This window comes from Haliotis rubra, unplaced genomic scaffold (assembly GCF_003918875.1).
Source record: "Haliotis rubra isolate DU_JTF1 unplaced genomic scaffold, ASM391887v1 Scf527, whole genome shotgun sequence".
In the NCBI taxonomy this organism is placed as follows: domain Eukaryota; kingdom Metazoa; phylum Mollusca; class Gastropoda; order Lepetellida; family Haliotidae; genus Haliotis; species Haliotis rubra.
This window is the reverse complement of record NW_025767221.1, coordinates 24,807-168,985: the sequence shown is the minus strand read 5'-3', so window position 1 is coordinate 168,985 and position 144,179 is coordinate 24,807. Positions and strand designations below refer to the sequence as shown.

The 144,179-nt window shown below is 39.4% G+C and overlaps 2 protein-coding genes and 2 long non-coding RNA genes across 4 annotated transcripts; 1 reads left to right on the top strand and 3 right to left on the bottom strand.

Annotated features, from left to right (window-relative positions):
* Positions 1-34,851: 34,851 nt before the first annotated feature.
* LOC124252846 lies at positions 34,852-36,276 on the bottom strand. The gene is made up of 2 exons (XR_006892049.1): positions 35,779-36,276; positions 34,852-35,736 (listed from the first exon to the last, which is right to left on the bottom strand). It is a non-coding gene; the product is annotated as an uncharacterized LOC124252846 (long non-coding RNA).
* A 2,864-nt stretch (positions 36,277-39,140) lies between these two features.
* Positions 39,141-84,761, bottom strand: LOC124252848 (ankyrin repeat domain-containing protein 27-like). Its single transcript, XM_046686519.1, has 28 exons — positions 84,634-84,761; positions 82,419-82,570; positions 79,745-79,882; positions 79,190-79,249; positions 78,416-78,506; positions 74,342-74,425; positions 67,905-67,999; positions 67,428-67,487; positions 67,162-67,218; positions 65,918-66,060; positions 65,570-65,700; positions 64,274-64,352; positions 62,936-63,001; positions 60,918-61,005; positions 59,708-59,803; positions 58,566-58,756; positions 58,217-58,242; positions 57,859-57,998; positions 55,946-56,038; positions 53,712-53,820; positions 52,233-52,387; positions 50,769-51,008; positions 49,423-49,566; positions 46,934-47,128; positions 45,831-45,950; positions 44,152-44,310; positions 42,368-42,467; positions 39,141-40,558 (listed from the first exon to the last, which is right to left on the bottom strand). Exons 2-28 carry the CDS (start codon positions 82,521-82,523, stop codon positions 40,125-40,127), a joined length of 3,399 nt encoding a protein of 1,132 aa, XP_046542475.1. The 5' UTR covers positions 82,524-82,570; positions 84,634-84,761; the 3' UTR covers positions 39,141-40,124.
* LOC124252847 lies at positions 75,643-77,501 on the bottom strand. Its single transcript, XR_006892050.1, has 3 exons — positions 77,473-77,501; positions 76,415-76,474; positions 75,643-75,689 (listed from the first exon to the last, which is right to left on the bottom strand). It is a non-coding gene; the product is annotated as an uncharacterized LOC124252847 (long non-coding RNA).
* A 34,276-nt stretch (positions 84,762-119,037) lies between the features above and the next one.
* Positions 119,038-141,746, top strand: LOC124252845. The gene is made up of 5 exons (XM_046686518.1): positions 119,038-119,140; positions 120,069-120,177; positions 120,485-120,544; positions 120,766-120,899; positions 141,611-141,746. The coding sequence occupies exons 1-5, from the start codon at positions 119,130-119,132 to the stop codon at positions 141,744-141,746; spliced, it is 450 nt and encodes a 149-aa protein (XP_046542474.1). The 5' UTR covers positions 119,038-119,129.
* The last annotated feature ends 2,433 nt before the right edge of the window (positions 141,747-144,179 follow it).

Here is a 144,179-nt window from a genome sequence, read left to right as displayed (position 1 = left end):
ATAATGCAAACCGAAACATGAGTCTCATTAACCTATTCAGACAATGACCTACTTTTCAGCCGATCCGAATTTTCTCGTATGAAAGTGAAAAGAGACACCACAAACAACTATGGTTACACTGAATTCCAATTCCTTGTTTCATAAGAAAATGGCATTTACAAGTTAAATTTAATTTTAAACTTTAATAACATCGCATTTCTATATTTAATGGCGAGGTGTAGGCAGCATGACCTTAACTAAGACGTCACAGATTACCCCTGTTTGATGAGGTCGTAAAATGATTCACAATTCATCTGGCTCACTGGTTACACCTGTTATGTGTTTTGTGCGCTTATTCAGTGTAGTTTTGTAACACACAATATGATTGATATAACACCAAGTCCGTACCAGACCGCCAAACGTTTCTAGCGGCAGAGCCTCGTTTTGAGATTTCCACGATTTCCAGATTCGGTCTGTCAGAGCACGCTGCGCGACGTGTTTGTAAGGATAAGAGGGAGCGCAGTGTTGCAATATGCAAGTGATTAGATGTATCAAATAATACTGATTAATATTTATGTATCCAGTTGAATGAATTGGTCTCAAAATTCTGGACTGGTTATTGCACTATGTTGCGCAATAGGATGAAACCCAGTCAGCAGGAAACGAGACTGTTGTGTAATCAATGTTTTGACTTTTATGTAAAACTATAAACTCAGGTTTACCTTTGAAGTTCTGTGACAAGGAAGTTCGATGTATAATCAATTATCACAAAAAAATGAACAGGAAAACATGCATGTTTATGAATGTTATAATTCTATCACATGAAAGAGATATTGTCAGAATATGTAAACGAAATCATTTACAATTACATTGAAAATATGTTTTCAATCAATGTTTGCATATCACCTACCTGCAAAAAAAGGTACTAAATGAAGTGAAACATGTATCTTTGACGGGACAGAACCGAAAACCTTTTCTTAATTTACCCGAAACAAATGATTATTATTTTCTTTATCTAAATGCATAGACGCCACAAACGCACGTACCCATGAAGATCCAGGTTAGAATTGATCTTCAGCAACCAATGATCTCGATCATTTATCATCAATCTACACAATTAGGATACGATGACATGAGTCAACCAAGTCAGCGAGCCTGACCATCCGATCCCGTTAGTTGTCTCTTACGACAAGCATGGGCTGCTGAAGACCAATTCTAACCCAGATCTTCTCGGGTTCAAAATATGTTGGTGGGTGGTACGTTACCTATGCCATCCTACCGACGGCGCAACCCCCATGCAAACCAAAATATATTTCTGTTTTCAATCATCGTTCCTCAATGTATGCAGACACACATAGGAAACTTGGTGATAGGCTACTGGGCGATTTGATGCCCCCAAAATGGGTTTCCTATTTGGCCCCTAATTTTATGCATTCCCCCGACAGAAATTGATCACTTGATCGATACTATTATGCTATAAAGGTAACATCAATGTCTAAATTATTAATATGGCCAACAGAAATGATGGACTCATAATAATGACCGCCTCAGAAATAAATGACTAATTCTCTGAGACACAATAGCTGGTTGAGATGACTTAAAAATAAATAGCCAAACATTCCGCCGTGAGGGTCATATTAAGAACTGGGGTCGGCATCGGAATTGAGCATATGTACTCTAAAGTTGGGATCATTCATGCAACATTTTAAACTTTGAGATTCGAAAGTTGACAACATTCAAGGCTACGACTGAGGCTCTGTTACGACGTAAATTGTAATAAAAAACGCAAATTGTAATCCTTTCAGCAAATTGTAATAAACTTGACGTAAATTGTAATAAAAACGTAAATTGTAATAAAAATTGACGTAAATTGTAATACGCAAATTGTAATAAAAATTGACGTAAATTGTAATACTTTTCGTTGCGGTAAAATGTAATAAATATTTACGTAAATTGTAATAACAGTTTTAATCACTCGTAAATACGCGGGTGTTTGTTTTTCGTTGCATTTCATACATCAAATAAGCTAGTTAGGGCGATAACTCAAGAAAGAAATGATTGATTTTGTTCAACTTTGGTACCAAGGTATATTGGCGAGATTCACCTACACAAGTGAAATGGAGTGACCTTGAGATATTGTTCAAGGTCGCAGCAAAAATCTGAGGGTTTTGCCAATATAAAGATTGTTAGCGCGATAACCCAAGAAAGAATTGACAAATCTTAACCAAATGACGAAAATAATATTCGTCCTGATATATAATCGATATAAACTGTCCTCTGTATCATGTCTTTCGCAAATATCTTTTGAGGTTTTGATATGTATAAATATAAAGTAGGGTGGGGTGGGGATGGGTTTCTAACGTGTATATCAAATCAAATCAAATCAAATTAGACATTTGTATAGCGCTACATATCCAGAGTCCTGCTCATGTGCGCTTAGTCGAATGCTCGTTTGAAGAGGATGGTTTTGAGACACGATCGGAAACTGTTGATATTTTCCGATTTTCTGACATATTCAGGTAATCAATTCCAGAGTACAGCACCCGGTCTGCTAAATGATCTGTCTCCGTATGTTGTGGTTCGGACAAATGGAATAGCCTAGCTGACTTGCAGTGAAATGCATCACAAATTAAACTTCAGGAAACAAAATATGCAAGAAACATTTTTGTATGTTTGAGATTGGTAGAGGTCGGCTAGAATCAAACTTAGATATTAAACTGCACAAAAAGGCACTTTGAAACTACAATCGCTTTTTCAAATGACTCCCCCTTCGGTTTACTGAAAGAACTCGAGAGAGAAATGATGGATTTTGTTCAAATTTGATACCAAGGTTTATTGACGAGATTTACCGACACCACTTGAATTTTGTGACCTTGAGGTCATTTTAAAGGTCACAGCGAAGGTGTAACAGTTTTGTACATGCCAAGCTTGGTAGCCGCGAACTCAGGAAAGAATTAATAGATTTTGATCCAATTTTATATCAAGGTGTATTGGCAGGAATCCCCCTACACCAATTGAAACAAAATATGCAAAAAACATGTTGTATGTTGGTAAAAATCAAACTTAGATATTAAACTGCACAAAAAAAGCAATTTTAAACTATAATCGCCTGTTCAAGTGACTCCCCCTTCATGTTTACTGAAAGGGCTTGATTTGGAGACACTACCCACCCCCTTTCAGTTGACGTCATCATAAGGATATAACTCATCCTAAAGTTTTCACTTATTCATACATGGTGTCAAGGGTTCAAACTAAATACTGAATGGTCACACAAGTGTCAGCTCTCAATATGTTGTATATCTGGACACAATGTTTTTGAAAATTTAAAATGAGGGTGTCCTCAGTCCCCGTCTAAATGTAAATCAAGCAATCCAAATCTTTGAATGTTGATGATGACGGGAAGTCATCCAATATTATGCTGAACATATTTTATATGATACTATCTGAGGGTATACCATTATCCAAGAGACAGCGCAATAGTGCAGTTGTAAGGCGTCTGCCTATCACGCTGAAGGGCCTGTTTCGAGGAGGCACCTAGTTTCGGGTCCCGAGATGGGGCACATTTGCGTAGTATCCTTGGACAAGATACTTAAATCTACACTAACTCAGTTCACCCAGCTGTAAAATGGGTACCCGTGAGTATATGCTGGCAATGTGAGTGTTTAGTTCATTGCGCCTAACAGGCAGCATGGCTGTACAATCCCCAGGGAGTTGAAAAAGTATCGGAAACTACGATAGTGTCCTATGATCGGGGATAGTAATGTACGTAGCGCTGTGAGCAGGCAATGTGCCTGGATGTGAGCGCCATATAAGCGGACTATTACGATTACTAGATACCAAATGGGAGATCGTTTTCCATTTTCTGCAAATTTGCAAGAAACATAATACCCCAATGCTGTGATGACTAATATCTCGTTAACCACATTACCCACACGAAATTTTGGATATGACTTTGCTAATGATTCCTTTAAAATAAAATGGAAGCTGTTTTTCAAATATTGGACATCGAGAATATAGTTAGTTTGACTACTTTTTCAACGCCCCTCGTAACATACTTAAAAGAAATGAGAACGTCTAAGGAAAAAAGCATTTCGATCTCTGAATACTTCTGAGCCATTTAAATACAAAAAGCAAAGGAATAAAGTAAATAATCTGAAAAGAATAGCCAAGGGAAACTTTTAATCTATTTTTGATAACTATTTATCACTTCAGTCTACTCAATCAGGTTGTTACTACTTCATCGGGACCCATTCCCCTTCTTGTCACTGATGATTCTGGGATACCTTCAGGTTTTACAGATTTGGATATAGCTCAAACATTAAATGAATATTTTGTATATATAATGTATAACAAATGTCAGTGTAACCGAAAAGGAGGTATCTGATAAGACCTTACCAGCAAACAAATCTAGTGGACCTGATGGCATTAACATGAGAGTGTTAAAACGAATTTGTACATCTATAGCTGAACCTCTTTGTTTGTTGTATAATATATCACTGAGTGACTGTATTTCCTACATTGTAGAAAACGGGTAATGTTACTCCTATTTTGAAAGAAGGAAATGCATCCCTCCCAACTAATTACAGACTTATAAGTTTAATATTACCTATCCTTTGGAAAATCCTTGAAAGAATAATGGTAAAGCATGTGCACGACCATTTCCATGAACATAACATTTTAAGTAAATTCCAGTCAGGTTTTACTGCTAGTCATTCTACTACATCTCAACATAGACATTTATCATAATATATGCTCAGTCCTAGATAATCACCACCTTTACTGTATGCTGTTTTGTGATATTTCAAAAGCTTTTTACAGGGCATGGCATAAAGGTTTATTGCACAAATTAGAAAATGATGGTGTTCGTGGAAACGTACTTAGTTGGTTAACTAACTATCTATATCTGCGCCCGGTTGTTCAATACTCGGTTATCTTAAACGCCGGTTAACTCCTAACGGCCGGTTAAATCCTTAACCGGCCGTTAGGTAACCGAACGTTAAATATGCGTTGTTCAGAACATGGTTAGTCATGCCGTTAGCTAACGTCGCCGTCGAAGTTTAACAGTGTGGTTAACGTCACTGGTTAGCTTCCATATATCCCATAGTTCCGTTTTCTGTTTACTTCCGGTTTACCACAAATGGAAACGCATACTGTCGCCTGCACCCCAAGGAAAAAGAGAAGTCGAAATTTCTCTGCTGACGAAAAGAATGTAATCCAGTCAATGGTTGAGGCCAACTCTATAGTTTATCATAGGCATGCGAATGTCGTAGCGTTACGAACGTTTTGTATTGGAACACAAGGTTCCAGCCGTTTGCATAATTTATATTTCAAAGACATATGATCCCAGCTCTTTGTGGGACTTACTTCAATTCCAGCAACAGAAAATACATTTTAATGAAAAGCTATAGCACAGCTATAGATAAAATATGATGAATCGATGAAAATAATATTAATATTAGAAGCATGTTGTCAGTGGATAGAAAATGTATAAATATTACACACAGAGTTACGCTTAGACGGCTACAGTCTTAATGAATCTTTGAATTCCCACAAGACCTATCGCTCACTTTTCACTCCTTAAATTGTCATGACTGTATGGCCAAGTCGTGAAGATGCTATCAATATCATTTATTAATTATTTGCCAAGTCTGTCAAAAATTGTAATGTATGAACGCACATTGCCAAATCTTGTAACATCAAACAATATACATGTTGCGTAATTAATACCATAGCTTTTATCTGAAAAAGTGCATTCAATACCAATAGAAACTTAACATGTTACTAGCACCACGTGCAATTAATCAAACTGTAATCGTACTATAGGCCCCAGGGCCAACACTGCTGAATAAAATCGATCTATTATCCGACCTTACTTTTGACAAGAATCTCATGAATAATACTGTGCAAAATCGTCATTATCTGAACGCCTTCACAGACGCATATTCCGGAAAGATGTCTTGAAAAACATGAAGCTGCGTCTAATTTATAGATGAACATAATTTCCTCGATACTCATTAATCAGATGAACCTTCATTTAGTTCAATTCACAAGTGACTGCAGAAAATGCATAATTCTTGTTAATGACTTCACGGTCGGAAAACATATATTATATTTCATAAGTGTATTATAGAACGCTGCAACGATTCGGCACAGAAATACTATTGTGCCATAGTATTCCTTATATGAACCTATCAGTGTATAACATTAGCATTCAGATATTGTTATAAAATAAGTTAAAAATTCCAAATATTATCGTGTAATATGACAAGAGATAGTGTTGTGTTCGCTGTGACAAAAAGGTTTCGATATTCAAATATAACATTTAATCAAAGTGACTACGAAGTAGGCCTGCATATCACTCACAACAGAAATTAGATACATAATAATGTTATGTTTATTTTCCTACACATCAGTTGCGAGAGCAATGTTTATGCTAACTAAGTTTTCATCAATTAATACAGCATTTTTGAAAGATGATTTGCTTCAATTAAAACATTCGAAGAATGAAAAAGAAATTAGGCCTATTGGTAAAATGATTAGTAAAAATATAATTAAAATCCATCTATGGGAAGGAATGCCAGACGGACATATTAAAACAAAATCGGATAATTACTTAGAGAATAGACTTTCAAAACTAGCATATTAATTAACAATGATATCAGTTTTTAATAAAATCACTAATAATCCTGAAACGTTGCCGATAAGCCTGGAATCGTGTTCAGATGTGTTCATAAATACACTCACACGAACGCCCAAGTGCATTTTGCGCCCTATTGGATAGTGTTTACAAAATCACGTTTCGCGAAGGCCGGTATTGAAACGCCAATTACATCACTTGTATTTCATATTCACGAATCACTTAATCCTAAGGCTGGGACGGGTACTCGCGATCGGGTGCTCGAATCCGGGTCGGGTACAGCTGGAATCGAGTCCTATTTCTAGGAATCGAGTATCCGGAAAGGGAGAGAGCTCTGTAATGACAAGGGCAGACAATAGCTTGTCTTTTTCATTTTTGACGTAACACACATTTAAATCATTGAGTGAGTGAGTGAGTGAGTTTAGTTTTACGCCGGACTCAGCAATATTCCAGCTATATGGCGGCGGTCTGTAAATAATCGAGTCTGGACCAGACAATCCTGTGATCAACAACATGAGCATCGATCTGCGCAATTGGGAACCGATGACATATGTCAACCAAGTCAGCGAGCCTGACCACCCGATCCCTTTAGTCGCCTCATACGACAAGCATGGGTTACTGACGATCCATATTCTAACCCGGAAATTCACGGGTTTGTACATCATTGGTATTGTCCAATTAATGGAGCATAGTTTCAATGACTGTAATTTATCTGTGCATGAGCAGTGAGTTGTTAAGTTACAGTAGCAGCAGGAACAAAACGTTCGTTGTTATAACGAGGAGTGTAAGTAATGGTGTTACTCTCTATATTGGTTAAACAGACGTAAATTTAATAGCTTGGGGTCAGTTTTAATGTCTTATTACCAACTGTTCAAGTTTTCTACAATAATCTCTGTCAAATCGTGATTGAATATTCAGAAAGTTGACCCGAATGTATTTCTTACATTTCCGGGTACTCGATTCCGATTCGAGTACGTACATGCGGGTACTCGATTCCATTGTTTCCTACTCGTCCCAGCCCTACTGAATTCCTCATACATTTAGAATCTAATTACAACTGGTCTTTTGGCACCAATACCAAGTGTCTAGATAAAGTGAAACGAAAGATATTGGGGGTGGAAACAACTGCTGTGCTCGAAAGACAACACCTGTTTGAAATGTAAACAAAGAAAATTTCAGACTTTACACTGTGTAGCATTTTCTCACATTTTCAGACACCCATTTGCATGGAAAAAGCATAGTAGCAAGAAATAGGAAATTAAAAATAGATACAATACAGGAATGTGATGTGTTTACACGAAACTGTCAAGTTTCTGTGCTGCGTGACGCCATGACTGACGCAAAATCACGCAGAACGACAACGGTAATAATCGGCATTTCTGGCTTCTTCTCTATCTTAAAATGGGAGTGTATTTGGCAATTTCTCTGAGGTGAAGGTCGGTAGAATAAGAGTATACACAATCACCATATCCCGCCGATTACACTTTCAGTATCATAATGTAATCGTTCGGATATTTTTTCATGAAACTAATTTAATTATCTACATGTAGCCTTGTTCAATATCATATCATACGTGGGTATAGGGTGTACGTGTTATATTCTTTGAAAGTGTTTGTTTGAATAATATTTACAGAAGAAATTCACACATTTAGTGTAGTAAAGCATATATAAACCTTTCCACAAGTGTTAAAAGATGAAACGTAGGCATCATGTACTTGTACAACATGTATTTCAGTTCCTATGATGTGCATAGATACAGTTTCGTATGTAACTCTTCATCAGAATAATTTCCAATATCGAAGTACAGTCCACGATACACCCTATCCTTTCTTTGCTGAACTGGCATCATGAAAGCAGTGTTAGCCATGAACGCCACTTGCGAGTTAACCACACTGTTAAAAAGTTAGCGGCGGTCCTTAGGTGTGTTAACTTAACGTCACGTTAACAGCCTGTTAAAAGTTTTGAACAACAACATAATCCTCTGTTATTAGGTAACAGTCGGTTAAATGTACTTAACGGCTGGTTAAAAGATAACCGAGTTTTGAACAACCGGGCCCTGATAGACGACAGTGTGTCTCTGTTAATGGAACATTATGAAAAACTAAATGTTACTGCAGGGGTTCCTCAAGGATCTGCCCTTGGTTAATTTGTGTTCCTTGTATATATCAATGATTTACCTGGAAATTTACGAAATATCACAATAATGTTGGCCGATGACACATCAATCGGTGTTGCGGGAAAATATGTAAAATCCTTAGAAGCAACTCTCAACTATGATTTAGCCCAATTGAATAAATGGGCAGAAAAGTGGTGTGGTGTGTTCTAACGGTATATCTAGCATACTTTAAGACATAGAGGGGGTGGTGGTGGTTTTAACGGTTATATCTCAAATACATGTAGAGGCGTGAGGCCTAACGGGTATGAACAACAATAAAAACTTTCATGCATTTATGACCCACATTTTCGAACCTTTTATCAGTCTCTAAAAGGGAGCTGGCAATAGATTTTAATGAGCTTCGTCCTTCAACCCTGGAAACCTTATGGTTGATTAATCCTTGTCATTTATCAAAAAAAGTAGTGAGGTTGTGCTTTATTGTTATAGATTTCTAAAATATATGGACACTATTGGGACGTTGGTAACTGTCATCAGACATTATTTGACGACATTTCTCATGGTTTGAATATAGCCGACTTTATAGAAGATAAATATCAGCTTACAACACAACTGCCTAAATCTTGGTATTTTCGAAATCAGAGAAGGGATATGCCGATATTTAGGTCGTTAACCTAGCATATTATGGTCATTGAAAAATTTTCTATTTATTAACGAAGTCTTTAATTGTGGAAATTACGCGATAATCTACTTTTCAACAAAGGCAGGCTCCCCGTCATCGTTGTATTTAGAAGGCGGCTTCTTAGAAGCAACGTGACGTCATAATATTGTTCATGATGTCATGTCACCATGACAAAGTGATATTTTACCCGGTGCATATCGCATGAAAACAAATTATCCCCAATAAATTTGCCCTCGTATGTTATAAGCATTGTTATTATCATTCTTTGAGGTTAATGCCACCCGTTGAATTCTTTGTTGTATTTTGAGCGGTGAAACTAAATAAATGATTTCTTTGGTCTACCCATAACAATTAAGGTGTCAACTTCCACTGTATACCTTAAAGAAGTTTTGACTTTACTTTGATAACGAGCACATCTGATCGATTCCTTGAAGCAAATGATGCAATTCAATATTATTTCTACATTTTATTTTAAATGCATCAATCAAATACAACAAATGAGGAGACAGATTGACTGCTATGTGGCAAGGAATAACCAGGCGCCAGCGATATATGATATCCTTAGCAAATGTAACTTAAAATTCCCTCTCATAAAAATACAATAATATGTAGTAATATGATGAAGAAAATAATACGAAGCAGGTTAAACTATGACAACGCAATATATGAATGTATGATCGAAACATAAATCATAATAAATCACATATGATTAAAATATTAAATTAACTTCAAATATGTCATTGCGTCAACATTGAAAATAATTCGAAAATGAATAAAAAGAAACGTACATTTCAAAGCGTAAACAAATAATATCCTGTTATTTTGGGATATGCTATGAAGAACTTCAAAATGTAATAGAAGTAACATTAAATTATTGAAAGCTATTGCTCGTAAAATATGTCCTTGCGTCAACATCGAAAATATCTCCATAATGAAAAACAATTAACTTTAATTTTCGAAACATACACAAATAATCTCTGGCTTTTTTAAGACGTGTCACGAATAATTTCACAGCTGATAGAATTAACATGAAATTATAGAAACCATATGCTAACAAAAAATTGAAAATTAGTAATGACAAAGCGTTTGTCACAAACATATAGCTATTACCCCCGCCACATGTCGATATCGGAATGTAGCAATTATCCCCTGTCTGACCCTGAAAATTATGTAAACGTTACCGAAACTGTCATCTGATGCCTTGACAAAAAAGCGAACAAATTCCATCCATTAGGTTTGGAGATATTCAAGAATACTCGCTGTGACCTTGAAAATAATCCGAAAGGTCACTGAATTCGACTGGCGTTAGACGCTACTCCCAACGCATCTTGGTACTACCTTTAAGCAAAACATATTAATTCTGTCTTGTATTTTCGCACTAAAAAGTTAGACATGTGCAAAACACTTTTCACTGTGAACTTAAAATGAGCACAAGTTTCCCAATCAATTGGCGTTGGGGGAATCCCGCCAATACACCTTGATATAAAATTGGATCAAAATCTATTAATACTTTCCTGAGTTCGCGGCTACCAAGCTTGGGAGTACCAAGCCAAGATACAAAGTCTCACAAAATGGGATCGTGAGGCTGCAACATAGCAAAACCAATTTGCTTGAGGCTGACAGATAATATGTAGAAAAATAAAACATAAAAACAGCTGCATTTGTATCATATTCTAGGTGAGGCTGACTACTATTTGAACGCCCCTCGTAGTTATACCCGTTAGAACACCCACCCACCTCTCCGACTCTACATGCATGCAAGTGTGTTAGATATAACCCGTTAGAAACCCACCCCCACTTTATATGTATACATATCAAAACCTCAAAAGATATTTGCGAAAAGACATGATACAGAGGACAGTTTATATCGATTATATATCAGGACGAATATTATTTTCGTCATTTGGTTAAGATTTGTCAATTCTTTCTTGGGTTATCGCGCTAACAATCTTTATATTGGCAAAACCCTCAGATTTTTGCTGCGACCTTGAACAATATCTCAAGGTCACTCCATTTCACTTGTGTAGGTGAATCGCCAATATACCTTGGTACCAAAGTTGAACAAAATCAATCATTTCTTTCTTGAGTTATCGCCCTAACTAGTTTATTTGATGTATGAAATGCAACGAAAAACAAACACCCGCGTATTTACGAGTGATTAAAACTGTTATTACAATTTACGTAAATATTTATTACATTTTACCGCAACGAAAAGTATTACAATTTACGTCAATTTTTATTACAATTTGCGTATTACAATTTACGTCAATTTTTATTACAATTTACGTTTTTATTACAATTTACGTCAAGTTTATTACAATTTGCTGCAAGTATTACAATTTGCGTTTTTATTACAATTTACGTCGTAACAGGCTCCTCTTTCCATCAGGTGACAAAAAACAGGTTTTATCCCCAAAATCTTTCTGTGGGGTGACCAGCTCGATATAATGAGAAAATGTGTTGAGTAAAAATATTGTTCAGATCCTTTTTCACACAAATTATTGCATGTTGGTTTTCATACTTAGGCCTATGTCGATACGTTATGACATACTCTTTTCATTGACATGGGTTGAAAAACAACCACTCTCAAAATGAGCCAGTGTAAGCATAAGATCAAACAAGTCCAGTACAAAACGATCACTCAACCGATAAGAGGTTTGTACTCTTTTTCTATTGACGACCATATACAAATTATCATTAATATTAAATAGCTAATAAATCTAGCCACTGGAGTATCCTCAATACGGAATACCAATGACTCTCATCCTTGGCGAAAACACAATTATATAGTGCAGCGTTTAGACGTCATCGGTCAAATAACTATCATTATGTCAACAACTGCCCCTTACGATATATAGCGACAACCGATTTTCTGGACTTAATTACAAGGCAGCAAGAAGGCCGCGGGATTGTGCGTACGCTAGCATCGACATGAGTGACAGCTCATGTTGATTTCACGCACATTGCTATTATGTACATTTCAATTAAACGCCGAGACGTCAGCAAGGACGGTGAAATGGACAATCCTGCTAGTTCGCTTCTTTGCGGAAATGCATTTTAGCTACGACTTCAGACAATTATTTAATGAATTAATCTGTCTTTATGGCTTATAAAACCGACACATATATAAGTAATTTGACTTTATAGCTTTTAGGACTGGTAAACATGTTAATAATTCCTGGTTGTGAAAGCTTCTAAAGGCTTTGATTTGTGGTCGATATTCAGTGTATGTGTTTTTAAGAGATGATTTTTCTTTAATCTTTGATCTGATCTGACGCTTCCAACTGAAGATAAATCAGTGGTTAGTTTGCAAGTTATTTTGCTGGAATGACAAGTTTTAACTAACGGTTTCCGCGTCCAACTCACACAAAGGGAAATCACTCGAATATACACGACCCATCAAAAGTTTATATTCACTTAAATGAGGCAGTGAGTTAAAATTTAGCGTCACATCGGCAATATTTCAGCTATATCGTGACGAGAACAATTTCATTTATGTTAAATAAACTGCAAACCAACTGCAAACCTTATGCAGATGAATTGCATGAAGATCATGCATCAAAATGCTGAAAAGCATGTGCAGATATCGTGCATGCAAACAGCTGGGTTTTGGTGTAAAGTTTTAAAGCAATCGCCAATTTTCACTAAGTTTTATCATTAATTGAACTCATGACAATAATCTTTTCAACGTTACGAATTCGTTTTACAATACACCAGTTCATGTGTAAACAGTACCTTTAAACAGTATGGACTAATTTGCAAAATCTAGTTTAGAACAGTTGACTGAAGTAAGTGGCTACATTAACACTAGTGAGTCTAAACTTTTGATGGGTAGTATATGTTGGTTCCTGCGCAATTTTAAAGCATATTGAACTATTTAATTAACCTTGTTAATAAATTGACAGTTCAGGTTCCAAATCGGCAACAGCAACAGTTTCAGAGATGGAATAGAATAGAATAGAATAATACTTTAATGCCTTTTCAGGAATTTGTGTTACATCAGCAGAGCTACTGACACATTAGAGAGATACAAAACATATTTACATAAATTCTTTGATTTAGGTATCTTCACATTTGTTTAAGAGAAATATGGTACTTGGAATAAAGGGTGTACGGGCTCTCTTAGTTTTCGAATTTAAGTAGTGAGTACGGTCAAATATGATTTTGACAGCTTGATTCACGATTTGCCGCTCATATATTGATGATAAACATTTAAATCTGACTCCAACGATTTTACTTGCAGTGTTAACAATTTTGACACGGCGACTAATTATGTGTGATGGTATACATTTACGTGAATCAGTCGACTAATAATGGTGCCAGCTGTCATATTTGAAGGACTGTCAATTTTTGTTCAGCAGGCTGAGACGGCGTGTTTTTGCTCTTTTATCAATAATTCTCCCTAATTGTCTGGAGCTCCCTGAATATCTCCTGCTCTGTTGCCTTGTTCTTTCACAACTGTTCTGTTACCTGTTTAACGCCGCAGTAAGCGACATTCCAGCTATATGGCGGCGGTCTGTAAATGATCAGTATAACCAGACAATCCAGTGATCAACAGCATGAACATCGATTACGCAATTGGGATACGATACCATGTGTCAATTAAGTCAGCCAGCCTGACTGCCCGATCCCGTTAGTCGCATCTTACGACAAGCAGGGATTACTGAAGACCAGTTCTAACTGGGATCTTGTACATGGACACGCTGCGGAAAACTACACCTAAATATCATTTCCGTTCCTGTGCGCACAGTGCCAACATTTTTCTAAATTAGTAAAATTGTTAGTGCTTCGCGATAACATCAAACTGTTTACATTTCTGGATGCATTGACGTGACACCTATGCTCAGTTTCCATTGCACGGAAACGACAGAATAGCCATCCAATATTTTACACGGCATTACGGCTCATGTTCCTGGGGATATGTTCTAACCCGGAATCCCCACCACAGTGAAAAACCTGTGTATTCGAATTCGAGGCAGAAGTGATGTCAACGGGCAACGGTCCGACCAGGATGCGCATTCTCTTATACATAACACAATTCCAAGGAAGTTAACACAACTGATAAACTCCGGATGCAGCAGCTGTTGTGTATGGTAGGGATAGATAAGGTCGAGGATGCAGAAGCTGGCTTTAGCTGTTATCTATTCTGGAAGATGTGCTCTGTGTCCAGTCATTTATGTACTATTCGGGTTGTTTCCTTGAGGTAACGGGACTGGTGGTTAAAGTGTTTGCTCGTCTTGCTGAGCGAGTGGGTGAGTTTTAGTGTAATTAATAGTAATTAATACAGGCATTATATCACACCATACTTCTCTAAAAATATTTAATGCAGTCCTCTCAATAATGCTAACTATCAGCCCTCTTGGAAGCTACCATATAATTTCTTCCCCCCAAAATTACGTATTTAGATTACAACATTAAATTACAAGTTTGAATTAACTCGCCCTCAGCCGGCCGAACATTATTTCAAGCGAACCCTATAGAGTTATGTCCCATGGAGCGCTCTTTACGAATATCCTTCGCTCAATTTGTGATTGAGACCAGATGCTCCTTTCACGAAGCAACCTTTACTAAGGTTAACCTTAACTCCCATTCTTTAACATTGCACTTAGGTTACCTTAGTGACTTACGATCACCTTAATGCTTTGTGAAAGGAGGCCCTGTTCGACAACAACGCATGCGAATGTTTTCGATATACGGAGTAATTGTTTACATTCCATTCCCTCCTATTGCGCAACTTAGTACAATAACCAGTCCAGAATGTTTAGACCAACTCATTCAACTGGATGTATAAATATTAGTATTATTTGATACATCTAATCACCTGTATATTGCAACACTACGCTCCTTCTAATCCTTGCAAACAAGTCGTGCAGTGTGCTCTGTCGTACAGCGTGCTCTGACAAACGGAAATCTGGAAATAGTGGAAATCTCAAAACGAGGCTCGGCCGCTAGAAAGGTTTGGCGGTCTGGTACGGACTTGATATTATATCAATCACATTGTACGGTACAAAAATACACTTAATAAGCGCAAAGAAGACATAACAGGCGTAATCAGTGAGCCAGATGAATTGTGAATCATTGTACGTCGTCATCAAACAGGGTCAGTCTGTGACGTCTTAGTTAACTACATGCTGTGCATAAACCTCGACATAAAATATTGAAATACGATTGTTTAAAACTTTAAAAATAAAAAATCATGTACATACCATTTTCTTATAAAACAAGGAATTGGAATTCAGTGTAACCATAGTTGTTTGTAGTGTCTCTTTACACTTTCACACGAAAAGTTCGCATCGGCTGAAAAGTAGGTCATGGTCTGAATAGGTTAATGAGACTCATGTTTCGGTTTCAGCTACCGCTCTTTGTGCTGTCCCATAACGTTGTGTTTGTCAACAACAGTCTCTGGATGTTTGCCAAAATGTAGTCAAATAACGAAAGAAATTGCCATTATTGATAATTGTTGTGTCACTAGCATTTCATTTCTGGAGCGTTAGGGCCCCGTTCCTCAAAGCAATCGTAGCGCCATAACTATCCAAAGCCCATGTTACAATATGGAAGGTACGATTTCCTTAGCACTAGCATAGCTTTGTGGACTGGAACCTAGCTAAACAAGGGTAAAGGTGTGGAGGTGTGTGGTCCTGTGCATGGGGCTCAGGTCACAAATCAGTTTAGGTTATGCAACGTTGGGCGCGGAGAGTCATTGGATGGGTGACCGTGTGTGACAGCTTGACTCCTGAGAGTTTCTGGGTCTTAAGTCCTGCCCACAACGAAGCACATGTGATACATGTGGTCTCACCTTAGACAAGCGAGTTTGTTCAAAATTGCCTCTGTTCACCCAGCAGAAAATGGGTACCCGTTGAAATAAGTCGTGAGACTATTAACCTTCTAGCGCCTAACAGGCATCTTGGGTTATCCGGGGTAATAGAGATCAGGGTGCGCTATAAGCAGGATATCTAGCCTGGAAAAAGACATTATAAATATTCTCATTATTATTATGAAGGGGAAAACACGTTACGCATTCACATTCGTTATTGTTTATACTCTGCGACAAGGATGACCTTGAAACGTTAGGACAGGCCACATATTACCATTCATGAGCGTGAACAATGATATACTTATGTGATCAGAAGCCCTCAACACTAATGACCGTGTAAATATCAGCTTCACTGACAAGAGGCGCGGTCAATATTCCTCATCCGGGAGACATGTGAAACGACTGCCCCTTCCGATGACCAGGAATTGACCTTATAAAATTGCAGAGAGCATGGTGCTAAAAGCTAACAAATTGGGTCCAACCATTCCTGCATTGTCTTGACAATAAAGGGTAATAGTTCTGATTAGGTTGGCGATAACTGCTGACTTAAATATATTGAATATATTAGTGTCTTGTAATGGTAATAATGAATCGTTTTTGTCATGCAATGGTAGCAAAGAAGATATCGGTTTTGGGGTGAATACATCGTTTGGGAAGTTTTCAATGCGTCTCAAAACGTATAATTCATACGCATTCATACGTAAATGATTTCGTACACAAACACATTTATTTACATAAAATTTACACATTCTCTACGTGGAAAGTCGTTAAAGTTGACAATCTAAACGTTACTGAACAACTGACTTGATGAAGACAATGTCTTTGAGTATCATTGTATGTCTCCCTTTGAGTAAAGCCATTTCTGTTTGTTTCATCCAGCCAGTTTTCCAGCTTTAACAGTACTAAGAACACGATACAATAAAAAGGATTTCCAGACATTTCTGACTGTTGGGGAACAGATTCCTTTCCTGCATGGAGTACATTACTCCATTAACACATGCTTGTACTCTTGGTCCGGTCTAGTAAAGTCATATTAGGCGGTCGCGCAATTTGAAACCAGAAGTAGTCCTTGAATATATGCTTGTCGCCGGAAATCTGGTACCAGATGAAAGCTGGGCCCCGTCTCGCATATTGCAAGTTGGCACGCGCAAATGGAGCCGGGAACCAGTTTAGTTCCGGAAGTAGCGCCTAACGAAACTAACAGGCCCTACAGCCCTTGTCGAAACTAAACAACTGTTGTGCGAGTAAAGAGGATCGCTATCTGCGGGTTATTCACCTACACAACCGGATGTTGACGGTGACGTCATCAGCAGCTACATCATTCGGTCATCGCGTGAGCCGATTCACAGTGACAAGACGACTTCGTGCTGCTGCATACGGGCCTACCGAGCGTTCCGTGGAATGGCCTTGACCTTCTAGCATCGTAGGAACCGTCTGCAGTGGTCATCACTACATCGCTGTTTATTGTTACAATGTTATTTTGCTGATAAAACAAGTGTATTGCAGTGTGCTTCAACATACATTTTCCATTTCATCAAAAGGTTATTTTTAAATTATTGGAAGAAACACAATCTGTGTACTTTCTTTTGCTCGTCAGTTTAGCCCCCGTCTACCAACTGTGGACATTAATACTGACAAACATCCGATACATTTAATGTTTTCAATCAGTAAAAGAAGAACAGATAAAATAGCATCAGAAACTTCAGGTTAGATATGTTCTGAAAAACAAATTTGGGATAATTGTTGTTTAATTTAAGTCAAAACTGACGTCTCATTGCATTCATGTGTTGTGTCCCATGCGCAGTGCCAAATGTATAATTTTCTACCAATATTTCTAGCTTTTATACTTTATCGTTTCACGTCTTCGTTTAAACTAATCCGGATTAGAATTGATCTTCAGTAACCCATGCTTGTCGTAATTGGCGACTAACGGGTTTGGGTTGGTCTGGCTCGCTGACTTGTTTAAAACATGTCACCGTATCCTATTTTCGTAGATCGATGCTCATGCTGTTGATCATTGGACTGTCTGGTCCAGACTCGATTATTCACAGACAGCCGCCATATATCTGAAATATTGCAGAGTCGGGCGTAGAATTAAACTCACTCGTAACTAAACCCTACAAATACAGGCAATCATGACACACATACTTGTGTACACAATTGTTAATAGTAACCTTGGTCAAAACAACACGCTTTCAAAACCACTCAAATAATCACAAATACGTACATACCAGTTTACAAGATGCCTAATGTCCGCACGTCGTAAACGTGACTAGTTCTTAGTACCCTGGTACTTTTGAGCTATTCATAGCTTAAAGGAGTCTCGCCTTTGAGATAATTACCAGGTGAACATTGATGGTACTTGTCTCAGGTAACGACCTTAACACAACAGTGAGAGTAGTGATGGTTTTAATCAGAGTCCTGGCACAAACATGCACACGTGAAACCAATTGATTAATAGATCACAGTGTCTCCTCTAACACAATCTCCTATGAGTGCTTTAAGAGCACCGTGGGGCTGATTATTTGCAACACGATCGACTGTTCAACTAGATAATTTCAGATGAAAGATTATGCATGTAAAGATAATCTCAGATAAGGCACGCTTGTCTAAACTGTGCCGGAGGTCAATATCTCTTGCTGTTATTATTATGCGTTATGTTTAGGTATTTGGAATTAACTGGAAAAGAGAGCTTAATAGAATGGTATGAAGATTTTAAATATTATTTTATTCTTTTAATCTAGTTGAAGATGAAGATATAGAAGGATTATTAGCATTCCGTTGTGAAAAGTAACAAAAAATATAATCATATTAAACGATGAGCAGATGATTTGATACGGATCCAACATCTGCAGACCCGTGAAGATCCGGTTTAGAATTGATCTTCAGTAACCCATGCTTGTCGTACGAGGCGACTAACGGGATCGGGTGGTTAGGCTCGCTGACTTGGTTGACACATGTCATCGTATCCCAGTTGCGTGGATCGATGCTCATGTTGTTGATCACTGGATTGTATGGTCCATATTCGAATATTTACAGACCGCCACCATATAGCTGGAATATTGCTGAATGCGGTGTAAAACTAAACTCACTCACTCACCCCAACATCTGCAGCCGATGCTAACATACACCTACCTCCCACATCGGTTGTGGCGGTGGGGTAGTATAGTGGTTAAAGCGTTCGTTCGTCACGCCGAAGACCCGGGTTCGATTCCCCACATGGGTACAATGTGTGATGCCAATTCCTGTTGTCCCCCGCCGTTATATTGCTGGAAAATTTGTTGAAACCATATTCCCTTACTCAGAACAGTAGCAAGTATGGTTCGTTTTTCTTTGATTAATTTCTTTTTATATAGATTCACGTACATGACTTTGCCGATTTCAGTTATATGACGGCGGTGTGTCTTGTGGATACAAACCGATGGTTGATATAATGAACAACGAATATTTCTGCGACACGCGATCAACCAGTGTATCAATCGATTATTTAAGTGACCTCTTGTCACTAGTATAGCTTTCTGATCAATTATAATCGATTCTAGCCAGGTCACTGCGATGGGGGTGAACGGTCCAGTGTCAGGGATGGGGCGGTGGGGTAGCCTAGTGGTTAAAGCGTTGGCTCGTCACGCCGAAGGCCCGGGTTCGAATCCCCACATGGGTACAATGTGTGAACCCCATTTCTGGTGTCCCCCGCCGTGATGTTGCTGGAATATTGCTAAAAGCAGCGTAAAACCAAACTCAGTCAGTCAGTCAGTCAGTGTCAGGGATTCCAATTAAGACCTATGTACTGAAATGATAGTTTATTGTCTCAGATGTATTGTAATTATTGGATCGGCATTCTATAAATTAGTGAAGACATAACGAAGCAAACGAAACTATTGATAACAACTTCTTGATATTGAGCGACCGCCGTGGCGTAGTGGTAAGTGGGTATAACAAAGACTGGTCGGCTCGGAGTCAGTATAATGTGTCTGAGTGGGGTATTCATGCTTCACTGCGGCATAGTATCTCAGTGGGCTAGCACTATAAAAAAAACCAGCTTCAGTCTGGGCTAGTACAAACAGCTACACATACACATGCACACGCATGCACGTCGTCATATGAGCGAAATATTCTCAAGCACGACGTTAAACCCAATTTCACCTCACCTCTTGATATTTGCATAGAGCAATGTTTCGATGGAAATTCGTACAAGTTAAACGTTGTAGAATATTACAATGTTAGAAAGTTACAGGTTTTTCACAATGCAGTTAAAAAGAGGTTGTAGACTTTGTTTGTGATATATTTGATTGTCCAACAAGAAAACGGATTGGGCACTGTCGCACCACATATTGTCGAAGAACTTCACAAGACAGAAGGAAATGGATAGTCGCAATGGTGTGGATATTTACGACAAAGATATTCACTTACACGCAGATATTGTCTCACGTATGAATATTCACTTAGAAACAGATATTCACTTAAAACAAATATTCACTTAGATGTGGCTATTCACTAAGATACGGATATTCTCTAAAACACGGATATTCACTTAAATATGGATATTCTCAAAGAAACAGATATTCACTGAAATATGAATATTCACGAACTGATATTCAGTTAGGTAGGGATATTCACATACATAAGGATATTCGCTTTGGACGGATATTGACTCAGTTATTCCTATTCGCTTAGACACGAATATATCTACACAAGTGCGTGTACTCAGTTGGACACGATTATTCATATTCGCCTAGATACAGATGTTTACTTAGATACGGATATTCACTGAGCTACTGATGCTCATTTAAGCTTAGATATTCACTCCGATACTGATATGCATTTAAACACAAATATTCACCAAGATACAGCTATTCATAAACATACTGACACTCATTAAACTCAGAGGTGAGGTGAGGTGAGGTGAGGTGAGGTGAGGTGAAATTGGGTTTAACGTCGTGCTTTCGCTCATATGACGACTTGCATGTGTGTGTATGTGTATGTGCGGCTGCTTGTACTAGTCCAGACTTAAGCTGGTTTTATAGTGCTAGCCCACTGAGATACCATGCCGCAGTGAAGCATGAATACCCCACTCAGACACATTATACTGACTCCGAGCCGACCAGTCCTTGTTGTACCCATTAATGCCGGGCGCCAGACAGGGACCAACAAGTACCATATTTTAACGTCTTTTAGTATGACGCGGTCGGGGATCGAACCCGCGACCTTCCGCTCTCCGGGCGGACGCTCTAACCACTACACCACGGAGGCGGACCCCATTAAACTCAGATGTTTACTCAGATACTGATACTCATTTAAGTGAGTGAGTTTAGTTTTACGCCGCTTTTAGCAATATTCCAGCAATATCACGGCGGGGGACACTAGAAAATGGGCTTCACACATTGCAGTACCCAATTTTGGAATCGAACCCGGGTCTTCGGCGTGACGAGCGACCGCTTTAACCTCTGGGCTACCCCGCCGCCCCGATGCTCATTTAAACTCAGATATTCACTCCGATACTGATATTCATTTAAACTCAAATATTTACCTAGATTAGGATATTCACAAAGACACTGATACCCATTTAAAATCAGATAATTTGCTCAAATACTAATAATCACTTATATATGGATATTCACTCATGTATGGCTTTCACAAACAAACGGTCCTACCAGCACAACAAAGACGATCGACAAAACCACAAGGACGAGCAAATTGGACGGAAATGGGGCACACTGCATGAGGAAATCGTCTTGGCTATCACATGACACATTTTATGTCCTCAGTGTGACTGTTTGTTTAGGAAAGGATCGATATTGAAGAAACGATTTTTGAAGTTTCTGACACATAACAAATCGGAAACAACCATAACATCTGACATAGTTTATTGTGCCCCGCCGCAACGCCGAACGGGGGACTTTATATTCAGCGGCGTCCGTACGTACGTCGGTACGTACGTCCCGATTCTTGTTAACGCGATATCTCATGAACTGTTGTACCCAATGTCTTCACATTTGGTGACAGCCTACATTGAGGAATTACGCTGACACCAGTTTATTTGGGTGACCTTAACCTTATCTTCAAGGTCACCACGACACTTTGAACACTTTACAAACTTATGTAAACACGATATCTCATAAAATATTGCACCCAATGTCTTCAATTATGTCAACAGCATACACTGGGTGATTATGCAGACACCAGTGATTTCAGGCATCTTGTATGTGAGCTAAAAACAAATATAGTAGATATGTTTTGAATATTCCGTTCTTTAGCGGCGGGCGACATTGCCATATTAGTGGCAAACAATTGTTTGTGTTTTGGTCTCATATGAGTTTTGCAAGTGCCATATTTGTAAAAGAGAGCGCAAAGTGTTGACATGCTCCTTCATTAGAATCATTTCAGTTGCCACCCCTTAACCTGCCTACAACAATATTTTACGCCTTACAGAAACTAAAACGGTCGCGTGTCGCCTTATAACGAAGACATTTCTAGACTGGTTCTTGGCAATACTTGATCTGCGTGACGTACATATTAGTGCATGTATATTCAGATAAATTGGTTAATCCGACCACCTTGGGAATCCTTTTTGTCAATTTGCAATATATGACAAACGTCACACGTTGGAATCAATTTCACAGACCAAAACACAAAACACGACACGTCTAGATTTCAGGAAACGCAAAGAGGAAATTGTTAATTTACAAGGAAATCGATCAAAACTAATACTAAACGTAATTGGACGTAAATATCCCGATTGAGGACGGGGCGCTCCATTTCTACGATTAATAGCCTTCTTCAAAGTCCTTCGTTGTTTGAGTTTCCTTTATTAAATCTTCAATCTTGACAGACCCCACCGTAGGGTATATACGTTTTAGATAGTTTAACTCAAAATATACGTCAAGGTTCGGAAAATTGGCCTCATTTGTTCGAGATCATCGTGTTATTTAGTCGTAAAACACTGCAATAGTTGATAGAAACAAACAAAGATGGCTGCAGTATGAGGTTCCCTCTGCTTGAGCCTATTCTTGCAATCTTCGTTACTCACGCCATCCGATCGTAAGAAACCAGTCAAGGTTTCCTCCTACGAGGCAACTTATGTTTTGCCTCTCTTCCATTACCGATCGCTGATAGATTTGATAACCACGACAACACTGTTTAAAACGCAATGCTTGATCTCAGGAGATTTATGATCGGATGTATGAAGAACGTTCTTCAGACCTATTATGGATGGCCGGAACGTGATCTTTGAAGATGAAGGTAGTCAACCTTCATGTGAAAGACGAGCATGCAATGCCGACGTTCTTGGTAATTGGAGTATCGTCCATCTTGATTTTAAAGTGTGTTATGCTTGTATGACGTTGAATCGCTCTGTGAAATTGGATTGTTATATAGCATGAGAATCTATTGTATAAGATACCAGTGATAGGAAAGTGTCCTTAACTGGTTAATGATGGCGTTATGGGTAGTGGGGTAGCCTAATGGTTAAAGCGCTGACTCGTCACACAGAGTGAACCCGGGTTCGTTTCCCTACATGGTGACTGTTTGTGTACAATACTTTTTACCCTTCCCTGTCCTATTGATAGACAATTGCTAAACTCGTGGGTAAACCATACTTGCTCCTTAAATGTAATCAATAAATTGTACGTTGCCAGAGAGTTGCCTCAAGCAATATTCTAGCTAGTCATATATCAATGCGAGTCAAACATTAAATATTCATTTCACATATTGTCCCCATGCATTTGGATGGTGAATTGTCGTCTATATTTACATCCTAACATAATCAATGTGCATTCAAACATCCTATGCTAGCCCCCAATTCCTAAAGCTGCAACATCATGCGTATTATCCAAGATAATACATTTGCATCCAACATGTGTGTCGCAACATGCATGAGTATCCTAACATCCTTTTTAGTTTCGCAACATCCTATATGTGTGTCGCAACATCTTAAATATGCAGCCCGACATCCTACATGTGCAGTCCAACATGCCAGAGGTGTATTGCATCATCCTGCTCGTACATCCACACATGTGTATTTTGTTTGCCAGCTGTTTAACGTCTCACTCAGCAACTTTCCAGCTGATTCTGGACAGACAATCCCGTGACTGACATCATGAGCATCGAGCGACGGAACTGGGATACGACGACATGCATCATCCAAACCAGCAAGGCTGGTCTCGATCCCGTTTGTCGCTTCTTACGACAAGCATGACTTGATGAAGATCAATACTAACCCGGATCGTCCCGGATCTTTCCGCGTAGTAGTATTTATCCCTACATCCTACATGTGTATACTTACTTATTCCGTGTCTATCCTGGTTATGTCTTACGTATTCCGTGTCTACCCTGGTTATGTCTTACTTATTCCGTGTCTATCCTGGTTATGTCTTACTTATTCCGTGTCTATCCTGGTTATGTCTTACTTATTCCGTGTCTATCCTGGTTATGTCTTACTTATTCCGTGTCTTACTTATTTCCGTGTCTATCCTGGTTATGTCTTACTTCCGTTCCCTGTTATGTCTATCCTGGTTATGTCTTACTTATTCCGTGTCTATCCTGGTTATGTCTTACTTATCTCCTGTGTCTATCCTGGTTATGTCTTACTTATTCCGTGTCTATCCTGTGTTATCCTGGTTATGTCTTACTTATTCCGTGTCTATCCTGGTTATGTCTTACCGTGTCTATCCTGGTTATGTCTTACTTATTCTATCCTGGTTATGTCTTATGTCTTCCTGGTTATGTCTTACTTCCTATCCTGGTTATGTCTTACTGTCTATCCTGGTTATGTCTTACTTATTCCGTGTCTATCCTGGTTATGTCTTACTTATTCCGTGTCTATCCTGGTTATGTCTTACTTATTCCGTGTCTATCCTGGTTATGTCTTACTTATTCCGTGTCTATCCTGGTTATGTCTTACTTATTCGTGTCTATCCTGGTTATGTCTTACTTATTCCGTGTCTATCCTGGTTATGTTACTTATTCTTACTTATTCCGTGTCTTATATCTTACTCCGTGTCTGGTTATGTCTTACTTATTCCGTGTCTATCCTGGTTATGTCTTACTTATTCCGTGTCTATGCTGGTTATGTTTTACGTATTCCATGTCTATCCTGGTTATGTCTTACTTATTCCGTGTCTATCCTGGTTATGTCTTACTTATTCCGTGTCTATCCTGGTTATGTCTTACTTATTCCGTGTCTATCCTGGTTATGTCTTATGTCTTCCTGGTTATTCTTACCGTGTCTATCCTGGTTATGTCTTACTTATTCCGTGTCTATCCTGGTTATGTCTTACTTATTCCGTGTGGTTCCGTGTCTTCCTGGTTATGTCTTACTTATTCCGTGTCTATCCTGGTTATGTCTTACTTATTCCGTGTCTATCCTGGTTATGTCTTACTTATTCCGTGTCTATCCTGGTTATGTCTTACTTATTCCGTGTCTATCCTGGTTATGTCTTACTTATTCCGTGTCTATCCTGGTTATGTCTTACTTATTCCGTGTCTATCCTGGTTATGTCTTACTCTTCCGTGTCTATCCTGGTTATTCCGTGTCTATCCTGGTTATGTCTTACTTATTCCGTGTCTGTCCTGGTTATGTCTTACTTATTCCGTGTCTGTCCTGGTTATGTCTTACTTATTCCGTGTCTGTCCGATGCTGGTTTCCAGAGGATTTATCGCCTGTAGAAGATCGTTTTGGTAAGTTTTGAGCTAATTGCTGATTGGTCAATATTTTCGGACTACATTCATCTCCCTTAGCTGTAAACAAAGATTGTCACCGCAATGTTCATGATTTGTTCATAAAGTTCATAAAAGTTAACTTAAAATGCCACCACGAAATCGTGAAACTTACGCATTGCAGAATTCAAAGAAATATAATGTTAGCACTACTTTTGTATGTGGTTGTTTTTCTTATGACGCAATGGTGCCACTCGTTCCCTCTTCAATCCCTCTTGTCCACTTGGATGTATTCATACGCAATTCTTCAAATGAACTTGTTATGGTGACGTTTCGTTTTTAATTTCTCTTGAGCGACAAATTAAGTATGAATTGGATGATAAACAGAATGTCACACGAGTGTCTTTTGATACCAAATATATCACCACTCACAAGCTTCGGAGTTGTCTGACTTTCATGAACTCGTGGTGATATATTTGCTATGAAAAGACACTCGGGTGAGATTCTCTATGTATTATATAAATATATATTCAATGTTTTCATACCGGGGCACCCGATTACAGTGGAATTTCGTTTTATATGGACAATTACCACATTTTCCTGAGAGAAAGGAAAGATATTTTAAGGAAATTTCACCTCGCAGGAAACACGTACTCGATTCCCCACATGGGTACAATATGTAAAGTCCATTTCTGGAGTCCCCCGCCGAGATATTGCTGGAATATTTCTAAAAGCGGCGTAAAACTAAACTCACTCACTCTAATGGATTCTTGATGGTTGTACATATTTCTCACAAAATCACTGATCTGAATAACATTTGCATTTTCGTTTGAGCACTTTAGTAGATATCCTTTACAATCTCTTAATGGTATATATAGTATGAACAGAAATTATTGGGAATTTTAGGAATATGTGTAATTGGATTTCTAGTATAAACAGCCTTGACCAGCTATCAAGTGCTTGGTTTCATTCAAGAGAGACAACTCCGTTAATCCTTTTTTATTAGTTTGTGAAGAGTAATCCCCCCTTTGTTTACTTGCTAACAGACGACATTTTCAGTGATCCTCAGTATGGATGATTTAGAGAAGGGGAAGTTGATTTTAGAGTATTATAAACAAGGACATCAGATCAGCTAAAGTGATTTCAAGTAGAACAGGCATCCCTTTGTCCACTGTTTATCGTGTTTTGAAAAGTATTGCAAATGGATATGGCATTGAGCACCAGGGAGGCGCAGGTAGGCCCAGAAAATTGAATGTCGGTGACAGGAGGCGGCTTGGTATTCTTGTTTCTAAAAACATGCGAAGGAAAGTTTAGAAAACTTAAGGCTGGATACGATTGATAGAGGAACTGTGGCTGTCTGTAAGGAGACAATTAGAACTGAGCTGCATGCAATGGGGAATTCCATCTAGGACTATGAAACCTGAACAAAAGGAGCAAAGGTTGAACTGGTGCTTTCGGCATAGAAATTTTTACTGGGACAATGTGATTTTCTCAGATGAAAGTTCTGTGTGGCTGTTTCCACAGAATTACACTGAAATTCTGAAACAAACTGAAAAACCGTTGTATCAGCGCCCAAAGTACAGTCCGAAATTTAACGTGTGGGGTGGCATATCTGTGTAAGGGGCAACGCCCCTCTGTGTATTTGAAGGGAATATGAACAGTGAGCGGTACACAGATATTCTCGAGGGACATTTACTTCCATCTGCTCACGTGTTCTATGGAAATTTTTGGATTTTCCAACAGGACAACGACCCAAAACATCGTTCAAAGCATTCACAGGCCTGGTTTCGGACCCAAAATATGACATTATTAGATTGGCCAAGCTATAGCCCTGACCTAAATCCAATCGAAAATGTTTGGGGACTTATGAAGGAAAGTGTCAATAAGACAAATCTGACAAAAACTGCTGAAATGAAAGAAGGGGTGGTCCGATATTGGGACAGCATGGACCACAACTTCTTTGATCAGTAGTATGCCCCGACGCATTGAAGCCTGCATTGCTGCCCATCGTGACTTGACAAAATACTAACTGTTCACCTGTCTTTGAATCTGGAGTTATGTTCTGCTAATATTCACATTTAATACGTGAGTAATGAGTGAATTGTTTTGAAGAAATTACAATCTTTAAATTCTCAATAATTTCTGGTTGTACTGTATAACCTTCTGCCACCAATTGAGTTCAAGATAATTCAACTATCATACCAGGGATTATTTTTGGAGTCGGGACATTCAAATCGGTATAGCCAAGTGGTTAAAGTTTTCACTCGTCACACTAAAAACCCGGGTTTGATTCCCATCAATGTGTGAAGCACATGTCTAGTGTCCCCCGTCGTGAAAATGTTGTAATATTGACAAAAGCGGTGTAAAACCATACTCACGCACTCGCTCAAATCGGATTCAACACGGGGTCGAATTCTAATGTATTGGGTATTGATTATAACAGATTGGCGGTACAGTACACATTTCGTCGAGGTTGGAATTTATGAGGGGACATGTCCAATAATGTAAATCAGTAATATCTAATCATTTATAAACCAAATGTTCCTCAGTTAATTACACTTGACAGTAGCATCTATCATCTGAAGAACGTCGGCAGCATCCGCAAAGTCGTCACAAAAGAAGGCACTGACACTCTTGTGCGGACACTGATTCTATCCCACCAGGATTACTGCAACAGTTTACTTTTTGGCATCTCTTCATCCCAACTTCATCGTCTTCAGAAAATCTGCACGTACTATCACTCTCACCAGTCCTCGCTGCCACATCTCTCCCATTCTGAACTCTCTACACTGGCTCCGTATTCGTGAAAGGACTGACATCAATATTCTCTGCCTCACCTATAAGTCTTTCTGCAACTCAGGACCTTCCTACCTTCAAGACTTCCTGACACAGTACTCTCCAGAAACAACCCCACGCTCATCACAACAACTGTAACTCGCTGTCCGAGCTATAAAGTCATTTGGCGCAAGAACATTTTCATATGCAGCAGCTTCTCTGTGGAACTCTCTCCCAAACGAGTTAAAATCATTTCCTTCCCTAAGTTAATTCAAAGCACGACTCAAGATAGCAATTTCTCCGCTACAAGTGACTATCAATCATCAGCACCTTCCATCTATACATAGTTTTAACTTGAACTCAGGAAGCGCTTTGGGCATATCCCGGTGACGTGGAACGGAGCTATAGAAATGGCCTATTATTATTGATATGTTTAATTATGCCATTGAAAACACTTTGTACATTTGGAAACTGAAAAAATCCGTCTGTTACAACCCATAACAGCAATGGCCGTTGTTAATCACACATTGTATTGACAATAAATCTGATCTAGTATTATTTTAGTTTCCTTGGCATGTCAACCAGTTCAGTATATTGTGTTTCTAAGCATGTATGTTATAACTGACGTGATTTAAGCAGGATGTTGATCACAAACTACAAGGAAACTTGTGTTATATTATCATCTAGGTTTTTTCCCCAAGAGACATGAAAAGCTGAATGAAAGCTTGAACACAAACTACCCGAAAGCCGGTCATTCTATTACATTGCTTTTATTACATCCTGGACGATCCAGCGTATTGTGTATTCACGCCATTATGAATACCCAAGTCACGGTGTTTCATTTTACGATTAGAGAGCATACGCAAGTCAGGCCTCGCCCTCAGAGGAACCTCGCGTGATTGTTGAAAAAAGTCTACGCGTCGCGTACGCATTCATTACGTATAAAAATACTTAAACAGACAGACCATTGAGGTGCGTTGACAAAGATAGACATACTAAAGGTTTAAGTACATGTAATTACAGAGATCAGAAATGTCTAAAGCTAAAGCATTAACTCTTTGTGAAAGAACCCGTGGAGATCTGGGTTAGAACTGGTAAAATGGACATTTCATCATACAGTATAAAGTGTATATAGAATGTTTTGCATTTTGTCTTTTCTGGGAATGTCTGGAAATTTTACAAGGACGTGGGGAGGGTGAGCCAAAGTTATCACAAGCATTTGGGGACACCATTGTTCTCAATACATAAATGCATAAAAAGCTATCATGAAATGTTTTTATATTAAAATAACTCTCATCAAAAGTAATGCGAGAGTGAGAGGGAAAAGAGAGAGAGAGAGAGAGAGAGAGAGAGAGAGAGAGAGAGAGAGAGAGAGAGAGAGAGAGAGAGAGAGAGAGAGAGAGAGAGAGAGAGAGAGAGATGTGTGTGTCTCTCTGGGTGGGTATGTGAGGGAGAGTGAGAGCATGTTTGTATCTCACTCTGTGAAAGAGTGTGTGTGCGAGAGGGAGAGAGGTGAGAGAGTGAGAGCATGTGTGTGTGTGAGAGAGAGACAGACAGACAGAGGAGACGGAGATGTGAGGGAATCTATATTCGTCGCGTACATCAATATGATAATCTGACGAGATACAAATGGAGGACATGATATACACTTATACTGACCTTCTCCGTGTGGCGTGTGCATACACAATGGTGTTATACGTATAGCTGCAAGTCTCGTCGATGTAGAAGGATGTATATAATGCGTCACGGTCTTATTATAGAGGATATCGTCCCGAAGAGGACACTGATTTTTCATGTTCCTTGTTAGTTAGACGACTTTGTATTCTAAGGGGTTATTTCCTGACTTCACGGTGTGAGTTTAGTTTTACGCCGCTTTTAGCAAAATTCCAGCAATATCACGGCGGGGGTCACCAGAAATGGGATTCACAAATTGTACCCATGTGGGGAATCGAACCCGGGTCTTCGGTTTGAAGAGCAAACGCTTTAACCACTAGGCTACCCCACCGCCCATGTGTCTGAAAACATGGGTATCCATGTTAAACTGCGGCACGGTATCTGAGTGGGCTAGGACTACAGAACCACTAGTCCGGGTTAGACGGACATATCTTTAACTCGAAATTACAGTTCATGTCGCCACACTTTACCTGAGAAAGGGATCCATGTAATGTCAACTCATGAGGATTCCAAGTCGTAAACGAAAAGCCAAGAGTGAGTGAGTTTAGTTTTACGCCGCACTCAGCAATATTCCAGCTACATGGCGGCGGTCTGTAAATAATCGAGTCTGGACCAGACAATCAAGTGATCAACAGCAGGAGCACCGACCTGCGCAATTGGGAACCGATGACATGTGTCAACCAAGCCAGCGAGCCTGAGCACCCGATCCCGTTAGTTGCCTCTTACGACAAGCAAGGGTTACTGAAGGTTCATTCTAACCCGGACCTTCACGGGTCGTTGAAACCAAGATGGCGCCGTGACGGAACCGCCATGTTTTTGTTTTCGCTTCTAGAAGTGTTACTATAAGTCGACTCTCGATGAAATACAATAAACTACGCTTATAACGAGCTGGCGGATATTACGAATTATTTTGGTCCTAGCTTTTTGCTGTACATTTTAGTCGAAATGGTTATGATGAACTATGGCTATGGTGAATTAAAATTAGTAGTCCCTTTGAATTCGTTATAACAATAGTTTACTGTACTTGTTTAGAATCAGCTGGTTAAGGAATCGATGATAATTATCCACTGGCACCCTTAAAAATGTTTTCTGACATAAAAAACAGTTTATCGCGACCCAATGAACGAATACGGTAACGGCAACCAGATCACTACTGTGGTATATGCTAATATTTGGAGTGAAACATTCTTAGTAAAACTAATTACATTCTTGTAGTTCTTAAGTGCATTGTGTATTCGCGGAGTATTGGTGCAGTGAAGTCCACATTTAACATATCCGTCGTCACATGTCATCGTGTCCCCATTGCGTAGATCGATGCTCATGATGTTGATCACATGATTGTCTGGTCCAGGCACGAATATTTACAGACAGCCGCCATATAGCTGGAATATTGCTGAGTGTGGCGTTAAACAACCAACCAACCAACCAACCAACTAAAATATAATAGTCGGCATAAGAGAATAAAAATAAGTCCTGGGCCTACATGCACAAATTGATATTAGCTCTACGACCGTCTTAAGGCTATGTTAGAGCATGGGAGTTATCTTGTCGCTTACAGGGAATATGGCTGTGTGTGGGGTTAACCATAAAAACAACAGACAAACAAAAACAAACATCTTCATCTTCACCGCCACGATTCAATTATTAAGGATTAATTTATATTCTCTTAATATGGTCACTTTCACAATTTGGAGAAAAAAAAGTAGGTTGTTTATATTAAAATGAGAGGGCGAGGGGCGGTTTACCCCACATATCGTAAACAATCCTATCCCTAATTATCTGACCAGACCCTTTTTATCTCGGCCAATTAAACGACGGTGGACATCGTGCATCCATAGATCGGCATCTTTAATAAGACACTACTCATTATATGTCTGTTTTGTCCTCGTCTTAAGTGAGCATAACTGTAATCAATGGACAATTAGGCCGGCTGTCCGATCAGTTTTCACAGGGTGTGGTCATTACAAGCAATCTTGATTGACACACGTTTTACGTTTCATATGTTCGCCATCCGCTGGTCACTACAAGACAATGTTTTTCTTGTAGCTTTCTTGGGTTCTGTCGTGCTCAGCAGTCTCCCTCGCCCATCCATTAGGATCTTCCTCACCTACAGACCCATTATAACCTCTCATAAACACCCATTACTACACAATATATATCGTCCAATCAATAATTACAACTTCAGTCATGTACGCGCCATTTTTATGTACCTCAGCTATGGGTCTTAAATCTATCTCACCCATGCGTTCATTAGAGTGAGTGAAAAACCGTTTTTAGCAATATTCCACCTCACGGCGGGGGACACCAGAAATGGGCTTCACACATTGCACCCATGTCGGGAATCGACCCGGACCTTCAGCATGACGAGCGGACGCTTTAACCATTATGCTTATACATTTCATTTAATCAAATTTGTAGCCTGTCTATCGCTGATTAATCAATCTGCATTCAAGATTTAATCATAAAGGACAAAAAACGCCAGATAGGGAAATTTTACGCACGTTTCCTGAGGTACATGGAACGTATCATCCTCGATAATCTCCAGGGTATACGTTCCGATACAATCTCCACTAGTACCCAGGATGCATCTATGGCTCGGCTCGATCATTTTATTACCTCCCTTTGCTTGCTCCGCATTCTCACAGTAGCCAATCAAATAAGCCGCCGTTACAACCGAGCTTGCCAGTGTCTACAAAGATAGCGGTCGCAGCCGCGAAGGTTTGGACTCAGATTGGGGGGGAAATCATACAGACAAATTGACAGGTCTGAAACTTAGAAATATATGCCAGAACTCTTTCTACCTCTTACAGAGTACCTCTGCAACAAATATGTTGCCAAGTTCAATCGATAAAAGAAGCGAAAGTGAGTTGTGATTTGTACGCTCAACTTCCCAGCGTAGAAACCTGATTGGATAAAAAGTCAGCCAAGGGAGGTAATAAAATCATGAGGCCGAGCCGTAGATGCATCCAGGGTATAGTGGAGATTTTATCGGAACGTATACCCTGGAGGTTATCGAGGATGAGAACCCATGTTTGCAACATGAAATTATTGTTGACGCATGTTGTTTCAAACATTTTCGCTCTGTGAGCCAGATGCGTTTGACGAAGTGAGGCTCCACAATTCTAATTGACACACGTAAAGACGTTTATATGTTTGCCATCTGTTGGTCAGGTGACGAAAAATCTTTGCTTGAAACATTCTTTCTGTCATTCTCAACAGTGTCCTTCGCAAATCCATTAAGATCCTCCTCACCTTCAGGCTCATTACAACATCTCTCGAGTCTCAACAACACATTACTTTGAGTTTTCTCCGAGAAATTAATCCATGCAGTAGTTTTCAAGTTATATATCGCGCAAATGTTGAAGTGAAAATATTTCTAATTTAAAAAAGAGAAAGAAAATCAAATGTATGTTTGCAGAGAATCAAAAGTTAAAATCGAAATTGACACTGCACATGTCCTTTTGGTATAGAAAATTGTCCACTAACTCTATTCTGGTTTTCTACGAAATCCACTTCACATCTTTGGGAGCCAACTCTATCCAGGATTCTCCACCCAGTCCACTTGACATCTTACAGCCAGCATATGTTGGAGACCAACACTATCCTGGATTCTCCACCCAGTCCACTTGGCATCTTACAGCCAGCATATGTTGGGTACCAACACTATCCTGGATTCTCCACCCAGTCTACTTGACATCTTACAGCAAGCATATGTTGGGTACCAACACTATCCTGGATTCTCCACCCAGTCCACTTGACATCCACCCAGTTGGGTACTATCCTGGATTCTCCACCCAGTCCACTTGACATCTTACAGCCAGCATATGTTGGGTACCAACACTATCCTGGATTCTCCCCAGTCCCTGACAGCCAGCATCTGGTACCAACACTATCCTGGATTCTCCACAGTCTGACAGCCAGCATATGTTGAGACCAACACTATCCTGGATTCTCCACCCAGGCCACTTGACATCTTACAGCCAGCATATGTTGGAGACCAACACTATCCTGGATTCTCCACCCAGTCCACTTGACATCTTACAGCCAGCATATGTTGGGTACCAACACTATCCTGGATTCTCCACCCAGTCCACTTGACATCTTACAGCCAGCATATGTTGGGTACCAACACTATCCTGGATTCTCCACCCAGTCCACTTGACATCTTACAGCCAGCATATGTTGGAGACCAACACTATCCTGGATTCTCCACCCAGTCATCTTACAGCCAGCATTGTTGACATCACTATCCTGGACTCCACCCAGCCAGCATATGTTGGGAGACCAACACTATCCTGGATTCTCCACCCAGTCCACTTGACATCTTACAGCCAGCATATGTTGGGGATATCCTGGATTCTCAGATGGACATCTACTTGACATCTTACAGCAGCATAACATGCTGGGGACCAACTCTATCCTGGATTCTCCACCCAGTCTACTTGACATCTTAAAGCCATGTATACTTCAGATGGATGTCCAACACAAACTTGTCAACTTAATATAGTGACCCAACAACTTACTCATTTGCTATGAATCTTTATTTTGAAGATACATAACTTGAAGTTCAAGTTTAATAACCCTCAAGAAATATGCATCAAAATGCATTCTTTACAGATTCAATTTACTCAGGCAAATAATCTACTTCATGATCACCCATTGCAAAGTAATTGAGGCTATCTCATTGAGACTTATTCAAAGCCTTTGAAACCAGGACTATGTAAATATACAGTGGGCAAATCTATCACATATTTTTGGCTTTAATACCTTTAAATTCAGATCTTATACTCTGATACCATAACAACTCTAATGGGCTGTAGCATCACTTTTTCTTATCAACTTCTCAGTTTCAAAACATCTAAATTCTCATTATGAGTGAGCAAATCATTCAGACTAGCATTCTTGATTTATGCATCTTGAAAATGACCTGAAATGGGCAGTTCTGAATGTCAATTATAAAACCAAAGCTATTTAATATGTCAGTGCAAAATGAAGCTGAATCATCCTAAAAGCTGGCATCTGATGAGCTTTAAGGACTCTCAAATTCTCAATTTTTGGTGACCGAATTTCACTGAATAGACCGTTTGGGATTTGCCAATACACAGCCCTAATTGTAGGGTTGTCAACATACCATCGATTCACCTACTGCTTCACTGAATAGACCGTTTATTTGCCAATACACAGCCCTAGTTGTAGGGTTGTCAACATACCATCACCTACTGTTTCACTGAATAGACCGTTTATTTGCCAATACACAGCCCTAGTTGTAGGGTTGTCAACATACCATCACCTACTGCTTCACTGAATAGACCGTTTATTTGCCAATACACAGCCCTAGTTGTAGGGTTGTCAACATACCATCACCTACTGCTTCACTGAATAGACCGTTTATTTGCCAATACACAGCCCTAATTGTAGGGTTGTCAACATACCATACATGAATTATATACTGTTGCAAAATGTACATGTTATATACAATACTATAACACAATACTTAGTATATTACTGTCAAATCTGTTAATATATGAACATAACAAATAAACAATACTGGGGAATACAAGGCACTTTACACTTCCTGGTCCACTGACTGGTAATTGCAGCTGAAGAGTCCCTCAAATATCCACACTAAACTGAAGTTAAATATCTGTACTGACATGTATATCTGCACATCAACAGGAGGATAAATGGGAACTTTCCTTTTTGTATTTCTTGAGCTGATGCCAAATATACAATCCTGTTCATCTGCATGGTAACGTTCTCAGGGCAATTTTGCAGTTTAGAAAAGAAATATACTTTAACAGTTAGCATGGCTTACACTCATTTTTGCAACATTCCAGTAATATCATGGTGGGTCACAACTGAAATGGGCTTCACACCCCGGAACGCTGTGTGAGTGAGTGAGTTTGGTTTTACGCCGCTTTTAGCAATATTCCAGCAATATCACGGCGGGGGGACACCTGAAATGGGCTTCACACGTTGTACCCATGTGGGGAATCGAACCCTGGTCTTCAGCGTGACGAGCGGATGCTTTAACCATTAGGCTACCCCACCGCCCCTCTGGAACGCTGTGAGAGAACACGATCAGAAAACATGGACAAGAGGAAAATAAAGATGATGTAGCAGTCCAGACTAACAGGGTTTCATTCTATATGGGCAGGAGCATAGCAAATACATGAAGTCATCTTCCAGATTAACACGGTTTCATACTATATGGGCAGGAGCAACACTTATGCAAATTCAGATAGTAAATCTGACAAAAAGAAAAACTGTAGTATTATCAGTTCACGAGTTGAAAGACTTGGTTCAGAAGCAATGAACTTTCTAGTAAAAGAAAATATATAATGAAACAAAAGAAGTATTTGCTACACATTTGACAGTCAGTTATTAAATGGATAATTTGGAAGCATGCAAATTACACTCTACAGTCTATAAACATTCTTTCGTTAACTTAATCATTCAAATGTACATCTCATTACATCCCTTCATCATATGAACCTTTTAATTGCACAATGCATTCACATTCTTTTGTTGCATTTAAATGTACAGTGCTTTCACGTTTATATTTGCTAACATGAATACCTTAAGTGCACATTCTGTTCACGTTCTTCTATACAAATTTAAATGTACAGTATGCTCATGTTGTCTTTTGTGACATCAATCATTCATATGTACAATGTCATTGCTTCTTTCTCACATCATATGAACCATTTAGCTGCACAATATATTCACATTCTTTTGGTACATGCAACATTTAAATATACACTCTTATCACATTCATATTTTATTATGTATTTTATACGTAATTTGTTTCTATAGTATCCATGGAGAAGTGACAGCTTTTACTCGGTGCTGTGATGGAATGTGGAATATAGTGAAACTTTGTCATGAAGTATTACTGCAGTTTGGTTGGAGTGCCATGATACTAGGATTTCCGGTATTTCCCATGCAAAATTAAGCCCATGGGTCTAAAATCGGAATTTGTTGCTGTATTTCGGCCCATCAGCCGAAATTATTATTTTTCATGTTATTGATGGGAGTGATGATCCTTGGACAGATCCCATGGCGAACATTGATATTTACAACATTGATAGTTCAGGGAATTCCATGTGTATAAGACTCACTGGTGTAAAGAGAAAGGTCTGATACCTGACACGGATATCGACCACTAAATGCATCTTATTAACACAAGTTTCTTTGAATATTTAATCAGACATATGCAGGAACTCTTGAGTGTGGTAAAGGTTGACTTTTGAGAATGTTAATAAAGCAAACGAGTGCAGTTGAATTGTTCTTGAATTCCATCATCACTGTATGAAATAAGCCAAAAACCCAGCCAGACATCAGGGCTGGTAACTTCAAAATGTTACCAGCCCAAAATGGATTTAACCAGACCAGACACCAAGATATGGTGAATTTACTCAGATGTATGGAACATCTGAAAACTTTCACCAGACCATCGGTCTGGCTAGCTGTAAATTTAGACCATCCATCAGAAATCTAGCCTGTCTCGAAAGCAGTCGCATTGGCCTTATTTCATACACTGACTACATGTAATTGAAATATATCGTATAAGTTTCCTGTGACTAAAAAACAGAAACATTTTGACTGCTTGAAATCTTAGCATTCTTGTTTCTAATTCAGGTCTTCTTTAAACTAAATTAAACATTCAAGGTCATTAGAAAAATTATAATGTGCCTATATTTTCATTCAGTATGTGCAGTTCCTAAATTAAGGCCCTGGGGTTAATTATGGTTACATAATTTGATTACCAAATTGGTGATTTTTCATGATAAAACCTGGGGCTTAAATACAGGAATTCCTGGTACAATTGAACATCGACACCCTCAACATTACAATATATTTTTCATAATATATGTCATGTTAAAGATCCCTCAAACATATTACACCGTTCTTAATTATAAGTTCATATGTTAGATATTTTAATATATGGACACAGGGATAAATTAAAGCAAATACCATTAAGGGTTATCTAAACTGCTTTCTTTTTGAATATATTCATAGGTCATGACTTGTCACTTTAGTGTGTTTGTTTCTTTCTTCATTGTTTAACGTCACACTCAGCAATAGTCCTACCATATAGTGGCAGCCTCTAAATAATCAAGTCTGGACCAGATAATCCAGTGATCGATTTCAGAGACACTTACACCTCACTGTCATGATGAGTTACGTACATTTATTCATTGCAAACAGAGTTGTGTCGTGCCCGTTCGCCATTGACGACCTTGGCCTTAACCTGCCCCGCTCTGAAAAGAGTCAGCAATCTGATGGGACATATTTTACTAATAGCCAATGAGCTCTCTTGCCCTTGCTCCCTTGGGCAAATTAGGGCCAAGGTCGTCAATGGCGAAGGGGCACGACACAATTCTGTTTGCGATGAATAAATGTATGTAAACTCGTCATGACAGTGAGGTGTAAGTGTCTACGAAAGAATGGCGACTAGCGCGCTGACAGGTGCCATCAGTTCAACATGTTTTGATGCATGTCGTTTGTATATACTGTGAAATAAACATGAAAATTGGTGAGTTACCGCTACAAATTCTGAGCAGGGATTTTGGTTCGGAATCGAGAAATCACGATTTGTCTGGCTTCCGAAGACCCTAGCTCCCAAAGGACTGCTTTGATTTTTGTGCTCTATGTCTTATTTTGTAGGTAAATCTATAGGCTTGAAATGTGTGCATACTTTAAATGGGACAGATACAATGAGCATTGTTGAATTCACCCTGAAACGAACTTGGTGTGTTGACATCCCATTCCTTTTATATAGTGTTAAGAACCAGTCAGATACAGTACATACCTTGATGGCAGTTTTTAATGTTACAAGCCCCTGTGGATGGCGAAGAATACAGCCCAGAACCCAACTGAGGAAGTTCAGCACTAGGATGGAAAGTTCAGGCTAAAGCTCTGGAGTCACATTCGAGTAAATGCTTCATTCAAAGGACTGATAACATTCTCACGATACTCTAACCCCATGTGTTGATACAAAGAACAACAACTTGCCACGATATCACAAGTATCGCAGTGCTCAACTTGTACCGATTACGCAATATATTCTCATTTGGCACTGGATTGTCTTGTCCTGACTTCATTAACATACTGCTATCATATAGCTGGAATATTGCTGAGTGGGTAGTTTAACGACAAACAAACAAAGCAAATACATGACCAGTTCACATGAGCATCCAAGGAGGAATTAAACCTTCACGAAACATGTCGAAACATCTTAGAAAGCTGACATCTCAATGGCTCCGGAATCCAGCATCCTTCGATAGGGCCCATAAGTAGGTCATGGCACTTAGACCTTAGTACTTCTCTGACAAACAATGTTTCATACCTTTTCAAATGGTCTCATGGGTGTCAGTTGACGGTAAGGAACCTATAATCCTTGCAGGAATAACAAATGTCTGACCTCACCATCCCCAAATAAGACAACTATTACAACTGTCAACAGCTGTGACAGCCAAGCATGGTTGTACATATAGTCCTGTCTAGTATATTCATATTTGGTGGTTGTGCAATTTAGAACCAGAACTGGTTCTTGAGTATATGCTTGTCACCGGAAATAAACTGGGCCCCATCTCACACAAAGGGAGCCAGGAAACAGCTTAATACTGGAAGTAGCGCATCAGGAGTCTTACAGGCCCTATTACATTGAGTAGCCAATGTTGCTCAAGTTTCACTGACACAATTCTCTGTGGAAGTATTCTTAGGTATGTACACTTTGAGAGATCATATCAGACAATCTGATGTTGTTGGGTTGGAATTTATCATAATGTTATCACAGTTCAACATCAATGAGATCCTTCAGCTCTGATTCCGACAACACTTTTGGAGTCGCCTTAACAGGTCTGGTACTTCTGAACAAATCATCATCGGAGTCACTGTCGGAGGTTATCACCTCCCACTCTGCAACATTTTCTGCCAGCATCCCCCTGTCCTGCTGACCCTGCATGGCCAGCTTATATATGTACAGGGGCTCAGCCTTGTCCACCGAGTCCGTGTGACGGAGTTGACTGTGGTCAAAACTTCGGATGGATAGATTCCGGGCTAGAGTTGCATCTAGCCGAGGTGCACTGAGGTCACGGGTGCTGGTCCTCCTCAAGCTGTGACTCCCGTCAAACGACCGGATTGCTGATGTAAGATTCTTCAAGGTGTGAAGGTCTGACTCCTCAAATGCTGCAAAGAGGTCTTGGATGCCAACGTGACGTTTGTCTGGTATGGAAATGAAATTACATGAAAACACATCCATACATCTGTACACATTACAAATTACCAACTTGATCAATACTTCACAGGAAACATTAGATCAACTGGAGATTTACACAAATCCAAATTTCAACCAGAATATTGTATCTCCCATCTAATATCTGCCATCTTAAGAAAGGATGACAATATATGGATATCTTTATTGCTGCTCCAACTTCTAAATGCCTCTCAAAGAAGTTATCTACCACCTTAGTTTTGTCATGATAGCTGTTTGAATGATATGAAGCTAAAACTATATGTTTCACCATATTACACAAATCAAACATGTGAAATCAACAGAGCCTGACTAGACTTTTACATGCTTTCTCATGTAATAAGTGTTAGATCTGATAGCAGTTTCTGACCACTTTCTAAAAGGCATGAAGCAGCACCTGCATTACCAGACCTGCTGAGATCTGACTGTGACTACCTGGACCTGACATGAAGCAGCACCTGCATTACCAGACCTTCTGGGATCTGACTGTGACTTACCTGGACCTGACATGAAGCAGCACCTGTATAACCAGACCTGTTGGGATCTGACTGTGACTTACCTGTATCCCGACATGAAGCAGCACCTGCATTACCAGACCTGCTGGGATCTGCCTGTGACTTACCTGGACCTTACATGAAGCAGCATCTGTATTACCAGACCTGTTGGGATCTGACTGTGACTGACCTGGACCTGACATGAAGCAGCACCTGCATTACCAGACCTGCTGGGATCTGACTGTGACTGACCTGGACCCTGACATGAAGCAGCACCTGCATTACCAGAGCTGCTGGGATCTGACTGTGACTGACCTGGACCTTACATGAAGCAGCACCTGCATTACCAGACCTGCTGGGATCTGCCTGTGATTTACCTGGACCCTGACATGAAGCAGCACCTGCATTACCAGACCTGCTGGGATCTGACTGTGATCTGTGACTTACCTGGACCCTGACATGATGAAGCAGCACCTGCATTACCAGACCTGCTGGGATCTGACTGTGACTTACCTGAACCTGACATGATGAAGCAGCACCTGCATTACCAGACCTGCTGGGATCTGACTGTGATTTACCTAGACCCTGACATGAAGCAGCACCTGCATTACTGGACCTGCTTGGGATCTGACTGTGACTTACCTGGACCCTGACATGATGAAGCAGCACCTGCATTACCAGACCTGCTGGGATCTGACTGTGACTTACCCGGAACCCTGACATGATGAAGCAGCACCTGCATTACCAGACCTGCTGGGATCTGACTGTGACTTACCCGGAACCTGACATGATGAAGCAGCACCTGCATTACCAGACCTGCTGGGATCTGACTGTGACTTACCTGGACCCTGACATGATGAAGCAGCACCTGCATTACTGGACCTGCTGGGATCTGACTGTGACTTACCCAGAACCTGACATGATGGAGCAGCACCTGCATTACCAGACCTGCTGGGATCTGACTGTGACTTACCTGGACCCTGACATGAAGCAGCACCTGCATTACCAGACCTGCTGGGATCTGACTGTGACTTACCTGGACCTGACATGATGAAGCAGCACCTGCATTACCAGACCTGCTGAGATCTGACTGACTTATCTGTATCCCTACATGAAGCAGCACCTGCATTACTGGACCTGCTGGGATCTGACTGTGACTTACCCGAACCTGACATGAAGCAGCACCTGCATTACCAGACCTGCTGGGATCTGCCTGTGACTCACCTGTATCCTGACATGAAGCAGCACCTGCATTACCAGACCTTCTGGAATCTGACTGTGACTTACCTGTATCCCGACATGAAGCAGCACCTGCATTACCAGACCTTCTGGGATCTGCCTGCGATGGAGGCCTCTGAGTCTCCAGGAGACGCTTCACAGCTGAGTTCTGAAAGATAAAAGATAATTGTATAGGATACTATTATAAGGAAACTGTAACAAATGTGAAAAGAGCTTCCAGCAGAGTCTTACAGGGATGACAGGACTTTATGGATGATCAACTTCATTATTTTGTTTTTCCACCCTTTTTATTGTTATCTGTTTATCTTATCTTGTAGATAAACTGGTGTACCCCTTCATTCCCCCATATGCTTGAAAATGGTATGAGAATCTATACCGAAACGTCGCCATTGTCAAAAATAAAGAAGTTGATCATCCATAAAGTCCTGTCATCCCTATACCACCAACCTCTAGAATGCCACTCAAATAAATCAGATTATTACAGTTTAATTCAGGCATTCGTTCAAGCTTACTTCAAGCGTAATATATCAATAATGAAAACCACCCTGGACCCATAAGTCACACCAAAACACTGGTTGAAACTGATGTCACCATCTCCACCAATCTTATTACCGCACTGAATTTATCATGCCAGGAGAAGGAAATCAACAACCAGTTGAAATGACTCTTCTAAATGGTATTTTATCACACATCTAATTTCTGAACTGTTCTCTTAAGAATGAGCCCACATCTTATCAAAATATTGTTGAATGTGAATTAAAAGCAAGTAGTTAATATTTGTTTGTAGTCTTCAGCATGGCGATCAAACGATTTAACCCCACCAAAAAAAACAAGGATGTCAATGATGAAAAGCACGGTAATGGATTTGATTATCGCTTTTTGTGGCAACTGACGTAAATTGTGTATGAGTGAGTATGGTTTTACCCAATATCCCAGCAATATCACTGCGGGACACACCAGAAATGGGCTTCACACATACTACCTATAAGGGGAATCGAACCCAGGTCTTCGGCGTGACAAGCAAACACTTTAACCACACGGCTACCCTGCTGCCCTGCGTATGAGTCAGACAACTATTGACAAAGTTGCAGTCACTGGTGCAATGGCATCTTTATAAACAAAGTCTTCATACAGTTCATTCCACACACCGGAGAACTTTGTATGTTGTTTAATGTCACACTCAGCAATAGTCGAGCCATATCGTGTCTGTCTGTAAATAATCTAGTCTGTACCAGACAATCCAGTGATCAACATCATGAGCATTGATCTATGCAATTGGGATACGATGACATGTGTCAGCCAAGTCAGCAAGGCTGCTGAAAATTAATTCTAACCCGGATCTTCAAGGGTCACTGGTGAACTAATATTTATACAAGACATTGCTGTACATAGAAACAGAAACACTCTTACATTCATCAGATGAAATCCCTTTGTACTCTGATTGAAACCACAACAGAAATCAAACATGATATTTATCTCAAATTAACATAACCTGACATACATAGACTAACAGCTGTTGAGTGAGTGAGTGAGTTGGGTTTTATGCCTTTTTTATCAATATTCCAGCAATATCATGGTGGGTGACACCAGAAATGGGTTTCACACATAGTACCCATGTGGGGAATCGAACCCGGGCCTTGAGCGTGACAAGTGAACGCTTTAACCAGTAGGCTACCCCACCTCCCCTAATAGCTGTTGAACACACAAAAGCAGAACACAGGCTACCATCAATCTCTAATGTCCCATGCACCTTAAAGATTGATGTCTTGCTCCTGGGTAAAGACCTCAGGAATGTCTGGAAGTAAGAACCTACACAAACCAAGCCAGCCTACCTGTGTGAGATCTGCTGGTATCAGACCCTGTAGATTCTTCACTCTCACATCAGCACCATGGTTGATGAGGATCTGTACTATGCCTGGATGGTTTCGTTCTGTCGCTAAATGTAGAGGGGTGGTTCCTCTCCTATTCTTGGTCATTACACTGGCTCGATGCTGGAATGACAGCATTTATAGGATTGAGTGTAATAAAAAAAGAATCCTGTTAATCTGCATGATAACCATCTCAGTTCAATTTTGTAGCTTCAGAAATTGTGCATATGCAGTTACTATGGTTTAGCATCACTTTCAGCAATATTGCAGCTATATCATGCCGAGGCACACCCAAAACAGGAAACCCATATGCCAAATCGAGCAAGACTAGCGTTGCTTTAACCACAAGGCTACGCCATTGTCCCACATTCATATACAGAGTGACAAGATAAAGTTGCTCTGCCGATTTGGAGGAACAATCGTATAATGCTTCAAGCTTAAAATCATGTCAAAGCTCAACTGAGATGCTTGGGCATCGGGATTTCATTTACAACTCTTGTCTCCAGCTTTGAAGTTCGACAACAAACATGACTCCTTGAACAACCTTGAATTTTCTTAAATTGATAATTAACAGCATAGAAACTGTATAAAAGGCTACTGACAATCTTTTAAAGTACATCCATTGTAAGAATGGAGATCTCTTTTTGAAGGGTCACAGGTCTCTTGCAATAATGTTAGCAGACAAGGTCAAATACAATAAAGGAGTGAGTGAGTGAGTGAGTTTGGTTTTATGCTGCTTTAAGCAATATTCCAGCAATGTAATGGTGGGGACACAAGAAATGGGCTTCATACATTGTACCGATCTAACCTGGGTCTTCGGCATGACGAGCAGATGCTTTAACCTCTAGGCTACCCCACCGCCCCACAAGACAAGGCAGGATAAGTACAATTAAAATCGAATCTCCACTAAACAGATAGCCTCACAGCATTTTCATTACACAGCACAATGACAAACGCATACTTCCTGAGCAGAGGGCTTGACTTTCAGTCAGATAAGCTAAAACAGCAACCATAAACTTTATTCAGTTGCTTTTCTGGTGACCTACATTTTGACATTTGTTTTGACATTTCAGTTAATACTATACTCAGTTACATGATGGCAGCATGTAAATAATTAGTTCTTGACCAGATGAACCTGTGATTGATATCATGAGCATTAACTGTGAGCCCATGGACATGAACGTAGGACCCAAACTTATGAGTGAGACTGAAAGCAGGAGATGTGAGCACAAAGTGAGTGAGTCAGTTTAGTTTAACACCCCTTTTAGCAATGTTCCAGCAATATCACGGTGGGTAACACCAGAAATGGGTTTTACACATTGTATCCATGTGGGGAATTGAACCTGGGTCTTTGGCGTGACAAGTGAACGCTTTAACCACTAGGCCACCCTACCGCCCCCTGAGCACAAAGACATGAGCTGTGAGCAGAAAGGATATGGTTGGTTGGTTGTTTAAGGCAGCACTCAGCACTATTCCACCTTAATGGCGGCAGTCTGACATGAGCTGTGAGCACAAAGACATGAGCTGTGAGCACAAAGACATGAGCTGTGAGCACAAAGACATGAGCTGTGAGCACAAAAGACATGAGCTGTGAGCACAAAGACAAGAGCTGTGAGCACAACGACAAGAGCTGTGAGCTGTACCTGGAGCAGCATATTAACACCGGCAGCGAAGCCTTTAGCACAGCTGATGTGAAGTGGAGTGTCCCCGTTGATGTCCTGTACCTCCACTGAACCTCCTGCATCCAGCAATTGCTTAAGGATCTGAGAACACAAGGGGAGATAATCCTTTCAAGCCAAACATAGAAACTATAATAAACAATAATGTGCCTATTATCTTTAATCATTATTGCATCATATCACTGCCAGGGTGGTGTTTTTCAGATGCAGATATTTATTGATTTTTTGTCTGAAGACAAAGAAACTAAAAGTACAGCCGATTTTTTTTTATGATGCTGTGCTCAGTGTGCGAAATAGCCACCAGCACGCCAGCCCGTGGCTAGTAAAAATCCAGTCAGGCCAGTAAATCTCCACAGTCACTGGCCCGACTGGATAGTGAATTTTCATGGGGTCAATATATCACTCTTGCTGACTTGTTAAGTTATAACACACTTTTATATCATGCAAGATTATGGCCTGATAACAATGTTCATCATATTAACAGCTTAATGATAAAACCTGTGTCCACATTCAAATTTCGGGCTAGTGAATCATTTTGGGGGCTTGTAACTTTCAGGCATAACTAGCCCAACTGGCTTGCAGAATTTGGAAACTATTTCACTCACTGGCTGTGCTGCCTGAGAACCAAGACTATTTTGTAAGCTTAATAAATAGCAACGTCCATATTGATAAAAGAAATGCTCGTCATTACAAGGGTCAATGGTAAAATCCTACATGTTATACCTTAGCTCCCACATGTAATGAATATGCATGCACAACAACAGCCCTATTGTCTTGGGGATTATTTTTGACAGCTTGAAGGTCAAGCTAGACTGTTTTCTTTCGCAAATGTAAAACTGAAAATTGGCAAAGAGACTGCTGAAAATACAGATTTGCTCCCTGTACCAAAGATGACACCATGTGTCAGTTTGAAGACAAGAACCTGTCAAGGATAACACCCTCTCTCTTGTTTGTCATGATGCTTGTGGGTTACTTCTTTTCCTTTCATCTGACAAAACTAAAAATAAGTGGATATATATGAGTTCCGGTCTTTGTATTTGTTATGCTTATCTAAGACTTGCTGTCACCTTCTCGTTCTGTACACAGATTGCCAGGTGGACGGATGTGACGAGCTTCTGGTTGTGTACGTTGACCACTGCCCCTCTCTCAAGGAAGAGGTTGACCAGGTCAGGTTGCTGGTGCAGAACGGCCATGTGGAGAGGGGAGTAGCCATTGCTTGACACTGTGTTCACAGACAGCTCGCTGGAAGACCGAGGGCTAGTCTGGAACCAAAGTATTTTACAGAGGTCAGGTTGGATAGGACGACATGTGTTTCTGTTTTGGCTGAAGTAAATAACTGCTATTCTTATTTACATCTTTTTCAACTAATGGATGATGACATGATACAGGGTTTTACATGACGCATGATTCCTGCGTATTTGACGGACCAATTTTGTAAACAACTCTCAAAATATTATCATACGAGCCAAGCTTGACGCAAGTTTTATGGGTGGCCCTCACAATTCAGTTCAATAAAATTGAGTTGATAAGCAAAAAAAGATATTGTTTGATGATAGTTTGACTTTTACAGAGCTGTCAGATTGTTCCACAGTCCAATACTGCTGTTTGAATTGAACAATGCTGTAGTTTAATTTGGTGGTGTGACATACACAGTTACATACTGAGAATGATTAACATAAAGAAATATTAAATTTTTTATGACTCCCAAATATTGGAAATGACTCCCCAAAATAAATATTGTGAGTCACCATGACTCCTATTTTTAAAAGTCTGTGTAAAACCCTGATGTTGAATGTAGAGCACCCACAGGGTACAGTAAGACTTTCTGGAAATGATAGAAACTGAGGATCTGTTGTATCCAGGAATTCCTTAAATACCAAGCATGTGCTGTAAGGGAAAAGAACATGGGTGGGACAAAATGGGGAGTACAAGGGTGGATACGAGGGTGGGACAAAATGAGGGAGTACAAGGGTGGATACAAGGGTACAAGGGTACAAAAGGAAGGACAAGGGGTGGGACAAAAAGGGTGGGACAAAAGGAAGGGTACAAGAGGGATACATGGGTGGCACAAAAGGAAGGGTACAAGAGGGGACACAAGGAAGACACAAGGAAGGTACAAGAGGGGACACAAGGTGGGACACACAAGGAAGGGTACAAGAGGGGACACAAGGGTGGGACAAGGAAGGGTACAAGAGGGGACACAAGGGTGGGACCAAGAGGGGACAAGAGGGGACAAGGGTGGGGACACACAAGGAAGGGTACAAGAGGGATACAAAGGGTGGGACACAAGGAAGGGTACAAGGGACAGGGGATGGGACACAAGGAAGGGGTACAAGAGGGGACACAAGGGTGGTACACAAGGAAGGGTACAAGAGGGGACACAAGGGTGGGACACAAGGAAGGGTACAAGACACACAAGGGTGGGACACAAGGAAGGGGACACAAGGGGGGCACAAGGGTGGGACACAAGGAAGGGAGTAAGAGAGGGAACAAGGGTGGGACACAAGGAAGGGTACAAGAGGGGACACAAGGGTGGGACACAAGGAAGGGTACAAGAGGGGACACAAGGGTGGGACACAAGGAAGGGTACAAGAGGGGACACAAGGGTGGGACACAAGGAAGGGTACAAGAGGGGACACAAGGGGGGACACAAGGGGGTGGGACACAAGGGTGGGACACAAGGAAGGGTACAAGAGGGGACACAAGGGTGGGACACAAGGAAGGGTACAAGAGGGGACACAAGGGTGGGACACAAGGAAGGGTACAAGAGGGGACACAAGGGTGGGACACAAGGAAGGACAGAGGATTACACAAGAGGGACACAAGGGTGGGACACACAAGGAAGGGTACAAGAGGGGACACAAGGGTGGGACACAAGGAAGGACAGGACAAGAGGGAAGGGATGGGACACAAGGAAGAAGGGGTGGTACAAGAGGGGACACAAGGGTGGTACACAAGGAAGAGGTGGAGGGACACAAGGACGGGAACAAGGTACAAGAAGGAAGGGGTACAAGAGGGGGTGGGACACAAGGATGAAGGTACAAGAGGGGGACACAAAGGTGCAAGAAGGGGTAAAGAGGGGGCACAAAGGGTGGGACACAAGGAAGGGTACAATTACACAAGGGTGGGACACAAAGGGAACACAAGGGTGGGACACAAGAAAGAAGGTACAAGAGGAGAGGTACAAGGGTGGGACACAGGGAAGGGGTACAAGAGGGGACACAAGGGTGGGACACAAGGGTGGGACACAAGGGTGGGACACAAGGAAGGGTACAAAGGGGACACAAGACACAGGGGAGGGACACAAGGAAGGGTGGGACACAAGGAAGGTACAAGGATGGGACTCAAGAAGGGATACAAGAGGGGAACACAAAGAGGTGGGACAAAGGAAGGAGAAGTACAAAGAGGTGGAGTAGAGGGTAGAGGGAAAGAATACAAGGAAAGATTACAAGTGTAAACTATGTGGAACTGACAATGGTAGGAATAAAAGTGGGGGATTCAAGTGTGGCATAAACTTCCCATATTTACATCTTCCACTACCAAATCTGTTGCTTACTTTGAAATGGTTGCGACATTTGGAGCACTGACACAGAGGATGGCAGGGTTCAGCTGACTGGTCAGCACCATCCACTATATCACTGTTGTCATCAAAGTCATCCAGGTCATCCGTCGCGGAGTCAAAACCGAGGTAGAACTTCACCTGAAACATCATCCACTACAGGCAAGACGGACATAGCAAGTAAACAACTCATTGGATGGCATCTTGTATCAGAGCCTCAAAACCAAGGTAGACCTTGCCCCCTGTATCAGTGAGTGAGTTTAGTTTTACGCCGCTTTTAGCAACAATCCAGCAATATCAGGGCGGGTCTTTGGCGTGAACACTTTAACCACCAGGCTACCCCACCGCCCCCTTGTATCAGAAGCTTAACTAAACATAATATTTTCACACTTATACCATCTCCTTGGTCTGACTCCCGTTTGGAAGACAAAATGTATTCCTTTCAAATTTAAACACGTCTTGCTTTAGGGACCGTTCATAACTTATGGCTTTGGGGTGGGGTGGGTGGTGGGGGGGGTGTGGGTGGGGTGGTGATGATGATTTTAAGGGGTCATCCATTTTGTTCTGGGGAGCTGGGGGCAGCAAATTTGTACACATGTACTGATGGTGTCAAATTTTGTACATAAAATATTTTAAAATTATGCTTAGAAATTATGGGAAGGGGTCATCATGATTTTGTATATGACATGGGGGCACTTATTTTGTACATAAATTTTAGGGGGGGTCATTCACATTGTACATGCTTCTCCATAAAAAAATCCCCCACCAAAAAAATTATGAACGGTCCCTTAGGATAAGATTATCAATTTATTTAGATTACATCAGCAAAAAAACAGACATTATCGAGCTTTTGGTTAGAAATTTCATTTGAAAATGACATTGTAATAATATAAATAGCCATCTGCAATTTTCAATAGCACTGTCTATGTCAATGGTCACAATTTGCAAAAGAGACATGACGTCACTCTGGAATGACATGAACCACAAGATAAAACAGATGACGTCACATGTTACATGATAACTGAACCCAACTGGTGAGAAGAAATTTGAAAAAACAAATTATAAGTTGTTTCAACACATATTTATCAAACTTGACATTCAACTGGAAAACATATGGCCAAGGCGGTACCACTTTAAAACAGAATGTCCTATGCCTCCAGCAAAACCTCTTCCTCCCCAACCCATGATTGCGAGAAAAATATTTATCCATTAAACACATTGATACACTGAAAATCCAAAAGAATTTTCCCACAAAACAAATTTATTTGTATCACGATATCTAATATACGAAATGGCTTAAAAACAGGGGCCCAAGATGTGTAACTATGGCAACTGCATCTTACCAACTGTGTATCTCCATCAATGATAGCCCTGAAGAGTTTATCCAGCTTCTTCTTGATTTTTTCATTGAGAGAGTCATCAAGCGTGGCGGTTTCGAATTTGAAGGTGCTGTCGGCTGATGCAGAGCTGGTGGTGCTGGTGGTGCTGATGATGCTGTTGATGCGCTGCACCTGGGATACTCCTGTGGGGCTAGTGGGAGATGTGGGGGAGAGGACAACGGGCTTCACAGCTGGCATGATTGGCTGTGTGGGTGGAACAACAAAACATTGACTGACACAAAGCGTTGGGAGAATGTCATGCAAAGTGACAGGTATCGTTGTTTCTGGTTTATGTCTTACAAACACCTTGCTGTTTATATTCCAGAGCATCAACATAAGGGAAAGGCTGTACTTATAAGTCAGAGATGGAAAAAGAGCTGTTACCCTAAGTATTCGTAAATGACTACAAAAAAAGGAAAATGTCTTGAAGAAATTCAGGGCTGGACCCCTAAAGAAAGAAACATAAATTAGGAGCAGAGGTACAGATAAGCTGCGTATCTGCGTAAATTACGCAAATATTTATGTGAAAACCCAATTCCTATTAAGTCTATTGCATACAAGTACGCTTGCGTTTGTGTAAATACTAAAAAATGTGATCTTACATGTGTACACACAAAAGTGTCAACTCTTAGTTTGCATACCGGTGGATAGAAAAGATAACTGAGGTATTGAGTGATTCTATTTTCAGGACATGAACTTGGCAACTTGCAGTCTTTCTTATCGTTTCTCATATTATTGATCAAACATAAGTAACAAACAATAACATTTAAACTTTATTATATATTTAAAATTAATGGAAAATGGCTAAATACCCAATTGAGTTTGAGTGAGGTGAGTGCAATTTATTTGGTTACTCAAAGGAAAATTAGGATACCCAATTGAGATGAACACAAGCGAGTACATAACTCAATGACCCAAAAAGTTATCTGTAGCTCTGCAGGAGTGAGTGAGTTTGTCATTACGCTGCTTGTACTACAAGTTGTAGCAATATTCCAGCAATAACACTGCGGGGGACACCAGAAATGGGCTTCACACATTGTATCGATGTGGGGAATCAAACCCAGGTCTTCGGTGACAAGCGAACCACTAGGCTACTCTCCCCATAGAGAACAATACATGTACAACCAATCAGGTGTATTTTCATCTCCCAGAACACTATTCAATTTTTGAGACCATATCATCACCACATCACAACATCCACTACAGGTCAGTAATGACGGACTGACTGACTGATTGAGTTTGGTTTTACGCCGCCTTTAGCAATATTACAGCAACATCACGGCGGGGAACACCAGAAATGGGCTTCACACATTGTACCCATGTGGGGATTCGAACCCGGGTCTTTGGCGTGACGAGCAAACGCTTTGACCACTAGGCTACCCCACCACCCCAGGTCAGTAATGAAGCAAAATAACACATGATGCTCACTTCACTGTTGGTGGGAAGTATCATGATACCACGGCCACTCAGCGTCAACAGCCGCTGGACATTAACGTTCTGTGTCAGGCTGAGGGGGCTCTGCTTCTTCCGGTTCCGAATATTGGGGTCCGCATTATTCTCCAGCAATACCTTCACGATGGTCTCTGTAATACATATTGACATACATTTCAAAAATTGTCGAAATGAAATAAGTGAGTGAATGTTGTTTTATGCCAGTCAGCAATATTCCATCTTGATGACAGCAACCTGCTAACACGGAGCAGAGATTAAAATTGAGCCTGGATCAAGCGTAAAAATGTTAGATAGAATGTTAAGATCTGTTCAGACAGATACAATAACATGCAATGTACCAAAATCGACACACCACCCAATACTTTAACCCTGCAGCTGGTTGGGGAGCCAGGTTAAAGCATTCACTCATCATGCTGTAGACCCAGGTTCGAATCCCAACATGAGTAGAATGTGTGAAGCCCATTTCTGGTATCCCCCACCGTAATACTGCTGGAATAATGCAAAAAGGGGTGTAAAACTAAACTCACTCACTCAATGATATAGTAAGACCTGATTACAGGGATGAAAATGTTTTGTTTTCAACTGTACATTAGGGCACTCATTAGGATGCTGGAATTTAAAACTGAAGACAAGAAGACCTTTGATCGATCACCTTGACATTGTTGGATAATGAATAATCGTCAAGATCCGGGTTAGAATTGATCTTCAGAACCCATGCTTGTCTTAAGACACGTCTAACACTCAGTGACTAACGGGATCGGGTGGTCAGGTTCGCTGACTTGGTTGACACATGTCATTGTATCCAAAGTGCATAGATCAATGTTCATGCTGTTGATTACTGGATTGTTTGGTACAGACTTCGATTATTTACAGACCGCCACCATATAGCTGGAATATTGCTGAGTGCGGCGTAAAACTAAACTCACTCACTCACTGGATTACTAAATGCAGCATCAGCCCCATACAGACACCCTTCCCATGATTAAGGTGAGGTGAAATTGGGTTTAATGTCGTGCTTGAGAATATTTCGCTCATATGACGACGTGCATGAGTGTGTATGTGTATGTGCGGCTGCTTGTACTAGCCCAGACTGGAGCTGGTTTTATAGTGCTAGCTCACTGAGATACCATGCCGCAGTGAAGCATGAACACCCCACTCAGACACATTATACTGACTCCAGGCCGACCAGTCCTTGTTGTACCCATTAATGCCGAGCGCCAGGCAGGGACTAACAAGTACCATATGTTAACGTCTATTGGTATACGCGGTCAGGGATCGAACCCGCGACCTTCCGCTCTCCGGGCAGAAGCTTTAATCACTACACCACGGAGGCAGTCTCCCTTGATTAAGACATGAAACATAAGTGTATGAGTAAAATGAGCAATGTCCAATACTCTTGGGGTACAATGGCACACAAGCCCTCAAGCCTGGAACGTACTGTCTTAGTATACATACCATATCCCCACTTGGAGGCGAGGTGGAGGGGTGTGTTTCCGATGTCATTCAAGGCGTTGATGCTGATTCTTCTAGCATTATTGTCAAAGAAGATGAGAGCCTTCACACACTGAAGAAAAAACACAAACAACTGTTAACACTGAACCCAATGTGAACGTCTTGGTGCTATATTATTCCCAGGTCAATGGATCAACGTCCACTCGATTATCACGCTCAGCTCCCGAGTGAGTATGCAACCCATATCACAGTCACATTATCCTATCATCACCCCAGGTACCCAGGCACTTGAATCTAACCAAGGAAAGTTTCTGAAGTACAGTGGAATCTGTCAAATCCGGACTCTGTGTAAACCAGTTTTCTTCATAATCTGGACTACTCTCTGAGTCCCTGCAAAATTGTTCTAAGTTTATCATTAAAGCATACTTTATAATCCCATCTCTCTCAATTACGGATTACAGACTAAAATAACAGTCCCGACAATACAATGCTTGGAAATCCAGTATGATTACACAATGCCATTTAGAAAGTGGTCAAATGTAACATATATTGTATTTGGGATTACACATTCTTAGTAAAGTACAGATTCTAGTACAGTGTACTCTGTCAATACCGGCATCACTCGGGACCAAATAAAAATGCAGGTTTTGACAGAGTGCCGGTTTAGGCAGGTTGCAAGTTCGCTTATTACACCGGTGCACACAGGAAGTTCACTGTCGTACTGTCACTTTAGCATTAATAACATGTTTGAATAAGAAACAAGGCAGTGTCTGATTGCACATTCATGTTTATTCATTCAAATAAAAACAAGGTATATTTTGTTTACTTTGTGAAAAGGTCTCTGATATTACTTTGTATTTTGTGTGCCAATGCGTCGAGTGCAATATCCTCAGCTGCACTTTCCAAGTTCTGCACATGATACTGAAGTCATGTTTCCGAATTGTGTTGTTACATCATACGATTTTACCTTAAATACCCTCGAATCAACAACATGTAAACTCTTGCTCATTTTTACAGTCAAACTGCCCACTATCGTCTAAATCTAAAAGTTTTCGTTTACGAGGATGGTATCCATTGCTGTAATATGATTGGCTGCTTTAGGTCACGTGTCTGATTTTGACCAATCACGACCCTTATAGCAGACTGTGGTGAAAAGCGTCATTACATACCAATCTTTATCCAATAAAATCGCTTCTTACAAATGTGAAAATACTCTCGGCAAGGGTACAGTGATATTGTTGATGATCAGAGCTTTCGAACGATACCCGCCATCAAACGATTCACCTCACATGTTATTAATACGAAGCTTCGAAAACAGAGGTATTTTCCGCTGTTGTGTCATGTTACCAAGCGGAAAGCCACTGATATCGGGAAATTGGCGACCATACATATTATTTAAGAAATCTTTTTATAATAATTTTCTTCATAATCATACGCTTCATCTATGACCTTAGAGTCTCTGGGAACTCCGTGTCATGGCAGTAAATGCCTCTCGTTGACTGGTGTTGAAAGAGTTAATTACTCTATGTAAGTGACACGTACCACTCACTAATTAACAAGAAACTGATTGTCACTTCCCATTTCTGAATAATCCCGGGAGTAACCACGAATTGTGTTGGTACATCATTTGGACCTAATTCCATCAGAGGGTTGTGCCGTCCTTCATGTACCGTTTTTTTACAGATTCGTTTTCATAACAACTTGTTCGTTGGGACTGAAAAACAATGCCGATATCCTGAGTAGACAGATGCCGATGTTTACAGATGTTTCTAAATGATAATTAAGTGCATTTCTGCCGGGACTGAAACTTGTGTTGATGTAGACTGATATTGCCAGAGTCCACTGTACTTTATTTGGTTAAGTCCCATCCTGGATTTGTAATCCGTATGGAGCTGACTAAAATAACAGTTCGCTGCAAAAAAACACCTCCGTTACTTCTGTTCTCAATGGTTAATCGATTATATAAACACACAATATTTAATGTGATAAGATTAACTTCGAGTCAGTTTGAAGTCCTATAAATGACAGATTACTTGCTTGTTTCACATTCACTTCATAGTTTTGGCAGATTTGTCACTTGGTGACGAAGTGAAACGTACTGATGGTAACAATCAAACGATGACTAATCCGGGCTGCTTTATAATCCGGACAAGTGAGTCAGCCCCGGGCCAGTCCATAATAAACAGATTCCACTGTACATAACTGCATGACATCTGTTATGCTTAATCCCTACTTACATCGTCATGTCCGTTTGCTGCACAGAGATGTAGAGGTGTGTTGCCGTCACTGTCCACGGTTGTAATACTGGCATGGAAGTGAAGCAGTAACAGCTGAAGAGAAAAACATGGAAAAATAATTAAAACAAGAACTTCAAGGTCTTCTGCTTAAACAAATGGAACAGAACAATCCTTGGAACTTAGGTAAATGGGCCTTGTGTGAAAAGTATTTCCAAAATTAATGTTTGTTTGTTGTCTAATGTCACATTCAGCAATATTCCAACTATAAGGCAGCTGTCTGTTAATAATCGAGTCTGCACCAGACGATCCAGTGATCAACAACATGAGCATCAATATTCACAATTGGGATACAATGACATGTGTCAACCAAGTAGGCAAGCCTGACCACCTAATCCAATTATTCGCCTCTCACGACAAGTATGGTTGCTGAAGACCAATTCAAACCAGGATCTTCACAGGCAGTACTATATTTAAGAAATGACACCCTTATCAACAAGGTCCCTAATAACATTATACCAGGGCCAAACAATCGTTATTTAGTTTGTTGTTAAATACCACACTCAACAACATCCCAACTTGAAGACAGTGGTCTGATAACAAAGGAGTCTGGATTAGACAATTATGCATAATAAGAGCACTTTTCCATCTAGATGTACAGACATGCTATCATTCTTTTCGTTGAAATATTTTCTTCCAGAAAGGACAGAAAATACAGGCTTCCTCCACTTTAATTGATAACTCTTCTAAGTGAAAACAAATGTTTGGAAGCAACAAGAAGCAGTTTAACAAAACACTTGCCCATCCAAACCTCCCTCTCGAAACAAGAATATAATATGGCTGACCCTTACCATGGCACTCTGGAAGCCATTCTGACAGGCCTGATATAGCGGCGTGAGACTAGGTAACCGCTCCCCACCCCATAAACCAGAATATAATATGGCTGGACTCTTACTATGGCACTCTGGAAGCCATTCTGACAGGCCAGATGTAGTGGTGTGAGACTAGGTAACCGCTCCCCACCCCATAAACCAGAATATAATATGGCCGGACTCTTACTATGGCACTCTGGACTCTGACAGGCTGGCACTCTGGAAGCCATTCTGACAGGCCAGATGTAGCGGCGTGAGACTAGGTAACCGCTCCCCACCCCATAAACCAGAATATAATATGGCCGGACTCTTACTATGGCACTCTGGAAGCCATTCTGACAGGCCAGATATAGCGGCGTGAGACTAGGTAACCGCTCCCCACCCCATAAACCAGAATATAATATGGCCGGACTCTTACTATGGCACTCTGGAAGCCATTCTGACAGGCCAGATGTAGTGGCGTGAGACTAGGTAACCGCTCCCCACCCCATAAACCAGAATATAATATGGCCGGACTCTTACTATGGCACTCTGGAAGCCATTCTGACAGGCCAGATGTAGCGGTGTGAGACTGAGGTAACCCGCTCCCCACCCCATAAACCAGAATATAATATGGCCGGACTCTTACTATGGCACTCTGGAAGCCTTTCTGACAGGCCAGATGTAGTGGTGTGAGACTGAGGTACCCGCTCCCCACCCCATAAACCACAATACAATATGGCTGCCCATTACCATGGCACTCTGGAAGCCCTTCTGACAGGTCAGATGTAGCGGTGTGAGACTGAGGTACCCGCTCCCCACCCCATAAACCACAATACAATATGGCTGCCCCTTACCATGGCACTCTGGAAGCCCTTCTGACAGGTCAGATGTAGAGGTGTGAGACTGAGGTACCCACTCCCCACCCATAAACCACAATACAATATGGCTGCCCATTACCATGGCACTCTGGAAGCCCTTCTGACAGGTCAGATGTAGCGGTGTGAGACTGAGGTACACCACTCCCCACCCCATAAACCAGAATACAATATGGCTACCCCTTACCATGGCACTCTGGAAGCCCTTCTGACAGGCCAGATGTAGCGGTGTGAGACCGAGGTAATCGGCAGCATCCACGACCGCCCCGTGTTTCACCAGCACATCAATCAGCTGGGCCTGGCCACAGGAAGCTGCAATGTGTAATGCTGGAACACAAAGTAGTTATTACTTCATCATACATGTTGCCATCTGAATTGTAAATCAACCAGCCTCCCATATTCCTAGTTTGTGTGAAATCTTTCATTTCCATGGCACAAGTAGAAATTTGATGCTTTACTGATGTTGTCTCAGCTATATCTTTAGGCTGAGTGTGTACCTGCAATGAACTGTATGCGTACCTAAGCACCATGATCTTAGTGTGTACCTAAGCCACAAGATCTGAGTATGTACCTGTGATACATGATTGGAATATACCTGTGATACATAACTGGACGTATGTACCTGTCATACATCAAGTGAGTGTGTCTCTGTGCCGCATGGTCTGACACTGTACCTGTGTCTAAGATCTAAGTATGTTATATATGATCTGAGCATGTTCCTGTTAAACAAGATAGGAGTGTACCTGTAATTTATACAGGAACATCAACCTGTGTGCCATGATCCGACATTGTACCTATGCTATGTGACAAGAGTGTACCTTTGCCCAATGATCTCATAGAATATCTATTACACCTAACTAGATATATCTGGGATATATCAATCAGATTGTATACCTGTGTAACCCTCGGGTATCCCTGGTATAGGCAGTAACAAGGTTGGAGTTGGAGCGGATCTGTGCATGGATCTTCTCACACTTGTCACAGGTACACAACGGATGACACAGTTTGCTGACCAGCTCATCTGATGCCTTCTTCGGCTGCTCCAGCATCTCCTGCACCGCAGCCTCATCCCCGTTCTGTACTTGCTGCAACAAATCAGGGGCAAAATGATACAACTAGGTTGGGATGTTTTCTGCTCCAAATTACCCATGTGGGTATCTTCTGACAGGTTTTGTCCAGTGATATTGCAACTTGTTTGTCAGATTTGTTTATATGTTTGTTTGCTTGTTGATTACCACTGCATTCAGCAATTTTTCAAATACTGTAAATCGACAAAGTTCCCCATCTTCAATGTTTTGATGATCAACAACTCAGCCAGTTCTACGTCGTGTTTGTTTTGCGAGTCCTCCCCTTGTAAAAACAAGTCGAATTGTTGACAATACATCATATCGCTTCCTGTGAACAAACATACAAGAGAAGACCAAAGACGTCAAATTTGCAATTAAACATCGCTAGAAAAGATTATTTACCTATTCAGTTCTAAATTGTTTTGGCTAGGCTTTGTCTTATATGCAGGGACAACCCGATCCCGTTAGTCACCTCTTACGACAAACATGGGCTGCTGAAGACCAATGCTAGCTCGGATCTTCACGGGTAGAGTTTGTCAGAAGGTTTTCGCCTTTGTTTTCAGGAAGGCTCAAATGACACAATGCTTTCAATAGACACTTCTTTGATTAAAACAACCAGTAAATGCACCAGTCAACAAAACAGCTGCACCGTCTTGTGGTATCAACACTTCTATCGTCTTCTTACGACTTATGCAAACAAGTCTTTCTAGACCTAACTTATCATAACACAATGTATGGAGGGCTTGGATGAGGACTGGAAACACCTATGCTGAGCCTGTGTTCAGAAGAGGAAATTTTAATGTGCTGCTGATTTCAAGTTCATGAGCAGGGTATTTGAGCTATGTTACTGAAAAGATTTCTGAAATATACAGCTAAGAACTTGATTTGACCCAGGGTGTATGTGATGTGGAGATACAATACATGAAAATACACATGGGATCAAAGATGGATTGAGAGCTGAGATCTCACCTTGAAGAACTCATCAACAACTGGCAGGTTAGGGCCACTGGACTGTCGCTGTAGGCCATCATCCATCACACCGTTCACTCCTTGCCAGTTGTGGTCCTGTTGGAAATGCATTTTACTCACATGACCAAGTATTTAATATGTTCTTATGGCTACAGCTAAAACTCATACTAAAGTTGATGAATTTTACTGACATTTTAAGTCAAAACATTCGTTACACTGCTATACTGAGTATAACAAAACCTTGTGGAAGGTCCCATCACATAACCTTTCAGCGACCTATGACCGTCCAATCAAAGGCAAGACGGACGAAATGATTTAACCAATCAGACAACGGCTACTATTTAGGGTTCGGCGGGACTTACAAAGTGTATTTTCTCGTCCCTGGTCGCCAACACTGATCTCCCAACAAATGAAAATCCGCATAATAGCATTCAGAATCGTTCGGGTACAAACTTTTTCGAGGTAAAAGTTCAAAAGGTATGTGCAAATGTCCACTTTCACGATTTGGTTAGCTGTGTTCTGATTGGTCAATTGCAAAGGTTACCTGATGCGACCTTCCACAAGGTTTTGTTAGACTCAGTATAGCAGTGTAACATGAACAGTCATTTGGCGACTTCTTGATGAATAATTGCTGACATGCATATAATTTCTTATCCACAGGGCATAAGCTACTTAAATAAGACTTATTAGTATCTTGTACCCAGTAATCTGTTTGTACCTGGGCCTAGATTTTCGAAGATTTCTTAGCGCTAAGATAGTCATAAGTTAATGTTAATGTAGGGCACTGACTATCTTAGCGCTAAGAGGGCTTCGAAAATCTAGGCCTTAGATGGTATGGCAACTACAAATTCTGCTACCTTCATCATGTTCCTCTTTGTCAAGTGAGTGAGTGAGTGAGTTTGTTTTTACGCCGCTTTTAGCAAAATTCCAGCAACATCACGGCGGAGGACACCAGAAATGGGCTTCACAGATTGTACCCATGTACAATTCGAACCCGGGTCTTCGGCGTGACGAGCCAACGCTTTAACCACTAGGCTACCCCACCGCCCCTCTTTGTCAAGCAATAAGTAGGTACCAGATAGGAGGACCAGTGCTACTTTGATGCTCCTGTTCACAAAGCAACAAGTGGGTACCAGGTAGGGCAACCACTGCTACTTTAATGTTCCTGTTCACTGAGCAATAAGTGGGTACCAGGTAGAGTGACTGTTACCTTGATCATGTCCCTGCTGAAGACCTCGTCCTTCACCTTCCCACTTTTGATGTGCTGCAGAGCTGCTTCAATGGAGGCCAGGTAGAACCTATGAATACACAATGCCATTTAGTAAGTGGCAAACATAACATACGTTTACTGAGAGAGGGTAATCCCAAATATAACATTTTACAGGTAGAACCCGTTGTTAATATCATTTCTAGTCATTGACACCAAACACAACACAAGCAGTTACTACATGACTGCAATGCATTCCATCCTCGATAATCTCCAGGGTATATTTTCAGATAAATCTCCACTAGTAATGGATGCCTCTACGGCTCGACCTGATAATTGTATTACCTCCCTTGCTGGCTTTTTATCCAATCAAGTGTCTACACTGGGATGTTGAGCGTACCAATCACAAGGCTTCTTTCATAACTCACTTCCACTTCTTTTATCTTACCGATGAAACTTGGCAACACAACTGAAAGAGGTAGGAGTTCTTTTTTGATGGTTTCAGACCCTTCAAATTGTCTGTATGATTTTTTCCCCTATATCTTAATCACACAGTGAGCAAACCTTTGTGGCTGTAATCTTTGTTGAAACTGGCAAGCTCGGTTGTAACGGCTTATCTGATTGGCTACTGTGAGAAGGCGGAGCCAGCAAAGGGAGGTAATACTATTATCGAGCTGCAGATATCCAGGGTACTAGTGGAGATTTATCTGAACATATACCCTGGAGGTTATCGAGGATGAATACATTCCAACACAAACAACCCACTATAGGCCTCCACTGGACCCCTACTCCCATACATCAAGGTTAAATAATTTATCAATGATCCTCTAATGACTGGCTGTAATCAGCAGTACTCCAGCTATGTGACAACGGCCTAGTACATCAATCAAATAAAATGTGTTTTCTGACATCATACATTCTCGGATGGCGGTGTTCACCCGCGCAATTACGCGGTGTGTTGCATCATAGCAATGGTTGTAAGTACTTGGCTGATGATCGACATGTCTTTATGATTAAGTTATTACGATGTTTCGCTGTTCATCTATTATTACTGAAAAAACCCTGCATGTTTTAAGCATCTGAAAAACCATGGATATGTACGATAAACACTGTTAATTGCAATCCACGCTGAATTTCACTAGTTTACAATGTGATTAACCAGAGCTCAAGAATGGATTTGTTGATGTGCTATTTTCGATGACGTGAATATGTGTGATCACTGGGCAACTTTTTTTATCGGAGCCACGGATTACCCCGCGGTTTAACTGAATCCGTGGTATCGCGAAGAGCGTTATTATGAGGGATGACTGTATATTGAAAACCAGGTCAAGAACACCTGGCTCTATAACAAAATCCTTGACCTCTGTTTAACACATCAACAGCCGACTAACAGGATCAGGTGGTCAGGTTCGCTGACTTGGTTGACACGTGTAGTCATATCACAGTTGCGTAGATCGATGCTCATGATGTTGATCACTGGATTGTCTGGTTCAGACTCGATTATTTACAGACCACTGCCATATAGCTGGAATATTGCTGAGTGCGGCATAAAATTTAACTCACTCACTCGTGACCACCCTGTTTTCTTGACTCAAACAATGAAACGTGAACCCTCGTAAGCTATTTGTTAGAATAGGTCTTCAACATCCCATGCTTGTCTTGAGAAATGACTAATGGGACGGGATGGTCAGGCTCACTGGCTTGGTTGATGCATTTAATCATACACTTTACACAGACCAATGCTCTTAATATCAACCATTGGTTTGTCTTGTCAGATTCCAAACTGCCATTTTGTAAAAGATGAACAACATAGTGTACTTTTATGCAATAAACAAACAGGAAACAACTAAATTATTATTATTATGTTAATATTTGCAAAGCGCCAAGATCCACCTCAGCTGCTCAAAGGCGGCTTGTTTTTCCCTCAATCATTGCATATCAATCTCACACGGCACATTGTATAATCAATCTCAACTCCCTGGAGATCATACAACCAAAGAGAGAATCAACCTCTGACATACCCAAATTCAGCATCTTCTGAGCACTTTGCAAAATGGAAGTGTGTCATAAAGGCAAGGTTTGCTGTCCTGAAAACATCAAGATAATCTTCGTGAAAAATATTAGAAACCATTTGTTAAACTGAAAAAGCAAAGGGTTCTGTAAAGATCACACCTGAAGAACAACTTCACTGTGATGGAACCCACATTATGATGTTGTCATCTTTTCCTTAATCCTTTGCTTCTTACAAACAAATAGTTCATGAGTTATTATCTAGATATTAACCCTTCACTGACTGGAATTTGTCAAAATCATGGTCAGTCAGGGGTGGAAATAACTTTGCTAGTGTACTCCGGTACAGTGGCACGTGTAAAATCACTTACCCTGATAAGTTTTCCGCTATACCGTCCGTTTTCTTGTTGATTTTTGAAATAAACAACATAATTAACATTGGAAAGTCAACTGGACACCGGTATAGCGTGATATACAAATTTGCTTGCCTGACAGAAAAAAACACTGGACTCGGACGTCAGGCAATGGGTTATTTCCACAAATAGGACAATGCTTCATGTTCATGAAATATTTGAAGGATCTGATCAAGAAGTATTGAATTATCTTTGAGTTATGCTTTGGGAACAATGTCATTTATTACAAAATGTCAAATGTCAAATCAGAAAACAAGTACAAGCACTGATATCTTCGCAAAATGAGATCATGAAATATTGAACAGAGTTTGAATTATGCTCTGGAAATCAATTGATACACGGAAGATGGACAGACAGGTTCCAAACATCTCTTCTGATAACAACTATCATAGGCCATTTGGCGTAGGTTTTATCAGGGATATTATCATATATTCCGTAAGTTATGTCAATTAAATATCTCTCTAAATAATGATCTTGCTGTCAATAGAAATCAACGCAGCTTGACCATTGTAATCATGTCCACCAACACAGAGTCATTTGCAGACCAGCTGCCAGTAATAACAGTTAGACAAGGGCCGGTTGGCTACTGAAGCATGACATTGTGGATGAGGTGATGATACTGCAGGCTGACCAGACACTTGACAGTTTGATAAGGATTGATCCTTAGGGATAAACAGAGAATGCTTTATTTTAGTCGAGACTTGACCCTTAGACAACTGCTGACCATCGCCTGGCCATTGCTGCACTTTCATGTAATTGCATATTTAGACGCTGAATAAAGTGATGTGGACCTCTGATGGGCTTCTGTGTTTGAAGAGACAATATCCAAACCATACCAGCCGGAATACAACCTATATGGCATAACTGGCCACAGGTATGATTGTGGCAACATTTACTAAAAGGAATGCTAGGGGGTGTTGATACAATGATGCTTACCAGTTCGGTATTTCTGACTTCACTATGAGGTATATCAAAATTGGAAGAAAGTCATCCGTTGTCATCATGTCTTCAGTACCTGGTAAAGACAAAAAGTAACATTATAGAAACAAGTTTTGCACCTTTATGAATTCTCCAAACAATCCATCACATTGCAAGGTTCAACACAGCCTTAGACCATTTGTCTCAGACTTGTGAAACCTTGTCTTCTACAGCAAAAGATACCAGCCCTTTAAATACAGTTTACCAGTAACCAGTGAATCCTGATCTCGCTAACACTGACCTGTCAGTCTCAATCTGGCTAACATTGACGTGTGAGTCCCGATCTCGCTAATACTTACCTGTGAGTCCTGATCTCCCTAACATTGACCTGTGAGTCCCAATCTCGCTAACACTGACCTGTGAGTCCCAATCTCGCTAACACTGACCTGTGAGTCCTGATCTCACCAACACTGACCTGTGAGTCCTGATCTCACCAACACTGACCTGTGAGTCCTGATCTCAAACATTGACCTGTGAGTCCCGATCTATAACATTGACCTGTGGGTCCCGATCTCGCTAACACTGATCTGTGAGTCCTAATCTCGCTAACATTGACCTGTGAGTCCCAATATCGCTAACACTGACCTGTGAGTCCTAATCTCGCTAACATTGACCTGTGATTCCCGATCATGCTAACACTGACCTGTGGGTCCTGATCTCCCTAACACTGACATGTGGGTCCTGATCTCGCTAACACTGACTTATGTCCCGATCTCACTAACACTGACCTGTGAGTCCTGATCTCGCTATAAGTGACATGTGGGTTCTGATCTTGCTAACACTGACCTGTGAGTCCTGATCTCTAACATGGACCTGTGAGTCCTGATCAATCGTGACCTGTGAGTCTGATCTGCAACACTGACCTGTGAGTCCTGATCTCGCTTAACACTAACATTGACCTGTGAGTCCTGATCTCGCTAACACTGACCTGTGGGTCCTGATCTCGCTAACACTGACCTGTGAGTCCTGATCTCGCTAACACTGACCTGTGGGTCCTGATCTCGCTAATACTGACCTGTGAGTCCTGATCTAAACTTAAGCTAACACTGACCTGTGGGTCCTGATCTCGCTAACACTGACCTGTGGGTCCTGATCTCGCTAACACTGACCTGTGGGTCCTGATCTCGCTAACACTGACCTGTGAGTCCTGATCTCGCTAACACTGACCTGTGAGTCCTGATCTCGCTAACACTGACCTGTGGGTCCTGATCTCGCTAACACTGACCTGTGGGTCCTGATCTCGCTAACACTGACCTGTGGGTCCTGATCCCTTCCTCGGCTTGGTGAGAGCAGCCACCATTCTTTTCACACAAAATAGTCGACCTACAGGAGTTGTGAAGTTGTTCAACCGGGACAGTTCAACCTTTGCCAAAGACACATTCTTACTGAAATAAACATATAAGAAATATTCTGAGTTCAAAGCACATAATGCCAAGTTGCAACAAAATCCTGATCGACAAAATTCCTTCATAAACCTTCTGCCACCAGGGTCACTCAGATGTATGTGCCTTAATCAAAGTTTTCGGACGGTGGTATTGCCTGGATGATCTTTTGTCTGACAGAATTATTTGCAAGTTAAGTGTGCTCATATGTCCAACCCACCTGAAAACCTTCTTGATGCCCAGATCCTGCAGGGTCAGATCGGTTAGGTTCCGAGTCAGTTTATTCATGTCTGCATCCTCCGAACCCACGCATGCAGTCACAACACGGAACAGTTTCCTGAACACTGCATGCATGTAGTATGTCTGAAATGAGACACAAACATCAAGTTACTGTCCTAAGTCAAATTATCCAGATTAACAAGGTTTCAAAGGAACAAGATCATTTGATAGTTATCCAGATTACCAGGGTGTGGACTAATGAAAATTAATGTACCCATTATATTGCAACAGCACCATCATCATTATTACCATCATCATCACAATCAATACATCATCATCAGTATTATTACATCATCATCATCACTATCAAGACATCACCACCAATACATTATCACTATCAATACATAATCATCACCATCAACATCACTATGAGTACATCATCATCATCATCATCATTATAATCATTATACATCATCACTATCAATACATCATCATCAGTATGAATACATCATCATCATCATCACCATCAATACATCATCACTATCAATACATCATCACCACTAACAGTACAACACCATCATCATCAGTATAAATACATCATCATCACTGTCAATACATCATCACCATCAATACATCATCATCACTATCAATACATCATCATCACCAACATCATCAATATGAATCACAATCAGTATTAATACATCATGTACATCATCATCAATACATCATCACTATCAATACATCACTATCATGTACACCAACATCATCAGTAAAAATACATCATCATCATCATCAATACATCACCATCATCATCATCATCAAGTAGAAATTTTTATCTGGATTTCCCATGTTAGATTTGGGCCACACAAAATCATATTTGTCCTATGTAGGAGAATTCCCTACGGACTGATGATTTGGCAATGACGTAACAAATCAAGACTGCACCAGACAATCAGGTTATTGATAGTACAAGCAACATTTTCCCATATCAACACACAGTCTACAAACTCACAGACTCCATTCAATCGCTGATTAATAGTATATGTTGCTGGGTAATCATGCTAAACTTGAAACCAAAGAACACTCCATGCATACAAACATCAGTCCATACTCATGTTGAAGCGGTTGCATGACATCAACTCTTAGGAGCAATGCCAAAAGTTATGTAATATTGTAATGAATGCAACTCCTTAAGGTCAACAACATACTTATAAGCAACCAATTATATATTTTCAAGTTACTCACCTCAACAGCAATTTTTATGTTTTCCATATAGTGAGTACTATGGCGAGCTGTTCTTTTCTGAAAAAGATATTGAATCATGATTGATTATAGGAAAAATCTGTTAATACAAACTGACAAACTGACAGTACATAAAGTTAGATTCACAAGTCACTTAAGGCAAAAGGAAGTTTCTAAATAGGATAAGACATATTGCATAACATGGTCTGTGCCTAACAACATGTTCTTTTATTTTCCTAAAATGTGTTACCGATAAATATGCATCTCACCAGTACAGCATCCTTCAGCACATACTGCATGACCTTGGTGAACTGTGCACTTGCTGCATCCTGCAGAATAAATACCAAAACCAAGAAGTTAATTCAGCACAAAATTTAAGTCTATATGCCTGCCAAGCCTATATTGCAACAAAACAATTGCAAATAACTCGGCCTTTCAAATTCTTAAAGGGTGGACTGACTGACTGACTGAGTTTGGTTTTACGCCGCTTTTAGCAATATTCCAGCAACATCATGACGGGGGGACACCAGGTGGCCCAGTGGTTAAAACCTTTTCGTCACACCAAAGACCTGGGTCGATTCCCCACATCGGTAATTTGTGTGAAGCCCATTTCTGGTGTTCCCTCATTGGAATGTTGCTTTAAGCATCATCAAACCATATTCACACTCTCTTCAAATTCTGAAAATAATTAAGTTTTTCTTTTTAAAACTTAAATGGTCTTATTGGCTAAAGTCACTGTGACTGACCATGATACTGCGAAGACCTTGGCCTTCCAGTTGGTCAAAGGCCATGGAGAAGGTGTTAAGCATCTTGTCAATGTTGTCTCTTGCCTTCCATCCTCCTGCAGTAAAAAATAACAGCATATTAGTTTGAGAGTGCTGTTTACCACTGCATTCACCTCTGTTTTAGCTTAATATTAAGGTCCTTATCACACAAACTAAATCATAGATACTGTAGTATAAGGGGAGGTAACTTGTACAGGCAGTGATGGGCAGATACCTATTCTACATGGACAAATTGGAAATTTTAACTATAAATTGTACATTTATATACTTATCTTATCTCATGGCTTGCACCTCTCTCTCTTCCTTTCGACACTGAGTGGAACGACTGTAAACATTTTCCCTTGGCCTCTCTTGTTCACTCTCGCCCATGTATCTCGTGCTGCTCTTGTTAATGGACAACATACCACAATCCATGCGAGGCATGCACACGCTCCACAGCTACCCACGTGACTACTGCTCACTCATCATTCTCATTCTCGGAGCCGTCACTGTAATCTGAGTAGAGGGGAGGTGGACGGGAATCCATCGTGTGAGATAAGATAAGTATATAAATATACAATTTATAGTTAAAATTTCCAAATTTTTAAACTTATCTTATCTCACGGCTTGCACTTATCCCATGGTTGGACGGCGGGTTGCAGATTACCCTTAGTCTGAACAGAAAGGACAACAAAAGTTGTATACTCCTGAGACAACCGTAGATAGCGGTGCACAAGGGAGGCCTGTTACGCATGCACGCAACTCCTATGCTTGTGATGGGTCTCCTGACCCCTTGGCTTACTAAGCACAACGACTCCCAGGGAGATGGGTGCTCCCGAGCGATGTGGTGTTCGGCTGCAACCTTCATAAATGAAGAGACGTAGCTAAGCAAGTAGACCTTGCATCACCACGATTTCCAAGGTACCTCCGTAAATTACAGTTTTGCAACCAGTACTCGGAACAGCCCCTGCTTCGAAACAACCCATCAGCCACCAGAGAGGGTGACAAACAAATTGAATCGGAAAACTCCAAGGTTTAACGTTCAGTTCCAAACAACATCAAATTGAGCTCGCTCCTTTACATAAGCTTAGTCAAAGGAAGAGTCTGGCAACTTAGGAGTCAGAACGCAACGAAATCCACAGGAATTCAGGAAGGACCCACTTCACTGACGTAATTTCTCCGTAGAGTAGAGGTCAGTGAGCCCCTCTGCATCGCGACACAAAATAAATCAACCACTAAATAAATTAGTGGCGGTATCTAAATGCCTCAGTATCCAACCAAGTGAGATAGCTCTTAAACCCATAACAAGGAGAACAAAAGATAAACATATGTTGATCTTTTAATTCAGTAACTACAGGAAATAGCACCGACCCCGGGACTTCCTTTATCTGCGTTGATGAGCAGAGGTGAGCTGTTGTGCCAAAACAAGTGGTCCGAACTGGTGCAACCCCCGGATGTCCGTCACTGAGAGATCCCGTAAATAGTGAGATGAGAAGACACTGTCTGAATGCCAAAAAACAACCCTCCATGATCGAAGTCAAAGAGCAATTCTTGTGTAACGCCAAAGTCAATGCTAGCACATGCGTCTCATGCAGGTTGGATGTGGTAGAAGTGGGCAGGCCTGCAAAAGTGTATGCCCGAAGTATAGTAGACCTCATCCAAAACAACAAAGTGGTTCGAGACACCTCTGCCTTAGAGGTGGTCGATAGCGGTATAAAGAGGCGTTTCCACAAATGTCGCCGATCCTGATATGTGGTGAGGAAAATGCGTAGTGCCTAACTGGACACAGTGTCAGATCTTCAGTGTCACGAGGCCCAAGTATGGTGGACAACGGTGGGATAGTGAACGTCCTATCCGGCTGTCCCAGCAATTAGTTCTTTTGCAATAAAATCCCAGCGGAGACCCAAGAAGACCCTGCCGTGTTTCTTGGTAGCTAAAACAGAATTAATACCCGCTAGATATGTGGCCAACGTTGTACCCTTGAACTTCCTGGTGGCAAATAAGTGCTGAAGAAACTCCTCAACGACCTGCGCAGAAGCAGAAGTAGGAGATTGTATACCTCTAGTCTTACAGTAGACTTCAAATCTCTTCCACTTTTCATCATACAATGAGCGAGTGGACGTCCGATGGGCAGCAGTAATAGCTGTAGTAACTCCACGAGAGTAGCCCTTGGCTATGAGAGACTTCTGTAGACTTGTGTAGATTGCGGATGAAGCAGGAGGTCGTTTCGTATGGGAAGTGGTACCGGATTTGGTTCTGCCAGAATTCTGAGGTTGACGAAGCAACTTCTCGCTGGCCAAAAGGGCGCGACCAAAACCAGATGAATCTTCTTGGTGGTGCCCAACTTCTGCACTACCTTGGGAAGTAGAGCTGGAGGGGGACCGCATACGCATTTAGACCCTCCCAAGAGACTGCAAGAGCGTCTAGATCCCATGCAAGGGAGTCCGGAATCGGAGAAAAGAACCTTGGGAGCTGCTTGTTGAAGCGTGTGGCGAACAGGTCTACTAGGCGCCGTGACAGTGGGTAGATCATCGTCTGGAAGACCTTGGGATGTAATTTCCACTCAGTCGGCGACGGCTGGTTGGAGCGTGACAGGGCATCGGCGATGACACTACGGCACAGATCCAGTGGCCTTTGATGGAGACCAAGATTCCGGCAAAATCCGAGTTGGAGCAGCAGCCGATGAATCAGAATTAGGCGGACGGTGAGAGGGGGAACGTCTATCTAACGAACTGTAACAATGTCTCGTGGGAGACGAGGTGGTGAGTGAAGACGAACTGAAGGCCAAGAACCGAGAACTGAATGAGGCAAGCGAGAACGTGAATGATAATCATCATGGTGAGGCGACCAAGTCCCATAACGCTCTGAGCGGTTCGGCGAAGTAGTGAGTGGATAAGAAACAGTTCAACCAGACGATCCAGTTTGATGTAGGATTCCCATAGGGATCCGAATCCTGGAAGCATCAAAAGAACTAGTTCGGTAAAGTGAATCAGTGTGAACTGAAGAGATATTCCGAGATACATCAGTTCGCAAAGTTGAACCAATCGGATGAGGTGAAGTGCCTCTGCCAGATGAACTGGAACGATGACGATAACCAGAAGAATCAGAACGAGGCACTGCAGTACAGTAGGGAGAACCAAAACGCCCTGATGATGCCACGATGACGTATGGGTGAATCCCTCCTGGTTGAATCAGATCGCTGGCGCTGAGGTAAATCGCTTGGTCTGATGAACCGGTTCGGCTGACAGAGCGATGCGTTGAAACCGTACGAAAAGGTGAATCAGTTCGATTAGATGAACCAGTTCGGCGACTTTGTTCCTTAGGCCTAGGTGTAACAGATCGGTTCGTAGAACTGGATTGGCGTTTGCGAGTTGAACCAGTTCGGCCTAACGAACTGGTTTGGGAAGGCGGAGGTGAACTAGATCGCTGCCATGATTTTTACTCCACACGGCGATCATACTGCGTAGCAACAGTTGGTTGTGCCGAAACACTTCAACGATGAGACAGAGCCATTAGGCGAAGCATGATTCGAGTCAACACAATCAGATGAGTCGGCATGGCGACGTTTCTTCTTCCCATTCTTCTGAGACGAATGAGGTGAGGTGAGGTGAAATTGGGTTTAATGTCGGGCTTGAGAATATTTCTCTCAAATGACGATGTGCATGCGAGTGTATGTGTATGTGCAGCTGTTTGTACTAGCCCAGACTTAAGCTGCTGTTATAGTGCTAGCTCACTGAGATACCATGCCACAGTGAAGCATGAATACCCGACTCAGACACATTATACTGACTCCCGAGCCGACCAGTCCTTGATGTACCCATTAATGCTGAGCGCCAGGCAGGGACCAACAAGTACCATAATTTTAACGTCTTTTGGTATGACGAGGTCGGGGATCGAACCCGTGACCTTCCGCTCTCCGGGCGGACGCTCTAACCACTACACCACGAAGGCGGTCTCCGAGACGAATGAGATCGATTGGAGTGTGGCCGTACCGCATTGTCAGATGAACTTGAATGTGAAACACTGTGCAACAAACGCTTTGGAGTTTCAGAACGACGAGAAGTACTCTGCGGGAATAACAACCGACTTTATCCTACTCGCTGAGGGGGACGGCTGCTGAACCGTGAGCGCCTGCATTGTTCCTTCCTCCCCCGTCGGTAATGCAACAGTAGGCGAGCGAGAAGTAGAAAGTGTCATCTGCAGATCCGTCGGTTCGGCAACAGTTTCAGGAAAGTTTGGTCGATCAATCACCACCACACTAGAGGACAAAGACTCCAGAGGAGATGAATGCATGCCAAGCAACTTCCTCAAGTCTTCAGATAAATACGAGTCAGACGAAGCGGCCAAGAAAGCCTTCACTCCCGAGGGAGGCGATAGTAACCGCTTCGGAGTTAAAGATGGTCGCTGAATGTGAATTTTCTTGGCAGCAGATGGACTACATTCTGACGAAGCATTCCTAGCCCCGGTCGGCTAAACAACATGAACATACTTGCTGGTATGCTTTGAAATCTTCATCTGACTTGTTCCATTAATTAGTAGCCTTACATTACCCTACACGGTCAACACACAAACTGTCCGGATAAAAACTCGAAAAAGTCCTCTTGCACTCAGCGCAAAACTTGCATTTCCACTTATCTTCCAATTTCCTCATAGTGGAGGAAAAACAATCAGGAAAAGGGAACTTGAAGTATTCAATGTTTACAAGTACGTCCAGCCAGGGACTCGATGAGATTGAGAATGATGAGTGAGCAGTAGTCACGTGGGTAGCTGAGGAGAGTGGCGGATGCCTCGCATGGATTGTGGTAAGTTGTCCATTAACAAGAGCGGCACAAGATACATGGGTGAGGGAAAAAGTTTACAGTCGTTCCACTCAGTGTGGAAGGAAGAGAGAGAGGGCAAGCCATGAGATAAGATAAGTTTAAAAATTAATGGTTTGGTTTGGTTTGGTTTGGTTGTTGTTGAATGCCACACTTGGCAATATTCCAGCTATGTGGCTGTAAATAATCGAGTCTGGACAAGACAATCAAGTGATAAACATTATGAGCATACACAAATTAGATACAATGACATGAGTCAACCAAGTCAGCAAGCCTGACAACCCGATCCCGCTAGTCGCCTCTTATGACAAAAGTTGTTGAAGACCAATTCTAACATGGACCTTCACGGGTTTGCAAATATGTAATTTTTAAAGTAAAATTGATATTTTATACTTATCCTGACTCATGATCTTTGCTTATCTCCCTTTTCCTTCCGAATGGTAGAGGAACACTTTAATCCCTTGAAGTTCCCGAAGCGGACGTACAATACTCACCCACAAGTTACCTCCCTTCCTCTTTCCCGCGCAAACGTACCATGTGACGTGCCCAGACTTGTCACTCTCTCCCTTTTCGCCCAAGCGGATGGTTGGGCGAGCACTGAGTCCCGTATACGGCAATCTATCATTTATATTTAGGCCTATTCTTCTAAATTAAGCTGTCTATGGTTTTGGTTATAATTACGATGTAATATTTGTACAAATTTGTTGGAATTTATTGACTTTGAGTCGTGTTTTTCATCGTGTTGTTCCACTACCATTCGGAAGGAAAAGGGAGATAAGCAAAGATCATGAGTCAGGATAAGGTAAAATAACAAATATAGAGGAAGAAATGCTTTGTAAGTTGGTGCCTGTTAAGAGAGGGTAATTTGTCTGGGTAGGAGGGTAGGACTCCTCAAAAGGTTCAAACAGAAGAAAGACCATTCAGACTACAACTGCTTGACCAATGGTCATGTTGAAGGAAAATCTGGGGTTCAACCCCACAAATCTTCAAATTAGTGCATCTTCAGTAGAACCGAAGACTTCAATACCTGAATATTTTATAAAAAGACTGACTCAAAGTTTGAAACCTGAACAAAGAAAATTCGGGAATGCTTATAGTCCGTTTGATGTCATTTGTTTGTGGCTCTTCTTCCAGCAAGTGGTCCCCCCTTGTAGGAAATAGCGAAAAGTGACAACATAATAATGATCGTTTGTTAAACAACTTTTTTATTCGGGCGTCCAAAAATTATGAGACAAATAATCAGAGTTGGTCTGTCAATTTCATGTGACTGTGCAAAGTTTCATTTTGTTGCAATTATTAGATTTTGTGTTAGTGAACAATTCATCGGTCTCAAATGAATTCAAACGGACTGTAGTATGTAGCCTAGGTTGTATTAGGGTATAGAAAATGTCTTCTATTTCAGATATTTAAGTGAGAGAAAAACAATGACTTCAACAAACTTGGTCATCCAGGCCGTAACTGTGATAAGTTACAGGATGTGCTAAGATCTGTAAGAGAACTCAGATCTGAATTCAGTGACAATGGTCTGGAGGAGGCAAGAACTTGAACCGAATGATCCTGAATAACTGTCAAACAATCTCATATTAATCTTCACTAACGTACCAGTATGGTTCCAGAGTAGGTCAATGCACTGCTCAAACGATGTAGGTCTCTTGATGGTGTTACCCTCTTCAGAAAGAGTTGCATCTACAAAATCAAGATATTTGTACAAGAATCTATATCAAAATCATACCACCGCTGGATTCTTTTAACTTGAAAATGGTTACAGCATCTTGAGTGAGTGAGTGAGTGAGTGAGTGAAAAAAAGTCGATAAGTGATATAGTGAGTGAGATAGAGTGTGACGAGACTGACAAAGAAAGACAATAAGACAAAGAGTGAAAGAGAGAGTGAGAAAGTGAATGAGAGTGAGAAAGAATGAGAAAGTGAGTGAGAATGAGAGTGAGTGAGAAAGAGAAAGAAAAATAAGTGACTGAGACAGTGAGTGAGTGAGAGAGAGTGAGTAAGTGAGACTGGCAGTGATAAAATGAATGAGAAAGAGTGTGAAAAAGTGAGTGATACATTGAATGATAAAGTGAGTGATAAGAGTGACAAAGAGAATGAGGCAATGAGTGATAAAGAGAATGAGACAGTGAGAAGAGGAGAGAGATAGTGAGTGAGAAAGAGAATGAGAGTGACAAAGAAAACGAGAAAGTGAATGAGACATTGAGTGATAAAGTGAGACACAAACTGATAAAGTGAGTGAGGCAGTGAGTGAAACAGTGAGTGAGTGAGTGAGTACAGTTTGATGCCGCACTCAGCAATAGTCCAGCGATATGGCGGCGGTCTGTAAATGATTGAGACTTGACCAGACAATCCAGTGATCAACAGCATGAGCATCGATCAGCGCAATTGGGAACCTATGACATGTTTCAACCAAGCCAGCAAGCCTGACCACCCGATCCCGTTAGTCGCCTCTTATGACAAGCATGGGTTACTGAGGATCAATTCTAACCCGGATCTTCACAGGTGAAACATTGAGAGATAAAGTGGGTGAGTGGTGGGTGAGAAAGTGAGTGAATATGGTTATAAGCCAGAAGTGGGTTCACACATGTGGAGAACGGAAGCAAGGACTTTGGTATAAAAGCTTTAACACTAAGGCTAGCCAACCACCCCAAATGATATCACAAACAAGGATCCACATTCTCAATGTGTGATAACATGTCATCATCACAGTCATCAAGATTGAATCCAGTCCATGGGGTCATCTAGTACCACAACCATAGCTGCATCAGCTGTGCTACAGCAGTTCTTGTTTTAAAAAAAAAAAAAGTATAAAAAAGCAATTTGACAAGACAAGATACATTATTGAGTTAGATACCTGTTTTGAGTTGAGATATCTGTCAACACACACCACCCTGTAGCTCTCTCGTCATTGTCCGTGTGGAAAGTCTCCTCAAACAGAATCATCACCTATAGATAAAAGCAACAGCCTTAACACATATGTAAACTGTTTTAATTTTAAGAAATCATAACTGCAAAAGCAATACTACTTTTAATGGTTAATTGTCCCAATATCTGGGTTGCCTTCAGTAACCCATGCTTGTCGTAAGAGGCAACTAATGGGACGAGGTGGTCAGGCTCTCTGACTTGGTTGATGCATGCCATTGCATCTCTGGTCTAAATTATATACACAGAGATGCCAACCCTGAATCTAAAGAAAACAAAGCCATGACTGGCTGAAAGCCATGACTGGCTGAAAGCCATGTCTGAGCACCAAAGGTCTACGCGAGTTGAGGGTGATGCGAGTAGATGGCTCTGCCATTTTGTTTCCCTTTCATATGGACTATGATGATATGCATTGAGAAAAACTTTTGTGAAACTTCATTGTCAATAACACACAATATACACAACAGACACCCAAAGGATCACACACTAAGCTTCAGAATGGTTTTAACAGTGTTCAATCAAATAAATCACTGGTGACTTATGAAATTGTATACCGTAAAAATAAATTCAGAATTTGTTCTAAGAAATCAGAGTTTTTTAAAGTGAAATCGGACAGCAGATTTTGTATTTGAAAATCGGAGTAACTCCGCCAAAATCGGAGTGGTTGGCATCTCTATATACAGACTGCTACAATGTATGTGAAACATTTCTAAGTGTGTCATCAAACACCAAACAAACATTTTCTTTACCTCCTGTGAAACTTCATATCCTTGCTTTGTGACAATCCTGCCTTTCACAATCTCACAGTCCTGGAATGAAAGAAGAAGATAATAGCAGGACATGCTTTTCACAGTCCTTTTATGAAATGTTAAACTAGCAGGACGTGGAGTGATCCCACAGATGACTTTCATACCTTGTCAGCTTGCTGACGTGGTTAACCTCTTTGGTCATGTGGATAATGCAATAAGGAGATATGCTCAGTATATACTCAGAACTCCTGGACAGTACTCAGAATATACTTAAATCCTAAAAACACACCATGAGTGTGTGAGTGAGTTTAGTTTTATATCACTTTCAGCAATATTCCAGCAATATCATGGTGGGGACACCAGAAATGGGCTTCACACATTGTACCCATATGGGGAATCAAACCCGAGTCTTCGGTGTGACGAGCGAACGCTTTAACCACTTGGCTACCCCACTGCCCCTCACACAATGAAGTTATTCAATAATGAACTGATTTCATGAAGAGATACTTTCAATTCACCAAACATACAAGTGGACTGTAACAGGGCTACAGAGCTCCAGATAAGATTTAGCTCATGTGGGTACTGTACCCAATGTATTTTTTTGGAGTGGGTATTATGAATGTTAAGTGGGTATTTCATTTTCCGTTACCCACTGCTTTCAAATATGTGCGTATTTCAGTCATTTTACTCACCTAAGTATTATGTCATTGAGTAAGTTAACTAAGCAGGTATATTCTGCCTTATGTCATACCGAATCAAAACCAACTTGATATAATGGAAATGATTTCATAAAAATCACTCATCCTGTACTGACAGTGCAACACTTGTCCTATACTAACAGTACATCTTGATAACATTAGATGTCTTTTTCATTACATGGCGATTTTTATAAATATATTCCTTGCAGCATTTGTTTTAAACTTTTGCGTATCTAACATTTTCAAATCGCATAATTGAGTGCCTTAACAATTATGTTTCAATGTGTGATGGAAATTTTCTATCGTGTTTTACCGGGATCGCGCCCAGCTTATCTGGGCCTCTGGGTTTAGATATATCACCTTTGAGGACAAGGACTGGTACAGCTGATCGCGCATCTTCAGCCTCCTCAGCCCCACCCGGAGGGACCAGGGCGTGATCCCTGGGCCTTCGGCGAGGGCTCGCAGCACTGCTTTGGCACACTCTTGAACTTTGGGAATGCACACCTGGAACACAATGTAAGTTGTTCACTGTGGTCACCGAGGGGACATGGGCTGATGCCCTCTCAATGTTTGTTTAGCATGTTCCCTGAGTGGCGGCCCGAGGGAGCAATAATAAGCTGTCAGGTACATCATATTCATGGGCCCTGGTCAATGAACTCTATTCTTACAGAACTACACACCTCAATGGTAATTTTTTAACTGTTTGGAAAACCGCGCAGGTGCTCGATCACAGACTCAGCAATATTCCAGCCGATATATGCGCGGGACTGTAAATAATTGAGACTTGACCAGACAATCCAGTGATCAACAGCATGAGCATCGATCAGCGCAATTGGGAACCTATGACATGTTTCAACCAAGCCAGCAAGCCTGACCACCCGATCCCGTTAGTCGCCTCTTACGACAAGCATGGGTTACTGAGGATCAATTCTAACCCGGATCTTCACTGGTGAAACATTGAGAGATAAAGTGGGTGAGTGGTGGGTGAGAAAGTGAGTGAATATGGTTATAAGCCAGAAGTGGGTTCACACATGTGGAGAACGGAAGCAAGGACTTTGGTATAAAAGCTTTAACATTAAGGCTAGCCAACCACCCCAAATGATATCACAAACAAGGATCCACATTCTCAATGTGTGATAACATGTCATCATCACAGTCATCAAGATTGAATCCAAGTCCATGGGGTCATCTAGTACCACAACCATAGCTGCATCAGCTGTGCTACAGCAGTTCTTGTTTTAAAAAAAAAAAAAGTATAAAGAAAGCAATTTGACAAGACAAGATACATTATTGAGTTAGATACCTGTTTTTGAGTTGAGATATCTGTCAACACACACCACCCTGTAGCTCTCGTCATTGTCCGTGTGGAAAGTCTCCTCAAACAGAATCATCACCTATAGATAAAAGCAACGCCTTAACACATATGTAAACTGTTTTAATTTTAAGAAATCATAACTGCAAAAAGCAATACTACTTTTTAATGGTTAATTGTCCCAATATCTGGGTTGCCTTCAGTAACCCATGCTTGTCGTAAGAGGCAACTAATGGGACGAGGTGGTCAGGCTCTCTGACTTGGTTGATGCATGCCATTGCATCTCTGGTCTAAATTATATACACAGAGATGCCAACCCTGAATCTAAAGAAAACAAAGCCATGTCTGAGCACCAAAGGTGCGAGTTGAGGGTGAGCGAGTAGATGGCTCTGCCATTTTGTTTCCCTTTCATATGGACTATGATATGCATTCGGAAAAACTTTGTGAAACTTCATTGTCAATAACACACAATATACACAACAGACACCCAAAGGATCACACACTAAGCTTCAGAATGGTTTTAACAGTGTTCAATCAAATAAATCACCGGTGACTTATGAAATTGTATACCGTAAAAATAAATTCAGAATTTGTTCTAAGAAATCAGAGTTTTTTAAAGTGAAATCGGACAGCAGATTTTGTATTTGAAAATCGGAGTAACTCCGCCAAAATCGGAGTGGTTGGCATCTCTATATACAGACTGCTACAATGTATGGGAAACATTTCTAAGTGTGTCATCAAACACCAAACAAACATTTTCTTTACCTCCTGTGAAACTTCATATCCTTGCTTTGTGACAATCCTGCCTTTCACAATCTCACAGTCCTGGAATGAAAGAAGAAGATAATAGCAGGACATGCTTTTCACAGTCCTTTTATGAAATGTTAAACTAGCAGGACGTGGAGTGATCCCACAGATGACTTTCATACCTTGTCAGCTTGCTGACGTGGTTAACCTCTTTGGTCATGTGGATAATGCAATACGGAGATATGCTCAGTATATACTCAGAACTCCTGACAGTACTCAGAATATACTTAAATCCTAAAAACACACCATGAGTGAGTGAGTGAGTTTAGTTTTATGTCACTTTCAGCAATATTCCAGCAATATCATGGTGGGGACACCAGAAATGGGCTTCACACATTGTACCCATATGGGGAATCAAACCCGAGTCTTCGGTGTGACGAGCGAACGCTTTAACCACTTGGCTACCCCACTGCCCCTCACACAATGAAGTTATTCAATAATGAACTGATTTCATGAAGAGATACTTTCAATTCACCAAACATACAAGTGGACTGTAACAGGGCTAGATATCACCTTTGAGGACAAGGACTGGTACAGCTGATGCGCATCTTCAGCCTCCTCCGCCCAACCCCGGGGGACCAGGACGTGATCCTCGACATCGGCGGGGCTCACTGGCTGCTTTGGCACACTCTTGAACTGGGGAATGCACACCTGGAACACAATATAAGTTGTTCACTGGTCTCGAGGGGGACATGGGCTGATGTACCCTCAATGTTTGTTTATGTTCCCTGAGCCCGAAGGCGAGGGGAACATGTAGAAACATCAAGGGTACATCAACCCATGGGCCCTGAGGGACCAGTGAACAACATATTTATCTTACCGAACACCTCAATGGTAATTTTTAACTGTTTGAAGCACGGGTATCGATCACAGTATGGAGTACCAGACGACAAGAAAAACAAATTTAGAGTTATCTCCCTTCCCTCGATTTGCATTCGCAAAACATCGGTAATTTCCGTACATCATGCGTGATTCAATGTTATTTGAGATAAAGAATCACTACTACAAAGTACCAAATGAGTTCGGCATTCCCAGAGGGGTACATAGAAAATGTTACTCGCTTGTAAGCGGGGTACATTGAAAATAATAGAAGAGTGCTCAGCCAATCAGAAAACGACATTTATGTGTGAGGCAAGATAAATGGACATATAGGGATTCTGATCAAATAGGTTGGTTGGTTTGTTGGTTGTTTAACTCAGCAATATTACAGCTATATGGTGGCGGTCTGTAAATAATCAAGTCTGAACTAGACAATTCAGTGATCAACATCATGAGCATTGATCTATGCATTTGAGATACAATGACATGTGTCAACCAAGTCGGCGAGACTGACCACCCGATCCAGTTAGCTGCCTCTTACAACAAGCATGGGTTGACCAATTCTAACCCGGATCTTCAAGGGTATGATCAAATAGGACTTCTTAGACAGGGTACTGTAAATATAACACAGATAATGAGAATGTCCTACTCTCCAAAGAAAGTGAGATTGTGAAACTGAATACACTTTTCAGTTTGGTAAACCCATGGCCTAAATGCATCCTTGTGCATTGCCCCACGTTTAAAAGCTTTCAAAAATAGGATTATTTATCACGTGTTGCTGATGAAACTTGTGTCATATCTGTGATTTTTAAGGTATTTTTTGCTTCTTCATTATTCTCCAAGACTGTTCTAAAAGAAACCATGCCTTGGACATGTGTCAACCATTTTTAAAAATCTATCCTGACTATTTAACACAAGGACCCAAATGTCCCCAATCATTCAATTCCTGGATTCAACACTGATATACAATCCTCAGACTTTCAAGCACTAAGTGGTTTCAAAAGAAATGGCAACATGGTTATTTCATCCCAAAATTTATATCATTCAGGATTACAAGCAGATGAGGCTGTTTAATTACTATTTTCTCGAAAACATCAATTTTCAAAGATCAAAGTTGTAGCGTAACTTAATGTCGTGTAAAGGTAAACAGAGTGCATCTTGACAGGAACCATATCTTCTAAAACCTTAGATGGATGTAGTTTAGAAGCTTTTTAGATCTGAGTGAGCAAGTATGGCTTTACGCCACTTTTTGCAACATTCCAGAAATATCACAGCGAAGGACACCAGGGCCCCATTCCTCCAAGTGATTGTAACACTACAATAGATGTAAATCACTACAATCCAATTGTAACTTTAACTTACAATCACTCCACCGTTCCTCAAAGCAATTGTAAGTTACAATAGTTGTAAGTTACAATTACTTCCGTGAGTTGCTTATGTCCGTCTGTAACTTACTTACGGCCGTTTGTTGTGTATGGAGAACATGGCGGTATTTGTTGTAATTCATAAACAAAGGAGACAGAAATTTGGCCCTGAGAAGACATTTCGAGGCCGTTGTTCGTGTTCTTGATGTTTACAATGACGCTGAAATATTTTCAAGGTACAGAATGACAAGGGTTTCCATTCTGAAGCTGGTAAACATGCTAGAACCTGGGTTATCCTCGGACACCCAGCGTTTACATTTACTATCCGTAGAAAGCAAGGTTTTAATTACTTTGCGATTTCTTGCTAAGGGTGGATTTTTTTTCGTCTGCTTGAAAGGGGAAGCAACTCTCACCAACCAGAAGTAATGTAAACGCATTATTTCTAACTTTCACGCAGAAGATCACGATTGTAATTTATGATCGAAAGAATTACAATCGCGATACTTACAATTCCCTTACAATAGCTTTGAGGAACGACAATAAATTGTTATTTACGATAATTGTAAAGTTGATCGTAACTGATTGTAGCTACGATCGCTTTGAGGAATGGAGCCCTGAAATTGGCTTCACACAATGTATCCAGGGCGGAAATCAAACACGAGTTGAACCAATGATGAATGAACACTCTAACCACTAGGCTATTCCACCGCGAGTTGTTTACTCTCTTGAAATCATTTTACTGAAGTGCGTTGGTTACATAACCAGCGAGTCATCTGATACTGCCCTGTTAAAGAACGAGTGAGTGCTTAGCAATATTCCCTGACTCAGACCTGACCCACTATGAAGCACATGTGGTTTCACTTCATGGACTTTCTTCAAAATATGTATTTGTTCACCCAGCAGTAAATGGGTACCTGGTAGTATGATAGGATAATGTGACTATGACATGGGTTGTATACTCCCTAGGGAGCTGATATTTTACTGAAGTGCCTTGGTTACATTACCAGCCAGTCATCTGCTGCTGCCTTGTTAAGGATGTCTGGAAACTGGCGCTGGAGGGCGTTGAAGAAGGGATTGTCGTACAGATCTTCATCATACTTATCACTCATACTGGTAGGTCTTAGCTATCCTGGTGTTCATGTTGAATAACTGGAATCTGTAAAAATATCAACACATTTGTCACATTCCAATCTTCCAGTGCAATGCTGAAGAATCAAACTACTAATTAATAAGGTTACACATGTAATATTTGGCATTACACTTTCTCAGTGAAGTACCGACACTCTCGCCAAGCACCTAATCGCCAGCACACAAATTCAGCCATCTAACCCACTCAGCCGGCAATGTACTAGAATCTACTTTTCTGAGAAAGTGTTATCTCAAATATAAAATGTGTAACAATTGACCGCTTTCTAAATGGCATTACTTAGGTTGCCAGTATTTTTTGTGTTTCCCATTTCTCACTAGCCCAAAATTTTCATTCCCACATGAGATGATAAAAGTAATAATGTCACATCACCCTTTAGCAAAAACAGATCATCTTGATCTTTCTTTACCTACATCTATTAAACAATTGTTTCCAAAGCAAAGCCCTGAATGTTAATCACAAATCAACATTTTCAAATTTTATTACAAATGTTCAACATTTAGTTGAAGATAAGGGTTTTGTTTTTTTATTTGCTTGCCTGCTCTCCTGCTTGTTTAAGCTGGAGACGAGAAACACATGAAAAAGATATGGAAAGCCTATTAAAATCAGGGTCCTGTTTCAGAAAGCTATCGTAGTGCTACAACTGTTGTAAGTCTATGTTACAGTCGAACCTAGGTCTTTGGCATGACGAGCAAACGTTTTAACCACAAGGCTACCCCACCGCCCCCTGAACATCTTAAACATGTTAAACTGACTTATATATATTTATGTACCTCACACTATCAGATACCTGATTTTCTCATTTACAAAGTTCTCAGAACATTTTGTCATACAACAACTGTGTTTTATTAGAGACTGGGTTTGAGGAAAATCAAATTTTAAAATTAGCATGTTTAGTTTATGTTTTACTCTAAAAATGATTCGTTCAAGGGAAAAGGTGAAAATTGTATTTTGCAACAAAGCTTATGTCAAATCAATGCCTACTTACATATTTTAATACTGCTATTTAAAACTTGTGTCAGGGTTATCAGCTATACCTGTGAATAACATGGTCTGCATCAGACAAACTAAAAATCCAACTAGATGTATATCAAGAGCATGCATGTGCTTATGAATCACTATCAAATAGTGATGATAAAATGTGTTTGAGAAATATTGAGCCAGTGTATGAAATAAGCCAAAAACCCAGCCAGACATCAGGGCTGGTAACTTCAAAATGTTACCAGCCCAAAATGGCTTTAATCAGACCAACAATCCAAAGAAAATAACTCAATTTTTAGTTATTGTTTAGTCGCTGTTCTAGTGATAATATATGCCAATGCAGTGATCTGAGCATGCGATACGATAGTTCAACGCTCAAGCAGGAATTGTCAAGTCTAAATGTAACGCTCAATTTGAAAGTCTGTGTAAGTTGTCTGGACCAGACAATCCAGTGATCAACATCATGAGCTTCATTCTGCAAATTTGGGATACGATGACATGTGTCAACCAGCGAGCCTGATCACCCAACAAGCATGGATTGCTGAAAACAATTCTAACCCCCGAAGCTTCACACATCTGAATAGAATAACAAATCACCAGTTGATGTATTACATTCAATAAGTTCAGTGAATGTTCAAGAATAGATATCTCAAGAAATGTTCTTAAGTGCCACTTCATCGATCTCTCTTGAGCTCACTGGCTCCTAACCTGAATAAACACACTTGGAGTATGGATCCGATGTCCTAGAAAATGAACCCATCTGAATGTTGAAAAACGGAAGTGAAACAACTGCTCGTCTAGCTAAAACTCGGATGTGTTTCATAACTGAAATATCATAACTTGGTACATACAACGGACGTGTTAGACAAAAACAGACTGTAACAACATTATACACCGAATTTTAAATTTATGGTCATCTACGAGCTGATAACCAGATGAAATTTTAAGTAACGAAGGGATGTTGACAGTGACTAATGTTTATATCTTATTGAACTACGCAGTAAACGGCAACGTTCCCCATAACTATACACTCTTGTTTGTGTATGTCTGTCACTGTGGTGCTTGCTGACGCGATGTCTTGTTACGCCTACCCGAAAAGAGCTAACGGAAAGCATTGCCACCCTCTTCCATGTTTACATCGTCAGTTGTTTGACTCGTGCAACTCAGGTCCTACTCGCTTGAATGACATCTTTCTGTTATTAACGAAGGGAGGTTACTGCAAAGAATATTGTATCTGAACTTTGTCCGACTAGCCAGCTCCCCACAGCGAAAGCTAGTACGCCGAGCTTAGGCTAGCAAGGTGTCACGCGCTGGGAAGGAGCGCTTCCAAAATGTTCAAAGGGAAGCTATTCAAATGATTGCTAAACACGTGTACCACCATAAAGATACGGGGGCATAACTCCCCTATGCTTAACACTTGGTCATTAATTGTAACTCAGATCATATGGATATCTCTTCAGCGTGACGAGCGAACGCTTTAACCATTAGGCTACCCCACCGCCCCTTTGTCCAACTTAAGACATGACATGGTTTATATTGTTTTAAACAATTTTCGTAGAAACATAGTTACAGTTTGATATCCTGTCATCTCAATATTTTCTAATCGAATATGAATTGATCACATTATCGAAAACAGTGATACTGGCCAATCAATTTACACCACTGTTTGTCTATAAAACGACACAAACATATTCAATGAACAGAACAATTCCTTTAAAAATATGTGCATATATATTTCATAGAAATATATAAATTAGTCTCATTGTCAGTTTTACTTATCGCCTTTCATTAACCTGTTCATATGAAACTGTCATACATGGTATTGGTCCCAATATTGAATATTGCACACTATAGGAGCTAAAATACATGTTGTACAAGTACACGATGGCTACATTTGTTTTGTGTTTATATCATTCACAATTACAATAGTTATGTAAACAATATATAAAAAGTCCTCCCTTGGATGTTGATGCTATTGATAGCTAAGTTGCTTTTAGGGGCACAGAATATGAAAAACGGTATGTTTCAATTATTTCTTTTCTATCTGAAAATAAGTTCAGAAAATGGTAAAAAATCTTGCAACACATACAACTGAAGTGTACAAAATAGTACATAATGAAAAGTAAACTTGAACAAAAAAATCACATCATGAGGTTTGAACTTGGATTTTGGACACTCCAGCGCATTGGAAGCGAGTATATGAGAGTTGTCTCCCCTTTGTTTACAGTAGATTGAAGTAGAAGAATCTTTCACAAAACTCTTAACTAAACGAGGCTATAGTTAGCCTAATTGATAAAGGATTATAATGACAGCTAAAAGCTACAATTGAAAGCGATGATGATGAGGACTGCGGTGATTCAGTTCCCATAATTATGCACTGCGGTCGTTGTAAGAATACGCACCTTGGTGATAAATGGGATATATTGTATCAAGATTTAACAGGACTTGAAGAAACATATGCAAAATGCATCATTGATGTGATCTACATATGGTTTGTAACTTTTTTCATCAGCCATCTCATAACGGATTAAAGTTGTTGCGAGGTCTGGATAAGCCCGTTCTCTTTAAACTTTAACTTTATCTGGCAACTGGATCCAGAGGGAGTGGTGGGGTGGTGTGTGTGTGTGTGTTGGGGGGTGGGGCAGTGCAGGGGTCATAGGCGGATCCATTTGGTCTCAGGTGTGAGCAGAATTGAGTGAACCCTATCAATTATTTGTAAAGTAACTGGTATTTATTTTATCTGATTTGAAATCCCAACAACATTTAAAAACAGACTGAAATCTACATGAAAAAAACTTATGTTTCACATAAACTGGATACATAACACTTGTTTTTAATGAAAAACATACCAATCTTTTTCTTAAAATTGGAAAAATCAAAATCATTAGCTTAGTCTAATTGTAGTGAGTGTGTTTAGTTTTACGCCGCACTCAGCAATATTCCAGCTATACTATCCCCAAAAAGAAACGCATAGGCCAGAAATCCGTTGCGAAAATGCTGTATTTTCAAACATGCATAACTCGTCCACAAATAGACTTTAGTGCATAAATGTTTACATCAGTTTAGAAGAAGGTCATGACTATACCAAGTGGATAATTTTAGTTAACAGATACCGTGAGCGCGATGGCGACGACGTAGCGCGGTCCCGACGTCGGGTCTCCTGGCTGTCAGTCCAATCTCTCTCAACCTGTTCCGTACAGTTTGACCGGATATCCTCCGAAGTCCATGCACCCTGGCTGTTGTGCTCTCGGCCGTGGCAGTACGATCACGTAAATGTAGTACCCGGATGTACCGATCTTGGGCGACAGTGGTGGCTAGGGTGCTGCCTGTACGGGGACGATCATTTGTTATGTACCTGTTTGGTTGTAACGAGCTGCAGGCCGTGATATCGTGCTAAGACTAACATTCAGACGCCTGACAACAAAAGATTGATAATCTCCAGCTTACATTCTTTCATTGGCGATGTTCCGTGTCGCAGCGTCAAGACGTGGCAAAGTGATTTGACCTTGAAACTTCTTCAAAACGAATGTCGATTTCCGAAAGTAATCTGGATTTTTATAGCCAGACAGTGTATGCTTTTTGCTGCACAATTTCAACTTCAAGGTGATTTCTGTTGCGTTGCGGCGATGCCTTTTTAATCCTTGTAAGAAATCTCATCAAAATCAACATTTTCAGGTAAAATCGATTTTCAACTTGCACAATTGTGTAAAATGATGTTATGAACACTTTTTTACATATTTTGACGATTCTTTGAACACAAAAGGAAATTAATAGATCTTTATAAATACAAAATGCCTGTGCGTTTCTTTTTTGGGATAGCATATATGGCGGCGGTCTGTAAATAATCGAGTCTGGACCACACAATCCAGGCATCAACAGCATGATCATTCATCTACGCAAATGGGATACGACGACATGTGACAACGAAGTCAGCGAGCCTGACCACCCGATCCCGTTAGTTGCCTCTTACGACAAGCATGAGTTACTGAAGATCAATTCTAACCCGGATCTTCACGGGTGCTTGGCTACTTGTTAAAAGCTCTAGCAAGGTTTTGAAGGTACAAACAATATTGTCCTTTTTACTGCCGGTAAACAATTGAATATTATCGGTGTTTTTGAAACTTAAATTACTAAAGGACAACTACTTTAAGTATTTCAAATACTTTAAAAGTAGGTGGTGCATGCTTGTTTATCAACCATCTTAAAATGTTGCCCAGGAAACGAAAAGATTTCCGACTGACACAGGCGTGACTATATATCCCAGGGTATCACATGTCGTTGGGGGTAACTGTCGTGCAATCATGTACAATATACCTGTAAGTGAAAAGGGGCGGTGGGGTAGCCTAGTGGTTAAAGCGTTGGCTCGTCACGCCGAAGACCCAGGTTCGATTCCCCACATGGGCACAATTTGTTAAGCTCATTTCTGGTGTCCCCCGCCGTGATATTGCTGGAATATTGCTAAAAGCGGCGTAAAACTAAACTCAGTCAGCTGTAAGTGAAAAACTAATGCAAGCACCGTTGAACCAGATCACCTCACGCAACCACATCTGAAATATTCAAGTTAGCCTGAACACAACCCTTCAAATTACTGGACTTCCTTTACTCAACATATCTTCTGTTACTGTTAAGATTTGTTTGGAATAGCATTCTCGACAAGCACGATACTCCAAATCTTGTTCAGTTATTACTATCTCTAGTAAAGAACTAGGAACTAAGTGCAACGCTTCCAAAAATTGGCGTACACGGGGTCAGTTCATTCAATTTGCAACAGATAATGTTGATCAATCTGAGAACATGGACTAACGCATACTGATGACGATTCTGACAATCAGGTGACTGTTTGACAATGTCGCCGAGGTGTTGATGCGCTAAAAGGAATGGGATGGGTTCATATGTATTCTACCAAGCAATTCGTTCAGATTTTGCTGAATCAAATTGCTTGATGTCTTGAACAAGTCATGTAGAATATAAAATGAATCACCAGATTGTATCATTCTGAGTATTGAGTTATATCACCTTCATGCCTACGATCAACCTGAATCTCAGACTCAACGCTGCATTTGCTCAACCTATCGCGGTCACACAAAGAAGTAAAATGTCGGTACACAATTCGACAAACCACATATATAAAGTTAACCAGTCAAGTTATTTACACAGATTCATATTCGTGTGGAAGTCAGCTGGTTGTATTTGACATAATATCTCACATAGGACACTGGAAATGGATTTACTGTGAGAATTTGTCACCCATATGTTGACACAGAAGTTCCTTCATGCATAATCTGGCCCCGTGTACTTCCATCGGTTCCATGAGGTTACAACAGAAAAATATTGATGTGGATTTCAATCTTTAGAAATAACTACAGTCACTCTTCTTTTAGTAAACCTGATACCCGTGAAGGTCCGGGTTAGAATATTGATCTTCAGTAAACCATGCTTGTCGTAAGAGGCGACTAACGGGATCGGGTGGTCTGGCTCGCTGACTTGGTTGACACGTCATCGGTTCCGATATTACGCAGATCGATGATCATGCTGTTGATCACTGGATTGTCTGGTCCACAATCGATTATTTACAGACCGCCGCCATGTAGCTGGAATATTGCTGAGTGCGGCGTTAAACAACAAACAAACAAACCAACCTATTTGGTCAGCATCCCTATATGTCCATTTGTGTTCCAGTTCAAGAGTGTGCCAAAGCAGCCTCGATGTCGAGGATCACGTCCTGATCCCCCGGGGTTGGGCGGAGGAGGCTGAAGATGCGCATCAGCTGTACCAGTCCTTGTCCTTGTATATTTGGTGAATTGAAAGTATCTCTTCATGAAATCAGTTCGTTATTGAATAACTTCATTGTGTGAGGGGCAGTGGGGTAGCCTAGTGGTTAAAGTGTTCGCTCGTCATGCCGTGCGGCGTAAATCTAAACTCACTCACCCACTTTAGTAAACTTAAACCTGGTGTCATGGACAAATACCTGGAGAGCAAAGGCACCACTTAGTTTCTTAATTGAACTCCTATTGGCTTCGGAGATAGCCGTTGCAAGTATACGACCATGCACAAAGTCAAACTTATTGCCAAGGAAATACACATTTCAATATCTTAAAATAGCACAGGGTTCTGGTTCATAACTTGATCTCTCTCTCTCTGTTCAAAGTGTATGAATGAATATGTGTTCATTTTAGAGATATGGATGACGGGTATTATAGAGTTTATCCAATTGAAGAGGTTGATGTACAGTGTGTTGACATAATGAGGCTTGTTGTGATAATTCTTGACAAGTGGATCGTAAACTGTAGAGATGATCTCTCCTGATTCATGGGTTGAATGGCCATGTTGATTGCCTCTAAAGTTTTCACTTAGGTAAGTCAATGCTGATGTTGTGACTAATACCTGTCAATATATTTCTCTTGTGCAAATTTCAACAAACAGTGTTAGGATCTACACCAAAACGTCGCACCCACTTTGTCTATCCATTGTTCCTCTTCATCAAAGCTAGGACCACTAGGAACATGTGAGACTATAAAAAAATTTGAAATTTTTTAAAACCATTTCTCAAAAGTTAAAGTAATTTGACTTTTCCAAACCATTTAGTAGTACTAGTGTCTTGTGATCTTATTAGTACTAGTCTCTTGATATGCATAAAAAGTACATTTGTGTCTCAGTATGAGATTTTAACATTTATTCTCTAAAAATTTCGACCTTTCACTTTTTTACCCCAAAACGGGACTTAGCATATTTGAATTTTCTAACTAAGGTAAATATGTGTCGCAATATGAGATTTTAAAATTATTCACTGAACATTTTTATTTCTCAACTTGTTATCCCCAAATAAAATAAAATAAAATAGGACTTAGCATCGTATTTCAAGGGGGAACGTTTTAGTACTCGCATTAGTTATAACTTAATCATGTTGGAAACACTCAAATCATTTCTGTACCAATTTGTTTAGGTTTTGTCACATTTTTGCGAGGACCTTTCCCTTGATTCAGGGATCGTTTGTACATAAATATGTGATGTAAATAATCAGAATGATTCTGACTATCTGTGTATTGCTATTGTCGAATCCCCTCAACAACAACCTAACCCCCACCTGGATCCGCCAATCTACTAGATATTCCCGCGCCACCCGCGCGGCTGCCAGTCCTTCAGGGTTCGGAGCCTATTCCTCACTTAGTAGTGAGTGAGTGAGTGAGTGAGTTACTATTTAACGTCACATCGGCAATATTTCAGCCATATCGTGACGAGAACAATTGACATTGTAATAGAATATATATAGTTATTATAAAAACCTGTCAACGAAGGACAGTAAAAATACTAGATAATCACAGATATCAATATAAAACTAGCGAACAAAGCTAAAATATTCCAATTAAAGAAGACAATACAATGTAAAAATGGGCTATAGATCGCCAACAACTGAAGGTAGATCACCATACTGAGGCCCATGGGGGCTTACATTACTTTTGCTACCTGCATGGACCCTAGCTGGATTTACACCATCCCTTCAGCCATTGGCGGTTATACTGAGATTTAGCCATACATTAAAATGACAAATATACTACGATTAAAAACCTGGTAGACTGAAATTTACTTGAAATGTTTTGGGACTTACGTACCCTCTCAGGAGGACAATAATTTTACGCTACGTCAACCCCCTTTGAGGGCACAGCCACTAACGATCTAAGTTAACAATCTAAACTACCAATCATTAAAATACATCTACTTACAGAGCATATTAATCAAATATCAGTGATCAAATCAATTTCTTTTAAAAAACCAAGAATTAAATGAACATGAACAGTGTTAAAAAGATCCTTAACAGTTTTAACATTAAAATATTTATCCCTTATGATGGAGAATTCGACACAGTCAAGCAGGAGATGCTTGACTGTGACTTTCTCATCACAAGGGATACAAAATCGAGGATCTTCACCTTTCAACAAGTAGTTGTGAGTATACCTTGTATGGCCAATGCGACATCGTCGCATAATGACCTCTTCAAATCTGGACTGACAACCCAAGTGAGTGTAACCAATATAAGGTTTTATTTCATGTAGTTTATTAATACCTACTTGAGTGTCCCACTTCTTCTGCATCAGATCACGGATGTAAGTTCCAATGCAAGCTTTGTAATCAGAGTAAGGAATAAGAAGTTGTGTCACAGATTTGTTGAGTGCTGCCTTAGCAGCAAGATCAGCCATTGTATTCCCAGAAATGCCAACGTGGCTGGGTAACCAACAAAATACGATGTCGCATTGGCCAGTAGCAAGATCATTATATAATTCGATTATTTCAATTAAAAGTGGATGTTTGCAAGAGAGATTTTTAATCGCCTGAAGGCAAGAAAGAGAGTCAGAAAATATTATATATTGTTTATGTTTGGGATGTCTTTCAATATATTTAAGAGCTGTTACAATGGCGTTTGCTTCTGCTGTAAATATAGAGCTGTTATCAGGTATTCTAGAAGATATTGTTCTGGATCCAATGACAGTGGCACATGCCACCGCGCCACCATCCTTGGACCCATCTGTAAATAAGGATTTGTATGTATTATAGCTATTCTTTAATTGATTATATTCTTGTTTATACTGTAATTCGTTAGTTTCGGATTTTTTAAACTTTGTCAGTGTTAGGTCAACTTGTGGCCTCACTAATTGCCAAGGAGGAGAAGAAAGAAGACGGGAAGGAGATATATTCTCCAACTCAATGCCAGCAGCAGAAATATATTGTTGGATTCTTATCCCTAGAGGTGGAACAAGTGAAGGTTTTTATTATACAAGTCCTCATAAAGAGGATTAAAACGCAAGTGTGAGCAGGATTGGATTCATTAGAATATAACTTTGTGAGATATTGTAGGGACAATTTGATACGGCGAAGTTTTAAAGATGGCTCATCGGCCTCAACGTAGAGACTGTCAATGGGAGAGGTTCTGAAAGACCCAAGACAAAGTCTTAGACCCTGGTGATGGATAGAATCAAGTAGTTTGAGGTTGCTTTTACAGGCCCCACCATATACGATAGAGCCGTAATCAAGTTTCGATCGGACCAGTGATCTATATAAATGAAGGAGGGTGGTTTGGTCCCCTCCCCACTTTGAACTGGAAACGACTTTCAACAAGTCGAGTGCCTTCAGGCATTTGGCTTTTAGATTTTGATATGTGGCAGAAAGGTTAAATGCGAATCAAAGATGAGACCAAGGAATTTAGCTTCCTTGACAACTTTGATGGGTGTGCCATTTAATGATAATTCTGGATCTTTATGGGGTTTGTATTTCCTACAAAAATGTAGACAGTTGGTTTTGGATTTCGAAAATTTAAAGCCGTTTTCAAGACACCATTTATGAATTTTGTTGAGACAAATTTGTAATTGTCTCTCAATAGTTCGCATGTTTTACCACGGCAAGAAATATTAAAATCATCCACGAAAAGAGATCCATCGATTGAATCACTTAAAACCTTTGACAGACTATTTATTTTAATACTAAAGAGTGTGACAGATAAAATACTGCCTTTGTGGGACACCCTGATCCTGATTGTAATGATCAGACAGGGTAGAACCCACGCGAACTTGAAATTGCCTGTCCGTTAAAAACTGTGAGATAAAAAGAGGCAAACGGCCTCTCAATCCAAAATCGTGTAAATCTCTTAAAAATACCATGTTTCCATGTGGTGTCATATGCTTTTTCTAAATCGAAAAGATCGACACTGCATGTTGTTTTTTAATAATGGCATTTTTAATAAAGGATTCTAAACGCACTAAATGATCGATAGTACTTCTGTTTTTACGGAAACCACATTGAATGTCTGTTATAAGGTTATTAGTTTCCAAGTACCACACAAGTCGATTATTTATCATGCGCTCCATGGTCTTGCAAACGCAGCTAGTTAATGAGATTGGTCGATAATTTGAAGGATCAGTATGATCACGTCCAGGTTTAGGATGGGTACAATAATAGCATCGTGCCATGAAGAAGGAAATTGTCCAGAAGTCCAAATATCATCAAAATGTTTAAAAGGGTTTCTAAGCATGAATCCGGTAAGTGTTTCAGGAGCTGATAATGTATGTTATCAGCACCTGTAGCCGTATCATGAGCTTGATCAAGAGCAGTATGAAGCTCATGAATAGAAAATAGTTCATTGTAATCTTCCCATTATCTGAAATGAAATTAATAGTTTTCTTTTCCTGTTGTTTTATAATTTTGGAATTGAGGTAAATAATTCGATGAGGAAGAGTGTTTGGCCAAAGTTTCTCCAAGTTTATTTGCAATATCAGATTGACTAGTTAATAATTCGTCTCCATCTTTAAGATGCTTAATGCTACATTTAGAACCCTTACCTTTATTTTCTGGATCATATTCCATACTTTTGATATCGGCGTTCGGGAATTTATTTTGAGACATAAGTTCGCCAGGATTGACGTTTACTTTGCTTGAAGGTACGCCGTGCCTTAGCATTTAAAATTTTGAATTTATTCAAATTATGGACCATAGGATGGCGACGGAAATAATTCTCAGCTTTCTTCCGTGCCTTCCTAGCCTGTTTGCACTCATTGGTGAACCATGGTTTTCGTATGTGTGGAATTGCAGAGGATTTGGGGATACACTCATCAGCAATATTAATTAGTTCATCAGAGAAATCTTTTATAGGATCAGTACATTCTATAAAGAGTTCGGGTTTAAGTTTGCTACAACACAGAGCTTGGTACAAAGGCCAGTTAGCTTTTTAAAGTTCCATCTCGAATATGGTGTAATATCAGATGGGTTTACAGGGTTTAGTATAGTCGGGAAATGATCACTTCCACATAGGTCATCATGGACTGACCATTCAAATTCATTTAGTAATTCTGAATTCGTGATGGATAAGTCGAGAGTAGAATAGGTTCCTGTACCAGGGTGTAAATACGTGTTGGAACCATCATTATAAATACATAAATCATTGTCTGAACAAAACTCCTCCAGTAGTTTACCTTTAGCGTTTGTATTTATGCTACCCCAGAGTGGGTTGTGGCCATTTAAGTCCCCATAATAATACAGGGTTTAGGAGTTGGTCATACAGAGTTTGAAGATCAGTCTTCTGAATGACTGAAGACGGTGAGATATACAAAGAGCATAATGTAAATGCAACGTGTAAAGTGAGTCGCACTGCAACTGCTTGAAGATTAGAAGTAAGTGTAATAGGGCTATGGATAACATTCTGTTTGACTAGGATTGAAGAACCTCCAGTGGCCCTGTCACCTGGAGGTGAGAAATAATGATAAGCATTGAAATGACGTAGGTCAAAAGATCCGTCTGCTTTAAATAAGTCTCCTGCAGACAAAATGCTGACGGCATACAATCCTGGACTAATAACTGTAACTCATTGTAATTATGCCGTAGTCCTCTGCAATTCCACTGTACGATGGTGTTGGAATTAACTATCTTTTCGGGGATTTACTGGGGATCTACCCCGCACTGTTTTGAGGGCGACAAGCTTCGTGCCCTAGATTGGACGTTTTCGGACACGTCCATATCCTCAAGTGATCCGTATTTGTTGTAAAGTTTGATTTTATTTTGAGACCCCTTTGGAGCTCTGCCACTTTGTTTCTTGTTAGCATCAGGCTTAGGCTTACCTTTACTTTGAACAATTTGTTGATTGTCAGATGACGCTTGAGTGAGTGAGCGTGATTGAGAGGAAGATTTATGATCTGAAGAAGATTTTGACGTACCAGGAAGTGATTCCTCAGTCTGAGACGATATCTCAGGGTACAAATTCTGTGGAGAGTCCCCTTTGACCCAAGTCAAGGTTGTTTGGCAGCTAGTGGATGATTTTGTTATTTTAGAGCTAGACTGAGATGGTGATTTGGTTACTGCAGCATAACTCTCTGGAAGGTCGGATCTCTTTACCAGTTTTTGCCTCAGAAAAGTGATATTTTGGGTAAATTTGATTTTGTTAATTGCCATTTGCTCTTTCCAAATGGGACACTCTTTAGAAAAAGCTGAATGGTCGCCCGAGCAGTTGGTGCATTTTTTAAAAGTACTGGTACAATCTTCTGTTGTGTGTGTCTTCTCACCACAGTGAGCACACACAACAGACAATGTACAAGTATTTACACCGTGTCCATATTTCTGGCATTTAAAACACCTGAGTGGGTTAGGGATGTAGATGTCAACGGGAATGTTACAGTAACCTGCCTTCAGCGATTTGGGAGCATTTGGGGATGAAAAGGAAAACAGATAGGTATTCGTTCTGAAAGTTTCATTGTTTTTTCGGGTTGTAAAGCGCTTAACGTAAAGAACACCTTGATCTTTCATTTCTGATACTATGTCAAGTTCTGACATATCATCAAACAATCTGTCCCGGTCTCTGACGATTCCTTTACTTGTGTTCAAAGTTTTGTGAGCAGAGACCGAGACCTGAATGCCAACGAACAATTCTGTATTCATCAAGTTGGTTGATTGTGGTTTTTTTCGCGCATTCAACTAGCAGCGCACCTGAACGGGTTGAAGGGCGCTTGGCGTGACCCAGCACCCACCACGAGGAGGTGGCCCTTCATGGGTGCCCACTTAGTAGTGCTTATCGCCATAACAGTGAGTATATTATGTATTATTTTGTTTAAAATAGTCAAATATGTATTAATTCAGAACGTACTCATTGAGTATAATGAAATTGACACTTGATTATTTTCTTGTCCTAGTTTCTTTTTTTGACACATATTACCAAATTGTGATTCACAGCTTTATTTGGTGTATGTTTTGAAATGTAAAAATCAGATAATTACTCGGAGTATTGAATTTATAAAATAGCATATTAATGATCAGTGATATCGGTTTTTCATGAAAACACTAATGATAATTCTGAAACGTTGCCGATACACCTGGAATCGGTTGGGATGTTTTCGAAAATACACTAACACGAACGCTGAAGTGCGCTTTCCGCCATATTGGATAGTGTTTACAAAATCACGTGTCGCGAAGGCCGGTATTGAGACGCCAAATTACATCACATATATTTCATATTCAGCTGCGAGAAGTGCATGACAGAATTCCTCAGACATTGTAGAATCAAATTACAACTGTTCTTTGTCACCAATACCAAGTTTCTAGATGAAATGAAACGAAATATATTGGGTGTGAAAACGAACGCTGTGCTCGAAAGATAGCACTTAGAAAAATTCAACTTTACACTGTATATAGCATTTTCTCAAATTTTCAGACACTCGTTCTTTTATTCGTAGCATGCATAGTATAGGCTCAATACTTAGAATATAGATAAGATTACTTACATCCCATATTTATGTACAAATGATCCATGACTTAGGGAAGGGTCCTCAAAATCCTGCGTACCCATGTCAGCGAAGCCGCCGTTTTGTAACAAACCTATCATCGGCAGTGAAGTCATGCACCAACATTGTTGTACATATGTGGCAATTTCTTTGAGGTAAAATTCGTTTGAGAGTAAACACAATCACCATATCCCGCCGATTATATACTTTCAGAATTATAATGTATATTTTGCGTACCGTTCAGATACTTTTTCATGAAAATAATTTCATTATCTACATTTAGCCTTGTTCAATATCATTTCATCCGTGGATCGTACATGGTACTGGGTTTTTTATTCTTTGAAATTTTTTGTTTGTTTGAATTATGTTTACATAAGAAATTGACATACTGAGTGTGGTAAATCACCTTAAACCTTTACACACGTGTTAGAAGTTTAGGTATACAGTACTCCTGGGCCAAACATCAACATCACGTATATGTAATATGATACACTCAGCCTTCTCCCACACTGCATTAATATACTGTGAATGAGTATTTAACAACTGCACTCTCGATATATTATTTGATATTCGTATTTCCCTGTCATGCATTCTTTACAACACTTCTGTAGCCATATTACATTTTCTGGTTATATTGTGAGAAAACCAATACTTCTAGGGTATATTTTTGATTTTACACACACAAAAAAAACAAAAAGGAAAAAAAACAGCTGTGCATTAAACAATGTCTCATTGACAACCAGTGGCAAATCATGCATTTAGGTGTTATATCATAAGTAAATATTGTCGATATTTGATATATTATTATAATTTTCATAATTATTAAGTCACTAAATCTAGACCCAAATTTATGAATGTATTTTTCGCAGTTCAATATTTTCATAAAACATGGGTAGGTATTTCCGTGGTTGAAATATCACATTCTCAATTCATAAATCAAGACAGTTAAAATGTAGAAAAATATATGCTATCGTCCACGTAATCGTTTCCTTCGAAGATTTCTTGGAATGTTTGTCATGAAAATTCTGCAAAGTGCGATTGAGGGAGGTATGTATTGTGTGCAGGGACCAGTATCACTCTCTATTTGCGCAGTATGCTATGCGCACTTGCAGACAACTGTAGACAGGAGTCGAGTTTAAGAAATTCGCACCTCCACCGTTGATGAGAGCGATCTTAAATCCATGCGGTCTTACAATCGCGCTAAGATCGGCTTTGTGCAAGTGGATTAGGGCAATTGTATGGTGATTGTAAAGTTGATTGTAAGGCCCTAAGATTGATTGTAACTAAGATTGCTCTTTGCAAGTGGGCCCAGGTCTGTGTAGGACACCAGTGCCTGTCGCCATGCGGTGTATATATGCAGAGCTACAGATAACTTTTGGGTCACTGGGTTATGTACTCGCTTGTGTTCATCTCAGTTGGGTATCCTAATTTTAATTTGCGTAATCAAATAAATTGTACTCACCTCACTCAAACGCAATTGGGTACTTTGCCATTTTCCATTTATTGTAAAAAATCTGATCATGTTTAAAAGTTGGTTTACGTGTTTCTTATATATATATTTGATCTGAAATAATATGAGAAACTATAAGAAAGACTGCAAGTTGCCAAGTTCATGTGCTGAAATAGAACCTCTCAATATACCGCAGTTAATTTATCTATTTTGTGTGTACGCATGCAAGATCAAATTTATTGACTACTTACAAAAATTTAAGCTGGCTTGTACGCAATAGACTTAAGAGGAATTGAGTTTTTTTCACATATATTTACGCAGATACGCAGCTTATCTGTACCTCTGATATGTTACAGGGAATGTGTGAAACCAGGGATTTCACGTAATCCCTAAAAGAGTCGGTGATTTCTTGAAATAACTGTGACCCCCAGGGATTTAATGCATTCCCTGAAATTTCAAGGATTTCCATCCCAGCAGGCACACAACGTGGCAGCCACGTTGTATGAAGGTGGCACGGCAACGTTGCCGTTCGGTTGCATTCAGGTTGCATTTGCACCATTTCAGGGTTTGCCGGCGACGTGGCAATGCCACGTCCCTGCAACGTGGCGCAAATATGTGGCCAAACCACATGGCAATGACGTCGCAAAGACGTTACAGCAAGTCGCATATTGAGTTTTCACTATTGTAGAGGTTTCATGAGTTGAGTTAACTTATCTTCAGTGGTATCCAGCAATGTTTCAGCCATATCCCCACATCCCTGTTTGTGTGTGTGTGTGTGTGTGTGTGTGTGTGTGTGTGTGTGTTCATTTTTGAGGGGTTTAAATTTTGATTTTACTGTTAGGTCACTTCCCAGATGAACCGTACAAGAGGAACAGACAAATAAGAAGCACATATACTCAAAACGCAGGTGTTGCCATCACTCAGCAATGTCTGTAAACATATTGTCCAGGTAGGGAAGTTACAAAAGTATTGGTTCACGACACACAGAATGAAACCTCGCTTAATCTTTCAACTGTTTCAATGCATAATACAAAAAAATAACATACAAAATACACGGAAAGGGTTTTAGTATTATTTAATCAGACTAAATTAACCACACAAACACACACACACGCTTACACACACTCCCCCCATATAGTTTTTAATCCGATTTATCAGCTGTTGTGGCTTGCCTCGCTGCTCATTCCGCTCTCTCATGCTCCCTCAAGAGCTTTCTTGGAGCATGTTTGTTTCAAATATTAACCTATGAAGCTTGCTATATCTGTTTCAGTAGATGTTGGACAGTTGTAATGTTTGTATAAAAATGAGTATTTACATTTTTATGATTATTTTACTACCCAAACGTTAGACACTAGCATCAGATAACCAAAGCAGCATATTAAAACATCATCTGAATCTCAATCATACCGAGTAACAAAAACATGGTCCATAAAGAAGCAGCAACAGGTTTACTTGATAAATCTGAGTGGGCTTAGAACAAATGCAGAAATGATTGTGATGTCCTGTGGTCAAAAATAATAATCTGACCTTTGACTAACCCAGTTGTTTCACTTGGACATGTTTATGTGGTCCCAAGTGCTATCATATTAATAACAGTAGTGTTGTGTATTACTTTAGAAGGAAAACTTTTCACCTCTGATCAGTTTCGACAGTCTTGTTGTAGAAAAGCTTCTCTTGTTTCCAATTCCTTTTACATTGTACTGACCCATGGCCAAGGGTTAAAACTCAACAGTTGGTCTGATGCATGTCTTTGCCGCCAACCCGTTTCTGTGCTTGAAGCTGCAAAATAATATTAAGATTTATATGCTGTCACTTGGCAACATACATTAACAAATTTTATGCCAGGAGTACATGCCACCAGTATTTTCGTAAACATAAAAATTAAATACAGATCAATCAACCTATACCATTAATGAAATACAACAGGAATTTATTACCAACCAAATAAAATCAATTTGTCAAATTGTGCAACTGATTTCATCTGGTTAAATTGTATGATACTTTCCAAAGATGCGGGCGTCATTTACAGAGAAATGTTTTACTAACAATATATACTATTTACAAGACTGAAAATTGTGTATTTCTTACAGTTGACCCAAAAATTAGAAATGGTTAGTTGCCTTTTAATGGCTTTATGACACATCTTCATTTCTTGTTTAAAAGTTGTAAACGATATTTACTTGTGAGGGGGCTGACATTTGTTGTGAGGAATCATGGTCTGGGTGCTGGGAAAGGGACATATTGCTTACGCTATAAAATACATTTGTAACTGGAGTCACCGACTTGAATGTAAAATTATCCCCTCAGTTCCTGTACATCGCTGATAAGCAAGAGTGCCTCTGTGACCAGGTCGCGATTACTCGAAACAAACTTAAGTTTTTACTCAAATTTCAAACTGAGTTTGACAATTTGAAACAGCTGCATTTTTAACTCAACTGCATTTTTTAACTAAAAAAACCCAAACAACTTAAGTAATCTATCCACCAAACTCAAATTGTCTGCTAAGTTTGAGTTTAATATTGATTTCAGTTTATTCTGGGAAATGCATCTTCCTGCGTTTTCTCAAATTTGAGTCAAAACTCAGACTTAAGTTTGTTTCGAGAAATCGGGGCCAGATCTGTGTCGACAGATTGCATACAGGGCAGAGGAAACAGGGAAAATTCCTATATTTGAAAACATGCCTACATTTTGGTCATTTAATAAATGGTAAAATTATAGTTAAGTAAATAGTCATAGGAATTCGTACTGTTGCAAACTAAGATTGAACGTTCACAAGGCACGATACAGAACTTGACTTAAAATTCTTAAGTGATGATTTATCAGGTTAACTGTGCAATTTGACGTTTTTAGAACAATAATGTGAATACACATACCTCCTCTTACAAAACTGTAGTCTTGTCACAAGAGTAAAATGAACAGTCTTCTATATCAAGCAGTGTGGCGGAACTTCCCGCCTGCTATGTACAGAGTCCGATTTTGAATGCAGGAATTCCTGCTCTGACCTGATAAAGTATCTGGGAACATTCCTGAGAGCTGACACCAAAACAAGAGATAGCAAGTTGTCCACCCAGGGAAGGCTGAACTTAAACGCACAGCAGTAAACGGGAGATTATATTTGCAATAAAATGTTGCATTTATAGTAAATAGTATTGTACAAAATCAGTCATTGTAATGAAACACATGACATACTATTCCACTTGACCAAATTTTCACAAAAGTTTTCTAGAACTTATAATTTCTCATAAATATTTATGTTCAGGCGTATTTGCATAACAATTATTTTTCAAATTAATATACATTCCTGCAGTGAACAGAAACATCCTTATCAGGGAAAATTTGCCTCAAAATGTTTCAATAATGATTGTAGAACATTGTGATTAGGCTTCAATCAAACTTTAGGAAACCTCCACCAGTGTGTCAATAACGTTTCTAAAAGGTTGGTGTGTAGAAGTTTTGATTTTCAATTTTTGATAACTTTTTAATAACGTTACTCGGAAAGTTTTCATAACGTTTCAAAACAAAGCATCACTTGTCGTTGACCTTTGGATGTAGTACAGCTACGTTGCAGCGAAGTGGCCATGTGAATGGAAAACCGAACCAGAAAGCGACTTGTCTGCCACGTCCATACAACGTGGCACTGCGACTGCGACATGGCGACCTCAATGTGACCTGACAGCGACGTAGCAAATACGTCGCCGGCCTGCTGGGATTCTCTTCAGCGTAGCCTCTGTTCTAATACGGCCCTTTCATGGTGTGAGCGTTCAAGACTCGTGATTGGAGGCAATCAGATTTAGTTGTGCAATCAGCGACGTTGTTTCAAAAAGTGATCATTCGCAAGGGCTCGGTAATTTCCGTATGCTTCGAGAAAACTAAACCTCTTCCCCTGCGCGATGCGCAAACGTTTCTTCTAGACAGAACTCAGTCATGTTATGGCGGATCAGTGGCGTCTCCATCGCCCACGTTGACAACGGACAAGCTAGCCATTAAACGTCTTGTGTGTAACAACAACACAAGTCCCCGGCAGATGGGGGATATTTGTGGCCCCACATTTGCTTGTGTTAGTCAAGTTGAATCTAAGTCGATGTAACACGTGTTCTGATTGGATAGAAAGAAGGGAGATAATTCGTGTTGCGATCTTTTGCCGCTAGGGGATTTTACGCGAACCGGGAAATATGGCCGTATTAGAACAGAGGTTCGTAGGAAGATATGACAAGTAACCTCTTTGGGAAGAGAATGAAGGATTTCATGAAATTACTGATTTTCATGGTGTTCCATTACACACATTCCCTGTTAGGATATCAGTGGATGTGTGAAATTAATGTTTGTAACTCAAAGGGACACTGATCCAGAGCCATTCCCCGGGATTGGTTGTTGCTTTTAGTGTTGGGAATTGGTTGAAATCTCATAATTGATGATTGCTTTATTACCAACGAACAATCATCGATAAAAATTGGTTAGCGTCAATTTTCAGATTTTCCTATTCAGGTTGTTATTGCAGATATGTATAACATGATGCACCTTGCTACTTTAAAGTGATGTTGATATATCATGAACATAAACCTTCTGGGGTCTTAAAGAAATATTCAGTCATGACTTTTCAGTTAGTGAAGGGAGTTTTCTAAGAATGAAACAAGTTGTCAAGCCCTGACAACTTCGAAGATATGTCCCATCGTCAAGTGTTTCAAAGACTAAAACAGCAGTTCCAAAATCGTTTGTGTTCGATTATGAGAAAATGTGATCGATTGCTTGGTCGTTTGTCACTTCGACCAATCTTCGATTATTTCAATTAATCGGAACACCACTAGTTGCTTTTGTTATTGTTTTTCTCCTGTGACTAACAAGATTATATCCGAGAATTCTTGATTGGGTTGCGATCTCTGTTGCCTAACCCGCAAGCGCAATAAAATTATTGATAGCATAAGTATTATGTTCTTGCGTTCCCAGTTTGATGTTTGTCCTCAGTATCTGCTCTCTACGAATGATGTGACAATGGACAAGAAGTATCTCTCCGGACTGCTGTGATTTCCGAGTCGAATTGTGGTGGTCAGGGTTTCCAGAAATGTAACTGTGGTCTTAACCAGTGTAAATCGAGACGTTGTAAATGTTTTCAAGTGGGACTGAAGTGTAATAGCCGCTGTCATAACAGTCTGTGCTTGCCTTAGTAAATGAATTTTATCAGCATATACTCTGTCCTCGCATTATAAATTTGATGTTTCAATAAAAGCTGGCACGGGTTTCATGAAATCCGTGAGCCAATATTTCAGTAACTTCATGAAATCCCTTGAAATTTTAGGGAATACATGAAATCACTGACTCTTTTAGGGGTGACAGTGTTAATCTTTTTACAAACCCTGTTTAATAACATTTTAATCATATTATGTGGGTCATTTTCAAAATTGGTAGGATTTTCTGTCCGTTCCGAATATAAAAAAAATCTGTGAGTTTAAAAGGATTTTTTTGTTCTAGAAAACATATGTAGATATTTACTAGTCAGTAAATGTGGTATATCGTTAGTCTTGTTATTTTGAAATTTATACTTAACCACATTTTGGGGTCAAAATTGGCAGATTTGCTCCGTCCGGAGGTGACGGTCCTAATATCAATGTTCACAAATAATCTAAATATAAATGCAAATAAACAAATTAATTCATATTATGCCAATTAGGATTGATCAAGCATACTCAGACTGCATTTAAATTTTTTTTAACTTAAAAAGGTTTTTTACTACAAATTGTAACATGCTTGTCCTGTGATTCTGTGTCCTGACCGTTACCAGTGTATGAAATTCCTGCAATAACATCTCCCTGGAGCTGGATTGTAATACTACTTCCTGTGTCTGTTTGCGCTAGCCCCTGTGGATGTGACAGCAGATGAAATAAAGAGATTCAATACATTTTGAAGAAAACTGACACTGTCAAATAAGTATAAATGTTATGTGTCAACCTTAACTGTCCAGACCGTTACCAGTGTATTTGGTGTCAAATATGTATCTCTTTTTTAAAAAAATTTCAATGGTTATGGTGCCCAGAAATGGAAGAGGTGGAAGGCATGTCATTTGAAATCATTTAGGGATCATTCATTTTTTTATTTAAGATTTACTTACAAATTGTCTTGACCGTTACTGTCCAAACCGTTACCATTCTGCAAAGTAACGGTTTGGACAGTCCTTGTAACGGTCAGGACAAAATGATTTGCATTTCAAAAAGTTATTCATTAATATTTGAAGTATAACAAATTTATAATTTCTTTAAGAGTTAAGATAGTTTAAGCATGGACTTGTACTGTTCAAAGGAGTTTTGATGTAGTAGCATAAAAAACACAGTCTCTAGTAACGGTTTGGACAAATAATAGTAACGGTCGGGACATTTCTTTAATAAATTTCAATTTTGAAGAATATGTTCTATGGTGTGATAATAAATTTCTATTTACTTATCTATCTGCTTTTAATAATAAAAACCGAAACAAATTTATCACGTTAAGTTTCTATTTTCTATAAGATGTATAGTCTTTATGAATTAAAGGTAACGGTTTGGACAAAATGTAGTAACGGTAAATAACTTAATTGTATTCCAACCTTTGTTTTTGTGTAGTCTGTTTTGACTTTGTGAGATATGTAAGACTACCATTTACTTAGAATATTGCTAGGTGCTAATATGTTGGCCTTTGTATTTGATAAATATGTGTTACCATCTCACTATCAACAAAAGCTAAAGGTATCCAAGTGAATGAAAGAAGTATATTTCGTGGAGACTAATATTGCACCATAATATCAACCGCAAAATGATATCTATGCAGTGGCCTGTGTAGCATGACCATGTGTACAGTATCATAGTTGTTGCAGTACCTTTCAGAATATAATCTTTCGCAACATATTAGAGGGATAACATTTGTTTGTTACACTGATGTCCTGACCGTTACCAATAATGTCACAACCGTTACTATTCATTCAATTCTCGTTCCCCAATTGCACTCTTCTTTAGATTATAAGTGATTTTCAATCTAGACAGGTATGTTTTTCTATTCTTTAGAAGCTACAGTTTGTTTTTATTCAAAAGCCTAAATTCATTCACAAGTTTTATATTGATATAACAAATGTCCAAACCGTTACCACAGCATGGAAGAAAACATGTCATATTAGTTACGAGTTACAATTTCTATTACACATTTCACTCTCTGTCCAGAATAGGGTTAGCAGTTCAAGTAAATGATATAATTTTTTTCCTTTCATGTAACCTGTTTCTATGTTGAATTAAACTGTTTAAGGCTTATGTCCTGCCCGTTACCATTCCTGTCCAAACCGTTACCACTATTGTCCTAACCGTTACTCGTGTTAATTGACTGCTCTAATTAATTCATGATAATCAATTCAGTGATAAATCTACAAATTCAACTGCCTGAGTCCCGGGACTCACTGAGCTGAATAACTATGAGTCCCTCAGAACTTTTATGAGTCCCTAACAAAACTTAACGCCACCAATATTATTCAAACTGGTTTATTGTTACTATAGGTTGCACAGGTGAGTCTGACCGGTCTGGGATATTTCACAGAACAGAGCTGGTAGTACCTAAATCGTAACAAATGGAGACTCTTCCATTTTAACTTGTAGTTCATACCCTATCACATCAAACACAGATGTTAACAGATCACTGGCAGTGGTTGGAGAATCATAGTTGATTTTACCTTCCTTGAGAATTTCAGTGTCTTCGTTTTCAAATTCATATAAAATGTCAACAAAACGTTTAAACTTTGTCAGTGGGATGTTTTCACAAGCTAACCAATGAACAGATTTCATCAAGGCGACAGCTGCTTTGTCTTGTTTTTCATACATACGTGCAGTTGCAACCTGGAAATCATCACAAAGTTTTGGAGCCTGAACGGACAGTTTATTATCATTATGATGAGATGTCTGGTCAAAGTTATATTTTAAAACTTTCTGCATTTAGCATCTTGTGTCATACCATTTTCAGTACATAGTTATTAAATAGTACTTTGAAGAGGTCATTATGCGGCGATGTCGCATTGGCCATACAAGGTATACCCATGAGTATTTGCTTAAAGGCGAAGATCCTCCGTTTTGCATCCCTTGTGATGAAAGAATCACAGTCAAGCATGTCTTGCTTGACTGCATCGAATATTCCATCACAAGGGATAACTATTTCAAAGTAAAGACTATGAAGGATCTTTTTAATAATGTTAGTTCTCATTTAATTATTGCATTTTTAAGAGAATTAGATTTGTTAACTGATTTGTAAATAGATAAATATTTTATTATTGGTAATTTAAATTAGTAACTGAGATTGTTAGTGGCTGTACCCTCAAAGGGGGTTGAAGTATTGTAAAATTATTGTCCTCCTTAGAGGGTACGTAAGTCCCAAAACATTTAGTCAATTTAAGTGTACCAGGTTTTTAATCGTAGAATATGTGTGCTTTTAATTTATGGCTAGTTTTCTCTTCTGTCGCCAATGGCTGAAGGGATGGTGTAAATCCAACTAGGATCCATGTAGGTAGCAAAAGTAATGTAAGTCCCCATGGTCCCTGGGCTGGTGATCTACCTTCAGTTATTGGCGATTTATAGTCCATTTTTATATTGTATTGTTTTCCCCTATAGTTATAACGTTTTAGATTTAATTACTAGTTTTACATACATATCTGTGATATTCTAGTTGTTTTACTGTCCTTCGTCGGCAGGTTTTTATAATATACATATATTTCATTTCAATATCAAATGTTCTCGTCACGATATGGCTGAAATATTGCCGATGTGACGTTAAATATTAACTCACTCACTATTAAATAGTACAAAATATTAAATCACCTTCCCTGTCATAAGTCAGCCATAACCGATGAGTATCAGGCCAACCTGACTGAAATGTCCTAACTTTGTGTTTTCTGACAGTATCTATCTGGGCGGCATGTTGACTGCTATATTATAAAAATAACAGCAGGGCTCTAGACCTTTGACAATCAAATGTTTTCTTTTACTAGAAAAATAAAAAAGTTACTAGCCAGACCAATGTAACTTCACTGTAATATTTTGTGCATAAAGTTCTACAATTCCAACCAAAGTTTTGTTTTATTTCTTCACTCTGTTCAGTGATTCAAAAACAAATTACATCAAAAGAAATATGCCAACTGGAAGCCACTTTAACAAGTATGAACACAAATAGTAACTGTCTTACTTTAACTATTAACATTAAACAAATTATATCATAAATGTCATCATAATTATAAATGAAATGATTCATTTATATGATTATTACAGGACTTGAGATGCAGAACCTTAACAGAATGACATTCTGTCTCAGCAGAAATTTAACCTGTCAAATGTCACTTTCACTTTCAAATTACATGCAGATAGATTTAACAGTTGTTAAGCTACTGACTAAAGCTTCCTGCTTTTCTCTAACTGGTACTGAGTGCTCAGATTTCGTCTTCACACTGTTGATTCAGAGTCACAATGTTCATTGACCAATCAGTTTGTCTTGAAAAACCTCATTTGCATATCGCTTACCTCCCTTAGCCTGTTTGTGTCTATTTATAGAGTGTAAAAACTAGGTTAGTAGTTCTGCACATGCTCGAGCAATGAATCTTGGGATCTCATTTGCATACCGCTTACCTCCCTTGGTGTGACCTAGATGTCTATTTTTGGAAACGCGGAAATGAACTTAATATCATGACGAATGAAAGCTGCGATCGTTTTACAAATAATGTGTACTTATTAGCTCATGTCAATTATTTGAGAATGGAAGTTAATCTACGGAGATTTAGCCGTGTATACTTTGATATTGCCTCTCCACAAACATAAACATTAGTGTTTCATCAAAAGCTTGCGTCCAAGAGGACGCACATGTAAAATAAATATGAGTCCTGTCAGAATTTGTTGCGTCAGAGACGCGGGACGCGGGGGTAGATTTATCCCTGCGGAATGCCTACTTTATATCGCTCATTTGTGTAGCTAAGGGACGTTTTAACAGCTTGAAGTGCATCTTCCTCTTCAGGACTCAACTTGGGTGTTGCAACAGCAACCTCTTCAGTTTCCCAAAACTTCTGAACTAGTTCATCAAGACAATCATCTGCACACCCAGAAACAGCATGCTGAACAAAGCATACATGTGACATCTGGTTCTGGGATGCACAACCTTTTGGAACAATCCCCACACATGTCCAGCCTAACGGTGTGAGTCTTGCACCTGGCTCTCCAGGTAGTCCATACAGTTCTTTTTGTGAACTGTGCAACTCAATATAATCCATCCCTATGAGGATGTCTATTATTGGCGGAGAAACTGGTTTAGGAAAATCTACACGTTCCAAATGTTTCCAGTTTTCACGGATCTTTTGCCAGTTCACAGCAGGCAATGATCCTGTCACTTTGGTAGTCGTCAACGCCTTCATTGACATTTGTACTGAACCATCAACACTTTCAAGGTCAAAGTGAACACACCGACTATTAAACGTCTCAGTTTTGCTATTCAAAACGTTAACAGATATCTGTTGATATCTACCTTGAAGACCTAATTGATTAGCAATGTCCTCATTAATGTAAGTTTGAGTACTGGCGTCATCCAACAGAGCATTGACCTTTATTTCAGAAGTGCCATTCTTTAAGACAACTGGTACAGTCCTGAGTGCATAGGTCTTAGCTTGTTGTTTAGCAGTTGACATTGTAACAGATGAAAATTGCTCTGTACTATCTGAGGTTTGTTCAACATCAACTTGTAACTGTGTTTTGCTGCTATGAAGTAAACGATTATGCGTTGCTTGGCATCCGTCAATGTTACATTTTTCCGAGTGTAGACAATGTTTCCCTACATGGCCTTTGTCTAAGCATCGAAAACAAAGTTGCAGGCGTTTTACAGTTTCCCATCTGTTGGAAACATCAAGAGCTTTCAGTTTACGACACTTTGAGGTTGTATGGTTTTGCATTTGACATACATGACACTTGAGTGTGTTCTCATTGTTCTTTGCACCAAAGTAAACACCTTTCTGTGTACGTGAACATGATTGATCTATCTTAGATTTTTCTGAAACACCATGTTTAACCTCTGATGCTATCATCTGAAATTCAGATTCTCTGACTACCCATTCACGCAGTTTCTACTGACTCTTGCCTTTGTGATTCGAACATCCATCTCTGAAAGTGAACTAACATTGATTCAGTCAGTTTTGTTTTTAATATAGAGAGAAGACAGCCGTCTCCCAACTCTTCTACCTTATCATTGTCTCTTAGAAATACAAACAAGATATCCAACAAACCGGCGAATTGTTCAAAATCCTTTGCATTTCCGTTTCTAACAGGTTTGAATTTTGAAATTTCCTCTATTTTCAGAGCTATCTCTCTCTCCGCTTACCGCCATATCTCCTATCAAGTTTTTCTAACGCAATGTCATAAGCGTAAGCACTATGGCCCAGTCTATTGACTAATGTTAGAGCTTCACCTGACAAATATTGTTTTAGTTGCAGCAACTTATATTCGCCTGTTGCGGGGGTTTTGTCCACACATGCCATAAATGCTGCTCTCCAGATTTCATATTCTTGAACTTTACCCGAGAATACAGGAATTGAAACCCTTTTCAGTTGTTTCCACATGTCTCGTCCAATTTCAGCATTTTCAGAGTTATCTGTCACAACCTTTTGTCTACCATGAACTGGTTGTGTAGCTGCGGTTTCTATTGGCTTTACATCATCACCATGCTTTGAAACTTGATCACTTCTAACCGACTTTTTGTCATCTTGAACAGAATCGTGATCCCTATTGTCATACAACCTGTCAATACCCTCTCTCTCACTACCTGCTGAAGTACTAGCAGTATTGTTCAAGTATACCAAAGCCTTGTTTACGGCAGTTTCACTGTCTTCTTCAAGTGGCTCAATCTCTTGAATAGTTTTATGAAACTTTTCTAGATCATCAATTTCTTGATAAGCTTCAGCCAAGCTTACTATAACACCCACAGTCTTGCTTTGTAGTGAGGCAACCTTATTAATATAATCTCTGATTGACTGTCTTGAAGGTAGTTCTTGATCAAGTAAAGCTAACAACAGGTTTTTAGCTTTTGTGAGTGCCGTTTTCGAACTGGTCTTTGCACGTTTAAGTTTTATTATTTGTAAATTGAGCATGGTACTCTTGCTATCGGCTTCTGGTTTGGCCATGATAAAAGTAAAAATATTGAAAAAATAACACTATCTACACTGGGAGAAAGAAAGATCACCTAACACTTACCTGAATAAATAAACTCAGTTCAGAAATAAAGAGCAGTAACCACGTTCTGCTACCAAATGTTTACGCAGTGGAATTACTAAATTAATTTGTGAACGTGAAACGTGAACAAACGTGCTTAACTAAATGGAAAATAAACAACCTTCTTGCCACTCCGACCACCAAACTAAATATGATACTTTTGCCACTCCGACCACCAAACTAAATATGATACTTTTTCTAAACTACATGAACTAAATAAGCTATCTGCTAAGATACACAACTATAATTCTAAATTGTTTAGTATCTATACTATGCCCGAATATGGCAAACAATTTGTGTAATCTAACGACCAGAGTCTCACTGATCACAATTGTCGACCATTCACTTAGCCGTCAGAAACCTATCTGCTCGACTCTGCACGTGCAGAAAGTGACTGCACGAGGCGTTACGGTTGCATTTTGATGCAACGTTCATGGTTCTTGTAAAGATGTGTTTTGGCTATCAGATAAAAAAACCCAAAGAAACTAACTTTCTCTCCAGAACACCAGCAAATAGTACAATTTTGGCTTTGGATATATTGACATCAAGTTTCGACTGCACACAATACATACGGAACGAATTTAATATTCTCTGGATTCAAATTGGACTTTGACTAACAAGGACTGCATCATCTGCATACAAGAGAATAAAAAGGTGTCAAACAACATTCACATGTACACCCTCAGTATCAACACCATCACAATTATCATCAGAAATGTGTGAATCGAGTTCATTTATTAGCAGTGAAAACTATAGTGGTGATAAGTTTTCACCTTGTCATACACCACACTCATTCGGGAAGTAGTCTGAATAATTAGTTTTACACATACTCATGATTTAATGTTTTTGTACATATTTTGCATTAAATTGAAAAACCGCCCATATGTACCTTGCGTCAATAGTTTATGCCACAGACCAACTCTCCAAACATTATCAATTGCTTTAGACAAGTCAATGAACGCACAATATAACTCTTGTTTACGTTTTTAAGCAAATTCATCATCATGTTTAAAACAAAGATATTATCGATTGTGGAAAACCCTTTGCGGAAACCTGCTTGAACATTACTTAGAATACCATTACTGTCAAAAAAGTTAGTCAACTGCGTGTTTAGTACAGAAGTGAATAGTTTTCCTTAACAGCTCAAGATGGTAATAGGTCTATACAATGAAGGATGATCCCTTTTCCTTTATTCTTGTATACAGGTTTGATTATTCCCGCTAGCCAAGCTTCTGGTATTATTCCAGTTTTTATCACGAGATTGAACAAAGTCACACATAAAGGACCAATCATTTTCTATAAAGTCTATACCCCATGCCTTATTTCTTTTTAGATTGTTCACAGCATGTGTTAATTCTAGTAAGGTAATATCATCGTTGAGTATAGAAGTGTCATATGTGTCAAAAACTATATTATCATTTTGTCCCCCAATGTACAGTTGTCCACAACTACACGGAATCTAGTAGATGCATCCTCTTGGGTTGGGGCTTGCAGTGCTGGATCCTCTGCCGTTGGCTCTGAGGAGATTCTTGAGGGTCTTGCCACTTGGAAATGTGACGTCAATGCTGGCTTAGTTCTTGATGTTGTAGCTGGTGGTCGGGGTCGTTATGGTCGGGGTCGTTATGATGGGCGATGGTGGTGATGGTGGTCATCAACCTTGCGGTACCAGCAGAGAGGTTGGAATGGGGCAGTTGAGAGGGCTGATTCTTCGAAGGATGTCACGAAGATCTTCTCGTGTACACTTAATGGCCGTTGGGATTAGACGGAGAGAGTTATATAGATATACCCTTTCTTTATCATCAATATGAGCGCCGTTTCGTTGCCGATGTGGTCGACAGGGGAACCAGCTCAGAATGAAGACGAACAATACGTTGACGAAGACGAAGGAATACGTTGAGTTCAAACATCTTTAGTTGACTCTACAGTACATGATAAACAAGTATACACGAAGGAAGTGAGTGAATGGGTGAGTTCAGTTTTACGCCGCACTCAGCAATTTTCCAGCTATATGGCGGCGGTCTGTAAATAATCGAGTCTGGACCAGACAATCCAGAGATCAACAGCATAATCACCGATCTGCGCAATTGGGAACCGATGACATGTGTCAACCAAGTCAGCGAGTCTGACCACCCGATCACGTTAGTCGCCTCATACGACAAGCATGGGTTACTGAAGATCAATATTCTAACCCGGATCTTCACGGGTGCGGAGTTCAAGCTCAACCCCAGTACGTTTACTACGAGCGGCATTATCCTGCTCGCGGTCGTCCCTACACAGACAGTCGGAATACCGGACTGCTTGGCAATATAGATGTGAGCATATATACAGTTTTTGACGACAATGGACAGGCGAAGACTCAACAATGAGCAGATAGAGAAACAATACCACTTCCTTGGTTGACAATTTAATCAAATCCGATACATTTACTTTAAAATACAGGTGGTCTCTTGATGTACAGTGTTGGAAGTAGTTTCTTTCTCAGATCGTTGAAATAATTGCAATTAAACAAGTAGTAGTATTCATCTCTAATACCATTTGAAACACATAGGGTACCATAAAGTAGTGCAAATAATTCCAAGTATATACATAGTTCTTCATTGTCAAAAACAACTCCACCACATAAGAAGGAGGTAAAATATTGTTCAATGTCATTGAAATATAAAGCAAAAACAAGAGTAGATACATTTTCTCCTTGTCTTACACCTTTAAGACAGTTGAAATGTTATGGTGTTTGTCCTTTACATGCTACACGTGATTTTATACCGCTGTACATAGATTGGATAACATGAACATTTACCTGTTATGTTATAATTTAATAATTTGATCCACATTCCAGTTCTCCATACATTATCGCAAGCTTTTACGAAATCTATGAACGCACAAAATAACTTTTTCTTCTCACTTTTTAAAAGATGAATACTACTATAAGAGTAAAAATATTGTCAGAGGTCGTATAACCCCTTCTAATACCCTCTTGAATCTTGGATAAAACATTAAAGTCTTGATAAATAGTTATTCTGTTGTTGAGGACAGATGTAAACAATTTGCTCATGCAACATAACAGCGTTATATTAGCCTTTAGTTCTTTGGATCCAGATGATCACCTTTGTTTTTGTAAATGGGTCGAATTATTCCATTAAGCCACGTGCTGGGGTAACAATCCGAGTCCAAAATGTTATTAAAGAGTTTTGTGTACATCTTTATCATCTTGTCTATTGTAAAGTTTGTATATTCATTTATGATATTATCTTCACCTGCGGGCAACTTTACATTCTCGACCAAACAATGGTTCACATAACTTTGTCTTAACTGGACAATGGGTTTCCCTAACTTCACATATCAATGTATACTTCTCTTCTATATCGTATCTGTTCATTCACTGAAATGAATCTTGTTGCAATTCTTGTTTCATGGTCATACTCAACAAACACGGTGAAGGACCACTCGGATATTCAATATTTAAGTATGACTCAGGGATAAATCTACCCCCGCGTCCCGCGTCTCTGACGCAACAAATTCTGACAGGACTCATATTTATTTTACATGTGCGTCCTCTTGGACGCAAGCTTTTGATGAAACACTAATGTTTATGTTTGTGGAGAGGCAATATCAAAGTATACACGGCTAAATCTCCGTAGATTAACTTCCATTCTCAAATAATTGACATGAGCTAATAAGTACACATTATTTGTAAAACGATCGCAGCTTTCATTCGTCATGATATTAAGTTCATTTCCGCGTTTCCAAAAATAGACATCTAGGTCACACCAAGGGAGGTAAGCGGTATGCAAATGAGATCCCAAGATTCATTGCTCGAGCATGTGCAGAACTACTAACCTAGTTTTTTTACACTCTATAAATAGACACAAACAGGCTAAGGGAGGTAAGCGATATGCAAATGAGGTTTTTCAAGACAAACTGATTGGTCAATGAACATTGTGACTCTGAATCAACAGTGTGAAGACGAAATCTGAGCACTCAGTACCAGTTAGAGAAAAGCAGGAAGCTTTAGTCAGTAGCTTAACAACTGTTAAATCTATCTGCATGTAATTTGAAAGTGAAAGTGACATTTGACAGGTTAAATTTCTGCTGAGACAGAATGTCATTCTGTTAAGGTTCTGCATCTCAAGTCCTGTAATCATATAAATGAATCATTTCATTTATAATTATGATGACATTTATGATATAATTAGTTTAATGTTAATAGTTAAAGTAAGACAGTTACTATTTGTGTTCATACTTGTTAAAGTGGCTTCCAGTTGGCATATTTCTTTTGATGTAATTTGTTTTTGAATCACTGAACAGAGTGAAGAAATAAAACAAAACTTTGGTTGGAATTGTAGAACTTTATTATGCACAAAATATTACAGTGAAGTTACATTGGTCTGGCTAGTAACTTTTTTATTTTTCTAGTAAAAGAAAACATTTGATTGTCAAAGGTCTAGAGCCCTGCTGTTATTTTTATAATATAGCAGTCAACATGCCGCCCAGATAGATACTGTCAGAAAACACAAAGTTAGGACATTTCAGTCAGGTTGGCCTGATACTCATCGGTTATGACTGACTTATGACAGGGAAGGTGATTTAATATTTTGTACTATTTAATAGTGAGTGAGTTAATATTTAACGTCACATCGGCAATATTTCAGCCATATCGTGACGAGAACATTTGATATTGAAATGAAATATATGTATATTATAAAAACCTGCCGACGAAGGACAGTAAAACAACTAGAATATCACAGATATGTATGTAAAACTAGTAATTAAATCTAAAACGTTATAACTATAGGGAAAACAATACAATATAAAATGGACTATAAATCGCCAATAACTGAAGGTAGATCACCAGCCCAGGGACCATGGGGACTTACATTACTTTTGCTACCTACATGGATCCTAGTTGGATTTACACCATCCCTTCAGCCATTGGCGACAGAAGAGAAAGCTAGCCATAAATTAAAAGCACACATATTCTACGATTAAAAACCTGGTACGCTTAAATTGACTAAATGTTTTGGGACTTACGTACCCTCTAAGGAGGACAATAATTTTACAATACTTCAACCCCCTTTGAGGGTACAGCCACTAACAATCTCAGTTACTAATTTAAATTACCAATAATAAAATATTTATCTATTTACAAATCAGTTAACAAATCTAATTCTCTTAAAAATGCAATAATTAAATGAGAACTAACATTATTAAAAAGATCCTTCATAGTCTTTACTTTGAAATAGTTATCCCTTGTGATGGAATATTCGATGCAGTCAAGCAAGACATGCTTGACTGTGATTCTTTCATCACAAGGGATGCAAAACGGAGGATCTTCGCCTTTAAGCAAATACTCATGGGTATACCTTGTATGGCCAATGCGACATCGCCGCATAATGACCTCTTCAAAGTACTATTTAATAACTATGTACTGAAAATGGTATGACACAAGATGCTAAATGCAGAAAGTTTTAAAATATAACTTTGACCAGACATCTCATCATAATGATAATAAACTGTCCGTTCAGGCTCCAAAACTTTGTGATGATTTCCAGGTTGCAACTGCACGTATGTATGAAAAACAAGACAAAGCAGCTGTCGCCTTGATGAAATCTGTTCATTGGTTAGCTTGTGAAAACATCCCACTGACAAAGTTTAAACGTTTTGTTGACATTTTATATGAATTTGAAAACGAAGACACTGAAATTCTCAAGGAAGGTAAAATCAACTATGATTCTCCAACCACTGCCAGTGATCTGTTAACATGTGTGTTTGATGTGATAGGGTATGAACTACAAGTTAAAATGGAAGAGTCTCCATTTGTTACGATTTAGGTACTACCAGCTCTGTTCTGTGAAATATCCCAGACCGGTCAGACTCACCTGTGCAACCTATAGTAACAATAAACCAGTTTGAATAATATTGGTGGCGTTAAGTTTTGTTAGGGACTCATAAAAGTTCTGAGGGACTCATAGTTATTCAGCTCAGTGAGTCCCGGGACTCAGGCAGTTGAATTTGTAGATTTATCACTGGTATGACATGGATCAAAATATGTACTATTAAATACTTTATATCGAAAATTCGAGTGGTTCGGGTGTTGAGTATTTTACAATGGGAAAAAGTCATTTCACGTATGGCTGATACAAACCGTATACATGTATATATCGGCGTTATTGATATTTCTTTTGTTAACTGGTTAACACATGGACAAATGTTGCACTGTAGGCAGGGGCAGCTTTACAGCAATACAATCAAATGAAATCAATTTCAACGATCAATAGAACGCATTGGATGCTAAGCGAAAGAACTGGAATGATTGCTACCTGGGCTTTCATTGTTGCAATGGGTACATGAAAACAGATTGAGAACTCTTTTATGATTACAGGACAACCATATCACAGTCCTTCCGGCTGGACACTTACGGGCATAGCTGGACTGACAGTCATTAGAGATTTTACCATGAGAACTATGTAAGTGTTGATTTACCTATTCTTGTCCCTGAATATGATATTTGTTTGTGCGAACATGCTGTTCACAAAGCCATGTTGTCGATACTCGTGAAGATCCGGGTTAGAATATTGATCTTCAGTAACCCGTGCTTGTCGTAAGAGGCGACGAACGTGATCGGGTGGTCAGGCTCGCTGACTTGGTTGACACATGTCATCGGTTCCCAATTGCGCAGATCGATGTTCATGCTGTTGATCACTGGATTGTCTGGTCCACACTCGATTATTTACAGACCGCCGCCATATAGCTGGAATATTGCTGAGTACGGCGTAAAACTCAACTCACTCTCACTCCATGTTGTCGACGGTATTGCGACAGGCATAAAGCACCCGGGTTTGATTCCTCACATGGGTACAATGTGTGAAGCCCATTTCTGGTGTCCCCCGCCGTCATTTGGATGGAATATTGCTAAACGCGGCGTAAAATTAAACTCACTCACTCAAACCAAGGTGCACCTCATAGACTAGGGGGCAAAAAGAGTATACGTTTAATATAACTGTTTTTGATTGTATTATGTATATTGTGAACGTAGTATAATAATATTAACGATACATAGACAAGCGTGCGTTTATCAAACATTCAATGCTTACAGCTAAGATGAAAAAAATGAAGACATTTACTTTGCAACTATTGCATCCCACTCCTTCAGTTTAGTTTGGTTGGTATTAGATGAAGAAAATGATCCAAACAAGATGCGGCTTCGACACTTCACCTCATCGGCCAACATTGTTAGCTCGCTCGATGTATAGTTTGACAACCTGTTCCGTTTTCGTGCACTGCTGGTAGGCGCCTCTGCCATGTCGAAGTATTGATCGTCGTCTGCTGATGCGAGCAGGGGAGATAACTAACAACCGTAACTTTGGACATAATTGAGTCTCCAGCACTAAAGATTTCAACCTTAGTTGGTTGCTACTAAGTGTCCTTCCAGAGTTAAGGTTGACCAAAGGTAGCTTTGTACAACGGGCATAACTTTATGTTAAGGTTACCTTAAGGCTAACCTTAGTGACTAAGTTCAACCTTAGTAAATGGCTGTGAGATATGGGGCTTAAATGGTGCACCGGAAATAGAAAAAATACATCTTAGGTTTTGTAAAAGAATACTACATGCCCATCCTAAAGCATCAAATGCAGCAGTTTATAATGAACTTGGTAGAACACCATTGTGCGTAAATAGATATTGCAGAGTTTCACGTTACTGGTTTAAATTGTTATACACAAAAAACATGGTATTGAAAGCTGCATATAACATATCACTACTTTACTGCGATAAAGTTGAAAAAAAATGGTGTTACTCAGTAAAGGAATTGCTGTGTAAAAATGGTTATGCATATGTTTGAATAGATCCGTACTCTGTTGACTGTATGTCATTTGTAGCCTCTTTTAAACAACGCATGTATGATAATTATGTGCAGAAATGGCGAAGTGAGTTTGAGAAAACTAGCAAACTTATATTGTATTCGAAAGTTAAACAGGTGTTTGAATATGAATCTTATCTTAATTTGATTCCACAGAATCTACGATATCATCTTACAAGGATCAGAATATCATGCCATAAGCTACAAATTGAAATAGGACGTTACAAAAATATCGATCGAAATTTGAGATATTGTGAATTTTGTATGTCATCTGGTACACATGTTATAGAGGACGAATACCATTTCTTGCTTGTGTGTCCAAATCACCATACAAACAGAGTGAAAAATATAGATAAATATAACTGGAATCCTCCAAATGAATTTAAATTAATAGAGCTGTTGCAGTGTAAATCTAAATCCCCATTGTTGTATCTGGCTAAGTATATTAAGTTGTGTTTGTATGAAAATAAGCCCAGCCTCCATTACCTAATGTAAATCTCCGCAGAAAACAGACGAGGGACGGTTAGCCCAAGTCTTTGAAACAAATATACAATTGTCTTGTCTAGTAAAGGTTGTTTTGTACAACGGGACCCAAGGAAACGGTGCGCACGATAAATACAAACAATGAATAAATAAAACGCAAAAATTACTAGACACTGATAGATGTCATCACGACAAACACGTTGAGAACTCATGTATTAAAGGACATATAAAATCCAGAAAATAGGTCAACCTATCATACCACATCCGTCTTGACGGGCAGAAGTGACTGGCAGTCATTTGAGATTTTACCATGGAGAACATGTAAGTGTTGATCTACCTGTTCCTTTCTTGGAATGTGATGTTTAATGTTTGTGCAAACATGCTGCTGACTTGAGAGGACGGGCACAGCATAAGCATTTGTGGCTTTGAACTAAATATTTTTAGTCTACATTTGTATCCTGTCTGAAGTTTGTCCTTGATGGGGGTGTCCGTGTGTTCACAACCAGTTGTAGTGGTAGTAGTAGAGGTTTTCATGGTTGATCATTATATATTTTTACCTCCTTGTTTTAACCCCGTTTGTTGACAACAGAGACTCTGCACTTTTTTACAACAGACATAATTCATCAATTAAAGAAGATATCACGTTTAGCGCCCAGCCCGCGATGTTGCAGCTACAACTGCGAACGCACACACAAACATGCACTTGACTAGAATATTATAGTGAAATAATCCAAAATGGAAAGCTAGCCCATTCAACCCCATTTCATCTCTACTTGTAATTTTATTTGTTTGTTTAGTGTAATATGGCTGCCATTTGCATACAGGTTGTTATTCAGTATGGTGAAATAATCTATCCAACCCTTATAGGAGCGGTTTAACTGGTTCAGCCAGTTTGTCGAGTTCTTACTGTCGGAAACAAATGACACAAACAGAAAACTCCAGTTAAACTGAACACTGGTCCCATTGGAGATTTAGATCTTGTGGTAAATTTACACTTGCTCCATACAAGACCATAAGAGCATTGCAAGGAACGTACCGAAGGGAAACTATAATGGTTTTGGGACTGAGTTATGTAAAGGGACCAATGATGTAGAGATGATTATCGTATGTGAGTCGAAATGGAGGGTCCCGTGGTACTACTTGTACAGAATCAAGATTATAAATACCCAGGGGTGATGTATACTTTCTTTTACATGTCAGTTTAGCATCATTTTCCCCGATATCGCATTCGTTTCACATTGTCTCCCAGATTGGCCAGGCAGAGTTTGAAAACATGGACAGCTTTGATAATGGTTGGAATATTTCTTTTCGTTGCGCAAAAGTCATTCTTCACAAAGGACAGACAGGATTGTCCAGAGGTGAGAATATGATCCAGAAGCTTCTGCTTTTGAGTCGTTGAGTTGTTTTGTTCTTTCAAGAAAATGTTGCCTATAAAGTCTAGCCACTAATCACTGTCCCTTGCATAACTATTTTGAAAGCAGTTTTAAAGGATTATTGTAAATTCAGTGTACAATTACGGTTGTGACTACAGGAAAGATACTGGAGAGCTTTAAAATAGAATCGTAATGATATAATCTTAATAAAGGGTCATGAAATTTTTATTGTGTGGAGCTTGTCAACAGAAAATAAATGTTGTTCTTTCATGAGTTGGTATCTTCTCAACAGCAACCCCACGCTGATATCCTGCCCAATGCTCATTTCCGTCATGTGGATGTGATAAGGAAGGTGAGACTGGTATTACGATTGAATCATATTTCGGAGACCTCATCCCCTCTCATTTAGTACAATGTTTCTTGTACCTTCTTTCTTCCAATACATCGTATTTTTATGACCTGCTCAGAATCCTCCCTTTATAGATGTGTGTTAATTTTTCTTGACCATTTGTTTATTATGTTTTGTTTTGCTAACTCGGCGCGAGGCATGCATTCCTTATTGTTCACTTACAGAAAGAAGAGGACACGAAAGTTGTCGCACCAGACACCTTTCAAGGAGGTAAAAACGACGAGGAACCTTTTGCAATTCCAACCGACGATGTTTTAAAGAAAATGTCACTTGAAAACTTGTCGCTACTTTATCACAGGTAAATACTCTCAGAGAAGAAAGAAACGCATTAGCTGTCTTTAAAACGTGATGTGGTGTGTGTGTCGGGGTGGGGTGGGGGTCACTTACTTTGTTACTTTGCAAATACAATTTAGGGAAGAGGGGGGGATTTCCACTGTACGTGCTTCTCCATAAAATTCTTCGTGTGAAGGTGATGTCTCCAACACCATCACTCAACCCCACCCCACCCCCCCTCCCGATGAATGTTATGTGCGGAAATACGACAAGCCAATCGAATACGCCTATGGATTGAAGTACTTTCATAAATGAAATCCCGTGTGCTTCAATCGTTTATGTAATTACGTTATATGGTTAAAAATGCTGAATAAAAATATATCGTCATTACAAACAGCATAGCTATCATATTTCAGTTGAAGTGTTTAATAAGGATAGGGCCATTAACGCTGCGGGATACTGCAGTAAGTGTTTTCTCTGACGATTTTGCGGTCTTGCTTTGACGATTTTACGTACGCATTCCGATTGTTTACAGGTAATTTAATTACCACCAGCTTTGAGTTTGGCAGCAAGGTTACATGAATGTTCAGTTTGATATAATAAAGTCATTTTAGTGTCTGCTTTGGGACTAAACTCTTTCAACACCAGTCAACCAGAGGCATTTACTGCCATGACACCGAGTTCCCAGAGACTCTGAGGTCATAGATGAAGCCTATGTTTATGAAGGAAATTATAAGCTTGTAAAACGTTATTGCTACTACATCCCATACACCATTTAAAAGATCGGAGCACGTTTAGAATACAGCACCACAACTTCTCGTGAGGACGATCTCTGCCGTAGGTCACATGTCATTAAGACAAGCAACCAGTTTGTGAGAACCCGTCGGACGCGAACCCGCGACCTTCGGATTGATAGCTCGACAGCTAACCGACTGAGCTACGTCCACACTGTTACACAATGTGCAAATTTATCGAGTCATTCCTGTGACGTCACGGAAATGAACGGAAAGAGTCGAATAGGTCACGGACAATTACGAATGCTACGGGTAGACTTGGTGTCTCGTGATTTTATTCTTCGGACAATTGCCGAATGGATCCGATGCCATTTGGCACACTCGTCCCATTCCGTAATCTACAAATTAACGTGTGGCGTGGAATGAGCCGATATGCCTCAAACTGAAAAGGGTTGTTGACGTCAGGCGTCAGACGTAGATTTCACGGTGCATGCATGAATGACGCGCTTTTATATAAATCGGTGATTTTGTGACAGAAAAGTGATGTAGGGAACACTGTAAGGATAATGTGGATCGCACTAAGGAACGAGGGAGACATGAGCATGTGTAGTGACGGCACGAGGGTGAGTTAGCCTTCGAATCACTACTGAACAAAATTTATGTTGCGTGTGAAAGAGGCTTGAGTGCAAATTCCAGGCCAATTTCCATTAGCCCACAATTTCTACATTAACCCATTTCATAATGTACTTTCGACGTTTTTGTTTCCCGTTTTTGTGTGAAAAAAAAGTATTAAAATGCAAAAAAGAAAAACAACAAATGGTACTCACGTATTACACCGGACATGTACCTGCTATATTGGATTAGGTCCCTAACCCTAACCCCTAAACCCTAACCCCTCAGCCCTAACCCTAACCCTAACCCCTTGAAATAATCCTAATAAATAGAATGCATTGACCGAACCACCGGACATGTACCTACTATATTGCATTAGGTCCCCAACCCCAACCCTAACCCTAACCCTAAGCCCCCTAAGCCCTAAGCCCTAGCCCTAACCCTAACCCCAATACCTTGAATTAATCCTAATAAATAGAATGCATTGACCGAACCGGCACAAACACGACTGACGTGTCTAGTGTAATGCATTATTACCGCTTCGAAAAATAAAATACTAATAAAACACTTTTCTATGTAATGGTGCAAATTACTGAATGACAAAAATATATATGTAAATTTAAAAAATCACAAAATACAAAATACACAAAACATAACACCTCAGCAGCCCGTAATACAAATAAATATGAGTGTATTAGTGAAAAAAGAAAAATATTTCAAACTGGTGCTTGCAAAATATTGCGCATCCGCCGGTATACAACTACTGGAAACTCTCAACATCGTTGGGCTTATGCAATGAAATAGCTCGTAGAGATGAAACACCAGTGAGCGGAGCTTATACGCACTCGCTGAGCCAGACAACCGTGTTGCCATGCAGGCGTCATAGGGCATTGTATCGAGAACCATTCTCTTCCCACAGAGGTTACTCCTGTCATATCTTCCTACGTAACCTCTGTTCTAATACGGCCCTTTCATGGTGTGAGCGTTCAAGACTCGTGATTGGACGTAATCAGATTTAGTTGTGCAATCAGCGACGTTGTTTCAAAAGTGATCATTCGTAAGGCCTCGGTAATTTCCGTATACTTCGAGAAAACTAAACCTATTCCCCTGCGCGATGCGCAAACGTTTCTTCTAGACAGAACTCAGTCATGTTATGGCGGATCAGTGGCGTCTCCATCGCCCTCGTTGACAACGGACAAGCTAGCCGTTAAACGTCTTGTGTGTAACATCAACACAAGTCCCCGCCAGATGGGGGATATTTGTGGCCTCACATTTGCTTGTGTTAGTCAAGTTGAATCTAAGTCGATGTAACACGTGTTCTGATTGGATAGAAAGAAGGGAGATAATTCGTGTTGCGATCTTTGCCGCTAGGGGATTTTACGAGAACCCGGAAATATGGCCGTATTAGAACAGAGGTTACGTAGGAAGATATGACAAGTAACCTCTGTGGGAAGAGAATGATCGAGAACGTGCTTTCGAACAAAATCACATTACATTACGTAAAAGGGTATTATGACGGATTTTTAAAGTTTGTGGTGCTGTATTCTAAAGCTAGGCCAAAAGATCTAATCCTACTGTTGATAAATATGAAGTTTATTTTTATAATATTATTCAAATAATACAACAACAACTTAAATAAATTTATATTTGAATGAAAATGCAAGCTTCTTAACCCCTGGCTGCCGAGTTTTTTCAGGCGCACATTTTCATACAGTTTGAAAAGTGAACGTTGTGCGAGAATTGCTCTCGCGTGGTCCTGGATCTACGTAAGGCTATAAAATTACACAGAAATGTAGAATATTAAATTTCCTATCCGTTGGTATAAATATAAGTGCAACTACCTTGGCGGTTTGAGAAATAGACCTTGCTAAATGTTGTCCAAATTTTTGTTATGCGTTAAAAAACAGTAAATTTCTCCGCTTTTTATCGCGCACCGATAAAAGCACTGTGCTACGAATTTTTTAATGGGCCATCTTTACGGAAAGTGTGAGCGAAGGAAATACAGCCTGATATCTGAACGACATAAGTGTATATGAATTGGGTTTATGTGCTTATGCATAGCGTTATACGCTCAACATTAAAAATGACTCGCAATAAATGTCAAAAATGTATTTTCTTCTATGACGTCAAACGACGAAAGAGAGGTCATACACGTATAATGATAAGGGGGCATAACTCCGTTATGCGTAACACTAGGTCAATGTAACTCAGATCACTTGGAGAAAATGTGTTGTGGATACGGACGCTATATTTTCGTTATTTTATATTCTGGTGAACCTCACTATTCCAATTCAAAGTTCCCCAATGAGAACGGATGCGCTTTGGTAGTTTCACAATTTATAAGAAAAGATGACAACGTATTACATTTGAAAGCACGTAATAGCGATTTGAATGGCCCTATCCGATATATAAGTTAGTTCTTAGATTCCCATATTCTCCTGTTTGTGTAGATGTAATTTGACTAATTTTGCATCGTTATTACCAGAGTACTAGCCATATCTTCAAATGTAACGAAATTGCTGAAAATAATACAACATTTTACTTGACGTCATCGCTTGTTTTATGCATTTTGCGACGTCGGAAAACGACGACATTGGTATGCTGATTAGTATATATCTCACTTAATTTCCATTAATTGTATAAAAGGTCTAGACTTCTATGTCAGAATTTTACACTCTTTAGACAAAACATAAAATGACTGATTTTTCCATTTAAATAGTGTCCTGAATATATCAACAATTAGACAGTTTGACAGCGTATCTTATTGTGACCAACACGCGCACCTGTTTGGCATCAATTTAACGTAAATAAAATAATATTTCACAACACCCGAACATTTTGTTTGGGATAAGAATTTTGTTTGTTTATGATTATGAAGCTATTTCTCTTCATACGTATGCAATGACAGATGCATAAAGATAGCTTTTGATATATGGAACTATATATTAGAATATGGATATAAGATTTGTCCGAATTAACACATGAGATGGTATATATATTTTTCAACAATTTTCCTATGAGTAGTTAGAGTTTGATATCCTGTCATCACAATATTATTTAATCGAATATGAATTGAATATATTATCGAAAACAATGATAGAGAATCATAAAACGTTGCCAACAAACGCGCACCTTGCCGATCTATATGCATCATTCTTTTGTCTATAAAACGACACAAAATTATGCAATGAGCAAGACAATTCCTTTAAATATGTGTGCATGTACATTTCATACCATATATAAATAATTGTCATTAATATTATCAGTTTTGCGTATAAGGTTGAATCATATCACCGTTCATTAACCTGTTCATATGAAATTGCAATATTAGTCCAAATAAATTGAATATTGTACATCATAGGAACTAAAGTAATTGCAGTTATGGCTACGTTTGATCTTCTAACACTTGTGTAAAGGTTTAAAATATGGTGTATTGCAATAAATATGTCACTTTCTTATGTAAATATGATTCAAACAATCAAAAACTTTCAAAGAATAAAACACCGTAAACCCTATATGCATGTATGATATGATATTGAACAAGGCTAAATGTAGATACTGAAGTCAGTTTCATGAAAAGTATCCGAACTATGCGCAAAATATACATCATAATACTGACAGTGTAATCGGAAGGATATGACGATTGTGTTTACTCTTGTTCAACCGACCTTCACCTCAAAGAAATTGCCTAATATGTACAACAATGTTGACGTATGACATCACTACCGCTGACCGATTTCTTACAAAATGGCGGCTTTGCTGACAAGGGTACACAGGATTTTGCGAGGACCCTTCCACTGATTCAGGGATCGTTTGTACATAAATATGAGATGTAAGTAATCAGAATGATTCTGACTATCTGTGTATTGTTATATGTTTTTATCTTTTCACTATACGTAAGAGAAAAGGACAGAAATGCAGATAATTACCGTTGTCGTTCTGCGTGATTTGGCGTCAGTCATGGCGTCACGCTGCACGGAAACTTTGACAATTTCTTATGAATTATCAAATCATTGCATTGTATCTATTTATAATTTCCTATTTCTTGCTACGATACTCTTTCCATGTATATTCTAAAGGTATTGAGCCAATCGCAAGCAATGAATAGACGGATGAATGTTGAAAAATTTCAGAAAATGCTACGCAGTGTAAAATCGGAATTTGTCTTTGTTTACATTTCACACAAACGCAGTCTTTCAAGCACAGCGTTCGTTTTCACACCCAATATGTTTCGTCTCATTTTATCTAGACAGTTATTATTGGTGACACAGACCAGTTTCAAATTGATTCTTAAATGTATGGGGAATTCAGTGATGCATTTTTCGAAGCTGAATATGAAATATACGTGATGTAATAGGCGTCTCAATACCGGCCTTCGCGAAACGTGATTTTGTAAACACTATCCAATATGGCGGAAAGCGCTCTACGGCGTTCGTGTAAGTGCATTTTCGAAAACATCCCAACCGATTCTAGATTCATCGGCAACGTTTCAGAATTATAATTAGCGATTTCATGTAAAACTGATATCAGTGATCATAAATATGTTATTTTTGAAATTCAATACTCACAGTAATTATCCGATTTTCACATTTCAAAACATACAGCAAATAACGCTGTGAATCGCGATTTCATACTGTGTAAAAAATGTCGCCATTTTCGATGAAGCCTATTTTGTAAGGTCATTTTCAGCACTTGAGCTTTGTTTAAAATAATAGTGGATGGTATCAAGAAACAGGGAATTTCCCGCAGAATTCGAAACTGTGAAGTGTATTTGTGTGCGTGGGATATTTTGATTTTTATTCGACTTGAAATTGAGGGTTGAAGGGGAAGGACATATATGTCCCTGTGTGCACGTAGCAAAGTTTTAATTTCCAACAATTGTGCGTTATTTTTATAACTGTACCATACATACAAATTGTATATGGAGGTAGTCAAAATCACCTTGTCTCACTAACGATCAAACTTGACGCCATTGGAATATTTTAAGATTTGGAGCACACTGCACTATCTGATTGGAAAAAAACATTGTAATTCACAGTTACAGATCTGACAGAAATTATTGCTTAAAAGTTGGAAAAGGATCAAATGTCTACAGTTCTATATAAGAATAAGCTTCTGGAACCAACAAATACCTTGTATATCGATGGTGTAATGTGCGTAATGTTTCTCCTCAATGTTTTCATGCTATGCATCGTTTTTCACTTCGCGCCTCAACGTATATTTGAAATCATACAGACAGTAATACATACCCATTGACATATGTTAAGAACTTTACTTGTGGAACACTGCCACTTTTCATAATGGTGTGTATACTCAGATATTCCATTACGTCCCCCTCATACCTCATATTTAGGAAAAATACAGAAAGGGTACCGAAACTCATTCGCCGGAAGTTGACACAAAATGGCGACCGAAGTTGAAGGTCGCTGACAGTACTTTCCACGAGAAGAAATAGCGGCACCTACGGTTCTCAGATGACAAAAGAAATGCAGGCAAGATAGCCTGTGATATCTCCTAGTGGGGACTGTGTTGTTTATTTCTTCGGAACGACCGCGTGTTAGTAATTGTTTTTAGAATATTATAGATGTTTAACTTTCTGAATAGACGTTGAAAAGTACACATTGGTAACAACACCAAAAGCTTATATTTAATACGTACTAATCGCTGTTTTGATTATCCTGAATTAATAGGTTATTTCTCATTTCAACACGAACTTCGTGTAAGTGTGATTTACCACGGAATGAATACGTTTTGTTTTGTAATGATATACATCATAAGTTGTAGCACGGTTGCTCATTCGCTGACTATCATAAAGCTTGTCATCTAATTGTTGTTGTTTCTGTTTCAGTGCGTAAAAAATACACTCATACTGGCTGTATGCATTTGTTGGATACCCTGTTATTATTTAGATTCCTATTTCTTATTTTGAAGAATATGTGTGTATCTGTTTCTATTGACACTTTCTAAATTTCCACCGCGCACCGCTTCCATAATATTGGCGAGGTGGGCGCGGTTAATTTGCGATTGTTCGTCTGGAACAAAATACCGTGACACGCGACCTTTGACATGCCGCGTCACAGAGGTTACCGCTGCCCGAGTCAAAACAATAAAGTTCTACGTTTCAATCGCTAACGTTGATACGTAGATGAATGAAATGTGATTAAAGATACTAATGGCGCTACAATAGTTCATCCTTGTTTTGTTTGAGAAATCAGCACAAGGGATGCTCACGGAAATATATAAAAAGGTTGCCTCCCGCCAAGAGTATGAATATTCATGAGTAAAAATATAGCCCCATGTGACAGACGACAACATATCATCGTTGGAACATGACGGCAGTGGGAGTGGGTGATGACTACGATTTGGGGGAGTCGGACTTTGAGTCGGACATATCCGTCGATTCTCTCGATTCCGACTCAGAGTCTGACTCCCAATCAGGAGAAATGAGCGGTAAGTAAAATTATCTGTCATTTTCAAGTCAAATAGACTAAACTGAGTATCGTGTATGGCTATTGTCAGTGACAATGTACATGGCGGGAATATATGAATTATGACTGATTTGCAAGTTTAGTAATTTTAACATATTGGTGCAATTTTGACTTTTCAAATGTTAGACATTTACCATGCAATTATTGATACCGCAGAAACAATACATTCCTATATGAGTTTTTATTTGAAATAAATAAATCCTCATTTGACTGTGAAGTACAAATATTATGCAAATTGAAAATTTCAACATGTCCATATGTGGGCAACACTTATTTTTAATAAATCGTAGGAATTGTAGCACTATTCACACAGTAAAAAAAGAGAATGTGTATTCTGAAATAGTGTCAACATAAGTACTCAATGTAATAAAAATAACATGTGAATTTTTCATATCAATATTGTCTTTGAATGTAATCATGTACTTTTGACATAGAAGAAAATATGTTTTATGTCAGTGAGTACAATTATACAAAAAGGCCTTCTTAATTATTAGTACAAGCATTTTGTGACACAGAGAACATACAGCATATTATTATTGACACATATTACAAAATTGAGTAAAGTCCAGTTTTGATAAATTTGGCAACGCAGAGTTTAGTGGTGAATAATAATATGGTGCTTGGTCTCATATGTTTGGTAGGTACATGTATATAAATTATTGTATTTGATAATATTCACAAGTAGATGTGATCTGGCAAATAGATGTGGATGTGTTGATGCAATATGTCTGAATTTAAAAATCATAATTAATTACTTGAATTGATGAAACTATAGTTAATACCTAATGTTGTTTTTTTATCTGGGCACATACCATTATTAACAAGGGTTAAGCTTCATTAAGCCTTATGCAACCAACCATAAAATGTGTTGTTTTAAGAGGTCTGTCTGTTGGGAGGTCTTTATTATGGGAAGATACCTGTACAATTAATGTGTACTAATTAACTCATCTCTGAATATACTAGCCTCATATAAATATTTACCTAACTACTCTAACATTGTTAATACAAAAGTTACTGATGGACATTTGTAATTATATTGTTAAATAATAAAAACAGTATCTATATCTATGATATGATGGACAATATAACATGAAATGCAATTCATCTTAAATATCATCTTTTCAATTAACAAAAGTTATGTTTTGGTATTTGCCATTTTCTACTGCTGGTTATGGGAGCACATTCACAATTTTGATACATACTTCCTACACAGAGATATGGAATAGCTTTATGTACATAATATATGAAGCTTAACATTGCTTGATATTCAAAACCTATGTTTACACTGTTTACTGTGCAAGATAATGCCTTGAGTTACTTCACAGAGTAAACAGATCAAGTAGGGTTAGCAGGATTAATTACTCCACTCTGCCTAGTAATTTATGTTATTGTAGGGCACAACCAATAAAGTATAATGAACCAAACATAATTTTTTTATCGCTTCATTAATCATTTAAAATGAATACTTAGAAAATGAAAGTGTTATAAAGTGGGGTATAAACTCAGGGCTCCACAGGTCAGGGAAAAGTCAGGGAAATCTGGCATTTCTCTGAAAGTCAGGGAAAATTCAGGGAATTTTGATATTTCTATGAAGCAGAATTGGTTCAATTTCTGAATTAAACAGTATGAAACATATTTTCTGGGTTAATATAAAAAAAAAAATTCTTCAAACTGACATAAATTTGACAAGAGCCTTCTTAGCATGTGATTTCAGATGTAATGCGGGGATATAGTCAACGCCTTGTCTGTCTGTCCGTCCGTCCGGTCCAGAATCATATTGTTTCCGAGCATAACTCGAAAACGGTTCAATATTTTCAACAAAACTTTGCAGATATATCAAACAGAAAATAAAGTGGTGCCTTTGAATATTTACAGATTGTTGTCATTTTATTTTTCTTGGTTGCCATGGAAACGCTTTTAGACTTTGTCTAAAAAAATGAAGTTCAACTTTAAGTAACTGTCAGATGATTTGCTGTTTCATATTTGTAGTGGTTGGGGATTTGTCATCTTTGATGACTCTTGTTTAGCATGGAAAACACTAGTCCGAGATAGGCATAGTGATTAACAATAGATAATTGTTTGCCATTCAAAACATTTTTCTTTATAGGTCCACCTTGTCTAAAGATAACTATGTTAACTCATAATTTTCCATTCATTTGTATACTTTTCCAAAATATTATAAATAGTATGATGGCTATGGTGGTTTCTTGCAAATTGTGAAAGCCCATTTTGGTCAAAAATACCCATATAAGTTTCTTTGTTAAAGTACAGTCTAGGTTTACAGGGTTAAAAATACCCCATATATTAGTGTGCCATGGCACAGTAAATATTGAAATGGCACGGCTGAAAAATGCTCTTGGTGCCCTTTTGACACGCCTAATGTTTTAGAGACATAACTCACATTTAGTCATTTAATCCCCCAAACAATTATTTTTTCCAAACTGAATAATACCATACATATTTGAATGCCAATAAACCCATATCTTTATTTAACAATAAATTTCAAATGATCATCATCATTGTCATGTATTCTAAAAAACATGTGGGCATACTTGATTTCTGAAAGGCACACCTAAAATATTTGTCTGGTGCCATAAGGCACACTTAGAAAAAAACGTATTTCTATCCCTGGTTTATAATGTGCCCTATGTTCAGACATTTGCTGTTTATTCACAAAGTTGAAAGTGGTTGAATGGTGTTCATACACTAGTTGTCATGGTTGTACTGAATGTAAAGTGACATCTTGCATGTTTATTCTTTCCAAATACGCCTTTGATAATTACAACATTTTGTGATAATGAAGAAATGTGTTCCTGACTTTGAATGAAAAAATTCAATTAAATCATTAGTTTCACATTTATGCTCTTTGTCAAATGCCCTTGATATAAAATACAAAGTTTTCAGATGATATATTACTGACATCAAGTGAGAATATATATTTCATGGTCACAGTCAAATGTATCTAATAGTATTATCTTACATTATGGCAGGAGAGTCAAGGAAAAATTTCTTCATCCCAAATATCAATGTTTTGGTTAATGTAATAAATTAACAAATACTATGTGTATTTATGATATGTGTGAAGGAAATATCTTAACACGCAAACACGGTGGTTAGGACTGACTGAAAGGGAGGGAGGAGGCCAGTTTTTACACTTACATGGTCAGGGAAAATCTATACTTGTCAGGGTAAAGTCAGGGAATTTTTACCTGCCATGCCTGTGGGAACCCTGAAACTACCTAAAACAGAATAGCTGTAGGCCACAGCCCAGAGGGGTTTAATAACTATGTGGTCATACCCTTTTTTATTTTTTGTAAATATTTAAGACAATATACTTCTGGTGAATTCAGACTCTTTGCTGAGCTAATTCTCCACCATGACCATCACAACATCATATTAGAAAATCATTAGAAACCACACTGGTGCAATACAGTAGCATCATTATACATCTTTCAGATAATCTGCCAATATAATTTGTATATCTAAGGGAGGTAATACAGTACACAAAGAATTGCATTATCTCCCCTCTAACAATATGAAAATCCATCATCCAACACTTGTTGAGCTTTAATTCTCACTGTATGAAGCACTGAGAAATAAATGCTGCAGTATTCAGTACAGTCAAATTATTTTTTCAACGAGGAATGACTAGGAGAGTAAAGAATGATAATATTTTTCCCAATGATATTAGGATATCTAATCTGAAAAATCAAAATGGTGTCACATTATATATAGGGTGTATTACCTGCCCCATTAAGAAAGTATTGTGAACAATCTGGGAAATGCTTTATATGAGCATGTGTCATAAGCCCATTAATATATTTTCCTGTGTTACTTGCATGAAAACACTCTCTAAAATGAAAATAAATCTTTCCTTTAATATTTAATTGAGAACACTGGTACATATTACATTTTTTTGTACCCCACTGATGCAAAAAATTATCACAACTTTCAGATGAAGAACTTCAAGAAGATGAAGAAGAAAGAGGGGCCAACCAATGGTTCAGTGGCCCTGGCTGCCTGTGCTGGACACAGACAGCTTTGACCTCGCAATGACATTGACTTTGCCGGGACTGCGGCCCTGTCAACCCTCCAGGTAGTCATGTCAACAGTACATTAAACAAATAAATGACATACTAACATACATGATTTATCATAAAATGAATGTATTCATTAATGAACATAGGCAATACAATTCATAAGAAATAACTTAATTGTTATATCCTTCAATTTGGTATGTGGCAAAGTTACACATGTTCAGGTATAAATGTGGATATCAATTGAATACTATTGACATTATGCTGGTATCTATCAAAGATATAGGTATGTATGAATGTTTATGAAAGATTTTGATTGTAGACAAAATGCTAAGATATGATCAATAATGGTTTGTAATAATGATAAAGGTTTAGATACAAATAATGATATAATTTTCAGGTGAAGATGCCCCTCCTATCAAATATTTTGATCAACAACTGGGAGGAGGGGATGGAGGTGTTGATTTGTTCGACCTGCTGGTCAGGGAGACAAACAGGTATGCAGAGCAGTACCTGCAGGGTCGCGACTCTATCGCCGCAGAGCAGGGCTCGGGCTTGGAGACCCGTTGACCGGGAAGAAATGCGGCATTTCTTGGACTCTTGTTGGGCATGGGTGTCGCCAGGAAGCCAACCATTTCATCCTACTGGAATGAGGGGACAAGAACTGGCTGGCATCAACACCTTCCTTCGGGCAACCATGTCGAGGAACCGCTTCCAAATCATCATGCGTTCCTCCACTGCAATGACAATTCTGCTGCAGTGCCCTCGAGGGCAGCCAGGTCATGACCTCCACAAGATCAGGCCGGTCCTTGATCTTGTGAATGGATCCTTCGCAAACACTCACCGTAAGCTATTTTAAATTTTCCAGTTTAAATTTAACAATTTTAGGATGAAATGTATGACATGGTGTCTAGACATAGTCAATATATCCATGAAAGCCCATCTAAGTAAATGACTACCGGTAAATGAAATTTAATGATGACATGAACCTTATATTGCATAAATATTGAAATGTTTGCATCAAGATCTTTCACATTATTCAGGCTGGCCCAGAGTGTTTATGCGGGATGAAAGGATGGTTGGCTTTAAGGGACGACATCATCTTGTTCAATACATGCCCAACAAGAAAGCACACAGATGGGGAGTGAAGTTGTGGATCCTTGCCGAGGCGGGTATTGGATACACCCATCAAGTCCGGATCTACAAGGGCAGGAACCTTGAGGACCACCACCCAGGGCAGGCCTTGGGCACAGTGTGGTCATGGACTTGATGGAACCGCATCTCGACAAGGGACACCACATCATCTGTGACAACTTCTTCAGCAGTCCGCCTCTCTGCCATGATCTCTTCGACAGGAGACGCTCTGCACAGGAGTTGTCGCCGTCCGAGGAAGGGAATGCCGAGCTCCTTTGTTGGGAAAAGACCACCCAGGGGCTCGACAATTGTGAGAAGACAGGGTCCACTGCTGGCAGTGCTCTTTTCAGACAGGAGGGTCTTCACAATTTTATCTACCATGGGTAGTCCAAGGTATATAGTATTTTAAACTTTTCAATATCCTGTTTGGCAGTTTAGTCAGTATGATTTCTATTACTTGTGGTTATCTTTCAAGCACATAATATCATGATACAGTTTTATGAGTGTGAAATACCTCAATTTTATTGTGAAGATGTTTTGAATTTACTGACATGATTCTTGAATTCTTAACATGTAATGTTTTCTTTACAGAATGGAAGATGGGCTTAACTCACGGGCCGGGTCTGTCACTCTCCCTCAGTCGTAAGACTATACAACACCTTGATGGGGAGTTGACCTTGGGGATCAACTCATTGCTGTATATGATCCCCAAGTCCGCTTCAGGAAGCTGAAGCTGTGGAAGAAAATTTTAATCAACTTTCTTCTCACAGCTTCAGGTAAGAAAATTTTTTCCCATAGAACTCATAATCATCACTCATTGGTATTATACTGTAGTGTCTGCTTATCATCAATAAGGTAATAATGGATCTGTTCATATAATTATTGCTATTGCTCTCAAAGTGTACTTGCTGATGACACAATTTAAAAAAAATAGAGTTATTGAATATTAATTGGTACCACTTCCGATATATTTTGATTATAGTGATTCATCAAGAATGAGCTTTTCCAGTGATTATTCACTATAATTCTTCAATGTTTCTTATCTTTACGCTACAGTTAATGCCTATCAGACCTTCATGAACACCCATGGTAGGATCTAACCCCGCCTGGACTTCCACATGTCCTTTCTCCACTCACTCGCCGGGAACACTCATGTGACTAGGAGGACTGGCAGACCAAGGACCCAGCCTCCTTCCCGACGACTGACCGGACGCCACTTCATCGAAGTGCTGCCTGGAAGGAAGAGGAAACAGTGTGTCCTCTGTAGAAAACGACAGAGGACCACAGATGGCTCTGCAGGGAAGGTCAGGACTTGGTGTCCTGACTGCACTGTAGGCCTCTGTGCCCGCTGTTTCAGCCAGTATCACACAGCCGCTCACATTGAAGAGTGAACGGCTGTATGTACTGGCATATCATCCCTTCAGGCAGTTTCCCCATCTGTGTGCTTAAGTCCACTGTACATAAATTTTGTGAGAGAGTGACTTACGCCCGTAATTGCAATACTAAAGCAAAGTCACGGCATCCTTAATTATTGTATATAAATTTACGCCGATTTGATTGTAAATATTCTTGATGTGATTTGAGTGTGAGAGTATGACTTACGCCGTAATTGCAATACTAAAGCAAAGTCACGGGCTAATTATTGTATATAAATTTATTGATTGTAAATATTCTTGATGTGATTTGAGTGTGAGAGTATGACTTACGCTGTAATTGCAATACTAAAGCAAAGTCACGGCGAATTTTTGTATATACATTTTTCTGTAAATATCGCCAATATTATTTGATTGTGAGAGTACGACTTACGCCAGAATTGCAATATTAAGGCAAAATCACGGGCGAATTATTGTATACAAATGTAGTGCCTGTAAATATCCTTAATATTATCTGATTGTGAGAATATGACTTACTGCCAGATTTGCAATATTGAAGCAAAATCACGGCTTAATTATTGTATAATATCTATTTATACCAAATGTCTTTCATGTAAATAAATATGTATATAATGAGAGATTTCTTTTCATTGTCTTATACATCTGATTAGAACTAAAGTTACAAGTTGTGAGAACTTTACTTTTGAATGAACCAGAAAACACATGCCAATCTCAACTGTTACTAAAACATACTTTTTAACCCCTGAAGGTCCGGGATAGAATGAGCAGGGTTAGAAATCTCTTTGAAAAGTCTACTAGCCATGAGGACTAGTGACTCTCACCAAACTACTAGTCCTCACACAATTTTGGTAGTCCTCAAATTTCAATCTTTTATAAACCAAATAATTAATTTGACTTAGTCAAGCAGTATTGGCAGAGGTGTGGTATCATAACAAACAAACACACAATATGTTTTGGCATAGTTTAATTCAGTCATGACAGATGGATATGATCATATTATTCAAATAACACAACTACAACGTAAATAAGTTCATATTTAATGAAAATGCAAGCTTACACATTTATATTGTCCAGATAAATCTCGAAGGGAGCAAACAATGCAGCGATTTTTCCATTTGTAACATGTCATAATTATCCCCTTACGTTTTTCTTTTCTATTTTTCATGTTTACTCAATCGGAAAACTATTATAAAGATATTTCTCAAATATGTATGGTCGTCTATTTCTATTATTGGAAAATACTTATTGTAATGGATACTTTGTGACAATACATGTAACTTATATTTTATTTTTTAAAATATACTTTGAAAATTGTACTTTACACACAATTTTTTTTTACTTACATTTGAATAACAACCTCATGCAAAGTTTCAAATTACTCAAAAACCAGGAGTCTGGAACACCCTCAATTACTAATTCCTTGTTCAGTAATGAAATGTTTTTATCTGTAATTTAACAAGTAATATAACTACCCTAATTACATTTCATGTTTGAAACATATACTCATATGAAGTAAAAGAAGTCAATGATAACAATATATTCCAATTTATCTGATTATTCATGTTTGTATTATGGTTCAAAAGTGCACAAGAATATAACAATTTATATACAGGAATAGGAATAAATACAGTTAAGGTGGTCACAGATAATCATAACAAAACCATAACCTGATTTAACTGACACTAATGTTGAAACATTCACTGGATGCTTGGAAGGAGATTGTGACGTTTCAATATACAATAACTATTAACAAGTGTAAATGAAAGTACTGTATTACCTTTATTTTGTATTAATATAGGTGATGACAGGTTTATTTATATATAGTGGATTAATACAATTTCTTAAAATAATTTCACAGAATTTTAGTCTTCTTTCATGGAGTGTCTAAGATATGAGCACTTGTAACCTTTGATACCAATTTCTTGTTATGACTGAAATGTTTTTTATTGCCTTATAACTATTTCCATAATACATAACTACTAATACACATGGCTTGTTGTGGGATTAATAAAGGTGAAATTTTGTATAAATCTTTACTCACTGATATACGCATTCGAATTTGTGATTTTTTTTTTAAAACAAATACTCAGTAATAGTTATTGGTTTTCATCAGTTTTATCATAACCTATCTAAATGTCACTTTTGAAACTGAAATAACGTAACCCAAATCAATTTGTGCGGTAAATGTCACGAGCAGGCGCGGACCTAAGAGAAGACATCTAATTCGCGGCGAACTATTTTCACGCCCGTTTTTTCAGGCGCGTAAACTTTCGTGTAATTCCTATCAAATCATTTAAACATTAACACGTATGCATAGTTAAACAATAATTTAATTTGATATTGCCCGCTGAAATGATGTCACCATGTCAACTAAGTGTACGATGGACATAAACAGGTCACAACACGACCATGGATTGAAAGAAATATATCAACAAAATGTTTCACACGGTTCAGACTCAGATCTTCATTTCGACCAAATTTTCAACATTCACGAAATACCAACTCACAATTAAATCAAATTGACTGCACACATATCAGGTAATACAATAACATTGCGATGTATGCCTTTCTTACTGCATGATAGCAACACAAAGTGACGGGAATTGAAAACTGGAAACCTAACCTAAGCATAACGTCTAGAACGTTGAGGTCACTGCGTTTATCGTGTACAAAGTACCACAGTATGGCAGATTCCATGCATTACCCAGCCAAATCCCTCACATTTACCCCACGATTACGACATAAGGTTCTGGCACTTACCTTCTCGGTTGCTGTCGAACTGAATAAAACACTACAGGACCAAATAAAGTAAATCCGAATTCCGACACACCGCTGAACATTGTCGGCGACATTTTTAAATATGCAAAGCTGTCGACAAGACAATAGCTCTTTCTGAGTATTTCTGCTTCAAGTAATTTTCTATTTGTTGTGACATTTCTACTTGTGTTTACCATAATGGTTTTAAATGAAAATGAAAATATAAACACGTCTTTCACTATTCATGTAGATACGAGACTAACTCTTTCATTCGTCTGTATGCAAATTTCGTCGACGTGTCCGCCATCGCACGGTAGGAGTGTTTTGAGCAACGACTTGACAGGGACCGTAATAAATGCTTGTGGGTGCCAAAGAAGTAAAAGAAAACTATTCATGGGGGCATGATTGTTTCAACATTTGATGAAATACCCTTTTTAAACATTCAAGTGAATAATGGCCGCTCAGAATATAGATTTACTGCACCGAAAAAAATCCAGCAGTGTGTTCAGTTTAGATTCTGAGTTGTTGATTCGTTTCCCTCTTCATGAAAAACGTAAATACTGATCTTTCAGATTATGTTTTACGTCAAATTTTATATGATAACGAAGGCAATTAACTGCAGATTTCAGGTATAAGATTTCATTCATATATCACGAACAGTTTTTCCATTTATAAGCGTTTTCCGACAAGACATCCATGGGAAAACGTTGCAGTGTAACCAATTTACGGGCCAAATGGCGTCATACAAACTTCAACGAATTTGTAATCGACGATTTCGCTGGCTTTATTTCCGCTACATATTTCATTTTCAACATGGTAATTGTGAATCAAACGAGCTTCCATAACATGTTTTCGTTTTGTTTATTACTGCAAATTTACAATCTAACGAGACGCCCGAATGACCCGATGCGCAATGCACAAAAAATGGCTGCCGTGGAAATTCTGTAAAAAATACATATTCTACATTTTTTACGAGCTATTTCTTACGCATAATGAATCCAATGCCATAAAATATTTACATAGACATAACGGGAAATGAATGAACTTTTACAGTGTGGATTTTGAACATTGTGAGTAACGCCGATGCTGTTTGACGTACATTTTAGACGAATGTATGCAGTTTTCATATCGTCTCGCTCAAATAAACTCGGCACAGCGACAACACACGGTTATTTCTATGCTCTGTACATTTCTAAATCAATCAACAATTTTGTATGAGCCATGTCATCTGTATCTATTGACCACCACATGTATTGCGTCGTCATAGCATTGTGACGTCATAAGCATTGTGACGTCACGGCCAGAGTTAACAGTTACTGTTCAGTTTACCTGATGATGGGGCCAGAACAAGCCCTGAAACGTTGTACTCGAGAATAAAAAGATGTAACCCAGAAAAAATCTCTATGTTCATCAATATCACTGTACCCTTGCCAAGAGTATTTTCACAGTTGTAAGAAGCGATTTTATTGGATAAAGATTGGTTTCCAATGACGCTTTTTCGCCACAGTCTGCTATTGGGGGCCGTGATTGATCAAAATCAGACACGTGACCTAAGGTAGCCAATCATATTACGGCAATGGATACCGTCCTCGTAAACGAAAACTTTAACATTTGGACAAAAGTTTTGGGTAAAATAATGCTATTCTGAACATATTAAGCAAGAAATCGCTACCTATACGTAAATTATGGAACTTATTGGACGTATCGTGCTAGGTTATGACCTGTGACAAAAATGCTTCATGTATGTATTTTCGCATTAAACATCGTGTCCGAACGTGAAGATTGAGGCGGCGAGAGCCGAGATGTCACTTGTCAGTGACTTGACTTGCATTACATGATCGCACAAAAAAGATGGAAATAGTAATTTTATATGTACGTTTGACAACTTTTATGAATGCTGTTGTTGATTTTATTCATTAGTTTATTCAATTTATTTAATAATTTCCTCGAAACATCGTTACTTTGCTCTTTGACAATGTTATTGTGGGTCCGCTGCCGAAGCATGTGTCCGAGAATCGTTGTTTTCAATAACATTGCGAAAAATAGTTTATAATTTTAATTCTGCTGGTAATATATGATAAACTGAAATTTAATAAGTGTTTTCAGACATTGTGAAATGTGATAGATTTGATATATGAATCAAAAGTCAGGTAGGTTCCTAAAATTATGTCTCATTTTGACGTGACTACTGCCTGGCCGATTAATCGGCCTCCGGTGTCTGGGGACTCATAACGTTGTGGCCGATTATTCGGCCTGCGGTGTTGAATGGGTTAATGTACCTGAAAATATATGTGTTTAACAAATATTTATTTCTTCTTCTCTTACTTGTATGAACCTGGTTCAATTCTTTAAAAGAAATATAGAAAAAAAGAGAGTAATACAATGTACTAGTGCTTCGGTGATAGTGAGTACCATTGGAATCAAAGAGGAATAGAGTTATCGTTCTTGTTTGCAGTTGTTTTAATATTCATGCACCAAAATATCAAATCCTTCCAGAGGGGCATTTGTCGCTATTCGGCTTGCCCCGGAATAACACGGGTTGGTCACGAATGCATTCTGCCCTGGCATTTACCTGTGCTCATAGGTAACACACTTCTCTCAGCTGTATCACATGTGACCCTCTTCTAATACCTGTCTGCATTTAAGTTAACCCTCCTCTTTCCCATGTGTCACCATGGGTAAGACTCCTCTCTCACCTGTCTGCATCACAAGTAACCATCCTCTCACCCTTGTTTCAGCCACAAATAAGCCACAATATATCACAGGTAACACCCCTGAGTAACCACTCTGTATCCCAGGTAACCCTACTCTTTCCCATGTTTCTACCACAGATCAAAGGTACCAGTCCTCACTCACCTGTCTGTGACACGGGTAATTCGCTTCACACACCTGTCTGTTTCACAAGTTACCCCTCTCTTTCGGTATAAGGTGTAACAATCCTTTCTCACCTGTCTGTACCACAAAAAAAGGATGACACTCCTCTACTTACTTTCTTTTCACCTGTGTGTACCTGTTGTGATTGGGATACCCTACATATATAACAGGTAACCCTCCTCTTTCACCTGTCTGTATCAAAGGTAACCCTCCTGGCTCACCTGTCTGTATCAAAGGTAACCCTTCTCTCTCACCTGTATGTATCACAGGTAACCCTCCTCTTTCACCTGTCTGTATCAAAGGTAACCCCCCTCTTTCACCTGTCTGTATTAAAGGTAACCCTTCTGTCTCACCTGTCTGTATCACAGGTAGCCCTTCTCTCTCACTTGTCCGTATCTCAGGTACCTCTCCTCTTTCACCTGTCTGTATCACAGATACTCCTTCTCTCACCTATCGGTATCGCAGGAAAGCATCCTCTCTCGCTTGTCGGAATGACAGCTAACACTCCATAGCGTATCAAACAGATGTTTACTACCGACAGTGTCTATCAAACAGAGCACCTGTCTTTTTCCCTTAATTTAAAAAAAAGTATATATAGTTTTCGAGCTTTTGTTCCAAATCGAAAAATGTAATGGAACAAATGAACAGAATGCTTTCTCTTGACGTCTGTCTATGTTACGCTCTAATAATTTACCTTATATATCAGGTTTGTGGATAATGTCGGTGTGCTGTGTAGAAACATCAACCGTCTGGGTAAACTTAGTGACGGCGGATGGGAGGTGTGCCACGATCAGCGATACAGGCCCCCAAGCGAATGTCGTAAACACATCACACCAACTTAACATAATTCCAGGAAGTGTCTTGTCTACTTTGTCAGGTAAACACATCACATCAACAATTTATTCCTCCAGGAAGTGTCTTGTCTACTTTGTCAGGTAAACACAACACATCAACTAAACATACTTCCAGGAAGTGTCTTGTCTACTTTGTCAGGTAAACACAACACATCAACAATTTATTCCTCCAGGAAGTGTCTTGTCTACTTTGTCAGGTAAACACAACACATCAACTAAACATACTTCCAGGAAGTGTCTTGTCTACTTTGTCAGGTAAACACAACACATCAACAATTTATTCCTCAAGGAAGTGTCTTGTCTACTTTGTCAGGTAAACACAACACATCAACAATTTATTCCTCCAGGAAGTGTCTTGTCTACTTTGTCAGGTAAACACAACACATCAACTAAACATACTTCCAGGAAGTGTCTTGTCTACTTTGTCAGGTAAACACATCACATCAACAATTTATTCCTCCAGGAAGTGTCTTGTCTACTTTGTCAGGTAAACACAACACATCAACTAAACATACTTCCAGGAAGTGTCTTGTCTACTTTGTCAGGTAAACACAACACATCAACAATTTATTCCTCCAGGAAGTGTCTTGTCTACTTTGTCAGGTAAACACAACACATCAACTAAACATACTTCCAGGAAGTGTCTTGTCTACTTTGTCAGGTAAACACAACACATCAACAATTTATACTTCCAGGAAGTGTCTTGTCTACTTTGTCAGGTAAACACAACACATCAACTAAACATACTTCCAGGAAGTGTCTTGTCTACTTTGTCAGGTAAACACAACACATCAACTAAACATAATTCCAGGAAGTGTCTTGTCTACTTTGTCAGGTAAACACAACACATCAACAATTTATTCCTCCAGGAAGTGTCTTGTCTACTTTGTCAGGTAAACACAACACATCAACTAAACATAATTCCAGGAAGTGTCTTGTCTACTTTGTCAGGTAAACACAACACATCAACAATTTATTCCTCCAGGAAGTGTCTTGTCTACTTTGTCAGGTAAACACAACACATCAACAATTTATTCCTCCAGGAAGTGTCTTGTCTACTTTGTCAGGTAAACACAACACATCAACTATTTACTTCCAGGAAGTGTCTTGTCTACTTTGTCAGGTAAACACAACACATCAACAATTTATTCCTCCAGGAAGTGTCTTGTCTACTTTGTCAGGTAAACACAACACATCAACTAAACATACTTCCAGGAAGTGTCTTGTCTACTTTGTCAGGTAAACACAACACATCAACAATTTATTCCTCCAGGAAGTGTCTTGTCTACTTTGTCAGGTAAACACAACACATCAACTAAACATACTTCCAGGAAGTGTCTTGTCTACTTTGTCAGGTAAACACAACACATCAACTAAACATACTTCCAGGAAGTGTCTTGTCTACTTTGTCAGGTAAACACAACACATCAACTAAACATACTTCCAGGAAGTGTCTTGTCTACTTTGTCAGGTAAACACAACACATCAACTAAACATAATTCCAGGAAGTGTCTTGTCTACTTTGTCAGGTAAACACAACACATCAACAATTTATTCCTCCAGGAAGTGTCTTGTCTACTTTGTCAGGTAAACACAACACATCAACTAAACATAATTCCAGGAAGTGTCTTGTCTACTTTGTCAGGTAAACACAACACATCAACTAAACATACTTCCAGGAAGTGTCTTGTCTACTTTGTCAGGTAAACACAACACATCAACAATTTATTCCTCCAGGAAGTGTCTTGTCTACTTTGTCAGGTAAACACAACACATCAACTAAACATACTTCCAGGAAGTGTCTTGTCTACTTTGTCAGGTAAACACAACACATCAACTAAACATACTTCCAGGAAGTGTCTTGTCTACTTTGTCAGGTAAACACAACACATCAACAATTTATTCCTCCAGGAAGTGTCTTGTCTACTTTGTCAGGTAAACACATCACATCAACAATTTATTCCTCCAGGAAGTGTCTTGTCTACTTTGTCAGGTAAACACAACACATCAACTAAACATACTTCCAGGAAGTGTCTTGTCTACTTTGTCAGGTAAACACAACACATCAACAATTTATTCCTCCAGGAAGTGTCTTGTCTACTTTGTCAGGTAAACACAACACATCAACTAAACATATTCCAGGAAGTGTCTTGTCTACTTTGTCAGGTAAACACACAACACATCAACAATTTATTCCTCCAGGAAGTGTCTTGTCTACTTTGTCAGGTAAACACAACACATCAACTAAACATACTTCCAGGAAGTGTCTTGTCTACTTTGTCAGGTAAACACAACACATCAACTAAACATAATTCCAGGAAGTGTCTTGTTTGTCAGGTAAACACAAACTACTTTGTCAGGTAAACACAACACATCAACTAAACATAATTCCAGGAAGTGTCTTGTCTACTTTGTCAGGTA

What these genes read in the sequence shown, in the direction of transcription:
- LOC124252848 (XM_046686519.1), bottom strand. Translation starts at nt 82,523, where the DNA reads ATGAGTGATAAGTATGATGAAGATCTGTACGACAATCCCTTCTTCAAC. An exon ending in TACCAGCAGATCTCACACAG is followed by an intron (nt 42,468 to 44,151) that starts GTAGGCTGGCTT and finishes TTTATCTTTCAG; the next exon opens with AACTCAGCTGTGAAGCGTCT. An exon ending in TGCTTCATGTCGGGATACAG is followed by an intron (nt 40,559 to 42,367) that starts GTAAGTCACAGT and finishes TTTCCATACCAG; the next exon opens with ACAAACGTCACGTTGGCATC.
- LOC124252845 (XM_046686518.1), top strand. An exon ending in ATGTGGATGTGATAAGGAAG is followed by an intron (nt 120,545 to 120,765) that starts GTGAGACTGGTA and finishes GTTCACTTACAG; the next exon opens with AAAGAAGAGGACACGAAAGT. An exon ending in TTGTCGCTACTTTATCACAG is followed by an intron (nt 120,900 to 141,610) that starts GTAAATACTCTC and finishes CTTATATATCAG; the next exon opens with GTTTGTGGATAATGTCGGTG.